Genomic DNA, 144,179 nt, shown 5'->3' with positions numbered 1-144,179 from the left:
CTTGTATTAATGTGGAAAAAACACTTTTCGCACTTGTGTTATTGTTGAAAAACCACTTTTCACACTTGTGTTGGTGCAGGAAACCACTTTTGCACTTGTATTTGTGTGGAAAAAAACACTTTTGGCACTTGTGATAGTGTTGAAAAACCACTTTTCGCACTTGTGTTAGTGTTGAAAAACCACTTTTCGCACTTGTGTTGGTGCAGGAAACCACTTTTGCACTTGTATTAGTGTGGAAAAACCACTTTTCGCACTTGTGTTAGTGTTGAAAAACCACTTTTCGCACTTGTGTTAGTGTTGAAAAACCACTTTTCGCACTTGTGTTGGTGCAGGAAACCACTTTTGCACTTGTATTAGTGTGGAAAAACCACTTTTCGCACTTGTGTTAGTGTTGAAAAACCACTTTTCGCACTTGTGTTAGTGTTGAAAAAACACTTTTCGCACTTGTGTTGGTGCAGGAAACCACTTTTGCACTTGTATTAGTGTGGAAAAACCACTTTTGACACTTGTGTTTGTGTTGAAAAACCACTTTTCGCACTTGTGTTAGTCTTGAAAAACCACTTTTCGCACTTGTGTTAGTGTTGAAAAACCACTTTTCGCACTTGTGTTGGTGCAGGAAACCACTTTTGCACTTGTATTAGTGTGGAAAAAACACTTTTCGCACTTGTGTTATTGTTGAAAAACCACTTTTCGCACTTGTGTTAGTGTTGAAAAACCACTTTTCACACTTGTGTTGGTGCAGGAAACCACTTTTGCACTTGTATTTGTGTGGAAAAAACACTTTTTGCACTTGTGATAGTGTTGAAAAACCACTTTTCGCACCTGTGTTAGTGTTGAAAAACCACTTTTCGCACTTGTGTTGGTGCAGGAAACCACTTTTGCACTTGTATTATTGTGGAAAAACCACTTTTCGCACTTGTGTTAGTGTTGAAAAACCACTTTTCGCACTTGTGTTAGTGTTGAAAAACCACTTTTCGCACTTGTGTTGGTGCAGGAAACCACTTTTGCACTTGTATTAGTGTGGAAAAACCACTTTTCGCACTTGTGTTAGTGTTGAACAACCACTTTTCGCACTTGTGTTAGTGTTGAAAAACCACTTTTCGCACTTGTGTTGGTGCAGGAAACCACTTTTGCACTTGTATTAGTGTGGAAAAACCACTTTTGACACTTGTGTCAGTGTTGAAAAACCACATTTCGCACTTGTGTTGGTGCAGGAAACCACTTTTGCACGTGTATTAATGTGGAAAAACCACTTTTCGCACTTGTGTTAGTGTTGCAAAACCACTTTTCGCACTTGTGTTAGTGTTGAAAAACCACTTTTCACACTTGTGTTGGTGCAGGAAGCCACTTTTGCACTTGTATTAGTGTGGAAAAAACACTTTTTGCACTTGTGATAGTGTTGAAAAACCACTTTTCGCACTTGTGTTAGTGTTGAAAAACCACTTTTCGCACTTGTGTTGGTGCAGGAAACCACTTTTGCACTTGTATTAGTGTGGAAAAAACACTTTTTGCACTTGTCATAGTGTTGAAAAACCACTTTTCGCACTTGTGTTAGTGTTGAAAAACCACTTTTCGCACTTGTGTTGGTGCAGGAAACCAATTTTGCACTTGTATTAGTGTGGAAAACCACTTTTCGCACTTGTGTTAGTGTTGAAAAACCACTTTTCGCACTTGTGTTAGTGTTGAAAAACCACTTTTCGCACTTGTGTTAGTGTTGAAAAACCACTTTTCGCACTTGTGTTAGTGTTGAAAAACCACTTTTCGCACTTGTGTTAGTGATGAAAACCACTTTTCGCACTTGTGTTAGTGTTGAAAAACCACTTTTCGCACTTGTGTTGGTGCAGGAAACCACTTTTGCACTTGTATTAGTGTGGAAAATACACTTTTTGCACTTGTGATAGTGTTGAAAAACCACTTTTCGCACTTGTGTTAGTGTTGAAAAACCACTTTCCGCACATGTGTTAGTGTTGAAAAACCACTTTTCGCACTTGTGTGGTGCAGGAAACCACTTTTGCACTTGTATTAGTGTGGAAAAAACATTTTTGCACTTGTGATAGTGTTGAAAAACCACTTTTCGCACTTGTGTTAGTGTTGAAAAACCACTTTTCGCACTTGTGTTGGTGCAGGAAACCACTTTTGCACTTGTATTAGTGTGGAAAAAACACTTTTCGCACTTGTGTTATTGTTGAAAAACCACTTTTCGCACTTGTGTTAGTGATGAAAACCACTTTCCGCACATGTGTTAGTGTTGAAAAACCACTTTTCGCACTTGTGTGGTGCAGGAAACCACTTTTGCACTTGTATTAGTGTGGAAAAAACACTTTTCGCACTTGTGTTATTGTTGAAAAACCACTTTTCGCACTTGTGATAGTGTTGAAAAACCACTTTTCGCACTTGTGTTAGTGTTGAAAAACCACTTTTCGCATTTGTGTTGGTGCAGGAAACCACTTTTGCACTTGTATTAGTGTGGAAAAAAACACTTTTCGCACTTGTGTTTGTGTTGAAAAACCACTTTTCGCACTTGTGTTAGTGTTGAAAAACCACTTTTCGCACTTGTGTTAGTGTTGAAAAACCACTTTTCGCACTTGTGTTGGTGCAGGAAACCACTTTTGCACTTGTATTAATGTGGAAAAAACACTTTTCGCACTTGTGTTATTGTTGAAAAACCACTTTTCACACTTGTGTTGGTGCAGGAAACCACTTTTGCACTTGTATTTGTGTGGAAAAAAACACTTTTGGCACTTGTGATAGTGTTGAAAAACCACTTTTCGCACTTGTGTTAGTGTTGAAAAACCACTTTTCGCACTTGTGTTGGTGCAGGAAACCACTTTTGCACTTGTATTAGTGTGGAAAAACCACTTTTCGCACTTGTGTTAGTGTTGAAAAACCACTTTTCGCACTTGTGTTAGTGTTGAAAAACCACTTTTCGCACTTGTGTTGGTGCAGGAAACCACTTTTGCACTTGTATTAGTGTGGAAAAACCACTTTTCGCACTTGTGTTAGTGTTGAAAAACCACTTTTCGCACTTGTGTTAGTGTTGAAAAAACACTTTTCGCACTTGTGTTGGTGCAGGAAACCACTTTTGCACTTGTATTAGTGTGGAAAAACCACTTTTGACACTTGTGTTAGTGTTGAAAAACCACTTTTCGCACTTGTGTTGGTGCAGGAAACCACTTTTGCACGTGTATTAGTGTGGAAAAACCACTTTTCGCACTTGTGTTAGTGTTGAAAAACCACTTTTTGCACTTATGTTAGTGTTGAAAAACCACTTTTCACACTTGTGTTGGTGCAGGAAACCACTTTTGCACTTGTATTAGTGTGGAAAAAACACTTTTTGCACTTGTGATAGTGTTGAAAACCCACTTTTCGCACTTGTGTTAGTGATGAAAAACCACTTTTCGCACTTGTGTTAGTGTTGAAAAACCACTTTTCGCACTTGTGTTGGTGCAGGTAACCACTTTTGCACTTGTGATAGTGTTGAAAAACCACTTTTCGTACTTGTGTTAGTGTTGAAAAACCACTTTCCGCACATGTGTTAGTGTTGAAAAACCACTTTTCGCACTTGTGTGGTGCAGGAAACCACTTTTGCACTTGTATTAGTGTGGAAAAAACATTTTTGCACTTGTGATAGTGTTGAAAAACCACTTTTCGCACTTGTGTTAGTGTTGAAAAACCACTTTTCGCACTTGTGTTGGTGCAGGAAACCACTTTTGCACTTGTATTAGTGTGGAAAAAACACTTTTCGCACTTGTGTTTGTGTTGAAAAACCACTTTTCGCGCTTGTGTTAGTGTTGAAAAACCACTTTTCGCACTTGTGTTAGTGTTGAAAAACCACTTTTCGCACTTGTGTTGGTGCAGGAAACCACTTTTGCACTTGTATTAGTGTGGAAAAAACACTTTTCGCACTTGTGTTATTGTTGAAAAACCACTTTTCGCACTTGTGTTAGTGTTGAAAAACCACTTTTCACACTTGTGTTGGTGCAGGAAACCACTTTTGCACTTGTATTTGTGTGGAAAAAACACTTTTTGCACTTGTGATAGTGTTGAAAAACCACTTTTTGCACTTGTGTTAGTGTTGAAAAACCACTTTTCGCACTTGTGTTGGTGCAGGAAACCACTTTTGCACTTGCATTAGTGTGGAAAAACCACTTTTCGCACTTGTGTTAGTGTTGAAAAACCACTTTTCGCACTTGTGTTAGTGTTGAAAAACCACTTTTCGCACTTGTGTTGGTGCAGGAAACCACTTTTGCACTTGTATTAGTGTGGAAAAACCACTTTTGACACTTGTGTCAGTGTTGAAAAACCACTTTTCGCACTTGTGTTGGTGCAGGAAACCACTTTTGCACGTGTATTAGTGTGGAAAAACCACTTTTCGCACTTGTGTTAGTGTTGAAAAACAACTTTTCGCACTTGTGTTAGTGTTGAAAAACCACTTTTCACACTTGTGTTGGTGCAGGAAACCACTTTTGCACTTGTATTAGTGTGGAAAAAACACTTTTTGCACTTGTGATAGTGTTGAAAAACCACTTTTCGCACTTGTGTTAGTGTTGAAAAACCACTTTTCGCACTTGTGTTAGTGTTGAAAAACCACTTTTCGCACTTGTGTTAGTGTTGAAAAACCACTTTTCGCACTTGTGTTAGTGATGAAAACCACTTTTCGCACTTGTGTTAGTGTTGAAAAACCACTTTTCGCACTTGTGTTGGTGCAGGAAAACACTTTTGCACTTGTATTAGTGTGGAAAATACACTTTTTGCACTTGTGATAGTGTTGAAAAACCACTTTTCGCACTTGTGTTAGTGTTGAAAAACCACTTTCCGCACATGTGTTAGTGTTGAAAAACCACTTTTCGCACTTGTGTGGTGCAGGAAACCACTTTTGCACTTGTATTAGTGTGGAAAAAACATTTTTGCACTTGTGATAGTGTTGAAAAACCACTTTTCGCACTTGTGTTAGTGTTGAAAAACCACTTTTCGCACTTGTGTTGGTGCAGGAAACCACTTTTGCACTTGTATTAGTGTGGAAAAAACACTTTTCGCACTTGTGTTTGTGTTGAAAAACCACTTTTCGCACTTGTGTTAGTGTTGAAAAACCACTTTTCGCACTTGTGTTAGTGTTGAAAAACCACTTTTCGCACTTGTGTTGGTGCAGGAAACCACTTTTGCACTTGTATTAGTGTGGAAAAAACACTTTTCGCACTTGTGTTATTGTTGAAAAACCACTTTTCGCACTTGTGTTAGTGTTGAAAAACCACTTTTCACACTTGTGTTGGTGCAGGAAACCACTTTTGCACTTGTATTTGTGTGGAAAAAACACTTTTTGCACTTGTGATAGTGTTGAAAAACCACTTTTCGCACTTGTGTTAGTGTTGAAAAACCACTTTTCGCACTTGTGTTGGTGCAGGAAACCACTTTTCAACTTGTATTAGTGTGGAAAAACCACTTTTCGCACTTGTGTTAGTGTTGAAAAACCACTTTTCGCACTTGTGTTAGTGTTGAAAAACCACTTTTCGCACTTGTGTTGGTGCAGGAAACCACTTTTGCACTTGTATTAGTGTGGAAAAACCACTTTTCGCACTTGTGTTAGTGTTGAAAAACCACTTTTCGCACTTGTGTTGGTGCAGGAAACCACTTTTGCACGTGTATTAGTGTGGAAAAACCACTTTTCGCACTTGTGTTAGTGTGGAAAAACCACTTTTCGCACTTGTGTTAGTGTTGAAAAACCACTTTTCGCACTTGTGTTAGTGTTGAAAAACCACTTTTCGCACTTGTGTTAGTGTTGAAAAACCAGTTTTCGCACTTGTGTTGGTGCAGGAAACCACTTTTGCACTTGTATTAGTGTGGAAAAAACACTTTTCGCACTTGTGTTATTGTTGAAAAACCACTTTTCGCACTTGTGTTAGTGTTGAAAAACCACTTTTCACACTTGTGTTGGTGCAGGAAACCACTTTTGCACTTGTATTTGTGTGGAAAAAACACTTTTTGCACTTGTGATAGTGTTGAAAAACCACTTTTCACACTTGTGTTAGTGTTGAAAAACCACTTTTCGCACTTGTGTTGGTGCAGGAAACCACTTTTGCACTTGCATTAGTGTGGAAAAACCACTTTTCGCACTTGTGTTAGTGTTGAAAAACCACTTTTCGCACTTGTGTTAGTGTTGAAAAACCACTTTTCGCACTTGTGTTGGTGCAGGAAACCACTTTTGCACTTGTATTAGTGTGGAAAAACCACTTTTCGCACTTGTGTTAGTGTTGAAAAACCACTTTTCGCACTTGTGTTAGTGTTGAAAAACCACTTTTCGCACTTGTGTTGGTGCAGGAAACCACTTTTGCACTTGTATTAGTGTGGAAAACCACTTTTCGCACTTGTGTTAGTGTTGAAAAACCACTTTTCGCACTTGTGTTAGTGTTGAAAAACCACTTTTCGCACTTGTGTTAGTGTTGAAAAACCACTTTTCGCACTTGTGTTAGTGTTGAAAAACCACTTTTCGCACTTGTGTTGGTGCAGGAAACCACTTTTGCACTTGTATTAGTGTGGAAAAACCACTTTTCGCACTTGTGTTGGTGCAGGAAACCACTTTTGCACGTGTATTAGTGTGGAAAAACCACTTTTCGCACTTGTGTTAGTGTTGAAAAACCACTTTTCGCACTTGTGTTAGTGTTGAAAAACCACTTTTCACACTTGTGTTGGTGCAGGAAACCACTTTTGCACTTGTATTAGTGTGGAAAAAACACTTTTTGCACTTGTGATAGTGTTGAAAAACCACTTTTCGCACTTGTGTTAGTGTTGAAAAACCACTTTTCGCACTTGTGTTGGTGCAGGAAACCACTTTTGCACTTGTATTAGTGTGGAAAACCCACTTTTCGCACTTGTGTTAGTGTTGAAAAACCACTTTCCGCACATGTGTTAGTGTTGAAAAACCACTTTTCGCACTTGTGTGGTGCAGGAAACCACTTTTGCACTTGTATTAGTGTGGAAAAAACATTTTTGCACTTGTGATAGTGTTGAAAAACTACTTTTCGCACTTGTGTTAGTGTTGAAAAACCACTTTTCGCACTTGTGTTGGTGCAGGAAACCACTTTTGCACTTGTATTAGTGTGGAAAAAACACTTTTCGCACTTGTGTTTGTGTTGAAAAACCACTTTTCGCACTTGTGTTAGTGTTGAAAAACCACTTTTCGCACTTGTGTTAGTGTTGAAAAACCACTTTTCGCACTTGTGTGGTGCAGGAAACCACTTTTGCACTTGTATTAGTGTGGAAAAAACATTTTTGCACTTGTGATAGTGTTGAAAAACCACTTTTCGCACTTGTGTTAGTGTTGAAAAACCACTTTTCGCACTTGTGTTGGTGCAGGAAACCACTTTTGCACTTGTATTAGTGTGGAAAAAACACTTTTCGCACTTGTGTTTGTGTTGAAAAACCACTTTTCGCACTTGTGTTAGTGTTGAAAAACCACTTTTCGCACTTGTGTTAGTGTTGAAAAACCACTTTTCGCACTTGTGTTGGTGCAGGAAACCACTTTTGCACTTGTATTAGTGTGGAAAAAACACTTTTCGCACTTGTGTTATTGTTGAAAAACCACTTTTCGCACTTGTGTTAGTGTTGAAAAACCACTTTTCACACTTGTGTTGGTGCAGGAAACCACTTTTGCACTTGTATTTGTGTGGAAAAAACACTTTTTGCACTTGTGATAGTGTTGAAAAACCACTTTTCGCACTTGTGTTAGTGTTGAAAAACCACTTTTCGCACTTGTGTTGGTGCAGGAAACCACTTTTCAACTTGTATTAGTGTGGAAAAACCACTTTTCGCACTTGTGTTAGTGTTGAAAAACCACTTTTCGCACTTGTGTTAGTGTTGAAAAACCACTTTTCGCACTTGTGTTGGTGCAGGAAACCACTTTTGCACTTGTATTAGTGTGGAAAAACCACTTTTCGCACTTGTGTTAGTGTTGAAAAACCACTTTTCGCACTTGTGTTGGTGCAGGAAACCACTTTTGCACGTGTATTAGTGTGGAAAAACCACTTTTCGCACTTGTGTTAGTGTGGAAAAACCACTTTTCGCACTTGTGTTAGTGTTGAAAAACCACTTTTCGCACTTGTGTTAGTGTTGAAAAACCACTTTTCGCACTTGTGTTAGTGTTGAAAAACCAGTTTTCGCACTTGTGTTGGTGCAGGAAACCACTTTTGCACTTGTATTAGTGTGGAAAAAACACTTTTCGCACTTGTGTTATTGTTGAAAAACCACTTTTCGCACTTGTGTTAGTGTTGAAAAACCACTTTTCACACTTGTGTTGGTGCAGGAAACCACTTTTGCACTTGTATTTGTGTGGAAAAAACACTTTTTGCACTTGTGATAGTGTTGAAAAACCACTTTTCACACTTGTGTTAGTGTTGAAAAACCACTTTTCGCACTTGTGTTGGTGCAGGAAACCACTTTTGCACTTGCATTAGTGTGGAAAAACCACTTTTCGCACTTGTGTTAGTGTTGAAAAACCACTTTTCGCACTTGTGTTAGTGTTGAAAAACCACTTTTCGCACTTGTGTTGGTGCAGGAAACCACTTTTGCACTTGTATTAGTGTGGAAAAACCACTTTTCGCACTTGTGTTAGTGTTGAAAAACCACTTTTCGCACTTGTGTTAGTGTTGAAAAACCACTTTTCGCACTTGTGTTGGTGCAGGAAACCACTTTTGCACTTGTATTAGTGTGGAAAACCACTTTTCGCACTTGTGTTAGTGTTGAAAAACCACTTTTCGCACTTGTGTTAGTGTTGAAAAACCACTTTTCGCACTTGTGTTAGTGTTGAAAAACCACTTTTCGCACTTGTGTTAGTGTTGAAAAACCACTTTTCGCACTTGTGTTGGTGCAGGAAACCACTTTTGCACTTGTATTAGTGTGGAAAAACCACTTTTCGCACTTGTGTTGGTGCAGGAAACCACTTTTGCACGTGTATTAGTGTGGAAAAACCACTTTTCGCACTTGTGTTAGTGTTGAAAAACCACTTTTCGCACTTGTGTTAGTGTTGAAAAACCACTTTTCACACTTGTGTTGGTGCAGGAAACCACTTTTGCACTTGTATTAGTGTGGAAAAAACACTTTTTGCACTTGTGATAGTGTTGAAAAACCACTTTTCGCACTTGTGTTAGTGTTGAAAAACCACTTTTCGCACTTGTGTTGGTGCAGGAAACCACTTTTGCACTTGTATTAGTGTGGAAAACCCACTTTTCGCACTTGTGTTAGTGTTGAAAAACCACTTTCCGCACATGTGTTAGTGTTGAAAAACCACTTTTCGCACTTGTGTGGTGCAGGAAACCACTTTTGCACTTGTATTAGTGTGGAAAAAACATTTTTGCACTTGTGATAGTGTTGAAAAACTACTTTTCGCACTTGTGTTAGTGTTGAAAAACCACTTTTCGCACTTGTGTTGGTGCAGGAAACCACTTTTGCACTTGTATTAGTGTGGAAAAAACACTTTTCGCACTTGTGTTTGTGTTGAAAAACCACTTTTCGCACTTGTGTTAGTGTTGAAAAACCACTTTTCGCACTTGTGTTAGTGTTGAAAAACCACTTTTCGCACTTGTGTTGGTGCAGGAAACCACTTTTGCACTTGTATTAGTGTGGAAAAAACACTTTTCGCACTTGTGTTATTGTTGAAAAACCACTTTTCGCACTTGTGTTAGTGTTGAAAAACCACTTTTCACACTTGTGTTGGTGCAGGAAACCACTTTTGCACTTGTATTTGTGTGGAAAAACCACTTTCCGCACTTGTGTTAGTGTTGAAAAACCACTTTTCGCATTTGTGTTGGTGCAGGAAACCACTTTTGCACTTGTATTAGTGTGGAAAAAACACTTTTCGCACTTGTGTTTGTGTTGAAAAACCACTTTTCGCACTTGTGTTAGTGTTGAAAAACCACTTTTCGCACTTGTGTTAGTGTTGAAAAACCACTTTTCGCACTTGTGTTGGTGCAGGAAACCACTTTTGCACTTGTATTAATGTGGAAAAAACACTTTTCGCACTTGTGTTATTGTTGAAAAACCACTTTTCGCACTTGTGTTAGTGTTGAAAAACCACTTTTCACACTTGTGTTGGTGCAGGAAAACACTTTTGCACTTGTATTTGTGTGGAAAAAAACACTTTTGGCACTTGTGATAGTGTTGAAAAACCACTTTTCGCACTTGTGTTAGTGTTGAAAAACCACTTTTCGCACTTGTGTTGGTGCAGGAAACCACTTTTGCACTTGTATTAGTGTGGAAAAACCACTTTTCGCACTTGTGTTAGTGTTGAAAAACCACTTTTCGCACTTGTGTTAGTGTTGAAAAACCACTTTTCGCACTTGTGTTGGTGCAGGAAACCACTTTTGCACTTGTATTAGTGTGGAAAAACCACTTTTCGCACTTGTGTTAGTGTTGAAAAACCACTTTTCGCACTTGTGTTAGTGTTGAAAAAACACTTTTCGCACTTGTGTTGGTGCAGGAAACCACTTTTGCACTTGTATTAGTGTGGCAAAACCACTTTTGACACTTGTGTTAGTGTTGAAAAACCACTTTTCGCACTTATGTTGGTGCAGGAAACCACTTTTGCACGTGTATTAGTGTGGAAAAACCACTTTTCGCACTTGTGTTAGTGTTGAAAAACCACTTTTCGCACTTATGTTAGTGTTGAAAAACCACTTTTCACACTTGTGTTGGTGCAGGAAACCACTTTTGCACTTGTATTAGTGTGGAAAAAACACTTTTTGCACTTGTGATAATGTTGAAAAACCACTTTTCGCACTTGTGTTAGTGTTGAAAAACCACTTTTGGCACTTGTGTTAGTGTTGAAAAACCACTTTTCGCACTTGTGTTGGTGCAGGTAACCACTTTTGCACTTGTATTAGTGTGGAAAAACCACTTTTCGCACTTGTGTTAGTGTTGAAAAACCACTTTTCGCACTTGTGTTAGTGTTGAAAAACCACTTTTCGCACTTGTGTTGGTGCAGGAAACCACTTTTGCACTTGTATTAGTGTGGAAAAACCACTTTTCGCACTTGTGTTAGTGTTGAAAAACCACTTTTCGCACTTGTGTTAGTGTTGAAAAAACACTTTTCGCACTTGTGTTGGTGCAGGAAACCACTTTTGCACTTGTATTAGTGTGGAAAAACCACTTTTGACACTTGTGTTAGTGTTGAAAAACCACTTTTCGCACTTGTGTTGGTGCAGGAAACCACTTTTGCACGTGTATTAGTGTGGAAAAACCACTTTTCGCACTTGTGTTAGTGTTGAAAAACCACTTTTTGCACTTATGTTAGTGTTGAAAAACCACTTTTCACACTTGTGTTGGTGCAGGAAACCACTTTTGCACTTGTATTAGTGTGGAAAAAACACTTTTTGCACTTGTGATAGTGTTGAAAACCCACTTTTCGCACTTGTGTTAGTGATGAAAAACCACTTTTCGCACTTGTGTTAGTGTTGAAAAACCACTTTTCGCACTTGTGTTGGTGCAGGTAACCACTTTTGCACTTGTGATAGTGTTGAAAAACCACTTTTCGTACTTGTGTTAGTGTTGAAAAACCACTTTCCGCACATGTGTTAGTGTTGAAAAACCACTTTTCGCACTTGTGTGGTGCAGGAAACCACTTTTGCACTTGTATTAGTGTGGAAAAAACATTTTTGCACTTGTGATAGTGTTGAAAAACCACTTTTCGCACTTGTGTTAGTGTTGAAAAACCACTTTTCGCACTTGTGTTGGTGCAGGAAACCACTTTTGCACTTGTATTAGTGTGGAAAAAACACTTTTCGCACTTGTGTTTGTGTTGAAAAACCACTTTTCGCGCTTGTGTTAGTGTTGAAAAACCACTTTTCGCACTTGTGTTAGTGTTGAAAAACCACTTTTCGCACTTGTGTTGGTGCAGGAAACCACTTTTGCACTTGTATTAGTGTGGAAAAAACACTTTTCGCACTTGTGTTATTGTTGAAAAACCACTTTTCGCACTTGTGTTAGTGTTGAAAAACCACTTTTCACACTTGTGTTGGTGCAGGAAACCACTTTTGCACTTGTATTTGTGTGGAAAAAACACTTTTTGCACTTGTGATAGTGTTGAAAAACCACTTTTTGCACTTGTGTTAGTGTTGAAAAACCACTTTTCGCACTTGTGTTGGTGCAGGAAACCACTTTTGCACTTGCATTAGTGTGGAAAAACCACTTTTCGCACTTGTGTTAGTGTTGAAAAACCACTTTTCGCACTTGTGTTAGTGTTGAAAAACCACTTTTCGCACTTGTGTTGGTGCAGGAAACCACTTTTGCACTTGTATTAGTGTGGAAAAACCACTTTTGACACTTGTGTCAGTGTTGAAAAACCACTTTTCGCACTTGTGTTGGTGCAGGAAACCACTTTTGCACGTGTATTAGTGTGGAAAAACCACTTTTCGCACTTGTGTTAGTGTTGAAAAACAACTTTTCGCACTTGTGTTAGTGTTGAAAAACCACTTTTCACACTTGTGTTGGTGCAGGAAACCACTTTTGCACTTGTATTAGTGTGGAAAAAACACTTTTTGCACTTGTGATAGTGTTGAAAAACCACTTTTCGCACTTGTGTTAGTGTTGAAAAACCACTTTTCGCACTTGTGTTAGTGTTGAAAAACCACTTTTCGCACTTGTGTTAGTGTTGAAAAACCACTTTTCGCACTTGTGTTAGTGATGAAAACCACTTTTCGCACTTGTGTTAGTGTTGAAAAACCACTTTTCGCACTTGTGTTGGTGCAGGAAAACACTTTTGCACTTGTATTAGTGTGGAAAATACACTTTTTGCACTTGTGATAGTGTTGAAAAACCACTTTTCGCACTTGTGTTAGTGTTGAAAAACCACTTTCCGCACATGTGTTAGTGTTGAAAAACCACTTTTCGCACTTGTGTGGTGCAGGAAACCACTTTTGCACTTGTATTAGTGTGGAAAAAACATTTTTGCACTTGTGATAGTGTTGAAAAACCACTTTTCGCACTTGTGTTAGTGTTGAAAAACCACTTTTCGCACTTGTGTTGGTGCAGGAAACCACTTTTGCACTTGTATTAGTGTGGAAAAAACACTTTTCGCACTTGTGTTTGTGTTGAAAAACCACTTTTCGCACTTGTGTTAGTGTTGAAAAAACCACTTTTCGCACTTGTGTTAGTGTTGAAAAACCACTTTTCGCACTTGTGTTGGTGCAGGAAACCACTTTTGCACTTGTATTAGTGTGGAAAAAACACTTTTCGCACTTGTGTTATTGTTGAAAAACCACTTTTCGCACTTGTGTTAGTGTTGAAAAACCACTTTTCACACTTGTGTTGGTGCAGGAAACCACTTTTGCACTTGTATTTGTGTGGAAAAAACACTTTTTGCACTTGTGATAGTGTTGAAAAACCACTTTTCGCACTTGTGTTAGTGTTGAAAAACCACTTTTCGCACTTGTGTTGGTGCAGGAAACCACTTTTCAACTTGTATTAGTGTGGAAAAACCACTTTTCGCACTTGTGTTAGTGTTGAAAAACCACTTTTCGCACTTGTGTTAGTGTTGAAAAACCACTTTTCGCACTTGTGTTGGTGCAGGAAACCACTTTTGCACTTGTATTAGTGTGGAAAAACCACTTTTCGCACTTGTGTTAGTGTTGAAAAACCACTTTTCGCACTTGTGTTGGTGCAGGAAACCACTTTTGCACGTGTATTAGTGTGGAAAAACCACTTTTCGCACTTGTGTTAGTGTGGAAAAACCACTTTTCGCACTTGTGTTAGTGTTGAAAAACCACTTTTCGCACTTGTGTTAGTGTTGAAAAACCACTTTTCGCACTTGTGTTAGTGTTGAAAAACCAGTTTTCGCACTTGTGTTGGTGCAGGAAACCACTTTTGCACTTGTATTAGTGTGGAAAAAACACTTTTCGCACTTGTGTTATTGTTGAAAAACCACTTTTCGCACTTGTGTTAGTGTTGAAAAACCACTTTTCACACTTGTGTTGGTGCAGGAAACCACTTTTGCACTTGTATTTGTGTGGAAAAAACACTTTTTGCACTTGTGATAGTGTTGAAAAACCACTTTTCACACTTGTGTTAGTGTTGAAAAACCACTTTTCGCACTTGTGTTGGTGCAGGAAACCACTTTTGCACTTGCATTAGTGTGGAAAAACCACTTTTCGCACTTGTGTTAGTGTTGAAAAACCACTTTTCGCACTTGTGTTAGTGTTGAAAAACCACTTTTCGCACTTGTGTTGGTGCAGGAAACCACTTTTGCACTTGTATTAGTGTGGAAAAACCACTTTTCGCACTTGTGTTAGTGTTGAAAAACCACTTTTCGCACTTGTGTTAGTGTTGAAAAACCACTTTTCGCACTTGTGTTGGTGCAGGAAACCACTTTTGCACTTGTATTAGTGTGGAAAACCACTTTTCGCACTTGTGTTAGTGTTGAAAAACCACTTTTCGCACTTGTGTTAGTGTTGAAAAACCACTTTTCGCACTTGTGTTGGTGCAGGAAGCCACTTTTGCACTTGTATTAGTGTGGAAAAAACACTTTTGACACTTGTGTTAGTGTTGAAAAACCACTTTTCGCACTTGTGTTGGTGCAGGAAACCACTTTTGCACGTGTATTAGTGTGGAAAAACCACTTTTCGCACTTGTGTTAGTGTTGAAAAACCACTTTTTGCACTTATGTTAGTGTTGAAAAACCACTTTTCACACTTGTGTTGGTGCAGGAAACCACTTTTGCACTTGTATTAGTGTGGAAAAAACACTTTTTGCACTTGTGATAGTGTTGAAAACCCACTTTTCGCACTTGTGTTAGTGATGAAAAACCACTTTTCGCACTTGTGTTAGTGTTGAAAAACCACTTTTCGCACTTGTGTTGGTGCAGGTAACCACTTTTGCACTTGTGATAGTGTTGAAAAACCACTTTTCGTACTTGTGTTAGTGTTGAAAAACCACTTTCCGCACATGTGTTAGTGTTGAAAAACCACTTTTCGCACTTGTGTGGTGCAGGAAACCACTTTTGCACTTGTATTAGTGTGGAAAAAACATTTTTGCACTTGTGATAGTGTTGAAAAACCACTTTTCGCACTTGTGTTAGTGTTGAAAAACCACTTTTCGCACTTGTGTTGGTGCAGGAAACCACTTTTGCACTTGTATTAGTGTGGAAAAAACACTTTTCGCACTTGTGTTTGTGTTGAAAAACCACTTTTCGCGCTTGTGTTAGTGTTGAAAAACCACTTTTCGCACTTGTGTTAGTGTTGAAAAACCACTTTTCGCACTTGTGTTGGTGCAGGAAACCACTTTTGCACTTGTATTAGTGTGGAAAAAACACTTTTCGCACTTGTGTTATTGTTGAAAAACCACTTTTCGCACTTGTGTTAGTGTTGAAAAACCACTTTTCACACTTGTGTTGGTGCAGGAAACCACTTTTGCACTTGTATTTGTGTGGAAAAAACACTTTTTGCACTTGTGATAGTGTTGAAAAACCACTTTTTGCACTTGTGTTAGTGTTGAAAAACCACTTTTCGCACTTGTGTTGGTGCAGGAAACCACTTTTGCACTTGCATTAGTGTGGAAAAACCACTTTTCGCACTTGTGTTAGTGTTGAAAAACCACTTTTCGCACTTGTGTTAGTGTTGAAAAACCACTTTTCGCACTTGTGTTGGTGCAGGAAACCACTTTTGCACTTGTATTAGTGTGGAAAAACCACTTTTGACACTTGTGTCAGTGTTGAAAAACCACTTTTCGCACTTGTGTTGGTGCAGGAAACCACTTTTGCACGTGTATTAGTGTGGAAAAACCACTTTTCGCACTTGTGTTAGTGTTGAAAAACAACTTTTCGCACTTGTGTTAGTGTTGAAAAACCACTTTTCACACTTGTGTTGGTGCAGGAAACCACTTTTGCACTTGTATTAGTGTGGAAAAAACACTTTTTGCACTTGTGATAGTGTTGAAAAACCACTTTTCGCACTTGTGTTAGTGTTGAAAAACCACTTTTCGCACTTGTGTTAGTGTTGAAAAACCACTTTTCGCACTTGTGTTAGTGTTGAAAAACCACTTTTCGCACTTGTGTTAGTGATGAAAACCACTTTTCGCACTTGTGTTAGTGTTGAAAAACCACTTTTCGCACTTGTGTTGGTGCAGGAAAACACTTTTGCACTTGTATTAGTGTGGAAAATACACTTTTTGCACTTGTGATAGTGTTGAAAAACCACTTTTCGCACTTGTGTTAGTGTTGAAAAACCACTTTCCGCACATGTGTTAGTGTTGAAAAACCACTTTTCGCACTTGTGTGGTGCAGGAAACCACTTTTGCACTTGTATTAGTGTGGAAAAAACATTTTTGCACTTGTGATAGTGTTGAAAAACCACTTTTCGCACTTGTGTTAGTGTTGAAAAACCACTTTTCGCACTTGTGTTGGTGCAGGAAACCACTTTTGCACTTGTATTAGTGTGGAAAAAACACTTTTCGCACTTGTGTTTGTGTTGAAAAACCACTTTTCGCACTTGTGTTAGTGTTGAAAAACCACTTTTCGCACTTGTGTTAGTGTTGAAAAACCACTTTTCGCACTTGTGTTGGTGCAGGAAACCACTTTTGCACTTGTATTAGTGTGGAAAAAACACTTTTCGCACTTGTGTTATTGTTGAAAAACCACTTTTCGCACTTGTGTTAGTGTTGAAAAACCACTTTTCACACTTGTGTTGGTGCAGGAAACCACTTTTGCACTTGTATTTGTGTGGAAAAAACACTTTTTGCACTTGTGATAGTGTTGAAAAACCACTTTTCGCACTTGTGTTAGTGTTGAAAAACCACTTTTCGCACTTGTGTTGGTGCAGGAAACCACTTTTCAACTTGTATTAGTGTGGAAAAACCACTTTTCGCACTTGTGTTAGTGTTGAAAAACCACTTTTCGCACTTGTGTTAGTGTTGAAAAACCACTTTTCGCACTTGTGTTGGTGCAGGAAACCACTTTTGCACTTGTATTAGTGTGGAAAAACCACTTTTCGCACTTGTGTTAGTGTTGAAAAACCACTTTTCGCACTTGTGTTGGTGCAGGAAACCACTTTTGCACGTGTATTAGTGTGGAAAAACCACTTTTCGCACTTGTGTTAGTGTGGAAAAACCACTTTTCGCACTTGTGTTAGTGTTGAAAAACCACTTTTCGCACTTGTGTTAGTGTTGAAAAACCACTTTTCGCACTTGTGTTAGTGTTGAAAAACCAGTTTTCGCACTTGTGTTGGTGCAGGAAACCACTTTTGCACTTGTATTAGTGTGGAAAAAACACTTTTCGCACTTGTGTTATTGTTGAAAAACCACTTTTCGCACTTGTGTTAGTGTTGAAAAACCACTTTTCACACTTGTGTTGGTGCAGGAAACCACTTTTGCACTTGTATTTGTGTGGAAAAAACACTTTTTGCACTTGTGATAGTGTTGAAAAACCACTTTTCACACTTGTGTTAGTGTTGAAAAACCACTTTTCGCACTTGTGTTGGTGCAGGAAACCACTTTTGCACTTGCATTAGTGTGGAAAAACCACTTTTCGCACTTGTGTTAGTGTTGAAAAACCACTTTTCGCACTTGTGTTAGTGTTGAAAAACCACTTTTCGCACTTGTGTTGGTGCAGGAAACCACTTTTGCACTTGTATTAGTGTGGAAAAACCACTTTTCGCACTTGTGTTAGTGTTGAAAAACCACTTTTCGCACTTGTGTTAGTGTTGAAAAACCACTTTTCGCACTTGTGTTGGTGCAGGAAACCACTTTTGCACTTGTATTAGTGTGGAAAACCACTTTTCGCACTTGTGTTAGTGTTGAAAAACCACTTTTCGCACTTGTGTTAGTGTTGAAAAACCACTTTTCGCACTTGTGTTAGTGTTGAAAAACCACTTTTCGCACTTGTGTTAGTGTTGAAAAACCACTTTTCGCACTTGTGTTGGTGCAGGAAACCACTTTTGCACTTGTATTAGTGTGGAAAGACCACTTTTCGCACTTGTGTTGGTGCAGGAAACCACTTTTGCACGTGTATTAGTGTGGAAAAACCACTTTTCGCACTTGTGTTAGTGTTGAAAAACCACTTTTCGCACTTGTGTTAGTGTTGAAAAACCACTTTTCACACTTGTGTTGGTGCAGGAAACCACTTTTGCACTTGTATTAGTGTGGAAAAAACACTTTTTGCACTTGTGATAGTGTTGAAAAACCACTTTTCGCACTTGTGTTAGTGTTGAAAAACCACTTTTCGCACTTGTGTTGGTGCAGGAAACCACTTTTGCACTTGTATTAGTGTGGAAAACCCACTTTTCGCACTTGTGTTAGTGTTGAAAAACCACTTTCCGCACATGTGTTAGTGCTGAAAAACCACTTTTCGCACTTGTGTGGTGCAGGAAACCACTTTTGCACTTGTATTAGTGTGGAAAAAACATTTTTGCACTTGTGATAGTGTTGAAAAACTACTTTTCGCACTTGTGTTAGTGTTGAAAAACCACTTTTCGCACTTGTGTTGGTGCAGGAAACCACTTTTGCACTTGTATTAGTGTGGAAAAAACACTTTTCGCACTTGTGTTTGTGTTGAAAAACCACTTTTCGCACTTGTGTTAGTGTTGAAAAACCACTTTTCGCACTTGTGTTAGTGTTGAAAAACCACTTTTCGCACTTGTGTTGGTGCAGGAAACCACTTTTGCACTTGTATTAGTGTGGAAAAAACACTTTTCGCACTTGTGTTATTGTTGAAAAACCACTTTTCGCACTTGTGTTAGTGTTGAAAAACCACTTTTCACACTTGTGTTGGTGCAGGAAACCACTTTTGCACTTGTATTTGTGTGGAAAAACCACTTTTCGCACTTGTGTTAGTGTTGAAAAACCACTTTTCGCATTTGTGTTGGTGCAGGAAACCACTTTTGCACTTGTATTAGTGTGGAAAAAACACTTTTCGCACTTGTGTTTGTGTTGAAAAACCACTTTTCGCACTTGTGTTAGTGTTGAAAAACCACTTTTCGCACTTGTGTTAGTGTTGAAAAACCACTTTTCGCACTTGTGTTGGTGCAGGAAACCACTTTTGCACTTGTATTAATGTGGAAAAAACACTTTTCGCACTTGTGTTATTGTTGAAAAACCACTTTTCGCACTTGTGTTAGTGTTGAAAAACCACTTTTCACACTTGTGTTGGTGCAGGAAAACACTTTTGCACTTGTATTTGTGTGGAAAAAAACACTTTTGGCACTTGTGATAGTGTTGAAAAACCACTTTTCGCACTTGTGTTAGTGTTGAAAAACCACTTTTCGCACTTGTGTTGGTGCAGGAAACCACTTTTGCACTTGTATTAGTGTGGAAAAACCACTTTTCGCACTTGTGTTAGTGTTGAAAAACCACTTTTCGCACTTGTGTTAGTGTTGAAAAACCACTTTTCGCACTTGTGTTGGTGCAGGAAACCACTTTTGCACTTGTATTAGTGTGGAAAAACCACTTTTCGCACTTGTGTTAGTGTTGAAAAACCACTTTTCGCACTTGTGTTAGTGTTGAAAAAACACTTTTCGCACTTGTGTTGGTGCAGGAAACCACTTTTGCACTTGTATTAGTGTGGCAAAACCACTTTTGACACTTGTGTTAGTGTTGAAAAACCACTTTTCGCACTTATGTTGGTGCAGGAAACCACTTTTGCACGTGTATTAGTGTGGAAAAACCACTTTTCGCACTTGTGTTAGTGTTGAAAAACCACTTTTCGCACTTATGTTAGTGTTGAAAAACCACTTTTCACACTTGTGTTGGTGCAGGAAACCACTTTTGCACTTGTATTAGTGTGGAAAAAACACTTTTTGCACTTGTGATAATGTTGAAAAACCACTTTTCGCACTTGTGTTAGTGTTGAAAAACCACTTTTGGCACTTGTGTTAGTGTTGAAAAACCACTTTTCGCACTTGTGTTGGTGCAGGTAACCACTTTTGCACTTGTGATAGTGTTGAAAAACCACTTTTCGCACTTGTGTTAGTGTTGAAAAACCACTTTCTGCACATGTGTTAGTGTTGAAAAACCACTTTTCGCACTTGTGTGGTGCAGGAAACCACTTTTGCACTTGTATTAGTGTGGAAAAAACATTTTTGCACTTGTGATAGTGTTGAAAAACCACTTTTCGCACTTGTGTTAGTGTTGAAAAACCACTTTTCGCACTTGTGTTGGTGCAGGAAACCACTTTTGCACTTGTATTCGTGTGGAAAAAACACTTTTCGCACTTGTGTTTGTGTTGAAAAACCACTTTTCGCGCTTGTGTTAGTGTTGAAAAACCACTTTTCGCACTTGTGTTAGTGTTGAAAAACCACTTTTCGCACTTGTGTTGGTGCAGGAAACCACTTTTGCACTTGTATTAGTGTGGAAAAAACACTTTTCGCACTTGTGTTTGTGTTGAAAAACCACTTTTCGCACTTGTGTTAGTGTTGAAAAACCACTTTTCGCACTTGTGTTAGTGTTGAAAAACCACTTTTCGCACTTGTGTTGGTGCAGGAAACCACTTTTGCACTTGTATTAGTGTGGAAAAACCACTTTTCGCACTTGTGTTAGTGTTGAAAAACCACTTTTCGCACTTATGTTAGTGTTGAAAAACCACTTTTCACACTTGTGTTGGTGCAGGAAACCACTTTTGCACTTGTATTAGTGTGGAAAAAACACTTTTTGCACTTGTGATAATGTTGAAAAACCACTTTTCGCACTTGTGTTAGTGTTGAAAAACCACTTTTGGCACTTGTGTTAGTGTTGAAAAACCACTTTTCGCACTTGTGTTGGTGCAGGTAACCACTTTTGCACTTGTGATAGTGTTGAAAAACCACTTTTCGCACTTGTGTTAGTGTTGAAAAACCACTTTCCGCACATGTGTTAGTGTTGAAAAACCACTTTTCGCACTTGTGTGGTGCAGGAAACCACTTTTGCACTTGTATTAGTGTGGAAAAAACATTTTTGCACTTGTGATAGTGTTGAAAAACCACTTTTCGCACTTGTGTTAGTGTTGAAAAACCACTTTTCGCACTTGTGTTGGTGCAGGAAACCACTTTTGCACTTGTATTAGTGTGGAAAAAACACTTTTCGCACTTGTGTTTGTGTTGAAAAACCACTTTTCGCGCTTGTGTTAGTGTTGAAAAACCACTTTTCGCACTTGTGTTAGTGTTGAAAAACCACTTTTCGCACTTGTGTTGGTGCAGGAAACCACTTTTGCACTTGTATTAGTGTGGAAAAAACACTTTTCGCACTTGTGTTTGTGTTGAAAAACCACTTTTCGCACTTGTGTTAGTGTTGAAAAACCATTTTTCGCACTTGTGTTAGTGTTGAAAAACCACTTTTCGCACTTGTGTTGGTGCAGGAAACCACTTTTGCACTTGTATTAGTGTGGAAAAACCACTTTTCGCACTTGTGTTAGTGTTGAAAAACCACTTTTCGCACTTGTGTTAGTGTTGAAAAACCACTTTTCGCACTTGTGTTGGTGCAGGAAACCACTTTTCAACTTGTATTAGTGTGGAAAAACCACTTTTCGCACTTGTGTTAGTGTTGAAAAACCACTTTTCGCACTTGTGTTAGTGTTGAAAAACCACTTTTCGCACTTGTGTTGGTGCAGGAAACCACTTTTGCACTTGTATTAGTGTGGAAAAACCACTTTTCGCACTTGTGTTAGTGTTGAAAAACCACTTTTCGCACTTGTGTTGGTGCAGGAAACCACTTTTGCACGTGTATTAGTGTGGAAAAACCACTTTTCGCACTTGTGTTAGTGTGGAAAAACCACTTTTCGCACTTGTGTTAGTGTTGAAAAACCACTTTTCGCACTTGTGTTAGTGTTGAAAAACCACTTTTCGCACTTGTGTTAGTGTTGAAAAACCAGTTTTCGCACTTGTGTTGGTGCAGGAAACCACTTTTGCACTTGTATTAGTGTGGAAAAAACACTTTTCGCACTTGTGTTATTGTTGAAAAACCACTTTTCGCACTTGTGTTAGTGTTGAAAAACCACTTTTCACACTTGTGTTGGTGCAGGAAACCACTTTTGCACTTGTATTTGTGTGGAAAAAACACTTTTTGCACTTGTGATAGTGTTGAAAAACCACTTTTCGCACTTGTGTTAGTGTTGAAAAACCACTTTTCGCACTTGTGTTGGTGCAGGAAACCACTTTTGCACTTGCATTAGTGTGGAAAAACCACTTTTCGCACTTGTGTTAGTGTTGAAAAACCACTTTTCGCACTTGTGTTAGTGTTGAAAAACCACTTTTCGCACTTGTGTTGGTGCAGGAAACCACTTTTGCACTTGTATTAGTGTGGAAAAACCACTTTTCGCACTTGTGTTAGTGTTGAAAAACCACTTTTCGCACTTGTGTTAGTGTTGAAAAACCACTTTTCGCACTTGTGTTGGTGCAGGAAACCACTTTTGCACTTGTATTAGTGTGGAAAAACCACTTTTCGCACTTGTGTTAGTGTTGAAAAACCACTTTTCGCACTTGTGTTAGTGTTGAAAAACCACTTTTCGCACTTGTGTTAGTGTTGAAAAACCACTTTTCGCACTTGTGTTAGTGTTGAAAAACCACTTTTCGCACTTGTGTTGGTGCAGGAAACCACTTTTGCACTTGTATTAGTGTGGAAAAACCACTTTTCGCACTTGTGTTGGTGCAGGAAACCACTTTTGCACGTGTATTAGTGTGGAAAAACCACTTTTCGCACTTGTATTAGTGTGGAAAAAACACTTTTTGCACTTGTGATAGTGTTGAAAAACCACTTTTCGCACTTGTGTTAGTGTTGAAAAACCACTTTTCGCACTTGTGTTGGTGCAGGAAACCACTTTTGCACTTGTATTAGTGTGGAAAACCCACTTTTCGCACTTGTGTTAGTGTTGAAAAACCACTTTCCGCACATGTGTTAGTGTTGAAAAACCACTTTTCGCACTTGTGTGGTGCAGGAAACCACTTTTGCACTTGTATTAGTGTGGAAAAAACATTTTTGCACTTGTGATAGTGTTGAAAAACCACTTTTCGCACTTGTGTTAGTGTTGAAAAACCACTTTTCGCACTTGTGTTGGTGCAGGAAACCACTTTTGCACTTGTATTAGTGTGGAAAAAACACTTTTCGCACTTGTGTTTGTGTTGAAAAACCACTTTTCGCACTTGTGTTAGTGTTGAAAAACCACTTTTCGCATTTGTGTTAGTGTTGAAAAACCACTTTTCGCACTTGTGTTGGTGCAGGAAACCACTTTTGCACTTGTATTAGTGTGGAAAAAACACTTTTCGCACTTGTGTTATTGTTGAAAAACCACTTTTCGCACTTGTGTTAGTGTTGAAAAACCACTTTTCACACTTGTGTTGGTGCAGGAAACCACTTTTGCACTTGTATTTGTGTGGAAAAACCACTTTCCGCACTTGTGTTAGTGTTGAAAAACCACTTTTCGCATTTGTGTTGGTGCAGGAAACCACTTCTGCACTTGTATTAGTGTGGAAAAAACACTTTTCGCACTTGTGTTTGTGTTGAAAAACCACTTTTCGCACTTGTGTTAGTGTTGAAAAACCACTTTTCGCACTTGTGTTAGTGTTGAAAAACCACTTTTCGCACTTGTGTTGGTGCAGGAAACCACTTTTGCACTTGTATTAATGTGGAAAAAACACTTTTCGCACTTGTGTTATTGTTGAAAAACCACTTTTCGCACTTGTGTTAGTGTTGAAAAACCACTTTTCACACTTGTGTTGGTGCAGGAAACCACTTTTGCACTTGTATTTGTGTGGAAAAAAACACTTTTGGCACTTGTGATAGTGTTGAAAAACCACTTTTCGCACTTGTGTTAGTGTTGAAAAACCACTTTTCGCACTTGTGTTGGTGCAGGAAACCACTTTTGCACTTGTATTAGTGTGGAAAAACCACTTTTCGCACTTGTGTTAGTGTTGAAAAACCACTTTTCGCACTTGTGTTAGTGTTGAAAAACCACTTTTCGCACTTGTGTTGGTGCAGGAAACCACTTTTGCACTTGTATTAGTGTGGAAAAACCACTTTTCGCACTTGTGTTAGTGTTGAAAAACCACTTTTCGCACTTGTGTTAGTGTTGAAAAAACACTTTTCGCACTTGTGTTGGTGCAGGAAACCACTTTTGCACTTGTATTAGTGTGGCAAAACCACTTTTGACACTTGTGTTAGTGTTGAAAAACCACTTTTCGCACTTATGTTGGTGCAGGAAACCACTTTTGCACGTGTATTAGTGTGGAAAAACCACTTTTCGCACTTGTGTTAGTGTTGAAAAACCACTTTTCGCACTTATGTTAGTGTTGAAAAACCACTTTTCACACTTGTGTTGGTGCAGGAAACCACTTTTGCACTTGTATTAGTGTGGAAAAAACACTTTTTGCACTTGTGATAATGTTGAAAAACCACTTTTTGCACTTGTGTTAGTGTTGAAAAACCACTTTTGGCACTTGTGTTAGTGTTGAAAAACCACTTTTTGCACTTGTGTTGGTGCAGGTAACCACTTTTGCAATTGTGATAGTGTTGAAAAACCACTTTTCGCACTTGTGTTAGTGTTGAAAAACCACTTTCCGCACATGTGTTAGTGTTGAAAAACCACTTTTCGCACTTGTGTGGTGCAGGAAACCACTTTTGCACTTGTATTAGTGTGGAAAAAACATTTTTGCACTTGTGATAGTGTTGAAAAACCACTTTTCGCACTTGTGTTAGTGTTGAAAAACCACTTTTCGCACTTGTGTTGGTGCAGGAAACCACTTTTGCACTTGTATTAGTGTGGAAAAAACACTTTTCGCACTTGTGTTTGTGTTGAAAAACCACTTTTCGCGATTGTGTTAGTGTTGAAAAACCACTTTTCGCACTTGTGTTAGTGTTGAAAAACCACTTTTCGCACTTGTGTTGGTGCAGGAAACCACTTTTACACTTGTATTAGTGTGGAAAAAACACTTTTCGCACTTGTGTTATTGTTGAAAAACCACTTTTCGCACTTGTGTTAGTGTTGAAAAACCACTTTTCACACTTGTGTTGGTGCAGGAAACCACTTTTGCACTTGTATTTGTGTGGAAAAAACACTTTTTGCACTTGTGATAGTGTTGAAAAACCACTTTTCGCACTTGTGTTAGTGTTGAAAAACCACTTTTCGCACTTGTGTTGGTGCAGGAAACCACTTTTGCACTTGCATTAGTGTGGAAAAAACCACTTTTCACACTTGTGTTAGTGTTGAAAAACCACTTTTCGCACTTGTGTTAGTGTTGAAAAACCACTTTTCGCACTTGTGTTGGTGCAGGAAACCACTTTTACACTTGTATTAGTGTGGAAAAAACACTTTTCGCACTTGTGTTATTGTTGAAAAACCACTTTTCGCACTTGTGTTAGTGTTGAAAAACCACTTTTCACACTTGTGTTGGTGCAGGAAACCACTTTTGCACTTGTATTTGTGTGGAAAAAACACTTTTTGCACTTGTGATAGTGTTGAAAAACCACTTTTCGCACTTGTGTTAGTGTTGAAAAACCACTTTTCGCACTTGTGTTGGTGCAGAAAACCACTTTTGCACTTGCATTAGTGTGGAAAAACCACTTTTCGCACTTGTGTTAGTGTTGAAAAACCACTTTTCGCACTTGTGTTAGTGTTGAAAAACCACTTTTCGCACATGTGTTGGTGCAGGAAACCACTTTTGCACTTGTATTAGTGTGGAAAAACCACTTTTCGCACTTGTGTTAGTGTTAAAAAAAACCACTTTTCGCACTTGTGTTAGTGTTGAAAAACCACTTTTCGCACTTGTGTTGGTGCAGGAAACCACTTTTGCACTTGTATTAGTGTGGAAAAACCACTTTTGACACTTGTGTCAGTGTTGAAAAACCACTTTTCGCACTTGTGTTGGTGCAGGAAACCACTTTTGCACGTGTATTAGTGTGGAAAAACCACTTTTCGCACTTGTGTTAGTGTTGAAAAACCACTTTTCGCACTTGTGTTAGTGTTGAAAAACCACTTTTCACACTTGTGTTGGTGCAGGAAACCACTTTTGCACTTGTATTAGTGTGGAAAAAACACTTTTTGCACTTGTGATAGTGTTGAAAAACCACTTTTCGCACTTGTGTTAGTGTTGAAAAACCACTTTTCGCACTTGTGTTGGTGCAGGAAACCAATTTTGCACTTGTATTAGTGTGGAAAACCACTTTTCGCACTTGTGTTAGTGTTGAAAAACCACTTTTCGCACTTGTGTTAGTGTTGAAAAACCACTTTTCGCACTTGTGTTAGTGTTGAAAAACCACTTTTCGCACTTGTGTTAGTGTTGAAAAACCACTTTTCGCACTTGTGTTAGTGATGAAAACCACTTTTCGCACTTGTGTTAGTGTTGAAAAACCACTTTTCGCACTTGTGTTGGTGCAGGAAAACACTTTTGCACTTGTATTAGTGTGGAAAATACACTTTTTGCACTTGTGATAGTGTTGAAAAACCACTTTTCGCACTTGTGTTAGTGTTGAAAAACCACTTTCCGCACATGTGTTAGTGTTGAAAAACCACTTTTCGCACTTGTGTGGTGCAGGAAACCACTTTGGCACTTGTATTAGTGTGGAAAAAACATTTTTGCACTTGTGATAGTGTTGAAAAACCACTTTTCGCACTTGTGTTAGTGTTGAAAAACCACTTTTCGCACTTGTGTTGGTGCAGGAAACCACTTTTGCACTTGTATTAGTGTGGAAAAAACACTTTTCGCACTTGTGTTTGTGTTGAAAAACCACTTTTCGCACTTGTGTTAGTGTTGAAAAACCACTTTTCGTACTTGTGTTAGTGTTGAAAAACCACTTTTCGCACTTGTGTTGGTGCAGGAAACCACTTTTGCACTTGTATTAGTGTGGAAAAAACACTTTTCGCACTTGTGTTATTGTTGAAAAACCACTTTTCGCACTTGTGTTAGTGTTGAAAAACCACTTTTCACACTTGTGTTGGTGCAGGAAACCACTTTTGCACTTGTATTTGTGTGGAAAAAACACTTTTTGCACTTGTGATAGTGTTGAAAAACCACTTTTCGCACTTGTGTTAGTGTTGAAAAACCACTTTTCGCACTTGTGTTGGTGCAGGAAACCACTTTTGCACTTGTATTAGTGTGGAAAAACCACTTTTCGCACTTGTGTTAGTGTTGAAAAACCACTTTTCGCACTTGTGTTAGTGTTGAAAAACCACTTTTCGCACTTGTGTTGGTGCAGGAAACCACTTTTGCACTTGTATTAGTGTGGAAAAACCACTTTTCGCACTTGTGTTAGTGTTGAAAAACCACTTTTTGCACTTGTGTTGGTGCAGGAAACCACTTTTGCACGTGTATTAGTGTGGAAAAACCACTTTTCGCACTTGTGTTAGTGTGGAAAAACCACTTTTCGCACTTGTGTTAGTGTTGAAAAACCACTTTTCGCACTTGTGTTAGTGTTGAAAAACTACTTTTCGCACTTGTGTTAGTGTTGAAAAACCACTTTTTGCACTTGTGTTGGTGCAGGAAACCACTTTTGCACTTGTATTAGTGTGGAAAAAACACTTTTCGCACTTGTGTTATTGTTGAAAAACCACTTTTCGCACTTGTGTTAGTGTTGAAAAACCACTTTTCACACTTGTGTTGGTGCAGGAAACCACTTTTGCACTTGTATTTGTGTGGAAAAACACTTTTTGCACTTGTGATAGTGTTGAAAAACCACTTTTCGCACTTGTGTTAGTGTTGAAAAACCACTTTTCGCACTTGTGTTGGTGCAGGAAACCACTTTTGCACTTGCATTAGTGTGGAAAAACCACTTTTCGCACTTGTGTTAGTGTTGAAAAACCACTTTTCGCACTTGTGTTAGTGTTGAAAAACCACTTTTCGCACTTGTGTTGGTGCAGGAAACCACTTTTGCACTTGTATTAGTGTGGAAAAACCACTTTTCGCACTTGTGTTAGTGTTGAAAAACCACTTTTCGCACTTGTGTTAGTGTTGAAAAACCACTTTTCGCACTTGTGTTGGTGCAGGAAACCACTTTTGCACTTGTATTTGTGTGGAAAAACCACTTTTGACACTTGTGTCAGTGTTGAAAAACCACTTTTCGCACTTGTGTTGGTGCAGGAAACCACTTTTGCACGTGTATTAGTGTGGAAAAACCACTTTTCGCACTTGTGTTAGTGTTGAAAAACCACTTTTCGCACTTGTGTTAGTGTTGAAAAACCACTTTTCACACTTGTGTTGGTGCAGGAAACCACTTTTGCACTTGTATTAGTGTGGAAAAAACACTTTTTGCACTTGTGATAGTGTTGAAAAACCACTTTTCGCACTTGTGTTAGTGTTGAAAAACCACTTTTCGCACTTGTGTTGGTGCAGGAAACCACTTTTGCACTTGTATTAGTGTGGAAAACCCACTTTTCGCACTTGTGTTAGTGTTGAAAAACCACTTTCCGCACATGTGTTAGTGTTGAAAAACCACTTTTCGCACTTGTGTGGTGCAGGAAACCACTTTTGCACTTGTATTAGTGTGGAAAAAACATTTTTGCACTTGTGATAGTGTTGAAAAACCACTTTTCGCACTTGTGTTAGTATTGAAAAACCACTTTTCGCACTTGTGTTGGTGCAGGAAACCACTTTTGCACTTGTATTAGTGTGGAAAAAACACTTTTCGCACTTGTGTTTGTGTTGAAAAACCACTTTTCGCACTTGTGTTAGTGTTGAAAAACCACTTTTCGCACTTGTGTTAGTGTTGAAAAACCACTTTTCGCACTTGTGTTGGTGCAGGAAACCACTTTTGCACTTGTATTAGTGTGGAAAAACCACTTTTCGCACTTGTGTTAGTGTTGAAAAACCACTTTTCGCACTTGTGTTAGTGTTGAAAAACCACTTTTCGCACTTGTGTTGGTGCAGGAAACCACTTTTGCACTTGTATTTGTGTGGAAAAACCACTTTTGACACTTGTGTCAGTGTTGAAAAACCACTTTTCGCACTTGTGTTGGTGCAGGAAACCACTTTTGCACGTGTATTAGTGTGGAAAAACCACTTTTCGCACTTGTGTTAGTGTTGAAAAACCACTTTTCGCACTTGTGTTAGTGTTGAAAAACCACTTTTCACACTTGTGTTGGTGCAGGAAACCACTTTTGCACTTGTATTAGTGTGGAAAAAACACTTTTTGCACTTGTGATAGTGTTGAAAAACCACTTTTCGCACTTGTGTTAGTGTTGAAAAACCACTTTTCGCACTTGTGTTGGTGCAGGAAACCACTTTTGCACTTGTATTAGTGTGGAAAACCCACTTTTCGCACTTGTGTTAGTGTTGAAAAACCACTTTCCGCACATGTGTTAGTGTTGAAAAACCACTTTTCGCACTTGTGTGGTGCAGGAAACCACTTTTGCACTTGTATTAGTGTGGAAAAAACATTTTTGCACTTGTGATAGTGTTGAAAAACCACTTTTCGCACTTGTGTTAGTATTGAAAAACCACTTTTCGCACTTGTGTTGGTGCAGGAAACCACTTTTGCACTTGTATTAGTGTGGAAAAAACACTTTTCGCACTTGTGTTTGTGTTGAAAAACCACTTTTCGCACTTGTGTTAGTGTTGAAAAACCACTTTTCGCACTTGTGTTAGTGTTGAAAAACCACTTTTCGCACTTGTGTTGGTGCAGGAAACCACTTTTGCACTTGTATTAGTGTGGAAAAAACACTTTTCGCACTTGTGTTATTGTTGAAAAACCACTTTTCGCACTTGTGTTAGTGTTGAAAAACCACTTTTCACACTTGTGTTGGTGCAGGAAACCACTTTTGCACTTGTATTTGTGTGGAAAAAACACTTTTTGCACTTGTGATAGTGTTGAAAAACCACTTTTCGCACTTGTGTTAGTGTTGAAAAACCACTTTTCGCACTTGTGTTGGTGCAGGAAACCACTTTTGCACTTGTATTAGTGTGGAAAAACCACTTTTCGCACTTGTGTTAGTGTTGAAAAACCACTTTCGCACTTGTGTTAGTGTTGAAAAACCACTTTTCGCACTTGTGTTGGTGCAGGAAACCACTTTTGCACTTGTATTAGTGTGGAAAAACCACTTTTCGCACTTGTGTTAGTGTTGAAAAACCACTTTTCGCACTTGTGTTAGTGTTGAAAAACCACTTTTCGCACTTGTGTTGGTGCAGGAAACCACTTTTGCACTTGTATTAGTGTGGAAAAACCACTTTTGACACTTCTGTTAGTGTTGAAAAACCACTTTTCGCACTTGTGTTGGTGCAGGAAACCACTTTTGCACGTGTATTAGTGTGGAAAAACCACTTTTCGCACTTGTGTTAGTGTTGAAAAACCACTTTTCGCACTTGTGTTAGTGTTGAAAAACCACTTTTCACACTTGTGTTGGTGCAGGAAACCACTTTTGCACTTGTATTAGTGTGGAAAAAAACACTTTTTGCACTTGTGATAGTGTTGAAAAACCACTTTTCGCACTTGTGTTAGTGTTGAAAAACCCCTTTTCGCACTTGTGTTGGTGCAGGAAACCACTTTTGCACTTGTATTAGTGTGGAAAAACCACTATTCGCACTTGTGTTATTGTTGAAAAACCACTTTTCGCACTTGTGTTAGTGTTGAAAAACCACTTTTCGCACTTGTGTTAGTGTTGAAAAACCACTTTTCGCACTTGTGTTGGTGCAGGAAACCACTTTTGCACTTGTATTAGTGTGGAAAAACCACTTTTCGCACTTGTGTTAGTGTTGAAAAACCACTTTTCGCACTTGTGTTAGTGTTGAAAAACCACTTTTCGCACTTGTGTTGGTGCAGGAAACCACTTTTGCACTTGTATTAGTGTGAAAAAACACTTTTCGCACTTGTGTTAGTGTTGAAAAACCACTTTTCGCACTTGTGTTAGTGTTGAAAAACCACTTTTCGCACTTGTGTTAGTGTTGAAAAACCACTTTTCGCACTTGTGTTGGTGCAGGAAACCACTTTTGCACTTGTATTCGTGTGGAAAAAACACTTTTTGCACTTGTGATAGTGTTGAAAAACCACTTTTCGCACTTGTGTTAATGTTGAAAAACCACTTTTCGCACTTGTGTTGGTGCAGGAAACCACTTTTGCACTTGTATTAGTGTGGAAAAAACACTTTTTGCACTTGTGATAGTGTTGAAAAACCACTTTTCGCACTTGTGTTAGTGTTGAAAAACCACTTTTCGCACTTGTGTTGGTGCAGGAAACCACTTTTGCACGTGTATTAGTGTGGAAAAACCACTTTTTGCACTTGTGTTAGTGTGGAAAAACCACTTTTCGCACTTGTGTTAGTGTTGAAAAACCACTTTTCGCACTTGTGTTAGTGTTGAAAAACCACTTTTCGCACTTGTGTTACTGTTGAAAAACCACTTTTCGCACTTGTGTTGGTGCAGGAAACCACTTTTGCACTTGTATTAGTGTGGAAAAAACACTTTTCGCACTTGTGTTATTGTTGAAAAACCACTTTTCGCACTTGTGTTAGTGTTGAAAAACCACTTTTCACACTTGTGTTGGTGCAGGAAACCACTTTTGCACTTGTATTTGTGTGGAAAAAACACTTTTTGCACTTGTGACAGTGTTGAAAAACCACTTTTCGCACTTGTGTTAGTGTTGAAAAACCACTTTTCGCACTTGTGTTGGTGCAGGAAACCACTTTTGCACTTGCATTAGTGTGTAAAAACCACTTTTCGCACTTGTGTTAGTGTTGAAAAACCACTTTTCGCACTTGTGTTGGTGCAGGAAACCACTTTTGCACTTGTATTAGTGTGGAAAAACCACTTTTCGCACTTGTGTTAGTGTTGAAAAACCACTTTTCGCACTTGTGTTAGTGTTGAAAAACCACTTTTCGCACTTGTGTTGGTGCAGGAAACCACTTTTGCACTTGTATTAGTGTGGAAAAACCACTTTTGACACTTGTCTCAGTGTTGAAAAACCACTTTTTGCACTTGTGTTGGTGCAGGAAACCACTTTTGCACGTGTATTAGTGTGGAAAAACCACTTTTCGCACTTGTGTTAGTGTTGAAAAACCACTTTTCGCACTTGTGTTAGTGTTGAAAAACCACTTTTCACACTTGTGTTGGTGCAGGAAACCACTTTTGCACTTGTATTAGTGTGGAAAAAACACTTTTTGCACTTGTGATAGTGTTGAAAAACCACTTTTCGCACTTGTGTTAGTGTTGAAAAACCACTTTTCGCACTTGTGTTGGTGCAGGAAACCACTTTTGCACTTGTATTAGTGTGGAAAAAACACTTTTTGCACTTGTCATAGTGTTGAAAAACCACTTTTCACACTTGTGTTAGTGTTGAAAAACCACTTTTCGCACTTGTGTTGGTGCAGGAAACCAATTTTGCACTTGTATTAGTGTGGAAAACCACTTTTCGCACTTGTGTTAGTGTTGAAAAACCACTTTTCGCACTTGTGTTAGTGTTGAAAAACCACTTTTCGCACTTGTGTTAGTGTTGAAAAACCACTTTTCGCACTTGTGTTAGTGTTGAAAAACCACTTTTCGCACTTGTGTTAGTGATGAAAACCACTTTTCGCACTTGTGTTAGTGTTGAAAAACCACTTTTCGCACTTGTGTTGGTGCAGGAAACCACTTTTGCACTTGTATTAGTGTGGAAAATACACTTTTTGCACTTGTGATAGTGTTGAAAAACCACTTTTCGCACTTGTGTTAGTGTTGAAAAACCACTTTCCGCACATGTGTTAGTGTTGAAAAACCACTTTTCGCACTTGTGTTGGTGCAGGAAACCACTTTTGCACTTGTATTAGTGTGGAAAAATCACTTTTGCACTTGTATTTGTGTGGAAAAAACACTTTTTGCACTTGTGATAGTGTTGAAAAACCACTTTTCGCACTTGTGTTAGTGTTGAAAAACCACTTTTCGCACTTGTGTTGGTGCAGGAAACCACTTTTGCACTTGTATTAGTGTGGAAAAAACACTTTTTGCACTTGTCATAGTGTTGAAAAACCACTTTTCGCACTTGTGTTAGTGTTGAAAAACCACTTTTCGCACTTGTGTTGGTGCAGGAAACCACTTTTGCACTTGTATTAGTGTGGAAAAACCACTTTTCGCACTTGTGTTAGTGTTGAAAAACCACTTTTCGCACTTGTGTTAGTGTTGAAAAACCACTTTTCGCACTTGTGTTGGTGCAGGAAACCACTTTTGTACTTGTATTAGTGTGGAAAAACCACTTTTCGCACTTGTGTTAGTGTTGAAAAACCACTTTTCGCACTTGTGTTAGTGTTGAAAAACCACTTTTCGCACTTGTGTTGGTGCAGGAAACCACTTTTGCACTTGTATTAGTGTGGAAAAAACACTTTTTGCACTTGTCATAGTGTTGAAAAACCACTTTTCGCACTTGTGTTAGTGTTGAAAAACCACTTTTCGCACTTGTGTTGGTGCAGGAAACCAATTTTGCACTTGTATTAGTGTGGAAAAACCACTTTTCGCACTTGTGTTAGTGTTGAAAAACCACTTTTCGCACTTGTGTTAGTGTTGAAAAACCACTTTTCGCACTTGTGTTAGTGTTGAAAAAACACTTTTCGCACTTGTGTTAGTGATGAAAACCACTTTTCGCACTTGTGTTAGTGTTGAAAAACCACTTTTCGCACTTGTGTTGGTGCAGGAAACCACTTTTGCACTTGTATTAGTGTGGAAAATACACTTTTTGCACTTGTGATAGTGTTGAAAAACCACTTTTCGCACTTGTGTTAGTGTTGAAAAACCACTTTCCGCACATGTGTTAGTGTTGAAAAACCACTTTTCGCACTTGTGTGGTGCAGGAAACCACTTTTGCACTTGTATTAGTGTGGAAAAAACATTTTTGCACTTGTGATAGTGTTGAAAAACCACTTTTCGCACTTGTGTTAGTGTTGAAAAACCACTTTTCGCACTTGTGTTGGTGCAGGAAACCACTTTTGCACTTGTATTAGTGTGGAAAAAACACTTTTCGCACTTGTGTTTGTGTTGAAAAACCACTTTTCGCACTTGTGTTAGTCTTGAAAAACCACTTTTCGCACTTGTGTTAGTGTTGAAAAACCACTTTTCGCACTCGTGTTGGTGCAGGAAACCACTTTTGCACTTGTATTAGTGTGGAAAAAACACTTTTCGCACTTGTGTTATTGTTGAAAAACCACTTTTCGCACTTGTGTTAGTGTTGAAAAACCACTTTTCACACTTGTGTTGGTGCAGGAAACCACTTTTGCACTTGTATTTGTGTGGAAAAAACACTTTTTGCACTTGTGATAGTGTTGAAAAACCACTTTTCGCACTTGTGTTAGTGTTGAAAAACCACTTTTCGCACTTGTGTTGGTGCAGGAAACCACTTTTGCACTTGTATTATTGTGGAAAAACCACTTTTCGCACTTGTGTTAGTGTTGAAAAACCACTTTTCGCACTTGTGTTAGTGTTGAAAAACCACTTTTCGCACTTGTGTTGGTGCAGGAAACCACTTTTGCACTTGTATTAGTGTGGAAAAACCACTTTTCGCACTTGTGTTAGTGTTGAACAACCACTTTTCGCACTTGTGTTAGTGTTGAAAAACCACTTTTCGCACTTGTGTTGGTGCAGGAAACCACTTTTGCACTTGTATTAGTGTGGAAAAAACCACTTTTGACACTTGTGTCAGTGTTGAAAAACCACTTTTCGCACTTGTGTTGGTGTAGGAAACCACTTTTGCACGTGTATTAGTGTGGAAAAACCACTTTTCGCACTTGTGTTAGTGTTGAAAAACCACTTTTCGCACTTGTGTTAGTGTTGAAAAACCACTTTTCACACTTGTGTTGGTGCAGGAAGCCACTTTTGCACTTGTATTAGTGTGGAAAAAACACTTTTTGCACTTGTGATAGTGTTGAAAAACCACTTTTCGCACTTGTGTTAGTGTTGAAAAACCACTTTTCGCACTTGTGTTGGTGCAGGAAACCACTTTTGCACTTGTATTAGTGTGGAAAAAACACTTTTTGCACTTGTCATAGTGTTGAAAAACCACTTTTCGCACTTGTGTTAGTGTTGAAAAACCACTTTTCGCACTTGTGTTGGTGCAGGAAACCAATTTTGCACTTGTATTAGTGTGGAAAACCACTTTTCGCACTTGTGTTAGTGTTGAAAAACCACTTTTCGCACTTGTGTTAGTGTTGAAAAACCACTTTTCGCACTTGTGTTAGTGTTGAAAAACCACTTTTCGCACTTGTGTTAGTGTTGAAAAACCACTTTTCGCACTTGTGTTAGTGATGAAAACCACTTTTCGCACTTGTGTTAGTGTTGAAAAACCACTTTTCGCACTTGTGTTGGTGCAGGAAACCACTTTTGCACTTGTATTAGTGTGGAAAATACACTTTTTGCACTTGTGATAGTGTTGAAAAACCACTTTTCGCACTTGTGTTAGTGTTGAAAAACCACTTTCCGCACATGTGTTAGTGTTGAAAAACCACTTTTCGCACTTGTGTGGTGCAGGAAACCACTTTTGCACTTGTATTAGTGTGGAAAAAACATTTTTGCACTTGTGATAGTGTTGAAAAACCACTTTTCGCACTTGTGTTAGTGTTGAAAAACCACTTTTCGCACTTGTGTTGGTGCAGGAAACCACTTTTGCACTTGTATTAGTGTGGAAAAAACACTTTTCGCACTTGTGTTATTGTTGAAAAACCACTTTTCGCACTTGTGTTAGTGATGAAAACCACTTTCCGCACATGTGTTAGTGTTGAAAAACCACTTTTCGCACTTGTGTGGTGCAGGAAACCACTTTTGCACTTGTATTAGTGTGGAAAAAACATTTTTGCACTTGTGATAGTGTTGAAAAACCACTTTTCGCACTTGTGTTAGTGTTGAAAAACCACTTTTCGCATTTGTGTTGATGCAGGAAACCACTTTTGCACTTGTATTAGTGTGGAAAAAACACTTTTCGCACTTGTGTTTGTGTTGAAAAACCACTTTTCGCACTTGTGTTAGTGTTGAAAAACCACTTTTCGCACTTGTGTTAGTGTTGAAAAACCACTTTTCGCACTTGTGTTGGTGCAGGAAACCACTTTTGCACTTGTATTAATGTGGAAAAAACACTTTTCGCACTTGTGTTATTGTTGAAAAACCACTTTTCGCACTTGTGTTAGTGTTGAAAAACCACTTTTCACACTTGTGTTGGTGCAGGAAACCACTTTTGCACTTGTATTTGTGTGGAAAAAAACACTTTTGGCACTTGTGATAGTGTTGAAAAACCACTTTTCGCACTTGTGTTAGTGTTGAAAAACCACTTTTCGCACTTGTGTTGGTGCAGGAAACCACTTTTGCACTTGTATTAGTGTGGAAAAACCACTTTTCGCACTTGTGTTAGTGTTGAAAAACCACTTTTCGCACTTGTGTTAGTGTTGAAAAACCACTTTTCGCACTTGTGTTGGTGCAGGAAACCACTTTTGCACTTGTATTAGTGTGGAAAAACCACTTTTCACACTTGTGTTAGTGTTGAAAAACCACTTTTCGCACTTGTGTTAGTGTTGAAAAAACACTTTTCGCACTTGTGTTGGTGCAGGAAACCACTTTTGCACTTGTATTAGTGTGGAAAAACCACTTTTGACACTTGTGTTAGTGTTGAAAAACCACTTTTCGCACTTGTGTTGGTGCAGGAAACCACTTTTGCACGTGTATTAGTGTGGAAAAACCACTTTTCGCACTTGTGTTAGTGTTGAAAAACCACTTTTCGCACTTATGTTAGTGTTGAAAAACCACTTTTCGCACTTGTGTTGGTGCAGGAAACCACTTTTGCACGTGTATTAGTGTGGAAAAACCACTTTTCGCACTTGTGTTAGTGTTGAAAAACCACTTTTCGCACTTATGTTAGTGTTGAAAAACCACTTTTCACACTTGTGTTGGTGCAGGAAACCACTTTTCGCACTTGTGTTGGTGCAGGTAACCACTTTTGCACTTGTGATAGTGTTGAAAAACCACTTTTCGCACTTGTGTTAGTGTTGAAAAACCACTTTCCGCACATGTGTTAGTGTTGAAAAACCACTTTTCGCACTTGTGTGGTGCAGGAAACCACTTTTGCACTTGTATTAGTGTGGAAAAAACATTTTTGCACTTGTGATAGTGTTGAAAAACCACTTTTCGCACTTATGTTAGTGTTGAAAAACCACTTTTCGCACTTGTGTTGGTGCAGGAAACCACTTTTGCACTTGTATTAGTGTGGAAAAAACACTTTTCGCACTTGTGTTTGTGTTGAAAAACCACTTTTCGCGCTTGTGTTAGTGTTGAAAAACCACTTTTCGCACTTGTATTAGTGTTGAAAAACCACTTTTCGCACTTGTGTTGGTGCAGGAAACCACTTTTGCACTTGTATTAGTGTGGAAAAAACACTTTTCGCACTTGTGTTATTGTTGAAAAACCACTTTTCGCACTTGTGTTAGTGTTGAAAAACCACTTTTCACACTTGTGTTGGTGCAGGAAACCACTTTTGCACTTGTATTTGTGTGGAAAAAACACTTTTTGCACTTGTGATAGTGTTGAAAAAACACTTTTCGCACTTGTGTTATTGTTGAAAAACCACTTTTCGCACTTGTGTTAGTGTTGAAAAACCACTTTTCACACTTGTGTTGGTGCAGGAAACCACTTTTGCACTTGTATTTGTGTGGAAAAAACACTTTTTGCACTTGTGATAGTGTTGAAAAACCACTTTTCGCACTTGTGTTAGTGTTGAAAAACCACTTTTCGCACTTGTGTTGGTGCAGGAAACCACTTTTGCACTTGTATTAGTGTGGAAAAACCACTTTTCGCACTTGTGTTAGTGTTGAAAAACCACTTTCGCACTTGTGTTAGTGTTGAAAAACCACTTTTCGCACTTGTGTTGGTGCAGGAAACCACTTTTGCACTTGTATTAGTGTGGAAAAACCACTTTTCGCACTTGTGTTAGTGTTGAAAAACCACTTTTCGCACTTGTGTTAGTGTTGAAAAACCACTTTTCGCACTTGTGTTGGTGCAGGAAACCACTTTTGCACTTGTATTAGTGTGGAAAAACCACTTTTGACACTTGTGTCAGTGTTGAAAAACCACTTTTCGCACTTGTGTTGGTGTAGGAATCCACTTTTGCACATGTATTAGTGTGGAAAAACCACTTTTCGCACTTGTGTTAGTGTTGAAAAACCACTTTTCGCACTTGTGTTAGTGTTGAAAAACCACTTTTCACACTTGTGTTGGTGCAGGAAGCCACTTTTGCACTTGTATTAGTGTGGAAAAAACACTTTTTGCACTTGTGATAGTGTTGAAAAACCACTTTTCGCACTTGTGTTAGTGTTGAAAAACCACTTTTCGCATTTGTGTTGGTGCAGGAAACCACTTTTGCACTTGTATTAGTGTGGAAAAAACACTTTTTGCACTTGTCATAGTGTTGAAAAACCACTTTTCGCACTTGTGTTAGTGTTGAAAAACCACTTTTCGCACTTGTGTTGGTGCAGGAAACCAATTTTGCACTTGTATTAGTGTGGAAAACCACTTTTCGCACTTGTGTTAGTGTTGAAAAACCACTTTTCGCACTTGTGTTAGTGTTGAAAAACCACTTTTCGCACTTGTGTTAGTATTGAAAAACCACTTTTCGCACTTGTGTTAGTGTTGAAAAACCACTTTTCGCACTTGTGTTAGTGATGAAAACCACTTTTCGCACTTGTGTTAGTGTTGAAAAACCACTTTTCGCACTTGTGTTGGTGCAGGAAACCACTTTTGCACTTGTATTAGTGTGGAAAATACACTTTTTGCACTTGTGATAGTGTTGAAAAACCACTTTTCGCACTTGTGTTAGTGTTGAAAAACCACTTTCCGCACATGTGTTAGTGTTGAAAAACCACTTTTCGCACTTGTGTGGTGCAGGAAACCACTTTTGCACTTGTATTAGTGTGGAAAAAACATTTTTGCACTTGTGATAGTGTTGAAAAACCACTTTTCGCACTTGTGTTAGTGTTGAAAAACCACTTTTCGCACTTGTGTTGGTGCAGGAAATCACTTTTGCACTTGTATTAGTGTGGAAAAAACACTTTTCGCACTTGTGTTATTGTTGAAAAACCACTTTTCGCACTTGTGTTAGTGATGAAAACCACTTTCCGCACATGTGTTAGTGTTGAAAAACCACTTTTCGCACTTGTGTGGTGCAGGAAACCACTTTTGCACTTGTATTAGTGTGGAAAAAACATTTTTGCACTTGTGATAGTGTTGAAAAACCACTTTTCGCACTTGTGTTAGTGTTGAAAAACCACTTTTCGCATTTGTGTTGATGCAGGAAACCACTTTTGCACTTGTATTAGTGTGGAAAAAACACTTTTCGCACTTGTGTTTGTGTTGAAAAACCACTTTTCGCACTTGTGTTAGTGTTGAAAAACCACTTTTTGCACTTGTGTTAGTGTTGAAAAACCACTTTTCGCACTTGTGTTGGTGCAGGAAACCACTTTTGCACTTGTATTAATGTGGAAAAAACACTTTTCGCACTTGTGTTATTGTTGAAAAACCACTTTTCGCACTTGTGTTAGTGTTGAAAAACCACTTTTCATACTTGTGTTGGTGCAGGAAACCACTTTTGCACTTGTATTTGTGTGGAAAAAAACACTTTTGGCACTTGTGATAGTGTTGAAAAACCACTTTTCGCACTTGTGTTAGTGTTGAAAAACCACTTTTCGCACTTGTGTTGGTGCAGGAAACCACTTTTGCACTTGTATTAGTGTGGAAAAACCACTTTTCGCACTTGTGTTAGTGTTGAAAAACCACTTTTCGCACTTGTGTTAGTGTTGAAAAACCACTTTTCGCACTTGTGTTGGTGCAGGAAACCACTTTTGCACTTGTATTAGTGTTGAAAAACCACTTTTCGCACTTGTGTTAGTGTTGAAAAACCACTTTTCGCACTTGTGTTGGTGCAGGAAACCACTTTTGCACTTGTATTAGTGTGGAAAAACCACTTTTCGCACTTGTGTTAGTGTTGAAAAACCACTTTTCGCACTTGTGTTAGTGTTGAAAAAACACTTTTCGCACTTGTGTTGGTGCAGGAAACCACTTTTGCACTTGTATTAGTGTGGAAAAACCACTTTTGACACTTGTGTTAGTGTTGAAAAACCACTTTTCGCACTTGTGTTGGTGCAGGAAACCACTTTTGCACGTGTATTAGTGTGGAAAAACCACTTTTCGCACTTGTGTTAGTGTTGAAAAACCACTTTTCGCACTTATGTTAGTGTTGAAAAACCACTTTTCACACTTGTGTTGGTGCAGGAAACCACTTTTGCACTTGTATTAGTGTGGAAAAAACACTTTTTGCACTTGTGATAGTGTTGAAAAACCACTTTTCGCACTTGTGTTAGTGTTGAAAAACCACTTTTCGCACTTGTGTTAGTGTTGAAAAACCACTTTTCGCACTTGTGTTGGTGCAGGTAACCACTTTTGCACTTGTGATAGTGTTGAAAAACCACTTTTCGCACTTGTGTTAGTGTTGAAAAACCACTTTCCGCACATGTGTTAGTGTTGAAAAACCACTTTTCGCACTTGTGTGGTGCAGGAAACCACTTTTGCACTTGTATTAGTGTGGAAAAAACATTTTTGCACTTGTGATAGTGTTGAAAAACCACTTTTCGCACTTATGTTAGTGTTGAAAAACCACTTTTCGCACTTGTGTTGGTGCAGGAAACCACTTTTGCACTTGTATTAGTGTGGAAAAAACACTTTTCGCACTTGTGTTTGTGTTGAAAAACCACTTTTCGCGCTTGTGTTAGTGTTGAAAAACCACTTTTCGCACTTGTATTAGTGTTGAAAAACCACTTTTCGCACTTGTGTTGGTGCAGGAAACCACTTTTGCACTTGTATTAGTGTGGAAAAAACACTTTTCGCACTTGTGTTATTGTTGAAAAACCACTTTTCGCACTTGTGTTAGTGTTGAAAAACCACTTTTCACACTTGTGTTGGTGCAGGAAACCACTTTTGCACTTGTATTTGTGTGGAAAAAACACTTTTTGCACTTGTGATAGTGTTGAAAAAACACTTTTCGCACTTGTGTTATTGTTGAAAAACCACTTTTCGCACTTGTGTTAGTGTTGAAAAACCACTTTTCACACTTGTGTTGGTGCAGGAAACCACTTTTGCACTTGTATTTGTGTGGAAAAAACACTTTTTGCACTTGTGATAGTGTTGAAAAACCACTTTTCGCACTTGTGTTAGTGTTGAAAAACCACTTTTCGCACTTGTGTTGGTGCAGGAAACCACTTTTGCACTTGTATTAGTGTGGAAAAACCACTTTTCGCACTTGTGTTAGTGTTGAAAAACCACTTTCGCACTTGTGTTAGTGTTGAAAAACCACTTTTCGCACTTGTGTTGGTGCAGGAAACCACTTTTGCACTTGTATTAGTGTGGAAAAACCACTTTTCGCACTTGTGTTAGTGTTGAAAAACCACTTTTCGCACTTGTGTTAGTGTTGAAAAACCACTTTTCGCACTTGTGTTGGTGCAGGAAACCACTTTTGCACTTGTATTAGTGTGGAAAAACCACTTTTGACACTTCTGTTAGTGTTGAAAAACCACTTTTCGCACTTGTGTTGGTGCAGGAAACCACTTTTGCACGTGTATTAGTGTGGAAAAACCACTTTTCGCACTTGTGTTAGTGTTGAAAAACCACTTTTCGCACTTGTGTTAGTGTTGAAAAACCACTTTTCACACTTGTGTTGGTGCAGGAAACCACTTTTGCACTTGTATTAGTGTGGAAAAAACACTTTTTGCACTTGTGATAGTGTTGAAAAACCACTTTTCGCACTTGTGTTAGTGTTGAAAAACCCCTTTTCGCACTTGTGTTGGTGCAGGAAACCACTTTTGCACTTGTATTAGTGTGGAAAAACCACTATTCGCACTTGTGTTATTGTTGAAAAACCACTTTTTGTACTTGTGTTAGTGTTGAAAAACCACTTTTCGCACTTGTGTTAGTGTTGAAAAACCACTTTTCGCACTTGTGTTGGTGCAGGAAACCACTTTTGCACTTGTATTAGTGTGGAAAAACCACTTTTCGCACTTGTGTTAGTGTTGAAAAACCACTTTTCGCACTTGTGTTAGTGTTGAAAAACCACTTTTCGCACTTGTGTTGGTGCAGGAAACCACTTTTGCACTTGTATTAGTGTGGAAAAAACACTTTTCGCACTTGTGTTAGTGTTGAAAAACCACTTTTCGCACTTGTGTTAGTGTTGAAAAACCACTTTTCGCACTTGTGTTGGTGCAGGAAACCACTTTTGCACTTGTATTCGTGTGGAAAAAACACTTTTTGCACTTGTGATAGTGTTGAAAAACCACTTTTCGCACTTGTGTTAATGTTGAAAAACCACTTTTCGCACTTGTGTTGGTGCAGGAAACCACTTTTGCACTTGTATTAGTGTGGAAAAAACACTTTTTGCACTTGTGATAGTGTTGAAAAACCACTTTTCGCACTTGTGTTAGTGTTGAAAAACCACTTTTCGCACTTGTGTTGGTGCAGGAAACCACTTTTGCACGTGTATTAGTGTGGAAAAACCACTTTTTGCACTTGTGTTAGTGTGGAAAAACCACTTTTCGCACTTGTGTTAGTGTTGAAAAACAACTTTTCGCACTTGTGTTAGTGTTGAAAAACCACTTTTCGCACTTGTGTTACTGTTGAAAAACCACTTTTCGCACTTGTGTTGGTGCAGGAAACCACTTTTGCACTTGTATTAGTGTGGAAAAAACACTTTTCGCACTTGTGTTATTGTTGAAAAACCACTTTTCGCACTTGTGTTAGTGTTGAAAAACCACTTTTCACACTTGTGTTGGTGCAGGAAACCACTTTTGCACTTGTATTTGTGTGGAAAAAACACTTTTTGCACTTGTGACAGTGTTGAAAAACCACTTTTCGCACTTGTGTTAGTGTTGAAAAACCACTTTTCGCACTTGTGTTGGTGCAGGAAACCACTTTTGCACTTGCATTAGTGTGTAAAAACCACTTTTCGCACTTGTGTTAGTGTTGAAAAACCACTTTTCGCACTTGTGTTGGTGCAGGAAACCACTTTTGCACTTGTATTAGTGTGGAAAAACCACTTTTCGCACTTGTGTTAGTGTTGAAAAACCACTTTTCGCACTTGTGTTAGTGTTGAAAAACCACTTTTCGCACTTGTGTTGGTGCAGGAAACCACTTTTGCACGTGTATTAGTGTGGAAAAACCACTTTTCGCACTTGTGTTAGTGTTGAAAAACCACTTTTCGCACTTGTGTTAGTGTTGAAAAACCACTTTTCACACTTGTGTTGGTGCAGGAAACCACTTTTGCACTTGTATTAGTGTGGAAAAAACACTTTTTGCACTTGTGATAGTGTTGAAAAACCACTTTTCGCACTTGTGTTAGTGTTGAAAAACCACTTTTCGCACTTGTGTTGGTGCAGGAAACCACTTTTGCACTTGTATTAGTGTGGAAAAAACACTTTTTGCACTTGTCATAGTGTTGAAAAACCACTTTTCGCACTTGTGTTAGTGTTGAAAAACCACTTTTCGCACTTGTGTTGGTGCAGGAAACCAATTTTGCACTTGTATTAGTGTGGAAAACCACTTTTCGCACTTGTGTTAGTGTTGAAAAACCACTTTTCGCACTTGTGTTAGTGTTGAAAAACCACTTTTCGCACTTGTGTTAGTGTTGAAAAACCACTTTTCGCACTTGTGTTAGTGTTGAAAAACCACTTTTCGCACTTGTGTTAGTGATGAAAACCACTTTTCGCACTTGTGTTAGTGTTGAAAAACCACTTTTTGCACTTGTGTTGGTGCAGGAAACCACTTTTGCACTTGTATTAGTGTGGAAAATACACTTTTTGCACTTGTGATAGTGTTGAAAAACCACTTTTCGCACTTGTGTTAGTGTTGAAAAACCACTTTCCGCACATGTGTTAGTGTTGAAAAACCACTTTTCGCACTTGTGTTGGTGCAGGAAACCACTTTTGCACTTGTATTAGTGTGGAAAAACCACTTTTGCACTTGTATTTGTGTGGAAAAAACACTTTTTGCACTTGTGATAGTGTTGAAAAACCACTTTTCGCACTTGTGTTAGTGTTGAAAAACCACTTTTCGCACTTGTGTTGGTGCAGGAAACCACTTTTGCACTTGTATTAGTGTGGAAAAAACACTTTTGGCACTTGTCATAGTGTTGAAAAACCACTTTTCGCACTTGTGTTAGTGTTGAAAAACCACTTTTCGCACTTGTGTTGGTGCAGGAAACCACTTTTGCACTTGTATTAGTGTGGAAAAACCACTTTTCGCACTTGTGTTAGTGTTGAAAAACCACTTTTCGCACTTGTGTTAGTGTTGAAAAACCACTTTTCGCACTTGTGTTAGTGCAGGAAACCACTTTTGTACTTGTATTAGTGTGGAAAAACCACTTTTCGCACTTGTGTTAGTGTTGAAAAACCACTTTTCGCACTTGTGTTAGTGTTGAAAAACCACTTTTCGCACTTGTGTTGGTGCAGGAAACCACTTTTGCACTTGTATTAGTGTGGAAAAAACACTTTTTGCACTTGTCATAGTGTTGAAAAACCACTTTTCGCACTTGTGTTAGTGTTGAAAAACCACTTTTCGCACTTGTGTTGGTGCAGGAAACCAATTTTGCACTTGTATTAGTGTGGAAAAACCACTTTTCGCACTTGTGTTAGTGTTGAAAAACCACTTTTCGGACTTGTGTTAGTGTTGAAAAACCACTTTTCGCACTTGTGTTAGTGTTGAAAAAACACTTTTCGCACTTGTGTTAGTGATGAAAACCACTTTTCGCACTTGTGTTAGTGTTGAAAAACCACTTTTCGCACTTGTGTTGGTGCAGGAAACCACTTTTGCACTTGTATTAGTGTGGAAAATACACTTTTTGCACTTGTGATAGTGTTGAAAAACCACTTTTCGCACTTGTGTTAGTGTTGAAAAACCACTTTCCGCACATGTGTTAGTGTTGAAAAACCACTTTTCGCACTTGTGTGGTGCAGGAAACCACTTTTGCACTTGTATTAGTGTGGAAAAAACATTTTTGCACTTGTGATAGTGTTGAAAAACCACTTTTCGCACTTGTGTTAGTGTTGAAAAACCACTTTTCGCACTTGTGTTGGTGCAGGAAACCACTTTTGCACTTGTATTAGTGTGGAAAAAACACTTTTCGCACTTGTGTTTGTGTTGAAAAACCACTTTTCGCACTTGTGTTAGTCTTGAAAAACCACTTTTCGCACTTGTGTTAGTGTTGAAAAACCACTTTTCGCACTTGTGTTGGTGCAGGAAACCACTTTTGCACTTGTATTAGTGTGGAAAAAACACTTTTCGCACTTGTGTTATTGTTGAAAAACCACTTTTCGCACTTGTGTTAGTGTTGAAAAACCACTTTTCACACTTGTGTTGGTGCAGGAAACCACTTTTGCACTTGTATTTGTGTGGAAAAAACACTTTTTGCACTTGTGATAGTGTTGAAAAACCACTTTTCGCACTTGTGTTAGTGTTGAAAAACCACTTTTCGCACTTGTGTTGGTGCAGGAAACCACTTTTGCACTTGTATTATTGTGGAAAAACCACTTTTCGCACTTGTGTTAGTGTTGAAAAACCACTTTTCGCACTTGTGTTAGTGTTGAAAAACCACTTTTCGCACTTGTGTTGGTGCAGGAAACCACTTTTGCACTTGTATTAGTGTGGAAAAACCACTTTTCGCACTTGTGTTAGTGTTGAACAACCACTTTTCGCACTTGTGTTAGTGTTGAAAAACCACTTTTCGCACTTGTGTTGGTGCAGGAAACCACTTTTGCACTTGTATTAGTGTGGAAAAACCACTTTTGACACTTGTGTCAGTGTTGAAAAACCACTTTTCGCACTTGTGTTGGTGTAGGAAACCACTTTTGCACGTGTATTAGTGTGGAAAAACCACTTTTCGCACTTGTGTTAGTGTTGAAAAACCACTTTTCGCACTTGTGTTAGTGTTGAAAAACCACTTTTCACACTTGTGTTGGTGCAGGAAGCCACTTTTGCACTTGTATTAGTGTGGAAAAAACACTTTTTGCACTTGTGATAGTGTTGAAAAACCACTTTTCGCACTTGTGTTAGTGTTGAAAAACCACTTTTCGCACTTGTGTTGGTGCAGGAAACCACTTTTGCACTTGTATTAGTGTGGAAAAAACACTTTTTGCACTTGTCATAGTGTTGAAAAACCACTTTTCGCACTTGTGTTAGTGTTGAAAAACCACTTTTCGCACTTGTGTTGGTGCAGGAAACCAATTTTGCACTTGTATTAGTGTGGAAAAACCACTTTTCGCACTTGTGTTAGTGTTGAAAAACCACTTTTCGCACTTGTGTTAGTGTTGAAAAACCACTTTTCGCACTTGTGTTAGTGTTGAAAAAACACTTTTCGCACTTGTGTTAGTGATGAAAACCACTTTTCGCACTTGTGTTAGTGTTGAAAAACCACTTTTCGCACTTGTGTTGGTGCAGGAAACCACTTTTGCACTTGTATTAGTGTGGAAAATACACTTTTTGCACTTGTGATAGTGTTGAAAAACCACTTTTCGCACTTGTGTTAGTGTTGAAAAACCACTTTCCGCACATGTGTTAGTGTTGAAAAACCACTTTTCGCACTTGTGTGGTGCAGGAAACCACTTTTGCACTTGTATTAGTGTGGAAAAAACATTTTTGCACTTGTGATAGTGTTGAAAAACCACTTTTCGCACTTGTGTTGGTGCAGGAAACCACTTTTGCACTTGTATTAGTGTGGAAAAAACACTTTTCGCACTTGTGTTTGTGTTGAAAAACCACTTTTCGCACTTGTGTTAGTCTTGAAAAACCACTTTTCGCACTTGTGTTAGTGTTGAAAAACCACTTTTCGCACTTGTGTTGGTGCAGGAAACCACTTTTGCACTTGTATTAGTGTGGAAAAAACACTTTTCGCACTTGTGTTATTGTTGAAAAACCACTTTTCGCACTTGTGTTAGTGTTGAAAAACCACTTTTCACACTTGTGTTGGTGCAGGAAACCACTTTTGCACTTGTATTTGTGTGGAAAAAACACTTTTTGCACTTGTGATAGTGTTGAAAAACCACTTTTCGCACTTGTGTTAGTGTTGAAAAACCACTTTTCGCACTTGTGTTGGTGCAGGAAACCACTTTTGCACTTGTATTATTGTGGAAAAACCACTTTTCGCACTTGTGTTAGTGTTGAAAAACCACTTTTCGCACTTGTGTTAGTGTTGAAAAACCACTTTTCGCACTTGTGTTGGTGCAGGAAACCACTTTTGCACTTGTATTAGTGTGGAAAAACCACTTTTCGCACTTGTGTTAGTGTTGAACAACCACTTTTCGCACTTGTGTTAGTGTTGAAAAACCACTTTTCGCACTTGTGTTGGTGCAGGAAACCACTTTTGCACTTGTATTAGTGTGGAAAAACCACTTTTGACACTTGTGTCAGTGTTGAAAAACCACTTTTCGCACTTGTGTTGGTGTAGGAAACCACTTTTGCACGTGTATTAGTGTGGAAAAACCACTTTTCGCACTTGTGTTAGTGTTGAAAAATCACTTTTCGCACTTGTGTTAGTGTTGAAAAACCACTTTTCACACTTGTGTTGGTGCAGGAAGCCACTTTTGCACTTGTATTAGTGTGGAAAAAACACTTTTTGCACTTGTGATAGTGTTGAAAAACCACTTTTCGCACTTGTGTTAGTGTTGAAAAACCACTTTTCGCACTTGTGTTGGTGCAGGAAACCACTTTTGCACTTGTATTAGTGTGGAAAAAACACTTTTTGCACTTGTCATAGTGTTGAAAAACCACTTTTCGCACTTGTGTTAGTGTTGAAAAACCACTTTTCGCACTTGTGTTGGTGCAGGAAACCAATTTTGCACTTGTATTAGTGTGGAAAACCACTTTTCGCACTTGTGTTAGTGTTGAAAAACCACTTTTCGCACTTGTGTTAGTGTTGAAAAACCAATTTTCGCACTTGTGTTAGTGTTGAAAAACCACTTTTCGCACTTGTGTTAGTGATGAAAACCACTTTTCGCACTTGTGTTAGTGTTGAAAAACCACTTTTCGCACTTGTGTTGGTGCAGGAAACCACTTTTGCACTTGTATTAGTGTGGAAAATACACTTTTTGCACTTGTGATAGTGTTGAAAAACCACTTTTCGCACTTGTGTTAGTGTTGAAAAACCACTTTCCGCACATGTGTTAGTGTTGAAAAACCACTTTTCGCACTTGTGTGGTGCAGGAAACCACTTTTGCACTTGTATTAGTGTGGAAAAAACATTTTTGCACTTGTGATAGTGTTGAAAAACCACTTTTCGCGCTTGTGTTAGTGTTGAAAAACCACTTTTCGCACTTGTGTTGGTGCAGGAAACCACTTTTGCACTTGTATTAGTGTGGAAAAAAACACTTTTCGCACTTGTGTTATTGTTGAAAAACCACTTTTCGCACTTGTGTTAGTGATGAAAACCACTTTCCGCACATGTGTTAGTGTTGAAAAACCACTTTTCGCACTTGTGTGGTGCAGGAAACCACTTTTGCACTTGTATTAGTGTGGAAAAAACATTTTTGCACTTGTGATAGTGTTGAAAAACCACTTTTCGCACTTGTGTTAGTGTTGAAAAACCACTTTTCGCATTTGTGTTGGTGCAGGAAACCACTTTTGCACTTGTATTAGTGTGGAAAAAACACTTTTCGCACTTGTGTTTGTGTTGAAAAACCACTTTTCGCACTTGTGTTAGTGTTGAAAAACCACTTTTCGCACTTGTGTTAGTGTTGAAAAACCACTTTTCGCACTTGTGTTGGTGCAGGAAACCACTTTTGCACTTGTATTAATGTGGAAAAAACACTTTTCGCACTTGTGTTATTGTTGAAAAACCACTTTTCGCACTTGTGTTAGTGTTGAAAAACCACTTTTCACACTTGTGTTGGTGCAGGAAACCACTTTTGCACTTGTATTTGTGTGGAAAAAAACACTTTTGGCACTTGTGATAGTGTTGAAAAACCACTTTTCGCACTTGTGTTAGTGTTGAAAAACCACTTTTCGCACTTGTGTTGGTGCAGGAAACCACTTTTGCACTTGTATTAGTGTGGAAAAACCACTTTTCGCACTTGTGTTAGTGTTGAAAAACCACTTTTCGCACTTGTGTTAGTGTTGAAAAACCACTTTTGCACTTGTATTTGTGTGGAAAAAACACTTTTTGCACTTGTGATAGTGTTGAAAAACCACTTTTTGCACTTGTGTTAGTGTTGAAAAACCACTTTTCGCACTTGTGTTGGTGCAGGAAACCACTTTTGCACTTGCATTAGTGTGGAAAAACCACTTTTCGCACTTGTGTTAGTGTTGATAAACCACTTTTCGCACTTGTGTTGGTGCAGGAAACCACTTTTGCACTTGTATTAGTGTGGAAAAAACACTTTTTGCACTTGTGATAGTGTGGAAAAAACACTTTTCGCACTTGTGTTATTGTTGAAAAACCACTTTTCGCACTTGTGTTAGTGTTGAAAAACCACTTTTCACACTTGTGTTGGTGCAGGAAACCACTTTTGCACTTGTATTTGTGTGGAAAAAACACTTTTTGCACTTGTGATAGTGTTGAAAAACCACTTTTCGCACTTGTGTTAGTGTTGAAAAACCACTTTTCGCACTTGTGTTGGTGCAGGAAACCACTTTTGCACTTGCATTAGTGTGGAAAAACCACTTTTCGCACTTGTGTTAGTGTTGAAAAACCACTTTTCGCACTTGTGTTAGTGTTGAAAAACCACTTTCCGCACATGTGTTAGTGTTGAAAAACCACTTTTCGCACTTGTGTTGGTGCAGGAAACCACTTTTGCACTTGTATTAGTGTGGAAAAACCACTTTTGCACTTGTATTTGTGTGGAAAAAACACTTTTTGCACTTGTGTTAGTGTTGAAAAACCACTTTCCGCACATGTGTTAGTGTTGAAAAACCACTTTTCGCACTTGTGTGGTGCAGGAAACCACTTTTGCACTTGTATTAGTGTGGAAAAAACATTTTTGCACTTGTGATAGTGTTGAAAAACCACTTTTCGCACTTGTGTTAGTGTTGAAAAACCACTTTTCGCACTTGTGTTGGTGCAGGAAACCACTTTTGCACTTGTATTAGTGTGGAAAAAACACTTTTCGCACTTGTGTTATTGTTGAAAAACCACTTTTCGCACTTGTGTTAGTGATGAAAACCACTTTCCGCACATGTGTTAGTGTTGAAAAACCACTTTTCGCACTTGTGTGGTGCAGGAAACCACTTTTGCACTTGTATTAGTGTGGAAAAAACATTTTTGCACTTGTGATAGTGTTGAAAAACCACTTTTCGCACTTGTGTTAGTGTTGAAAAACCACTTTTCGCATTTGTGTTGGTGCAGGAAACCACTTTTGCACTTGTATTAGTGTGGAAAAAACACTTTTCGCACTTGTGTTTGTGTTGAAAAACCACTTTTCGCACTTGTGTTAGTGTTGAAAAACCACTTTTCGCACTTGTGTTAGTGTTGAAAAACCACTTTTCGCACTTGTGTTGGTGCAGGAAACCACTTTTGCACTTGTATTAATGTGGAAAAAACACTTTTCGCACTTGTGTTATTGTTGAAAAACCACTTTTCGCACTTGTGTTAGTGTTGAAAAACCACTTTTCACACTTGTGTTGGTGCAGGAAACCACTTTTGCACTTGTATTTGTGTGGAAAAAAACACTTTTGGCACTTGTGATAGTGTTGAAAAACCACTTTTCGCACTTGTGTTAGTGTTGAAAAACCACTTTTCGCACTTGTGTTGGTGCAGGAAACCACTTTTGCACTTGTATTAGTGTGGAAAAACCACTTTTCGCACTTGTGTTAGTGTTGAAAAACCACTTTTCGCACTTGTGTTAGTGTTGAAAAACCACTTTTCGCACTTGTGTTGGTGCAGGAAACCACTTTTGCACTTGTATTAGTGTGGAAAAACCACTTTTCGCACTTGTGTTAGTGTTGAAAAACCACTTTTCGCACTTGTGTTAGTGTTGAAAAAACACTTTTCGCACTTGTGTTGGTGCAGGAAACCACTTTTGCACTTGTATTAGTGTGGAAAAACCACTTTTGACACTTGTGTTAGTGTTGAAAAACCACTTTTCGCACTTGTGTTGGTGCAGGAAACCACCTTTGCACGTGTATTAGTGTGGAAAAACCACTTTTCGCACTTGTGTTAGTGTTGAAAAACCACTTTTCGCACTTATGTTAGTGTTGAAAAACCACTTTTCACACTTGTGTTGGTGCAGGAAACCACTTTTGCACTTGTATTAGTGTGGAAAAAACACTTTTTGCACTTGTGATAGTGTTGAAAAACCACTTTTCGCACTTGTGTTAGTGTTGAAAAACCACTTTTCGCACTTGTGTTAGTGTTGAAAAACCACTTTTCGCACTTGTGTTGGTGCAGGTAACCACTTTTGCACTTGTGATAGTGTTGAAAAACCACTTTTCGCACTTGTGTTAGTGTTGAAAAACCACTTTCCGCACATGTGTTAGTGTTGAAAAACCACTTTTCGCACTTGTGTGGTGCAGGAAACCACTTTTGCACTTGTATTAGTGTGGAAAAAACATTTTTGCACTTGTGATAGTGTTGAAAAACCACTTTTCGCACTTATGTTAGTGTTGAAAAACCACTTTTCGCACTTGTGTTGGTGCAGGAAACCACTTTTGCACTTGTATTAGTGTGGAAAAAACACTTTTCGCACTTGTGTTTGTGTTGAAAAACCACTTTTCGCGCTTGTGTTAGTGTTGAAAAACCACTTTTCGCACTTGTGTTAGTGTTGAAAAACCACTTTTCGCACTTGTGTTGGTGCAGGAAACCACTTTTGCACTTGTATTAGTGTGGAAAAAACACTTTTCGCACTTGTGTTATTGTTGAAAAACCACTTTTCGCACTTGTGTTAGTGTTGAAAAACCACTTTTCACACTTGTGTTGGTGCAGGAAACCACTTTTGCACTTGTATTTGTGTGGAAAAAACACTTTTTGCACTTGTGATAGTGTTGAAAAACCACTTTTTGCACTTGTGTTAGTGTTGAAAAACCACTTTTCGCACTTGTGTTGGTACAGGAAACCACTTTTGCACTTGCATTAGTGTGGAAAAACCACTTTTCGCACTTGTGTTAGTGTTGAAAAACCACTTTTCGCACTTGTGTTAGTGTTGAAAAACCACTTTTCGCACTTGTGTTGGTGCAGGAAACCACTTTTGCACTTGTATTAGTGTGGAAAAACCACTTTTGACACTTGTGTCAGTGTTGAAAAACCACTTTTCGCACTTGTGTTGGTGCAGGAAACCACTTTTGCACGTGTATTAGTGTGGAAAAACCACTTTTCGCACTTGTGTTAGTGTTGAAAAACCACTTTTCGCACTTGTGTTAGTGTTGAAAAACCACTTTTCACACTTGTGTTGGTGCAGGAAACCACTTTTGCACTTGTATTAGTGTGGAAAAAACACTTTTTGCACTTGTGATAGTGTTGAAAAACCACTTTTCGCACTTGTGTTAGTGTTGAAAAACCACTTTTCGCACTTGTGTTGGTGCAGGAAACCACTTTTGCACTTGTATTAGTGTGGAAAAAACACTTTTTGCACTTGTCATAGTGTTGAAAAACCACTTTTCGCACTTGTGTTAGTGTTGAAAAACCACTTTTCGCACTTGTGTTGGTGCAGGAAACCAATTTTGCACTTGTATTAGAGTGGAAAACCACTTTTCGCACTTGTGTTAGTGTTGAAAAACCACTTTTCGCACTTGTGTTAGTGTTGAAAAACCACTTTTCGCACTTGTGTTAGTGTTGAAAAACCACTTTTCGCACTTGTGTTAGTGTTGAAAAACCACTTTTCGCACTTGTGTTAGTGATGAAAACCACTTTTCGCACTTGTGTTAGTGTTGAAAAACCACTTTTCGCACTTGTGTTGGTGCAGGAAAACACTTTGCACTTGTATTAGTGTGGAAAATACACTTTTTGCACTTGTGATAGTGTTGAAAAACCACTTTTCGCACTTGTGTTAGTGTTGAAAAACCACTTTCCGCACATGTGTTAGTGTTGAAAAACCACTTTTCGCACTTGTGTGGTGCAGGAAACCACTTTTGCACTTGTATTAGTGTGGAAAAAACATTTTTGCACTTGTGATAGTGTTGAAAAACCACTTTTCGCACTTGTGTTAGTGTTGAAAAACCACTTTCGCACTTGTGTTGGTGCAGGAAACCACTTTTGCACTTGTATTAGTGTGGAAAAAACACTTTTCGCACTTGTGTTTGTGTTGAAAAACCACTTTTCGCACTTGTGTTAGTGTTGAAAAACCACTTTTCGCACTTGTGTTAGTGTTGAAAAACCACTTTTCGCACTTGTGTTGGTGCAGGAAACCACTTTTGCACTTGTATTAGTGTGGAAAAAACACTTTTCGCACTTGTGTTATTGTTGAAAAACCACTTTTCGCACTTGTGTTAGTGTTGAAAAACCACTTTTCACACTTGTGTTGGTGCAGGAAACCACTTTTGCACTTGTATTTGTGTGGAAAAAACACTTTTTGCACTTGTGATAGTGTTGAAAAACCACTTTTCGCACTTGTGTTAGTGTTGAAAAACCACTTTTCGCACTTGTGTTGGTGCAGGAAACCACTTTTGCACTTGTATTAGTGTGGAAAAACCACTTTTCGCACTTGTGTTAGTGTTGAAAAACCACTTTTCGCACTTGTGTTAGTGTTGAAAAACCACTTTTCGCACTTGTGTTGGTGCAGGAAACCACTTTTGCACTTGTATTAGTGTGGAAAAACCACTTTTCGCACTTGTGTTAGTGTTGAAAAACCACTTTTCGCACTTGTGTTGGTGCAGGAAACCACTTTTGCACGTGTATTAGTGTGGAAAAACCACTTTTCGCACTTGTGTTAGTGTGGAAAAACCACTTTTCGCACTTGTGTTAGTGTTGAAAAACCACTTTTCGCACTTGTGTTAGTGTTGAAAAACCACTTTTCGCACTTGTGTTAGTGTTGAAAAACCAGTTTTCGCACTTGTGTTGGTGCAGGAAACCACTTTTGCACTTGTATTAGTGTGGGAAAAACACTTTTCGCACTTGTGTTATTGTTGAAAAACCACTTTTCGCACTTGTGTTAGTGTTGAAAAACCACTTTTCACACTTGTGTTGGTGCAGGAAACCACTTTTGCACTTGTATTTGTGTGGAAAAAACACTTTTTGCACTTGTGATAGTGTTGAAAAACCACTTTTCGCACTTGTGTTAGTGTTGAAAAACCACTTTTCGCACTTGTGTTGGTGCAGGAAACCACTTTTGCACTTGCATTAGTGTGGAAAAACCACTTTTCGCACTTGTGTTAGTGTTGACAAACCACTTTTCGCACTTGTGTTAGTGTTGAAAAACCACTTTTCGCACTTGTGTTGGTGCAGGAAACCACTTTTGCACTTGTATTAGTGTGGAAAAACCACTTTTCGCACTTGTGTTAGTGTTGAAAAACCACTTTTCGCACTTGTGTTAGTGTTGAAAAACCACTTTTCGCACTTGTGTTGGTGCAGGAAACCACTTTTGCACTTGTATTAGTGTGGAAAACCCACTTTTCGCACTTGTGTTAGTGTTGAAAAACCACTTTTCGCACTTGTGTTAGTGTTGAAAAACCACTTTTCGCACTTGTGTTAGTGTTGAAAAACCACTTTTCGCACTTGTGTTAGTGTTGAAAAACCACTTTTCGCACTTGTGTTGGTGCAGGAAACCACTTTTGCACTTGTATTAGTGTGGAAAAACCACTTTTCGCACTTGTGTTGGTGCAGGAAACCACTTTTGCACGTGTATTAGTGTGGAAAAACCACTTTTCGCACTTGTGTTAGTGTTGAAAAACCACTTTTCGCACTTGTGTTAGTGTTGAAAAACCACTTTTCACACTTGTGTTGGTGCAGGAAACCACTTTTGCACTTGTATTAGTGTGGAAAAAACACTTTTTGCACTTGTGATAGTGTTGAAAAACCACTTTTCGCACTTGTGTTAGTGTTGAAAAACCACTTTTCGCACTTGTGTTGGTGCAGGAAACCACTTTTGCACTTGTATTAGTGTGGAAAACCCACTTTTCGCACTTGTGTTAGTGTTGAAAAACCACTTTCCGCACATGTGTTAGTGTTGAAAAACCACTTTTCGCACTTGTGTGGTGCAGGAAACCACTTTTGCACTTGTATTAGTGTGGAAAAAACATTTTTGCACTTGTGATAGTGTTGAAAAACCACTTTTCGCACTTGTGTTAGTGTTGAAAAACCACTTTTCGCACTTGTGTTGGTGCAGGAAACCACTTTTGCACTTGTATTAGTGTGGAAAAAACACTTTTCGCACTTGTGTTTGTGTTGAAAAACCACTTTTCGCACTTGTGTTAGTGTTGAAAAACCACTTTTCGCACTTGTGTTAGTGTTGAAAAACCACTTTTCGCACTTGTGTTGGTGCAGGAAACCACTTTTGCACTTGTATTAGTGTGCAAAAAACACTTTTCGCACTTGTGTTATTGTTGAAAAACCACTTTTCGCACTTGTGTTAGTGTTGAAAAACCACTTTTCACACTTGTGTTGGTGCAGGAAACCACTTTTGCACTTGTATTTGTGTGGAAAAACCACTTTCCGCACTTGTGTTAGTGTTGAAAAACCACTTTTCGCATTTGTGTTGGTGCAGGAAACCACTTTTGCACTTGTATTAGTGTGGAAAAAACACTTTTCGCACTTGTGTTTGTGTTGAAAAACCACTTTTCGCACTTGTGTTAGTGTTGAAAAACCACTTTTCGCACTTGTGTTAGTGTTGAAAAACCACTTTTCGCACTTGTGTTGGTGCAGGAAACCACTTTTGCACTTGTATTAATGTGGAAAAAACACTTTTCGCACTTGTGTTATTGTTGAAAAACCACTTTTCGCACTTGTGTTAGTGTTGAAAAACCACTTTTCACACTTGTGTTGGTGCAGGAAACCACTTTTGCACTTGTATTTGTGTGGAAAAAAACACTTTTGGCACTTGTGATAGTGTTGAAAAACCACTTTTCGCACTTGTGTTAGTGTTGAAAAACCACTTTTCGCACTTGTGTTGGTGCAGGAAACCACTTTTGCACTTGTATTAGTGTGGAAAAACCACTTTTCGCACTTGTGTTAGTGTTGAAAAACCACTTTTCGCACTTGTGTTAGTGTTGAAAAACCACTTTTCGCACTTGTGTTGGTGCAGGAAACCACTTTTGCACTTGTATTAGTGTGGAAAAACCACTTTTCGCACTTGTGTTAGTGTTGAAAAACCACTTTTCGCACTTGTGTTAGTGTTGAAAAAACACTTTTCGCACTTGTGTTGGTGCAGGAAACCACTTTTGCACTTGTATTAGTGTGGCAAAACCACTTTTGACACTTGTGTTAGTGTTGAAAAACCACTTTTCGCACTTATGTTGGTGCAGGAAACCACTTTTGCACGTGTATTAGTGTGGAAAAACCACTTTTCGCACTTGTGTTAGTGTTGAAAAACCACTTTTCGCACTTATGTTAGTGTTGAAAAACCACTTTTCACACTTGTGTTGGTGCAGGAAACCACTTTTGCACTTTTATTAGTGTGGAAAAAACACTTTTTGCACTTGTGATAATGTTGAAAAACCACTTTTCGCACTTGTGTTAGTGTTGAAAAACCACTTTTGGCACTTGTGTTAGTGTTGAAAAACCACTTTTCGCACTTGTGTTGGTGCAGGTAACCACTTTTGCACTTGTGATAGTGTTGAAAAACCACTTTTCGCACTTGTGTTAGTGTTGAAAAACCACTTTCCGCACATGTGTTAGTGTTGAAAAACCACTTTTCGCACTTGTGTGGTGCAGGAAACCACTTTTGCACTTGTATTAGTGTGGAAAAAACATTTTTGCACTTGTGATAGTGTTGAAAAACCACTTTTCGCACTTGTGTTAGTGTTGAAAAACCACTTTTCGCACTTGTGTTGGTGCAGGAAACCACTTTTGCACTTGTATTAGTGTGGAAAAACCACTTTTCGCACTTGTGTTAGTGTTGAAAAACCACTTTTCGCACTTGTGTTAGTGTTGAAAAAACACTTTTCGCACTTGTGTTGGTGCAGGAAACCACTTTTGCACTTGTATTAGTGTGGAAAAACCACTTTTGACACTTGTGTTAGTGTTGAAAAACCACTTTTCGCACTTGTGTTATTGTTGAAAAACCACTTTTCGCACTTGTGTTAGTGTTGAAAAACCACTTTTCACACTTGTGTTGGTGCAGGAAACCACTTTTGCACTTGTATTTGTGTGGAAAAAACACTTTTTGCACTTGTGATAGTGTTGAAAAACCACTTTTCGCACTTGTGTTAGTGTTGAAAAACCACTTTTCGCACTTGTGTTGGTGCAGGAAACCACTTTTGCACTTGCATTAGTGTGGAAAAACCACTTTTCGCACTTGTGTTAGTGTTGAAAAACCACTTTTCGCACTTGTGTTAGTGTTGAAAAACCACTTTTCGCACATGTGTTGGTGCAGGAAACCACTTTTGCACTTGTATTAGTGTGGAAAAACCACTTTTCGCACTTGTGTTAGTGTTGAAAAACCACTTTTCGCACTTATGTTAGTGTTGAAAAACCACTTTTCGCACTTGTGTTGGTGCAGGAAACCACTTTTGCACTTGTATTAGTGTGGAAAAACCACTTTTGACACTTGTGTCAGTGTTGAAAAACCACTTTTCGCACTTGTGTTGGTGCAGGAAACCACTTTTGCACGTGTATTAGTGTGGAAAAACCACTTTTCGCACTTGTGTTAGTGTTGAAAAACGACTTTTCGCACTTGTGTTAGTGTTGAAAAACCACTTTTCACACTTGTGTTGGTGCAGGAAACCACTTTTGCACTTGTATTAGTGTGGAAAAAACACTTTTTGCACTTGTGATAGTGTTGAAAAACCACTTTTCGCACTTGTGTTAGTGTTGAAAAACCACTTTTCGCACTTGTGTTGGTGCAGGAAACCACTTTTGCACTTGTATTAGTGTGGAAAAAACACTTTTTGCACTTGTCATAGTGTTGAAAAACCACTTTTCGCACTTGTGTTAGTGTTGAAAAACCACTTTTCGCACTTGTGTTGGTGCAGGAAACCAATTTTGCACTTGTATTAGTGTGGAAAACCACTTTTCGCACTTGTGTTAGTGTTGAAAAACCACTTTTCGCACTTGTGTTAGTGTTGAAAAACCACTTTTCGCACTTGTGTTAGTGTTGAAAAACCACTTTTCGCACTTGTGTTAGTGTTGAAAAACCACTTTTCGCACTTGTGTTAGTGATGAAAACCACTTTTCGCACTTGTGTTAGTGTTGAAAAACCACTTTTCGCACTTGTGTTGGTGCAGGAAAACACTTTTGCACTTGTATTAGTGTGGAAAATACACTTTTTGCACTTGTGATAGTGTTGAAAAACCACTTTTCGCACTTGTGTTAGTGTTGAAAAACCACTTTCCGCACATGTGTTAGTGTTGAAAAACCACTTTTCGCACTTGTGTGGTGCAGGAAACCACTTTTGCACTTGTATTAGTGTGGAAAAAACATTTTTGCACTTGTGATAGTGTTGAAAAACCACTTTTCGCACTTGTGTTAGTGTTGAAAAACCACTTTTCGCACTTGTGTTGGTGCAGGAAACCACTTTTGCACTTGTATTAGTGTGGAAAAAACACTTTTCGCACTTGTGTTTGTGTTGAAAAACCACTTTTCGCACTTGTGTTAGTGTTGAAAAACCACTTTTCGTACTTGTGTTAGTGTTGAAAAACCACTTTTCGCACTTGTGTTGGTGCAGGAAACCACTTTTGCACTTGTATTAGTGTGGAAAAAACACTTTTCGCACTTGTATTATTGTTGAAAAACCACTTCTCGCACTTGTGTTAGTGTTGAAAAACCACTTTTCACACCTGTGTTGGTGCAGGAAACCACTTTTGCACTTGTATTTGTGTGGAAAAAACACTTTTTGCACTTGTGATAGTGTTGAAAAACCACTTTTCGCACTTGTGTTAGTGTTGAAAAACCACTTTTCGCACTTGTGTTGGTGCAGGAAACCACTTTTGCACTTGTATTAGTGTGGAAAAACCACTTTTCGCACTTGTGTTAGTGTTGAAAAACCACTTTTCGCACTTGTGTTAGTGTTGAAAAACCACTTTTCGCACTTGTGTTAGTGTTGAAAAACCACTTTTCGCACTTGTGTTGGTGCAGGAAACCACTTTTGCACTTGTATTAGTGTGGAAAAAACACTTTTGGCACTTGTGATAGTGTTGAAAAACCACTTTTCGCACTTGTGTTAGTGTTGAAAAACCACTTTTCGCACTTGTGTTAGTGTTGAAAAACCACTTTTCGCACTTGTGTTGGTGCAGGAAACCACTTTTGCACTTGTATTAGTGTGGAAAAACCACTTTTGACACTTGTGTCAGTGTTGAAAAACCACTTTTCGCACTTGTGTTGGTGCAGGAAACCACTTTTGCACTTGTATTAGTGTGGAAAAACCACTTTTCGCACTTGTGTTAGTGTTGAAAAACCACTTTTCGCACTTGTGTTAGTGTTGAAAAACCACTTTTCGCACTTGTGTTGGTGCAGGAAACCACTTTTGTACTTGTATTAGTGTGGAAAAACCACTTTTCGCACTTGTGTTAGTGTTGAAAAACCACTTTTCGCACTTGCGTTAGTGTTGAAAAACCACTTTTCGCACTTGTGTTGGTGCAGGAAACCACTTTTGCACTTGTATTAGTGTGGAAAAAACACTTTTTGCACTTGTCATAGTGTTGAAAAACCACTTTTCGCACTTGTGTTAGTGTTGAAAAACCACTTTTCGCACTTGTGTTGGTGCAGGAAACCAATTTTGCACTTGTATTAGTGTGGAAAAACCACTTTTCGCACTTGTGTTAGTGTTGAAAAACCACTTTTCGCACTTGTGTTAGTGTTGAAAAACCACTTTTCGCACTTGTGTTAGTGTTGAAAAAACACTTTTCGCACTTGTGTTAGTGATGAAAACCACTTTTCGCACTTGTGTTAGTGTTGAAAAACCACTTTTCGCACTTGTGTTGGTGCAGGAAACCACTTTTGCACTTGTATTAGTGTGGAAAATACACTTTTTGCACTTGTGATAGTGTTGAAAAACCACTTTTCGCACTTGTGTTAGTGTTGAAAAACCACTTTCCGCACATGTGTTAGTGTTGAAAAACCACTTTTCGCACTTGTGTGGTGCAGGAAACCACTTTTGCACTTGTATTAGTGTGGAAAAAACATTTTTGCACTTGTGATAGTGTTGAAAAACCACTTTTCGCACTTGTGTTAGTGTTGAAAAACCACTTTTCGCACTTGTGTTGGTGCAGGAAACCACTTTTGCACTTGTATTAGTGTGGAAAAAACACTTTTCGCACTTGTGTTTGTGTTGAAAAACCACTTTTCGCACTTGTGTTAGTCTTGAAAAACCACTTTTCGCACTTGTGTTAGTGTTGAAAAACCACTTTTCGCACTTGTGTTGGTGCAGGAAACCACTTTTGCACTTGTATTAGTGTGGAAAAAACACTTTTCGCACTTGTGTTATTGTTGAAAAACCACTTTTCGCACTTGTGTTAGTGTTGAAAAACCACTTTTCACACTTGTGTTGGTGCAGGAAACCACTTTTGCACTTGTATTTGTGTGGAAAAAACACTTTTTGCACTTGTGATAGTGTTGAAAAACCACTTTTCGCACTTGTGTTAGTGTTGAAAAACCACTTTTCGCACTTGTGTTGGTGCAGGAAACCACTTTTGCACTTGTATTATTGTGGAAAAACCACTTTTCGCACTTGTGTTAGTGTTGAAAAACCACTTTTCGCACTTGTGTTAGTGTTGAAAAACCACTTTTCGCACTTGTGTTGGTGCAGGAAACCACTTTTGCACTTGTATTAGTGTGGAAAATCCACTTTTCGCACTTGTGTTAGTGTTGAACAACCACTTTTCGCACTTGTGTTAGTGTTGAAAAACCACTTTTCGCACTTGTGTTGGTGCAGGAAACCACTTTTGCACTTGTATTAGTGTGGAAAAACCACTTTTGACACTTGTGTCAGTGTTGAAAAACCACTTTTCGCACTTGTGTTGGTGCAGGAAACCACTTTTGCACGTGTATTAGTGTGGAAAAACCACTTTTCGCACTTGTGTTAGTGTTGAAAAACCACTTTTCGCACTTGTGTTAGTGTTGAAAAACCACTTTTCACACTTGTGTTGGTGCAGGAAGCCACTTTTACACTTGTATTAGTGTGGAAAAAACACTTTTTGCACTTGTGATAGTGTTGAAAAACCACTTTTCGCACTTGTGTTAGTGTTGAAAAACCACTTTTCGCACTTGTGTTGGTGCAGGAAACCACTTTTGCACTTGTATTAGTGTGGAAAAAACACTTTTTGCACTTGTCATAGTGTTGAAAAACCACTTTTCGCACTTGTGTTAGTGTTGAAAAACCACTTTTCGCACTTGTGTTGGTGCAGGAAACCAATTTTGCACTTGTATTAGTGTGGAAAACCACTTTTCGCACTTGTGTTAGTGTTGAAAAACCACTTTTCGCACTTGTGTTAGTGTTGAAAAACCACTTTTCGCACTTGTGTTAGTGTTGAAAAACCACTTTTCGCACTTGTGTTAGTGTTGAAAAACCACTTTTCGCACTTGTGTTAGTGATGAAAACCACTTTTCGCACTTGTGTTAGTGTTGAAAAACCACTTTTCGCACTTGTGTTGGTGCAGGAAACCACTTTTGCACTTGTATTAGTGTGTAAAATACACTTTTTGCACTTGTGATAGTGTTGAAAAACCACTTTTCGCACTTGTGTTAGTGTTGAAAAACCACTTTCCGCACATGTGTTAGTGTTGAAAAACCACTTTTCGCACTTGTGTGGTGCAGGAAACCACTTTTGCACTTGTATTAGTGTGGAAAAAACATTTTTGCACTTGTGATAGTGTTGAAAAACCACTTTTCGCACTTGTGTTAGTGTTGAAAAACCACTTTTCGCACTTGTGTTGGTGCAGGAAACCACTTTTGCACTTGTATTAGTGTGGAAAAAACACTTTTCGCACTTGTGTTATTGTTGAAAAACCACTTTTCGCACTTGTGTTAGTGATGAAAACCACTTTCCGCACATGTGTTAGTGTTGAAAAACCACTTTTCGCACTTGTGTGGTGCAGGAAACCACTTTTGCACTTGTATTAGTGTGGAAAAAACATTTTTGCACTTGTGATAGTGTTGAAAAACCACTTTTCGCACTTGTGTTAGTGTTGAAAAACCACTTTTCGCATTTGTGTTGGTGCAGGAAACCACTTTTGCACTTGTATTAGTGTGGAAAAAACACTTTTCGCACTTGTGTTTGTGTTGAAAAACCACTTTTCGCACTTGTGTTAGTGTTGAAAAACCACTTTTCGCACTTGTGTTAGTGTTGAAAAACCACTTTTCGCACTTGTGTTGGTGCAGGAAACCACTTTTGCACTTGTATTAATGTGGAAAAAACACTTTTCGCACTTGTGTTATTGTTGAAAAACCACTTTTCGCACTTGTGTTAGTGTTGAAAAACCACTTTTCACACTTGTGTTGGTGCAGGAAACCACTTTTGCACTTGTATTTGTGTGGAAAAAAACACTTTTGGCACTTGTGATAGTGTTGAAAAACCACTTTTCGCACTTGTGTTAGTGTTGAAAAACCACTTTTCGCACTTGTGTTGGTGCAGGAAACCACTTTTGCACTTGTATTAGTGTGGAAAAAACACTTTTTGCACTTGTGATAGTGTTGAAAAACCACTTTTCGCACTTGTGTTAGTGTTGAAAAACCACTTTTCGCACTTGTGTTGGTGCAGGAAACCACTTTTGCACTTGTATTAGTGTGGAAAAAACACTTTTTGCACTTGTCATAGTGTTGAAAAACCACTTTTCGCACTTGTGTTAGTGTTGAAAAACCACTTTTCGCACTTGTGTTGGTGCAGGAAACCAATTTTGCACTTGTATTAGTGTGGAAAACCACTTTTCGCACTTGTGTTAGTGTTGAAAAACCACTTTTCGCACTTGTGTTAGTGTTGAAAAACCACTTTTCGCACTTGTGTTAGTGTTGAAAAACCACTTTTCGCACTTGTGTTAGTGTTGAAAAACCACTTTTCGCACTTGTGTTAGTGATGAAAACCACTTTTCGCACTTGTGTTAGTGTTGAAAAACCACTTTTCGCACTTGTGTTGGTGCAGGAAAACACTTTTGCACTTGTATTAGTGTGGAAAATACACTTTTTGCACTTGTGATAGTGTTGAAAAACCACTTTTCGCACTTGTGTTAGTGTTGAAAAACCACTTTCCGCACATGTGTTAGTGTTGAAAAACCACTTTTCGCACTTGTGTGGTGCAGGAAACCACTTTTGCACTTGTATTAGTGTGGAAAAAACATTTTTGCACTTGTGATAGTGTTGAAAAACCACTTTTCGCACTTGTGTTAGTGTTGAAAAACCACTTTTCACACTTGTGTTGGTGCAGGAAACCACTTTTGCACTTGTATTTGTGTGGAAAAAACACTTTTTGCACTTGTGATAGTGTTGAAAAACCAGTTTTCGCACTTGTGTTAGTGTTGAAAAACCACTTTTCGCACTTGTGTTGGTGCAGGAAACCACTTTTGCACTTGTATTAGTGTGGAAAAACCACTTTTCGCACTTGTGTTAGTGTTGAAAAACCACTTTTCGCACTTGTGTTAGTGTTGAAAAACCACTTTTCGCACTTGTGTTGGTGCAGGAAACCACTTTTGCACTTGTATTAGTGTGGAAAAACCACTTTTCGCACTTGTGTTAGTGTTGAAAAACCACTTTTCGCACTTGTGTTGGTGCAGGAAACCACTTTTGCACGTGTATTAGTGTGGAAAAACCACTTTTCGCACTTGTGTTAGTGTGGAAAAACCACTTTTCGCACTTGTGTTAGTGTTGAAAAACCACTTTTCGCACTTGTGTTAGTGTTGAAAAACCACTTTTCGCACTTGTGTTAGTGTTGAAAAACCACTTTTCGCACTTGTGTTGGTGCAGGAAACCACTTTTGCACTTGTATTAGTGTGGAAAAAACACTTTTTGCACTTGTGATAGTGTTGAAAAACCACTTTTCGCACTTGTGTTAGTGTTGAAAAACCACTTTTCGCACTTGTGTTAGTGTTGAAAAACCACTTTTCGCACTTGTGTTGGTGCAGGAAACCACTTTTGCACTTGTATTAGTGTGGAAAAACCACTTTTGACACTTGTGTCAGTGTTGAAAAACCACTTTTCGCACTTGTGTTGGTGCAGGAAACCACTTTTGCACTTGTATTAGTGTGGAAAAACCACTTTTCGCACTTGTGTTAGTGTTGAAAAACCACTTTTCGCACTTGTGTTAGTGTTGAAAAACCACTTTTCGCACTTGTGTTGGTGCAGGAAACCACTTTTGTACTTGTATTAGTGTGGAAAACCACTTTTCGCACTTGTGTTAGTGTTGAAAAACCACTTTTCGCACTTGCGTTAGTGTTGAAAAACCACTTTTCGCACTTGTGTTGGTGCAGGAAACCACTTTTGCACTTGTATTAGTGTGGAAAAAACACTTTTTGCACTTGTCATAGTGTTCAAAAACCACTTTTCGCACTTGTGTTAGTGTTGAAAAACCACTTTTCGCACTTGTGTTGGTGCAGGAAACCAATTTTGCACTTGTATTAGTGTGGAAAAACCACTTTTCGCACTTGTGTTAGTGTTGAAAAACCACTTTTCGCACTTGTGTTAGTGTTGAAAAACCACTTTTCGCACTTGTGTTAGTGTTGAAAAAACACTTTTCGCACTTGTGTTAGTGATGAAAACCACTTTTCGCACTTGTGTTAGTGTTGAAAAACCACTTTTCGCACTTGTGTTGGTGCAGGAAACCACTTTTGCACTTGTATTAGTGTGGAAAATACACTTTTTGCACTTGTGATAGTGTTGAAAAACCACTTTTCGCACTTGTGTTAGTGTTGAAAAACCACTTTCCGCACATGTGTTAGTGTTGAAAAACCACTTTTCGCACTTGTGTGGTGCAGGAAACCACTTTTGCACTTGTATTAGTGTGGAAAAAACATTTTTGCACTTGTGATAGTGTTGAAAAACCACTTTTCGCACTTGTGTTAGTGTTGAAAAACCACTTTTCGCACTTGTGTTGGTGCAGGAAACCACTTTTGCACTTGTATTAGTGTGGAAAAAACACTTTTCGCACTTGTGTTTGTGTTGAAAAACCACTTTTTGCACTTGTGTTAGTCTTGAAAAACCACTTTTCGCACTTGTGTTAGTGTTGAAAAACCACTTTTCGCACTTGTGTTGGTGCAGGAAACCACTTTTGCACTTGTATTAGTGTGGAAAAAACACTTTTCGCACTTGTGTTATTGTTGAAAAACCACTTTTCGCACTTGTGTTAGTGTTGAAAAACCACTTTTCACACTTGTGTTGGTGCAGGAAACCACTTTTGCACTTGTATTTGTGTGGAAAAAACACTTTTTGCACTTGTGATAGTGTTGAAAAACCACTTTTCGCACTTGGGTTAGTGTTGAAAAACCACTTTTCGCACTTGTGTTGGTGCAGGAAACCACTTTTGCACTTGTATTATTGTGGAAAAACCACTTTTCGCACTTGTGTTAGTGTTGAAAAACCACTTTTCGCACTTGTGTTAGTGTTGAAAAACCACTTTTCGCACTTGTGTTGGTGCAGGAAACCACTTTTGCACTTGTATTAGTGTGGAAAAACCACTTTTCGCACTTGTGTTAGTGTTGAACAACCACTTTTCGCACTTGTGTTAGTGTTGAAAAACCACTTTTCGCACTTGTGTTGGTGCAGGAAACCACTTTTGCACTTGTATTAGTGTGGAAAAACCCCTTTTGACACTTGTGTCAGTGTTGAAAAACCACTTTTCGCACTTGTGTTGGTGCAGGAAACCACTTTTGCACGTGTATTAGTGTGGAAAAACCACTTTTCGCACTTGTGTTAGTGTTGAAAAACCACTTTTCGCACTTGTGTTAGTGTTGAAAAACCACTTTTCACACTTGTGTTGGTGCAGGAAGCCACTTTTGCACTTGTATTAGTGTGGAAAAAACACTTTTTGCACTTGTGATAGTGTTGAAAAACCACTTTTCGCACTTGTGTTAGTGTTGAAAAACCACTTTTCGCACTTGTGTTGGTGCAGGAAACTACTTTTGCACTTGTATTAGTGTGGAAAAAACACTTTTTGCACTTGTCATAGTGTTGAAAAACCACTTTTCGCACTTGTGTTAGTGTTGAAAAACCACTTTTCGCACTTGTGTTGGTGCAGGAAACCAATTTTGCACTTGTATTAGTGTGGAAAACCACTTTTCGCACTTGTGTTAGTGTTGAAAAACCACTTTTCGCACTTGTGTTAGTGTTGAAAAACCACTTTTCGCACTTGTGTTAGTGTTGAAAAACCACTTTTCGCACTTGTGTTAGTGTTGAAAAACCACTTTTCGCACTTGTGTTAGTGATGAAAACCACTTTTCGCACTTGTGTTAGTGTTGAAAAACCACTTTTCGCACTTGTGTTGGTGCAGGAAACCACTTTTGCACTTGTATTAGTGTGGAAAATACACTTTTTGCACTTGTGATAGTGTTGAAAAACCACTTTTCGCACTTGTGTTAGTGTTGAAAAACCACTTTCCGCACATGTGTTAGTGTTGAAAAACCACTTTTCGCACTTGTGTGGTGCAGGAAACCACTTTTGCACTTGTATTAGTGTGGAAAAAACATTTTTGCACTTGTGATAGTGTTGAAAAACCACTTTTCGCACTTGTGTTAGTGTTGAAAAACCACTTTTCGCACTTGTGTTGGTGCAGGAAACCACTTTTGCACTTGTATTAGTGTGGAAAAAACACTTTTCGCACTTGTGTTATTGTTGAAAAACCACTTTTCGCACTTGTGTTAGTGATGAAAACCACTTTCCGCACATGTGTTAGTGTTGAAAAACCACTTTTCGCACTTGTGTGGTGCAGGAAACCACTTTTGCACTTGTATTAGTGTGGAAAAAACATTTTTGCACTTGTGATAGTGTTGAAAAACCACTTTTCGCACTTGTGTTAGTGTTGAAAAACCACTTTTCGCATTTGTGTTGGTGCAGGAAACCACTTTTGCACTTGTATTAGTGTGGAAAAAACACTTTTCGCACTTGTGTTTGTGTTGAAAAACCACTTTTCGCACTTGCGTTAGTGTTGAAAAACCACTTTTCGCACTTGTGTTGGTGCAGGAAACCACTTTTGCACTTGTATTAGTGTGGAAAAAACACTTTTTGCACTTGTCATAGTGTTCAAAAACCACTTTTCGCACTTGTGTTAGTGTTGAAAAACCACTTTTCGCACTTGTGTTGGTGCAGGAAACCAATTTTGCACTTGTATTAGTGTGGAAAAACCACTTTTCGCACTTGTGTTAGTGTTGAAAAACCACTTTTCGCACTTGTGTTAGTGTTGAAAAACCACTTTTCGCACTTGTGTTAGTGTTGAAAAAACACTTTTCGCACTTGTGTTAGTGATGAAAACCACTTTTCGCACTTGTGTTAGTGTTGAAAAACCACTTTTCGCACTTGTGTTGGTGCAGGAAACCACTTTTGCACTTGTATTAGTGTGGAAAATACACTTTTTGCACTTGTGATAGTGTTGAAAAACCACTTTTCGCACTTGTGTTAGTGTTGAAAAACCACTTTCCGCACATGTGTTAGTGTTGAAAAACCACTTTTCGCACTTGTGTGGTGCAGGAAACCACTTTTGCACTTGTATTAGTGTGGAAAAAACATTTTTGCACTTGTGATAGTGTTGAAAAACCACTTTTCGCACTTGTGTTAGTGTTGAAAAACCACTTTTCGCACTTGTGTTGGTGCAGGAAACCACTTTTGCACTTGTATTAGTGTGGAAAAAACACTTTTCGCACTTGTGTTTGTGTTGAAAAACCACTTTTCGCACTTGTGTTAGTCTTGAAAAACCACTTTTCGCACTTGTGTTAGTGTTGAAAAACCACTTTTCGCACTTGTGTTGGTGCAGGAAACCACTTTTGCACTTGTATTAGTGTGGAAAAAACACTTTTCGCACTTGTGTTATTGTTGAAAAACCACTTTTCGCACTTGTGTTAGTGTTGAAAAACCACTTTTCACACTTGTGTTGGTGCAGGAAACCACTTTTGCACTTGTATTTGTGTGGAAAAAACACTTTTTGCACTTGTGATAGTGTTGAAAAACCACTTTTCGCACTTGGGTTAGTGTTGAAAAACCACTTTTCGCACTTGTGTTGGTGCAGGAAACCACTTTTGCACTTGTATTATTGTGGAAAAACCACTTTTCGCACTTGTGTTAGTGTTGAAAAACCACTTTTCGCACTTGTGTTAGTGTTGAAAAACCACTTTTCGCACTTGTGTTGGTGCAGGAAACCACTTTTGCACTTGTATTAGTGTGGAAAAACCACTTTTCGCACTTGTGTTAGTGTTGAACAACCACTTTTCGCACTTGTGTTAGTGTTGAAAAACCACTTTTCGCACTTGTGTTGGTGCAGGAAACCACTTTTGCACTTGTATTAGTGTGGAAAAACCCCTTTTGACACTTGTGTCAGTGTTGAAAAACCACTTTTCGCACTTGTGTTGGTGCAGGAAACCACTTTTGCACGTGTATTAGTGTGGAAAAACCACTTTTCGCACTTGTGTTAGTGTTGAAAAACCACTTTTCGCACTTGTGTTAGTGTTGAAAAACCACTTTTCACACTTGTGTTGGTGCAGGAAGCCACTTTTGCACTTGTATTAGTGTGGAAAAAACACTTTTTGCACTTGTGATAGTGTTGAAAAACCACTTTTCGCACTTGTGTTAGTGTTGAAAAACCACTTTTCGCACTTGTGTTGGTGCAGGAAACTACTTTTGCACTTGTATTAGTGTGGAAAAAACACTTTTTGCACTTGTCATAGTGTTGAAAAACCACTTTTCGCACTTGTGTTAGTGTTGAAAAACCACTTTTCGCACTTGTGTTGGTGCAGGAAACCAATTTTGCACTTGTATTAGTGTGGAAAACCACTTTTCGCACTTGTGTTAGTGTTGAAAAACCACTTTTCGCACTTGTGTTAGTGTTGAAAAACCACTTTTCGCACTTGTGTTAGTGTTGAAAAACCACTTTTCGCACTTGTGTTAGTGTTGAAAAACCACTTTTCGCACTTGTGTTAGTGATGAAAACCACTTTTCGCACTTGTGTTAGTGTTGAAAAACCACTTTTCGCACTTGTGTTGGTGCAGGAAACCACTTTTGCACTTGTATTAGTGTGGAAAATACACTTTTTGCACTTGTGATAGTGTTGAAAAACCACTTTTCGCACTTGTGTTAGTGTTGAAAAACCACTTTCCGCACATGTGTTAGTGTTGAAAAACCACTTTTCGCACTTGTGTGGTGCAGGAAACCACTTTTGCACTTGTATTAGTGTGGAAAAAACATTTTTGCACTTGTGATAGTGTTGAAAAACCACTTTTCGCACTTGTGTTAGTGTTGAAAAACCACTTTTCGCACTTGTGTTGGTGCAGGAAACCACTTTTGCACTTGTATTAGTGTGGAAAAAACACTTTTCGCACTTGTGTTATTGTTGAAAAACCACTTTTCGCACTTGTGTTAGTGATGAAAACCACTTTCCGCACATGTGTTAGTGTTGAAAAACCACTTTTCGCACTTGTGTGGTGCAGGAAACCACTTTTGCACTTGTATTAGTGTGGAAAAAACATTTTTGCACTTGTGATAGTGTTGAAAAACCACTTTTCGCACTTGTGTTAGTGTTGAAAAACCACTTTTCGCATTTGTGTTGGTGCAGGAAACCACTTTTGCACTTGTATTAGTGTGGAAAAAACACTTTTCGCACTTGTGTTTGTGTTGAAAAACCACTTTTCGCACTTGTGTTAGTGTTGAAAAACCACTTTTCGCACTTGTGTTAGTGTTGAAAAACCACTTTTCGCACTTGTGTTGGTGCAGGAAACCACTTTTGCACTTGTATTAATGTGGAAAAAACACTTTTCGCACTTGTGTTATTGTTGAAAAACCACTTTTCGCACTTGTGTTAGTGTTGAAAAACCACTTTTCACACTTGTGTTGGTGCAGGAAACCACTTTTGCACTTGTATTTGTGTGGAAAAAAACACTTTTGGCACTTGTGATAGTGTTGAAAAACCACTTTTCGCACTTGTGTTAGTGTTGAAAAACCACTTTTCGCACTTGTGTTGGTGCAGGAAACCACTTTTGCACTTGTATTAGTGTGGAAAAACCACTTTTCGCACTTGTGTTAGTGTTGAAAAACCACTTTTCGCACTTGTGTTAGTGTTGAAAAACCACTTTTCGCACTTGTGTTGGTGCAGGAAACCACTTTTGCACTTGTATTAGTGTGGAAAAAACACTTTTTGCACTTGTGATAGTGTTGAAAAACCACTTTTCGCACTTGTGTTAGTGTTGAAAAACCACTTTTCGCACTTGTGTTGGTGCAGGAAACCACTTTTGCACTTGTATTAGTGTGGAAAAAACACTTTTTGCACTTGTCATAGTGTTGAAAAACCACTTTTCGCACTTGTGTTAGTGTTGAAAAACCACTTTTCGCACTTGTGTTGGTGCAGGAAACCACTTTTGCACTTGTATTAGTGTGGAAAAAACACTTTTCGCACTTGTGTTTGTGTTGAAAAACCACTTTTCGCACTTGTGTTAGTGTTGAAAAACCACTTTTCGTACTTGTGTTAGTGTTGAAAAACCACTTTTCGCACTTGTGTTGGTGCAGGAAACCACTTTTGCACTTGTATTAGTGTGGAAAAAACACTTTTCGCACTTGTATTATTGTTGAAAAACCACTTCTCGCACTTGTGTTAGTGTTGAAAAACCACTTTTCACACTTGTGTTGGTGCAGGAAACCACTTTTGCACTTGTATTTGTGTGGAAAAAACACTTTTTGCACTTGTGATAGTGTTGAAAAACCACTTTTCGCACTTGTGTTAGTGTTGAAAAACCACTTTTCGCACTTGTGTTGGTGCAGGAAACCACTTTTGCACTTGTATTAGTGTGGAAAAACCACTTTTCGCACTTGTGTTAGTGTTGAAAAACCACTTTTCGCACTTGTGTTAGTGTTGAAAAACCACTTTTCGCACTTGTGTTAGTGTTGAAAAACCACTTTTCGCACTTGTGTTGGTGCAGGAAACCACTTTTGCACTTGTATTAGTGTGGAAAAAACACTTTTGGCACTTGTGATAGTGTTGAAAAACCACTTTTCGCACTTGTGTTAGTGTTGAAAAACCACTTTTCGCACTTGTGTTAGTGTTGAAAAACCACTTTTCGCACTTGTGTTGGTGCAGGAAACCACTTTTGCACTTGTATTAGTGTGGAAAAACCACTTTTGACACTTGTGTCAGTGTTGAAAAACCACTTTTCGCACTTGTGTTGGTGCAGGAAACCACTTTTGCACTTGTATTAGTGTGGAAAAACCACTTTTCGCACTTGTGTTAGTGTTGAAAAACCACTTTTCGCACTTGTGTTAGTGTTGAAAAACCACTTTTCGCACTTGTGTTGGTGCAGGAAACCACTTTTGTACTTGTATTAGTGTGGAAAAACCACTTTTCGCACTTGTGTTAGTGTTGAAAAACCACTTTTCGCACTTGCGTTAGTGTTGAAAAACCACTTTTCGCACTTGTGTTGGTGCAGGAAACCACTTTTGCACTTGTATTAGTGTGGAAAAAACACTTTTTGCACTTGTCATAGTGTTGAAAAACCACTTTTCGCACTTGTGTTAGTGTTGAAAAACCACTTTTCGCACTTGTGTTGGTGCAGGAAACCAATTTTGCACTTGTATTAGTGTGGAAAAACCACTTTTCGCACTTGTGTTAGTGTTGAAAAACCACTTTTCGCACTTGTGTTAGTGTTGAAAAACCACTTTTCGCACTTGTGTTAGTGTTGAAAAAACACTTTTCGCACTTGTGTTAGTGATGAAAACCACTTTTCGCACTTGTGTTAGTGTTGAAAAACCACTTTTCGCACTTGTGTTGGTGCAGGAAACCACTTTTGCACTTGTATTAGTGTGGAAAATACACTTTTTGCACTTGTGATAGTGTTGAAAAACCACTTTTCGCACTTGTGTTAGTGTTGAAAAACCAATTTCCGCACATGTGTTAGTGTTGAAAAACCACTTTTCGCACTTGTGTGGTGCAGGAAACCACTTTTGCACTTGTATTAGTGTGGAAAAAACATTTTTGCACTTGTGATAGTGTTGAAAAACCACTTTTCGCACTTGTGTTAGTGTTGAAAAACCACTTTTCGCACTTGTGTTGGTGCAGGAAACCACTTTTGCACTTGTATTAGTGTGGAAAAAACACTTTTCGCACTTGTGTTTGTGTTGAAAAACCACTTTTCGCACTTGTGTTAGTCTTGAAAAACCACTTTTCGCACTTGTGTTAGTGTTGAAAAACCACTTTTCGCACTTGTGTTGGTGCAGGAAACCACTTTTGCACTTGTATTAGTGTGGAAAAAACACTTTTCGCACTTGTGTTATTGTTGAAAAACCACTTTTCGCACTTGTGTTAGTGTTGAAAAACCACTTTTCACACTTGTGTTGGTGCAGGAAACCACTTTTGCACTTGTATTTGTGTGGAAAAAACACTTTTTGCACTTGTGATAGTGTTGAAAAACCACTTTTCGCACTTGTGTTAGTGTTGAAAAACCACTTTTCGCACTTGTGTTGGTGCAGGAAACCACTTTTGCACTTGTATTATTGTGGAAAAACCACTTTTCGCACTTGTGTTAGTGTTGAAAAACCACTTTTCGCACTTGTGTTAGTGTTGAAAAACCACTTTTCGCACTTGTGTGGTGCAGGAAACCACTTTTGCACTTGTATTAGTGTGGAAAAAACATTTTTGCACTTGTGATAGTGTTGAAAAACCACTTTTCGCACTTGTGTTAGTGTTGAAAAACCACTTTTCGCACTTGTGTTGGTGCAGGAAACCACTTTTGCACTTGTATTAGTGTGGAAAAAACACTTTTCGCACTTGTGTTATTGTTGAAAAACCACTTTTCGCACTTGTGTTAGTGATGAAAACCACTTTCCGCACATGTGTTAGTGTTGAAAAACCACTTTTCGCACTTGTGTGGTGCAGGAAACCACTTTTGCACTTGTATTAGTGTGGAAAAAACATTTTTGCACTTGTGATAGTGTTGAAAAACCACTTTTCGCACTTGTGTTAGTGTTGAAAAACCACTTTTCGCATTTGTGTTGGTGCAGGAAACCACTTTTGCACTTGTATTAGTGTGGAAAAAACACTTTTCGCACTTGTGTTTGTGTTGAAAAACCACTTTTCGCACTTGTGTTAGTGTTGAAAAACCACTTTTCGCACTTGTGTTAGTGTTGAAAAACCACTTTTCGCACTTGTGTTGGTGCAGGAAACCACTTTTGCACTTGTATTAATGTGGAAAAAACACTTTTCGCACTTGTGTTATTGTTGAAAAACCACTTTTCGCACTTGTGTTAGTGTTGAAAAACCACTTTTCACACTTGTGTTGGTGCAGGAAACCACTTTTGCACTTGTATTTGTGTGGAAAAAAACACTTTTGGCACTTGTGATAGTGTTGAAAAACCACTTTTCGCACTTGTGTTAGTGTTGAAAAACCACTTTTCGCACTTGTGTTGGTGCAGGAAACCACTTTTGCACTTGTATTAGTGTGGAAAAACCACTTTTCGCACTTGTGTTAGTGTTGAAAAACCACTTTTCGCACTTGTGTTAGTGTTGAAAAACCACTTTTCGCACTTGTGTTGGTGCAGGAAACCACTTTTGCACTTGTATTAGTGTGGAAAAAACACTTTTTGCACTTGTGATAGTGTTGAAAAACCACTTTTCGCACTTGTGTTAGTGTTGAAAAACCACTTTTCGCACTTGTGTTGGTGCAGGAAACCACTTTTGCACTTGTATTAGTGTGGAAAAAACACTTTTTGCACTTGTCATAGTGTTGAAAAACCACTTTTCGCACTTGTGTTAGTGTTGAAAAACCACTTTTCGCACTTGTGTTGGTGCAGGAAACCACTTTTGCACTTGTATTAGTGTGGAAAAAACACTTTTCGCACTTGTGTTTGTGTTGAAAAACCACTTTTCGCACTTGTGTTAGTGTTGAAAAACCACTTTTCGTACTTGTGTTAGTGTTGAAAAACCACTTTTCGCACTTGTGTTGGTGCAGGAAACCACTTTTGCACTTGTATTAGTGTGGAAAAAACACTTTTCGCACTTGTATTATTGTTGAAAAACCACTTCTCGCACTTGTGTTAGTGTTGAAAAACCACTTTTCACACTTGTGTTGGTGCAGGAAACCACTTTTGCACTTGTATTTGTGTGGAAAAAACACTTTTTGCACTTGTGATAGTGTTGAAAAACCACTTTTCGCACTTGTGTTAGTGTTGAAAAACCACTTTTCGCACTTGTGTTGGTGCAGGAAACCACTTTTGCACTTGTATTAGTGTGGAAAAACCACTTTTCGCACTTGTGTTAGTGTTGAAAAACCACTTTTCGCACTTGTGTTAGTGTTGAAAAACCACTTTTCGCACTTGTGTTAGTGTTGAAAAACCACTTTTCGCACTTGTGTTGGTGCAGGAAACCACTTTTGCACTTGTATTAGTGTGGAAAAAACACTTTTGGCACTTGTGATAGTGTTGAAAAACCACTTTTCGCACTTGTGTTAGTGTTGAAAAACCACTTTTCGCACTTGTGTTAGTGTTGAAAAACCACTTTTCGCACTTGTGTTGGTGCAGGAAACCACTTTTGCACTTGTATTAGTGTGGAAAAACCACTTTTGACACTTGTGTCAGTGTTGAAAAACCACTTTTCGCACTTGTGTTGGTGCAGGAAACCACTTTTGCACTTGTATTAGTGTGGAAAAACCACTTTTCGCACTTGTGTTAGTGTTGAAAAACCACTTTTCGCACTTGTGTTAGTGTTGAAAAACCACTTTTCGCACTTGTGTTGGTGCAGGAAACCACTTTTGTACTTGTATTAGTGTGGAAAAACCACTTTTCGCACTTGTGTTAGTGTTGAAAAACCACTTTTCGCACTTGCGTTAGTGTTGAAAAACCACTTTTCGCACTTGTGTTGGTGCAGGAAACCACTTTTGCACTTGTATTAGTGTGGAAAAAACACTTTTTGCACTTGTCATAGTGTTGAAAAACCACTCTTCGCACTTGTGTTAGTGTTGAAAAACCACTTTTCGCACTTGTGTTGGTGCAGGAAACCAATTTTGCACTTGTATTAGTGTGGAAAAACCACTTTTCGCACTTGTGTTAGTGTTGAAAAACCACTTTTCGCACTTGTGTTAGTGTTGAAAAACCACTTTTCGCACTTGTGTTAGTGTTGAAAAAACACTTTTCGCACTTGTGTTAGTGATGAAAACCACTTTTCGCACTTGTGTTAGTGTTGAAAAACCACTTTTCGCACTTGTGTTGGTGCAGGAAACCACTTTTGCACTTGTATTAGTGTGGAAAATACACTTTTTGCACTTGTGATAGTGTTGAAAAACCACTTTTCGCACTTGTGTTAGTGTTGAAAAACCACTTTCCGCACATGTGTTAGTGTTGAAAAACCACTTTTCGCACTTGTGTGGTGCAGGAAACCACTTTTGCACTTGTATTAGTGTGGAAAAAACATTTTTGCACTTGTGATAGTGTTGAAAAACCACTTTTCGCACTTGTGTTAGTGTTGAAAAACCACTTTTCGCACTTGTGTTGGTGCAGGAAACCACTTTTGCACTTGTATTAGTGTGGAAAAAACACTTTTCGCACTTGTGTTTGTGTTGAAAAACCACTTTTCGCACTTGTGTTAGTCTTGAAAAACCACTTTTCGCACTTGTGTTAGTGTTGAAAAACCACTTTTCGCACTTGTGTTGGTGCAGGAAACCACTTTTGCACTTGTATTAGTGTGGAAAAAACACTTTTCGCACTTGTGTTATTGTTGAAAAACCACTTTTCGCACTTGTGTTAGTGTTGAAAAACCACTTTTCACACTTGTGTTGGTGCAGGAAACCACTTTTGCACTTGTATTTGTGTGGAAAAAACACTTTTTGCACTTGTGATAGTGTTGAAAAACCACTTTTCGCACTTGTGTTAGTGTTGAAAAACCACTTTTCGCACTTGTGTTGGTGCAGGAAACCACTTTTGCACTTGTATTATTGTGGAAAAACCACTTTTCGCACTTGTGTTAGTGTTGAAAAACCACTTTTCGCACTTGTGTTAGTGTTGAAAAACCACTTTTCGCACTTGTGTTGGTGCAGGAAACCACTTTTGCACTTGTATTAGTGTGGAAAAACCACTTTTCGCACTTGTGTTAGTGTTGAACAACCACTTTTCGCACTTGTGTTAGTGTTGAAAAACCACTTTTCGCACTTGTGTTGGTGCAGGAAACCACTTTTGCACTTGTATTAGTGTGGAAAAACCACTTTTGACACTTGTGTCAGTGTTGAAAAACCACTTTTCGCACTTGTGTTGGTGCAGGAAACCACTTTTGCACGTGTATTAGTGTGGAAAAACCACTTTTCGCACTTGTGTTAGTGTTGAAAAACCACTTTTCGCACTTGTGTTAGTGTTGAAAAACCACTTTTCACACTTGTGTTGGTGCAGGAAGCCACTTTTGCACTTGTATTAGTGTGGAAAAAACACTTTTTGCACTTGTGATAGTGTTGAAAAACCACTTTTCGCACTTGTGTTAGTGTTGAAAAACCACTTTTCGCACTTGTGTTGGTGCAGGAAACCACTTTTGCACTTGTATTAGTGTGGAAAAAACACTTTTTGCACTTGTCATAGTGTTGAAAAACCACTTTTCGCACTTGTGTTAGTGTTGAAAAACCACTTTTCGCACTTGTGTTGGTGCAGGAAACCAATTTTGCACTTGTATTAGTGTGGAAAACCACTTTTCGCACTTGTGTTAGTGTTGAAAAACCACTTTTCGCACATGTGTTAGTGTTGAAAAACCACTTTTCGCACTTGTGTTAGTGTTGAAAAACCACTTTTCGCACTTGTGTTAGTGTTGAAAAACCACTTTTCGCACTTGTGTTAGTGATGAAAACCACTTTTCGCACTTGTGTTAGTGTTGAAAAACCACTTTTCGCACTTGTGTTGGTGCAGGAAACCACTTTTGCACTTGTATTAGTGTGTAAAATACACTTTTTGCACTTGTGATAGTGTTGAAAAACCACTTTTCGCACTTGTGTTAGTGTTGAAAAACCACTTTCCGCACATGTGTTAGTGTTGAAAAACCACTTTTCGCACTTGTGTGGTGCAGGAAACCACTTTTGCACTTGTATTAGTGTGGAAAAAACATTTTTGCACTTGTGATAGTGTTGAAAAACCACTTTTCGCACTTGTGTTAGTGTTGAAAAACCACTTTTCGCACTTGTGTTGGTGCAGGAAACCACTTTTGCACTTGTATTAGTGTGGAAAAAACACTTTTCGCACTTGTGTTATTGTTGAAAAACCACTTTTCGCACTTGTGTTAGTGATGAAAACCACTTTCCGCACATGTGTTAGTGTTGAAAAACCACTTTTCGCACTTGTGTGGTGCAGGAAACCACTTTTGCACTTGTATTAGTGTGGAAAAAACATTTTTGCACTTGTGATAGTGTTGAAAAACCACTTTTCGCACTTGTGTTAGTGTTGAAAAACCACTTTTCGCATTTGTGTTGGTGCAGGAAACCACTTTTGCACTTGTATTAGTGTGGAAAAAACACTTTTCGCACTTGTGTTTGTGTTGAAAAACCACTTTTCGCACTTGTGTTAGTGTTGAAAAACCACTTTTCGCACTTGTGTTAGTGTTGAAAAACCACTTTTCGCACTTGTGTTGGTGCAGGAAACCACTTTTGCACTTGTATTAATGTGGAAAAAACACTTTTCGCACTTGTGTTATTGTTGAAAAACCACTTTTCGCACTTGTGTTAGTGTTGAAAAACCACTTTTCACACTTGTGTTGGTGCAGGAAACCACTTTTGCACTTGTATTTGTGTGGAAAAAAACACTTTTGGCACTTGTGATAGTGTTGAAAAACCACTTTTCGCACTTGTGTTAGTGTTGAAAAACCACTTTTCGCACTTGTGTTGGTGCAGGAAACCACTTTTGCACTTGTATTAGTGTGGAAAAAACACTTTTTGCACTTGTGATAGTGTTGAAAAACCACTTTTCGCACTTGTGTTAGTGTTGAAAAACCACTTTTCGCACTTGTGTTGGTGCAGGAAACCACTTTTGCACTTGTATTAGTGTGGAAAAAACACTTTTTGCACTTGTCATAGTGTTGAAAAACCACTTTTCGCACTTGTGTTAGTGTTGAAAAACCACTTTTCGCACTTGTGTTGGTGCAGGAAACCAATTTTGCACTTGTATTAGTGTGGAAAACCACTTTTCGCACTTGTGTTAGTGTTGAAAAACCACTTTTCGCACTTGTGTTAGTGTTGAAAAACCACTTTTCGCACTTGTGTTAGTGTTGAAAAACCACTTTTCGCACTTGTGTTAGTGTTGAAAAACCACTTTTCGCACTTGTGTTAGTGATGAAAACCACTTTTCGCACTTGTGTTAGTGTTGAAAAACCACTTTTCGCACTTGTGTTGGTGCAGGAAAACACTTTTGCACTTGTATTAGTGTGGAAAATACACTTTTTGCACTTGTGATAGTGTTGAAAAACCACTTTTCGCACTTGTGTTAGTGTTGAAAAACCACTTTCCGCACATGTGTTAGTGTTGAAAAACCACTTTTCGCACTTGTGTGGTGCAGGAAACCACTTTTGCACTTGTATTAGTGTGGAAAAAACATTTTTGCACTTGTGATAGTGTTGAAAAACCACTTTTCGCACTTGTGTTAGTGTTGAAAAACCACTTTTCGCACTTGTGTTGGTGCAGGAAACCACTTTTGCACTTGTATTAGTGTGGAAAAAACACTTTTCGCACTTGTGTTATTGTTGAAAAACCACTTTTCGCACTTGTGTTAGTGTTGAAAAACCACTTTTCACACTTGTGTTGGTGCAGGAAACCACTTTTGCACTTGTATTTGTGTGGAAAAAACACTTTTTGCACTTGTGATAGTGTTGAAAAACCAGTTTTCGCACTTGTGTTAGTGTTGAAAAACCACTTTTCGCACTTGTGTTGGTGCAGGAAACCACTTTTGCACGTGTATTAGTGTGGAAAAACCACTTTTCGCACTTGTGTTAGTGTTGAAAAACAACTTTTCGCACTTGTGTTAGTGTTGAAAAACCACTTTTCACACTTGTGTTGGTTTAGGAAACCACTTTTGCACTTGTATTAGTGTGGAAAAAACACTTTTTGCACTTGTGATAGTGTTGAAAAACCACTTTTCGCACTTGTGTTAGTGTTGAAAAACCACTTTTCGCACTTGTGTTGGTGCAGGAAACCACTTTTGCACTTGTATTAGTGTGGAAAAAACACTTTTTGCACTTGTCATAGTGTTGAAAAACCACTTTTCGCACTTGTGTTAGTGTTGAAAAACCACTTTTCGCACTTGTGTTGGTGCAGGAAACCAATTTTGCACTTGTATTAGTGTGGAAAACCACTTTTCGCACTTGTGTTAGTGTTGAAAAACCACTTTTCGCACTTGTGTTAGTGTTGAAAAACCACTTTTCGCACTTGTGTTAGTGATGAAAACCACTTTTCGCACTTGTGTTAGTGTTGAAAAACCACTTTTCGCACTTGTGTTGGTGCAGGAAAACACTTTTGCACTTGTATTAGTGTGGAAAATACACTTTTTGCACTTGTGATAGTGTTGAAAAACCACTTTTCGCACTTGTGTTAGTGTTGAAAAACCACTTTCCGCACATGTGTTAGTGTTGAAAAACCACTTTTCGCACTTGTGTGGTGCAGGAAACCACTTTTGCACTTGTATTAGTGTGGCAAAAACATTTTTGCACTTGTGATAGTGTTGAAAAACCACTTTTCGCACTTGTGTTAGTGTTGAAAAACCACTTTTCGCACTTGTGTTGGTGCAGGAAACCACTTTTGCACTTGTATTAGTGTGGAAAAAACACTTTTCGCACTTGTGTTTGTGTTGAAAAACCACTTTTCGCACTTGTGTTAGTGTTGAAAAACCACTTTTCGCACTTGTGTTAGTGTTGAAAAACCACTTTTCGCACTTGTGTTGGTGCAGGAAACCACTTTTGCACTTGTATTAGTGTGGAAAAAACACTTTTCGCACTTGTGTTATTGTTGAAAAACCACTTTTCGCACTTGTGTTAGTGTTGAAAAACCACTTTTCACACTTGTGTTGGTGCAGGAAACCACTTTTGCACTTGTATTTGTGTGGAAAAAACACTTTTTGCACTTGTGATAGTGTTGAAAAACCACTTTTCGCACTTGTGTTAGTGTTGAAAAACCACTTTTCGCACTTGTGTTGGTGCAGGAAACCACTTTTGCACTTGTATTAGTGTGGAAAAACCACTTTTCGCACTTGTGTTAGTGTTGAAAAACCACTTTTCGCACTTGTGTTAGTGTTGAAAAACCACTTTTCGCACTTGTGTTGGTGCAGGAAACCACTTTTGCACTTGTATTAGTGTGGAAAAACCACTTTTCGCACTTGTGTTAGTGTTGAAAAACCACTTTTCGCACTTGTGTTGGTGCAGGAAACCACTTTTGCACGTGTATTAGTGTGGAAAAACCACTTTTCGCACTTGTGTTAGTGTGGAAAAACCACTTTTCGCACTTGTGTTAGTGTTGAAAAACCACTTTTCGCACTTGTGTTAGTGTTGAAAAACCACTTTTCGCACTTGTGTTAGTGTTGAAAAACCAGTTTTCGCACTTGTGTTGGTGCAGGAAACCACTTTTGCACTTGTATTAGTGTGGAAAAAACACTTTTCGCACTTGTGTTATTGTTGAAAAACCACTTTTCGCACTTGTGTTAGTGTTGAAAAACCACTTTTCACACTTGTGTTGGTGCAGGAAACCACTTTTGCACTTGTATTTGTGTGGAAAAAACACTTTTTGCACTTGTGATAGTGTTGAAAAACCACTTTTCGCACTTGTGTTAGTGTTGAAAAACCCCTTTTCGCACTTGTGTTGGTGCAGGAAACCACTTTTGCACTTGCATTAGTGTGGAAAAACCAATTTTCGCACTTGTGTTAGTGTTGAAAAACCACTTTTCGCACTTGTGTTAGTGTTGAAAAACCACTTTTCGCACTTGTGTTGGTGCAGGAAACCACTTTTGCACTTGTATTAGTGTGGAAAAACCACTTTTTGCACTTGTGATAGTGTTGAAAAACCACTTTTCGCACTTGTGTTAGTGTTGAAAAACCACTTTTCACACTTGTGTTGGTGCAGGAAACCACTTTTGCACTTGTATTAGTGTGGAAAAAACACTTTTTGCACTTGTGATAGTGTTGAAAAACCACTTTTCGCACTTGTGTTAGTGTTGAAAAACCACTTTTCGCACTTGTGTTGGTGCAGGAAACCACTTTTGCACTTGTATTAGTGTGGAAAAAACACTTTTTGCACTTGTCATAGTGTTGAAAAACCACTTTTCGCACTTGTGTTAGTGTTGAAAAACCACTTTTCGCACTTGTGTTGGTGCAGGAAACCAATTTTGCACTTGTATTAGTGTGGAAAAACCACTTTTCGCACTTGTGTTAGTGTTGAAAAACCACTTTTCGCACTTGTGTTAGTGTTGAAAAACCACTTTTCGCACTTGTGTTAGTGTTGAAAAACCACTTTTCGCACTTGTGTTAGTGTTGAAAAACCACTTTTCGCACTTGTGTTAGTGATGAAAACCACTTTCCGCACATGTGTTAGTGTTGAAAAACCACTTTTCGCACTTGTGTGGTGCAGGAAACCACTTTTGCACTTGTATTAGTGTGGAAAAAACATTTTTGCACTTGTGATAGTGTTGAAAAACCACTTTTCGCACTTGTGTTAGTGTTGAAAAACCACTTTTCGCATTTGTGTTGGTGCAGGAAACCACTTTTGCACTTGTATTAGTGTGGAAAAAACACTTTTCGCACTTGTGTTAGTGTTGAAAAACCACTTTTCGCACTTGTGTTAGTGTTGAAAAACCACTTTTCGCACTTGTGTTGGTGCAGGAAACCACTTTTGCACTTGTATTAGTGTGGAAAAAACACTTTTCGCACTTGTGTTATTGTTGAAAAACCACTTTTCGCACTTGTGTTAGTGTTGAAAAACCACTTTTCACACTTGTGTTGGTGCAGGAAACCACTTTTGCACTTGTATTTGTGTGGAGAAAACACTTTTTGCACTTGTGATAGTGTTGAAAAACCACTTTTCGCACTTGTGTTAGTGTTGAAAAACCACTTTTCGCACTTGTGTTGGTGCAGGAAACCACTTTTGCACTTGTATTAGTGTGGAAAAAACACTTTTCGCACTTGTGTTTGTGTTGAAAAACCACTTTTCGCACTTGTGTTAGTGTTGAAAAACCACTTTTCGCACTTGTGTTAGTGTTGAAAAACCACTTTTCGCACTTGTGTTAGTGTTGAAAAACCACTTTTCGCACTTGTGTTGGTGCAGGAAACCACTTTTGCACTTGTATTAGTGTGGAAAAAACACTTTTTGCACTTGTGATAGTGTTGAAAAACCACTTTTCGCACTTGTGTTAGTGTTGAAAAACCACTTTTCGCACTTGTGTTGGTGCAGGAAACCACTTTTGCACTTGTATTAGTGTGGAAAAAACACTTTTTGCACTTGTCATAGTGTTGAAAAACCACTTTTCGCACTTGTGTTAGTGTTGAAAAACCACTTTTCGCACTTGTGTTGGTGCAGGAAACCAATTTTGCACTTGTATTAGTGTGGAAAAACCACTTTTCGCACTTGTGTTAGTGTTGAAAAACCACTTTTCGCACTTGTGTTAGTGTTGAAAAACCACTTTTCGCACTTGTGTTAGTGTTGAAAAACCACTTTTCGCACTTGTGTTAGTGTTGAAAAACCACTTTTCGCACTTGTGTTAGTGATGAAAACCACTTTCCGCACATGTGTTAGTGTTGAAAAACCACTTTTCGCACTTGTGTGGTGCAGGAAACCACTTTTGCACTTGTATTAGTGTGGAAAAACCACTTTTCGCACTTGTGTTAGTGTTGAAAAACCACTTTTCGCACTTGTGTTAGTGTTGAAAAACCACTTTTCGCACTTGTGTTGGTGCAGGAAACCACTTTTGTACTTGTATTAGTGTGGAAAAACCACTTTTCGCACTTGTGTTAGTGTTGAAAAACCACTTTTCGCACTTGTGTTAGTGTTGAAAACCACTTTTCGCACTTGTGTTGGTGCAGGAAACCACTTTTGCACTTGTATTAGTGTGGAAAAAACACTTTTTGCACTTGTCATAGTGTTGAAAAACCACTTTTCACACTTGTGTTAGTGTTGAAAAACCACTTTTCGCACTTGTGTTGGTGCAGGAAACCAATTTTGCACTTGTATTATTGTGGAAAAACCACTTTTCGCACTTGTGTTAGTGTTGAAAAACGACTTTTCGCACTTGTGTTAGTGTTGAAAAACCACTTTTCGCACTTGTGTTAGTGTTGAAAAAACACTTTTCGCACTTGTGTTAGTGATGAAAACCACTTTTCGCACTTGTGTTAGTGTTGAAAAACCACTTTTCGCACTTGTGTTGGTGCAGGAAACCACTTTTGCACTTGTATTAGTGTGGAAAATACACTTTTTGCACTTGTGATAGTGTTGAAAAACCACTTTTCGCACTTGTGTTAGTGTTGAAAAACCACTTTCCGCACATGTGTTAGTGTTGAAAAACCACTTTTCGCACTTGTGTGGTGCAGGAAACCACTTTTGCACTTGTATTAGTGTGGAAAAAACATTTTTGCACTTGTGATAGTGTTGAAAAACCACTTTTCGCACTTGTGTTAGTGTTGAAAAACCACTTTTCGCACTTGTGTTGGTGCAGGAAACCACTTTTGCACTTGTATTAGTGTGGAAAAAACACTTTTCGCACTTGTGTTTGTGTTGAAAAACCACTTTTCGCACTTGTGTTAGTCTTGAAAAACCACTTTTCGCACTTGTGTTAGTGTTGAAAAACCACTTTTCGCACTTGTGTTGGTGCAGGAAACCACTTTTGCACTTGTATTAGTGTGGAAAAAACACTTTTCGCACTTGTGTTATTGTTGAAAAACCACTTTTCGCACTTGTGTTAGTGTTGAAAAACCACTTTTCACACTTGTGTTGGTGCAGGAAACCACTTTTGCACTTGTATTTGTGTGGAAAAAACACTTTTTGCACTTGTGATAGTGTTGAAAAACCACTTTTCGCACTTGTGTTAGTGTTGAAAAACCACTTTTCGCACTTGTGTTGGTGCAGGAAACCACTTTTGCACTTGTATTATTGTGGAAAAACCACTTTTCGCACTTGTGTTAGTGTTGAAAAACCACTTTTCGCACTTGTGTTAGTGTTGAAAAACCACTTTTCGCACGTGTGTTGGTGCAGGAAACCACTTTTGCACTTGTATTAGTGTGGAAAAACCACTTTTCGCACTTGTGTTAGTGTTGAACAACCACTTTTCGCACTTGTGTTAGTGTTGAAAAACCACTTTTCGCACTTGTGTTGGTGCAGGAAGCCACTTTTGCACTTGTATTAGTGTGGAAAAAACACTTTTTGCACTTGTGATAGTGTGGAAAAACCACTTTTGACACTTGTGTCAGTGTTGAAAAACCACTTTTCGCACTTGTGTTGGTGCAGGAAACCACTTTTGCACGTGTATTAGTGTGGAAAAACCACTTTTCGCACTTGTGTTAGTGTTGAAAAACCACTTTTCGCACTTGTGTTAGTGTTGAAAAACCACTTTTCACACTTGTGTTGGTGCAGGAAGCCACTTTTGCACTTGTATTAGTGTGGAAAAAACACTTTTTGCACTTGTGATAGTGTTGAAAAACCACTTTTCGCACTTGTGTTAGTGTTGAAAAACCACTTTTCGCACTTGTGTTGGTGCAGGAAACCACTTTTGCACTTGTATTAGTGTGGAAAAAACACTTTTTGCACTTGTCATAGTGTTGAAAAACCACTTTTCGCACTTGTGTTAGTGTTGAAAAACCACTTTTCGCACTTGTGTTGGTGCAGGAAACCAATTTTGCACTTGTATTAGTGTGGAAAACCACTTTTCGCACTTGTGTTAGTGTTGAAAAACCACTTTTCGCACTTGTGTTAGTGTTGAAAAACCACTTTTCGCACTTGTGTTAGTGTTGAAAAACCACTTTTCGCACTTGTGTTAGTGTTGAAAAACCACTTTTCGCACTTGTGTTAGTGATGAAAACCACTTTTCGCACTTGTGTTAGTGTTGAAAAACCACTTTTCGCACTTGTGTTGGTGCAGGAAACCACTTTTGCACTTGTATTAGTGTGGAAAATACACTTTTTGCACTTGTGATAGTGTTGAAAAACCACTTTTCGCACTTGTGTTAGTGTTGAAAAACCACTTTCCGCACATGTGTTAGTGTTGAAAAACCACTTTTCGCACTTGTGTGGTGCAGGAAACCACTTTTGCACTTGTATTAGTGTGGAAAAAACATTTTTGCACTTGTGATAGTGTTGAAAAACCACTTTTTGCACTTGTGTTAGTGTTGAAAAACCACTTTTCGCACTTGTGTTGGTGCAGGAAACCACTTTTGCACTTGTATTAGTGTGGAAAAAACACTTTTCGCACTTGTGTTATTGTTGAAAAACCACTTTTCGCACTTGTGTTAGTGATGAAAACCACTTTCCGCACATGTGTTAGTGTTGAAAAACCACTTTTCGCACTTGTGTGGTGCAGGAAACCACTTTTGCACTTGTATTAGTGTGGAAAAAACATTTTTGCACTTGTGATAGTGTTGAAAAACCACTTTTCGCACTTGTGTTAGTGTTGAAAAACCACTTTTCGCATTTGTGTTGGTGCAGGAAACCACTTTTGCACTTGTATTAGTGTGGAAAAAACACTTTTCGCACTTGTGTTTGTGTTGAAAAACCACTTTTCGCACTTGTGTTAGTGTTGAAAAACCACTTTTCGCACTTGTGTTAGTGTTGAAAAACCACTTTTCGCACTTGTGTTGGTGCAGGAAACCACTTTTGCACTTGTATTAATGTGGAAAAAACACTTTTCGCACTTGTGTTATTGTTGAAAAACCACTTTTCGCACTTGTGTTAGTGTTGAAAAACCACTTTTCACACTTGTGTTGGTGCAGGAAACCACTTTTGCACTTGTATTTGTGTGGAAAAAAACACTTTTGGCACTTGTGATAGTGTTGAAAAACCACTTTTCGCACTTGTGTTAGTGTTGAAAAACCACTTTTCGCACTTGTGTTGGTGCAGGAAACCACTTTTGCACTTGTATTAGTGTGGAAAAACCACTTTTCGCACTTGTGTTAGTGTTGAAAAACCACTTTTCGCACTTGTGTTAGTGTTGAAAAACCACTTTTCGCACTTGTGTTGGTGCAGGAAACCACTTTTGCACTTGTATTAGTGTGGAAAAAACACTTTTTGCACTTGTGATAGTGTTGAAAAACCACTTTTCGCACTTGTGTTAGTGTTGAAAAACCACTTTTCGCACTTGTGTTGGTGCAGGAAACCACTTTTGCACTTGTATTAGTGTGGAAAAAACACTTTTTGCACTTGTCATGGTGTTGAAAAACCACTTTTCGCACTTGTGTTAGTGTTGAAAAACCACTTTTCGCACTTGTGTTGGTGCAGGAAACCAATTTTGCACTTGTATTAGTGTGGAAAACCACTTTTCACACTTGTGTTAGTGTTGAAAAACCACTTTTTGCACTTGTGTTAGTGTTGAAAAACCACTTTTCGCACTTGTGTTAGTGTTGAAAAACCACTTTTCGCACTTGTGTTAGTGTTGAAAAACCACTTTTCGCACTTGTGTTAGTGATGAAAACCACTTTTCGCACTTGTGTTAGTGTTGAAAAACCACTTTTCGCACTTGTGTTGGTGCAGGAAACCACTTTTGCACTTGTATTAGTGTGGAAAATACACTTTTTGCACTTGTGATAGTGTTGAAAAACCACTTTTCGCACTTGTGTTAGTGTTGAAAAACCACTTTCCGCACATGTGTTAGTGTTGAAAAACCACTTTTCGCACTTGTGTGGTGCAGGAAACCACTTTTGCACTTGTATTAGTGTGGAAAAAACATTTTTGCACTTGTGATAGTGTTGAAAAACCACTTTTCGCACTTGTGTTAGTGTTGAAAAACCACTTTTCGCACTTGTGTTGGTGCAGGAAACCACTTTTGCACTTGTATTAGTGTGGAAAAAACACTTTTCGCACTTGTGTTATTGTTGAAAAACCACTTTTCGCACTTGTGTTAGTGATGAAAACCACTTTCCGCACATGTGTTAGTGTTGAAAAACCACTTTTCGCACTTGTGTGGTGCAGGAAACCACTTTTGCACTTGTATTAGTGTGGAAAAAACATTTTTGCACTTGTGATAGTGTTGAAAAACCACTTTTCGCACTTGTGTTAGTGTTGAAAAACCACTTTTCGCATTTGTGTTGGTGCAGGAAACCACTTTTGCACTTGTATTAGTGTGGAAAAAACACTTTTCGCACTTGTGTTTGTGTTGAAAAACCACTTTTCGCACTTGTGTTAGTGTTGAAAAACCACTTTTCGCACTTGTGTTAGTGTTGAAAAACCACTTTTCGCACTTGTGTTGGTGCAGGAAACCACTTTTGCACTTGTATTAATGTGGAAAAAACACTTTTCGCACTTGTGTTATTGTTGAAAAACCACTTTTCGCACTTGTGTTAGTGTTGAAAAACCACTTTTCACACTTGTGTTGGTGCAGGAAACCACTTTTGCACTTGTATTTGTGTGGAAAAAAACACTTTTGGCACTTGTGATAGTGTTGAAAAACCACTTTTCGCACTTGTGTTAGTGTTGAAAAACCACTTTTCGCACTTGTGTTGGTGCAGGAAACCACTTTTGCACTTGTATTAGTGTGGAAAAACCACTTTTCGCACTTGTGTTAGTGTTGAAAAACCACTTTTCGCACTTGTGTTAGTGTTGAAAAACCACTTTTCGCACTTGTGTTGGTGCAGGAAACCACTTTTGCACTTGTATTAGTGTGGAAAAACCACTTTTCGCACTTGTGTTAGTGTTGAAAAACCACTTTTCGCACTTGTGTTAGTGTTGAAAAAACACTTTTCGCACTTGTGTTGGTGCAGGAAACCACTTTTGCACTTGTATTAGTGTGGAAAAACCACTTTTGACACTTGTGTTAGTGTTGAAAAACCACTTTTCGCACTTATGTTAGTGTTGAAAAACCACTTTTCACACTTGTGTTGGTGCAGGAAACCACTTTTGCACTTGTATTAGTGTGGAAAAAACACTTTTTGCACTTGTGATAGTGTTGAAAAACCACTTTTCGCACTTGTGTTAGTGATGAAAAACCACTTTTTGCACTTGTGTTAGTGTTGAAAAACCACTTTTCGCACTTGTGTTGGTGCAGGTAACCACTTTTGCACTTGTGATAGTGTTGAAAAACCACTTTTCGCACTTGTGTTAGTGTTGAAAAACCACTTTCCGCACATGTGTTAGTGTTGAAAAACCACTTTTCGCACTTGTGTTGGTGCAGGAAACCACTTTTGCACTTGTATTAGTGTGGAAAAACCACTTTTCGCACTTGTGTTAGTGTTGAAAAACCACTTTTCGCACTTGTGTTAGTGTTGAAAAAACACTTTTCGCACTTGTGTTGGTGCAGGAAACCACTTTTGCACGTGTATTAGTGTGGAAAAACCACTTTTCGCACTTGTGTTAGTGTTGAAAAACCACTTTTCGCACTTATGTTAGTGTTGAAAAACCACTTTTCACACTTGTGTTGGTGCAGGAAACCACTTTTGCACTTGTATTAGTGTGGAAAAAACACTTTTTGCACTTGTGATAGTGTTGAAAAACCACTTTTCGCACTTGTGTTAGTGATGAAAAACCACTTTTTGCACTTGTGTTAGTGTTGAAAAACCACTTTTCGCACTTGTGTTGGTGCAGGTAACCACTTTTGCACTTGTGATAGTGTTGAAAAACCACTTTTCGCACTTGTGTTAGTGTTGAAAAACCACTTTCCGCACATGTGTTAGTGTTGAAAAACCACTTTTCGCACTTGTGTGGTGCAGGAAACCACTTTTGCACTTGTATTAGTGTGGAAAAAACATTTTTGCACTTGTGATAGTGTTGAAAAACCACTTTTCGCACTTGTGTTAGTGTTGAAAAACCACTTTTCGCACTTGTGTTGGTGCAGGAAACCACTTTTGCACTTGTATTAGTGTGGAAAAAACACTTTTCGCACTTGTGTTTGTGTGGAAAAACCACTTTTCGCGCTTGTGTTAGTGTTGAAAAACCACTTTTCGCACTTGTGTTAGTGTTGAAAAACCACTTTTCGCACTTGTGTTGGTGCAGGAAACCACTTTTGCACTTGTATTAGTGTGGAAAAAACACTTTTCGCACTTGTGTTATTGTTGAAAAACCACTTTTCGCACTTGTGTTAGTGTTGAAAAACCACTTTTCACACTTGTGTTGGTGCAGGAAACCACTTTTGCACTTGTATTTGTGTGGAAAAAACACTTTTTGCACTTGTGATAGTGTTGAAAAACCACTTTTTGCACTTGTGTTAGTGTTGAAAAACCACTTTTCGCACTTGTGTTGGTGCAGGAAACCACTTTTGCACTTGCATTAGTGTGGAAAAACCACTTTTCGCACTTGTGTTAGTGTTGAAAAACCACTTTTCGCACTTGTGTTAGTGTTGAAAAACCACTTTTCGCACTTGTGTTGGTGCAGGAAACCACTTTTGCACTTGTATTAGTGTGGAAAAACCACTTTTGACACTTGTGTCAGTGTTGAAAAACCACTTTTCGCACTTGTGTTGGTGCAGGAAACCACTTTTGCATGTGTATTAGTGTGGAAAAACCACTTTTCGCACTTGTGTTAGTGTTGAAAAACAACTTTTCGCACTTGTGTTAGTGTTGAAAAACCACTTTTCACACTTGTGTTGGTGCAGGAAACCACTTTTGCACTTGTATTAGTGTGGAAAAAACACTTTTTGCACTTGTGATAGTGTTGAAAAACCACTTTTCGCACTTGTGTTAGTGTTGAAAAACCACTTTTCGCACTTGTGTTGGTGCAGGAAACCACTTTTGCACTTGTATTAGTGTGGAAAAAACACTTTTTGCACTTGTCATAGTGTTGAAAAACCACTTTTCGCACTTGTGTTAGTGTTGAAAAACCACTTTTCGCACTTGTGTTGGTGCAGGAAACCAATTTTGCACTTGTATTAGTGTGGAAAACCACTTTTCGCACTTGTGTTAGTGTTGAAAAACCACTTTTCGCACTTGTGTTAGTGTTGAAAAACCACTTTTTGCACTTGTGTTAGTGTTGAAAAACCACTTTTCGCACTTGTGTTAGTGTTGAAAAACCACTTTTCGCACTTGTGTTAGTGATGAAAACCACTTTTCGCACTTGTGTTAGTGTTGAAAAACCACTTTTCGCACTTGTGTTGGTGCAGGAAAACACTTTTGCACTTGTATTAGTGTGGAAAATACACTTTTTGCACTTGTGATAGTGTTGAAAAACCACTTTTCGCACTTGTGTTAGTGTTGAAAAACCACTTTCCGCACATGTGTTAGTGTTGAAAAACCACTTTTCGCACTTGTGTGGTGCAGGAAACCACTTTTGCACTTGTATTAGTGTGGCAAAAACATTTTTGCACTTGTGATAGTGTTGAAAAACCACTTTTCGCACTTGTGTTAGTGTTGAAAAACCACTTTTCGCACTTGTGTTGGTGCAGGAAACCACTTTTGCACTTGTATTAGTGTGGAAAAAACACTTTCCGCACTTGTGTTTGTGTTGAAAAACCACTTTTCGCACTTGTGTTAGTGTTGAAAAACCACTTTTCGCACTTGTGTTAGTGTTGAAAAACCACTTTTCGCACTTGTGTTGGTGCAGGAAACCACTTTTGCACTTGTATTAGTGTGGAAAAAACACTTTTCGCACTTGTGTTATTGTTGAAAAACCACTTTTCGCACTTGTGTTAGTGTTGAAAAACCACTTTTCACACTTGTGTTGGTGCAGGAAACCACTTTTGCACTTGTATTTGTGTGGAAAAAACACTTTTTGCACTTGTGATAGTGTTGAAAAACCACTTTTCGCACTTGTGTTAGTGTTGAAAAACCACTTTTCGCACTTGTGTTGGTGCAGGAAACCACTTTTGCACTTGTATTAGTGTGGAAAAACTACTTTTCACACTTGTGTTAGTGTTGAAAAACCACTTTTCGCACTTGTGTTAGTGTTGAAAAACCACTTTTCGCACTTGTGTTGGTGCAGGAAACCACTTTTGCACTTGTATTAGTGTGGAAAAACCACTTTTCGCACTTGTGTTAGTGTTGAAAAACCACTTATCGCACTTGTGTTGGTGCAGGAAACCACTTTTGCACGTGTATTAGTGTGGAAAAACCACTTTTCGCACTTGTGTTAGTGTGGAAAAACCACTTTTCGCACTTGTGTTAGTGTTGAAAAACCACTTTTCGCACTTGTGTTAGTGTTGAAAAACCACTTTTCGCACTTGTGTTAGTGTTGAAAAACCAGTTTTCGCACTTGTGTTGGTGCAGGAAACCACTTTTGCACTTGTATTAGTGTGGAAAAAACACTTTTCGCACTTGTGTTATTGTTGAAAAACCACTTTTCGCACTTGTGTTAGTGTTGAAAAACCACTTTTCACACTTGTGTTGGTGCAGGAAACCACTTTTGCACTTGTATTTGTGTGGAAAAAACACTTTTTGCACTTGTGATAGTGTTGAAAAACCACTTTTCGCACTTGTGTTAGTGTTGAAAAACCCCTTTTCGCACTTGTGTTGGTGCAGGAAACCACTTTTGCACTTGCATTAGTGTGGAAAAACCAATTTTCGCACTTGTGTTAGTGTTGAAAAACCACTTTTCGCACTTGTGTTAGTGTTGAAAAACCACTTTTCGCACTTGTGTTGGTGCAGGAAACCACTTTTGCACTTGTATTAGTGTGGAAAAACCACTTTTCGCACTTGTGTTAGTGTTGAAAAACCACTTTTCGCACTTGTGTTAGTGTTGAAAAACCACTTTTCGCACTTGTGTTGGTGCAGGAAACCACTTTTGCACTTGTATTAGTGTGGAAAAACCACTTTTCGCACTTGTGTTAGTGTTGAAAAACCACTTTTCGCACTTGTGTTAGTGTTGAAAAACCACTTTTCGCACTTGTGTTAGTGTTGAAAAACCACTTTTCGCACTTGTGTTAGTGTTGAAAAACCACTTTTCGCACTTGTGTTGGTGCAGGAAACCACTTTTGCACTTGTATTAGTGTGGAAAAACCACTTTTCGCACTTGTGTTGGTGCAGGAAACCACTTTTGCACGTGTATTAGTGTGGAAAAACCACTTTTCGCACTTGTGTTAGTGTTGAAAAACCACTTTTCGCACTTGTGTTAGTGTTGAAAAACCACTTTTCACACTTGTGTTGGTGCAGGAAACCACTTTTGCACTTGTATTAGTGTGGAAAAAAAACTTTTTGCACTTGTGATAGTATTGAAAAACCACTTTTCGCACTTGTGTTAGTGTTGAAAAACCACTTTTCGCACTTGTGTTGGTGCAGGAAACCACTTTTGCACTTGTATTAGTGTGGAAAACCCACTTTTCGCACTTGTGTTAGTGTTGAAAAACCACTTTCCGCACATGTGTTAGTGTTGAAAAACCACTTTTCGCACTTGTGTGGTGCAGGAAACCACTTTTGCACTTGTATTAGTTTGGAAAAAACATTTTTGCACTTGTGATAGTGTTGAAAAACCACTTTTCGCACTTGTGTTAGTGTTGAAAAACCACTTTTCGCACTTGTGTTGGTGCAGGAAACCACTTTTGCACTTGTATTAGTGTGGAAAAAACACTTTTCGCACTTGTGTTTGTGTTGAAAAACCACTTTTCGCACTTGTGTTAGTGTTGAAAAACCACTTTTCGCACTTGTGTTAGTGTTGAAAAACCACTTTTCGCACTTGTGTTGGTGCAGGAAACCACTTTTGCACTTGTATTAGTGTGGAAAAAACACTTTTCGCACTTGTGTTATTGTTGAAAAACCACTTTTCGCACTTGTGTTAGTGTTGAAAAACCACTTTTCACACTTGTGTTGGTGCAGGAAACCACTTTTGCACTTGTATTTGTGTGGAAAAACCACTTTTCGCACTTGTGTTATTGTTGAAAAACCACTTTTCGCACTTGTGTTAGTGTTGAAAAACCACTTTTCGCACTTGTGTTGGTGCAGGAAACCACTTTTGCACTTGTATTAATGTGGAAAAAACACTTTCCGCACTTGTGTTATTGTTGAAAAACCACTTTTCGCACTTGTGTTAGTGTTGAAAAACCACTTTTCACACTTGTGTTGGTGCAGGAAACCACTTTTGCACTTGTATTTGTGTGGAAAAAAACACTTTTGGCACTTGTGATAGTGTTGAAAAACCACTTTTCGCACTTGTGTTAGTGTTGAAAAACCACTTTTCGCACTTGTGTTGGTGCAGGAAACCACTTTTGCACTTGTATTAGTGTGGAAAAACCACTTTTCGCACTTGTGTTAGTGTTGAAAAACCACTTTTCGCACTTGTGTTAGTGTTGAAAAACCACTTTTCGCACTTGTGTTGGTGCAGGAAACCACTTTTGCACTTGTATTAGTGTGGAAAAACCACTTTTCGCACTTGTGTTAGTGTTGAAAAACCACTTTTCGCACTTGTGTTAGTGTTGAAAAAACACTTTTCGCACTTGTGTTGGTGCAGGAAACCACTTTTGCACTTGTATTAGTGTGGCAAAACCACTTTTGACACTTGTGTTAGTGTTGAAAAACCACTTTTCGCACTTATGTTGGTGCAGGAAACCACTTTTGCACGTGTATTAGTGTGGAAAAACCACTTTTCGCACTTGTGTTAGTGTTGAAAAACCACTTTTCGCACTTATGTTAGTGTTGAAAAACCACTTTTCACACTTGTGTTGGTGCAGGAAACCACTTTTGCACTTGTATTAGTGTGGAAAAAACACTTTTTGCACTTGTGATAATGTTGAAAAACCACTTTTCGCACTTGTGTTAGTGTTGAAAAACCACTTTTGGCACTTGTGTTAGTGTTGAAAAACCACTTTTCGCACTTGTGTTGGTGCAGGTAACCACTTTTGCACTTGTGATAGTGTTGAAAAACCACTTTTCGCACTTGTGTTAGTGTTGAAAAACCACTTTCCGCACATGTGTTAGTGTTGAAAAACCACTTTTCGCACTTGTGTGGTGCAGGAAACCACTTTTGCACTTGTATTAGTGTGGAAAAAACATTTTTGCACTTGTGATAGTGTTGAAAAACCACTTTTCGCACTTGTGTTAGTGTTGAAAAACCACTTTTCGCACTTGTGTTGGTGCAGGAAACCAATTTTGCACTTGTATTAGTGTGGAAAACCACTTTTCGCACTTGTGTTAGTGTTGAAAAACCACTTTTCGCACTTGTGTTAGTGTTGAAAAACCACTTTTCGCACTTGTGTTAGTGTTGAAAAACCACTTTTCGCACTTGTGTTAGTGTTGAAAAACCACTTTTCGCACTTGTGTTAGTGATGAAAACCACTTTTCGCACTTGTGTTAGTGTTGAAAAACCACTTTTCGCACTTGTGTTGGTGCAGGAAACCACTTTTGCACTTGTATTAGTGTGGAAAATACACTTTTTGCACTTGTGTTAGTGTTGAAAAACCACTTTTCGCACTTGTGTTGGTGCAGGAAACCACTTTTGCACTTGTATTAGTGTGGAAAAACCACTTTTCGCACTTGTGTTAGTGTTGAAAAACCACTTTCGCACTTGTGTTAGTGTTGAAAAACCACTTTTCGCACTTGTGTTGGTGCAGGAAACCACTTTTGCACTTGTATTAGTGTGGAAAAACCACTTTTCGCACTTGTGTTAGTGTTGAAAAACCACTTTTCACACTTGTGTTAGTGTTGAAAAACCACTTTTCGCACTTGTGTTGGTGCAGGAAACCACTTTTGCACTTGTATTAGTGTGGAAAAACCACTTTTGACACTTGTGTTAGTGTTGAAAAACCACTTTTCGCACTTGTGTTGGTGCAGGAAACCACTTTTGCACGTGTATTAGTGTGGAAAAACCACGTTTCGCACTTGTGTTAGTGTTGAAAAACCCACTTTTCGCACTTGTGTTAGTGTTGAAAAACCACTTTTCACACTTGTGTTGGTGCAGGAAACCACTTTTGCACTTGTATTAGTGTGGAAAAAACACTTTTTGCACTTGTGATAGTGTTGAAAAACCACTTTTCGCACTTGTGTTAGTGTTGAAAAACCCCTTTTCGCACTTGTGTTGGTGCAGGAAACCACTTTTGCACTTGTATTAGTGTGGAAAAACCACTTTTCGCACTTGTGTTATTGTTGAAAAACCACTTTTCGCACTTGTGTTAGTGTTGAAAAACCACTTTTCGCACTTGTGTTAGTGTTGAAAAACCACTTTTCGCACTTGTGTTGGTGCAGGAAACCACTTTTGCACTTGTATTAGTGTGGAAAAAACACTTTTTGCACTTGTGATAGTGCTGAAAACCCACTTTTCGCACTTGTGTTAGTGTTGAAAAACCACTTTTCGCACTTGTGTTAGTGTTGAAAAACCACTTTTCGCACTTGTGTTAGTGTTGAAAAACCACTTTTCGCACTTGTGTTGGTGCAGGAAACCACTTTTGCACTTGTATTAGTGTGGAAAAAACACTTTTCGCACTTGTGTTAGTGTTGAAAAACCACTTTTCGCACTTGTGTTAGTGTTGAAAAACCACTTTTCGCACTTGTGTTAGTGTTGAAAAACCACTTTGCGCACTTGTGTTGGTGCAGGAAACCACTTTTGCACTTGTATTAGTGTGGGAAAAACACTTTTTGCACTTGTGATAGTGTTGAAAAACCACTTTTCGCACTTGTGTTAATGTTGAAAAACCACTTTTCGCACTTGTGTTGGTGCAGGAAACCACTTTTGCACTTGTATTAGTGTGGAAAAAACACTTTTTGCACTTGTGATAGTGTTGAAAAACCACTTTTCGCACTTGTGTTAGTGTTGAAAAACCACTTTTCCCACTTGTGTTGGTGCAGGAAACCACTTTTGCACATGTATTAGTGTGGAAAAACCACTTTTCGCACTTGTGTTAGTGTTGAAAAACCACTTTTCGCACTTGTGTTAGTGTGGAAAAACCACTTTTCGCACTTGTGTTAGTGTTGAAAAACCACCTTTCGCACTTGTGTTGGTGCAGGAACCCACTTTTGCACTTGTATTAGTGTGGAAAAAACACTTTTTGCACTTGTGATAGTGTTGAAAAACGACTTTTCGCACTTATGTTAGTGTTGAAAAACCACTTTTCGCACTTGTGTTAGTGTTGAAAAACCACTTTTCCCACTTGTGTTAGTGTTGAAAAACCACTTTTCGCACTTGTGTTAGTGTTGATAAACCACTTTTTGCACTTGTGTTAGTGTTGAAAAACCACTTTTCGCACTTGTGTTAGTGTTGAAAAACCACTTTTCGCACTTGTGTTGGTGCAGGAAACCACTTTTGTACTTGTATTAGTGTGGCAAAACCACTTTTCGCACTTGTGTTAGTGTTGAAAAACCACTTTTCGCACTTGTGTTAGTGTTGAAAAACCACTTTTTGCACTTGTGTTAGTGTTGAAAAACCACTTTTCGCACTTGTGTTGGTGCAGGAAACCACTTTTGTACTTGTATTAGTGTTGAAAAACCACTTTTCGCACTTGTGTTAGTGTTGAAAAACCACTTTTCGCACTTGTGTTGGTGCAGGAAACCACTTTTGCACTTGTATTAGTGTGGAAAAAACACTTTTTGCACTTGTGATAGTGTTGAAAAACCACTTTTCGCACTTGTGTTAGTGTTGAAAAACCACATTTCGCACTTGTGTTAGTGTTGAAAAACCACTTTTCGCACTTGTGCTGGTGCAGGAAACCACTTTTGCCCTTGTATTAGTGTGGAAAAAACACTTTTCGCACTTGTGTTAGTGTTGAAAAACCACTTTTCGCACTTGTGTTAGTGTTGAAAAACCACTTTTCGCACTTGTGGTTGTGTTGAAAAACCACTTTTCGCACTTGTGTTGGTGCAGGAAACCACTTTTGCACTTGTATTAGTGTGGAAAAAACACTTTTTGCACTTGCGATAGTGTTGAAAAACCACTTTTCGCACTTGTGTTAGTGTTGAAAAACCACTTTTCGCACTTGTGTTAGTGTTGAAAAACCACTTTTCGCACTTGTGTTAGTGTTGAAAAACCACTTTTCGCACTTGTATTAGTGTTGAAAAACCACTTTTCCCACTTGTGTTAGTGTTGAAAAACCACTTTTCGCACTTGTGTTAGTGTTGATAAACCACTTTTTGCACTTGTGTTAGTGTTGAAAAACCACTTTTTGCACTTGTGTTAGTGTTGAAAAACCACTTTTCGCACTTGTGTTGGTGCAGGAAACCACTTTTGTACTTGTATTAGTGTGGCAAAACCACTTTTCGCACTTGTGTTAGTGTTGAAAAACCACTTTTCGCACTTGTGTTAGTGTTGAAAAACCACTTTTTGCACTTGTGTTAGTGTTGAAAAACCACTTTTCGCACTTGTGTTGGTGCAGGAAACCACTTTTGTACTTGTATTAGTGTTGAAAAACCACTTTTCGCACTTGTGTTAGTGTTGAAAAACCACTTTTCGCACTTGTGTTGGTGCAGGAAACCACTTTTGCACTTGTATTAGTGTGGAAAAATCACTTTTTGCACTTGTGATAGTGTTGAAAAACCACTTTTCGCACTTGTGTTAGTGTTGAAAAACCACATTTCGCACTTGTGTTAGTGTTGAAAAACCACTTTTCGCACTTGTGTTGGTGCAGGAAACCACTTTTGCCCTTGTATTAGTGTGGAAAAAACACTTTTCGCACTTGTGTTAGTGTTGAAAAACCACTTTTCGCACTTGTGTTAGTGTTGAAAAACCACTTTTCGCACTTGTGGTTGTGTTGAAAAACCACTTTTCGCACTTGTGTTGGTGCAGGAAACCACTTTTGCACTTGTATTAGTGTGGAAAAAACACTTTTTGCACTTGCGATAGTGTTGAAAAACCACTTTTCGCACTTGTGTTAGTGTTGAAAAACCACTTTTCGCACTTGTGTTAGTGTTGAAAAACCACTTTTCGCACTTGTGTTAGTGTTGAAAAACCACTTTTCGCACTTGTATTAGTGTTGAAAAACCACTTTTCGCACTTGTGATAGTGTTGAAAAACCACTTTTCGCACTTGTGTTAGTGTTGAAAAACCACTTTTCGCACTTGTGGTGGTGCAGGAAACCACTTTTGCACTTGTATTAGTGTGGAAAAAACACTTTTTTCCACACTAATACACACTTTTTCCACACTTTTTTCCACACTAGGGAATGTCAATTTTGGAAATCTAGCACGAATATTTGCACCTTCATGTATGAAGGTGCAAATATTCACCGTTTTATCCGGACACCGTGCCCGCGGGTTTATTTCCGTTTCCGGGAGTTACAGCTCAGCTCAGATGGCGCTGGGGTGAATCGGGCCTGTATCTGCAGGGTCAATAAACGTGTAACAATCGATCGTAGTCTGTCGAGATACCTTACAGTTTGTTTGAGTTTTTATCCTCTGAATTGAACATTACATGACACTAATGAATACATTCATTTTGGGAATGGCATGCATGGACTGTAAAACACTTCTCATTGTTGGCCTTTCTATCTTCTGACCTTTTCCATAATGCTAATTGCTGGTTAACAGCTTATTGGAGTCAGTCACGTACCAGAATCATACACAGCCGGCACGATCAGAATCACACGACCAGATACAGTCAAAATTACACACAGCCAGGTGCAGTCAGAATCACCCACGGTCAGGTATAGTCAAAATCACACACAGCCAGGTGCAGTCAGAATCACCCACGGTCAGGTATAGTCAAAATCACACACAGCCAGGTGCAGCCACAATCACACACAGCTAGGGATAGTCAGAATCACAGAGCCAGATATTGTCAGAATCACACACAGCCAGGGACAGTCAGAATCACACACAGCTAGGGACAGTCAGAATCATACACAGCCAGATATAGTCAGAATCACACAGCCAGGTACCATTAAAATCACACACAGCTAGGGACAGTCAGAATCACACGGCCAGGGACAGTCAGAATCACACAGCCAGATACAGTCAGAATCATACACAGCCAGGGACCATCAGAATCACACAGCCAGATATAGTCAGAATCACACACAGCTAGGGACAGTCGGAATCACAGAGCCAGATATAGTCAGAATCACACAGAGCTAGGGACAGTCACAACCATGCACAGCCAGGGACAGTCAGAATCACAGAGCCAGATATTGTCAGAATCACACACAGCTATGGACAGTCAGAATCACCCAGCCAGATATAGTCAGAATCACACACAGCCAGGGACAGTCAGAATCATACACAGCCAGGGACAGTCAGAATCACAGAGCCAGATATAGGCAGAATCACACACAGCTAGGGGCAGTCAGAATCACAGAGCCAGATATAGTCAGAATCACACACAGCTAGGGACATTCAGAATCACAGAGCCAGATATAGTCAAAATCACACACAGCCAGGGACAGTCAGAATCACAGCCAGATATAGTCAGAATCACAGAGCCAGATATAGTCAGAATCACACACAGCTAGGGACATTCAGAATCACAGAGCCAGATATAGTCAGAATCACACACAGCTAGGGACAGTCAGAATCAGAGCCAGATATAGTCAAAATCACACACAACCAGGGACAGTCGGAAACACAGAGCCAGATATAGTCAAAATCACACACAGCTAGGGACAGTCGGAATCACAGAGCCAGATATAGTCAGAATCACACAGAGCTAGGGACAGTCACAACCATGCACAGCCAGGGACAGTCAGAATCACAGAGCCAGATATAGTCAGAATCACACACAGCTATGGACAGTCAGAATCACCCAGCCAGATATAGTCAGAATCACACACAGCCAGGGACAGTCAGAATTATACACAGCCAGGGACAGTCAGAATCACAGAGCCAGATATAGTCAGAATCACACACAGCTAGGGACATTCAGAATCACAGAGCCAGATATAGTCAAAATCACACACAGCCAGGGACAGTCAGAATCACAGCCAGATATAGTCAGAATCACACACAGCTAGGGACATTCAGAATCACAGAGCCAGATATAGTCAGAATCACACACAGCTAGGGACAGTCAGAATCAGAGCCAGATATAGTCAAAATCACACACAACCAGGGACAGTCGGAAACACAGAGCCAGATATAGACAGAATCATACACAGCCAGATAGAGTCAGAATCACACACAGCCAGGTGCAGCCAGAATCATACGCAGCTCGGGACAGTCAGAATCATACACAGCCAGGTGCAGCCAGAATCACACACAGCGATGGACAGTCAGAATCGTACACAGCTAGGGACAGTCAGAATCACAGACCCAGATATAGTCAGAATCATACACAGCCAGGGACAGTCAGAATCACACACAGCTGGGGACAGTCAGAATCACAGAGCCAGATACAGTCAGAATCATACACAACTAGGGACAGTCAGAATCACAGAGCCAGATATAGTCAAAACTACACACAGCCAGGGACAGTCAGAATCATACACAGCCAGATATAGTCAGAATCATACACAGCCAGGGACAGTCAGAATCACAGAGCCAGATACAGTCAGAATCGTACACAGCGAGGGACAGTCAGAATCACAGAGCCAGATATAGTCAGAATCATACACAGCCAGATATCGTCAGAATCACACACAGCTGGGGACAGTCAGAATCACAGAGCCAGATATAGTCAGAATCATACACAGCTAGGGACAGTCAGAATCACAGATCCAGATATAGTCAGAATCACACACAGCTAGGGACAGTCAGAATCACAGATCCAGATATAGTCAGAATCACACACAGCTAGGGACAGTCAGAATCACAGAGCCAGATATAGTCAGAATCACAGAGCCAGATATAGTCAGAATCACACACAGCTAGGGACAGTCAGAATCACAGAGCCAGATATAGTCAGAATCACAGAGCCAGATATAGTCAGAATCATACACAGCTTGGTGCAGTCAGAATCACAGAGCCAGATATAGTCAGAATCATACACAGCTAGGGACAGTCAGAATCACAGATCCAGATATAGTCAGAATCACACACAGCTAGGGACAGTCAGAATCACAGAGCCAGATATAGTCAGAATCACAGAGCCAGATATAGTCAGAATCACAGAGCCAGATATAGTCAGAATCACAGAGCCAGATATAGTCAGAATCACAGAGCCAGATATAGTCAGAATCACAGAGACAGATATAGTCAGAATCACACACAGCCAGGTGCAGTCAGAATCACACACAGCCAGGTGCAGCCAGAATCATACACAGCCAGGTGCAGCCAGAATCATACACAGCCAGATATAGTCAGAATCATACACAGCTAGGGACAGTCAGAATCACAGAGCCAGATATAGTCAGAATCACAGAGCCAGATATAGTCAGAATCATACACAGCCAGGTGCAGCCAGAATCATACACAGCCAGGTGCAGCCAGAATCATACACAGCCAGATATCGTCAGAATCATACACAGACAGATATAGTCAGAATCATACACAGCTAGGGACAGTCAGAATCACAGAGCCAGATATAGTCAGAATCACAGAGACAGATATAGTCAGAATCACACACAGCCAGGTGCAGCCAGAATCACACACAGCTAGGGACAGTCAGAATCACAGAGCCAGATATAGTCAGAATCACACACAGCCAGGTGCAGCCAGAATCACACACAGCTAGGGACAGTCAGAATCACAGAGCCAGATATAGTCAGAATCATACACAGCTAGGGACAGTCAGAATCACAGAGCCAGATATAGTCAGAATCACACACAGCCAGGTGCAGCCAGAATCACACACAGCTAGGGACAGTCAGAATCACAGAGCCAGATATAGTCAGAATCATACACAGCCAGATATAGTCAGAATCACACACAGCCAGGTGCAGCCAGAATCATACACAGCCAGGTGCAGCCAGAATCATACACAGCCAGATATAGTCAGAATCATACACAGCCAGGTGCAGCCAGAATCATACACAGCTAGGGACAGTCAGAATCACAGAGCCAGATATAGTCAGAATCATACACAGCCAGGTGCAGCCAGAATCATACAGCCAGATATATTCAGAATCACACACAGCTAGGGACAGTCAGAATCACAGATCCAGATATAGTCAGAATCATACACAGCCAGATATAGTCAGAATCACACACAGCTAGGGACAGTCAGAAACACAGATCCAGATATAGTCAAAACTACACACAGCTAGGGACAGTCAGAATCACAGAGCCAGATATAGTCAGAATCACACACAGCCAGGTGCAGCCAGAATCATACACAGCCAGGTGCAGTCAGAATCATACACAGCCAGATATAGTCAGAATCATACACAGCTAGGGACAGTCAGAATCACAGAGCCAGATATAGTCAGAATCACACACAGCCAGGTGCAGCCAGAATCATACACAGCCAGGTGCAGCCAGAATCATACACAGCCAGGTGCAGCCAGAATCATACACAGCCAGATATAGTCAGAATCATACACAGCTAGGGACAGTCAGAATCACAGAGCCAGATATAGTCAGAATCACAGAGCCAGATATAGTCAGAATCACAGAGCCATATATAGTCAGAATCACAGAGACAGATATAGTCAGAATCACACACAGCCAGGTGCAGCCAGAATCATACACAGCCAGGTGCAGCCAGAATCATGCAGCCAGATATAGTCAGAATCATACACAGCTAGGGACAGTCAGAATCACAGAGCCAGATATAGTCAGAATCATACACAGCTAGGGACAGTCAGAATCACAGAGCCAGATATAGTCAGAATCACTGAGCCAGATATAGTCAGAATCACTGAGCCAGATATAGTCAAAACTACACACAGCTAGGGACAGTCAGAATCACAGAGCCAGATATAGTCAGAATCATACACAGCCAGATATAGTCAGAATCACACACAGCCAGGTGCAGCCAGAATCATACACAGCCAGGTGCAGCCAGAATCATGCAGCCAGATATAGTCAGAATCATACACAGCTAGGGACAGTCAGAATCACAGAGCCAGATATAGTCAGAATCATACACAGCTAGGGACAGTCAGAATCACAGAGCCAGATATAGTCAGAATCATACACAGCTAGGGACAGTCAGAATCACTGAGCCAGATATAGTCAAAACTACACACAGCTAGGGACAGTCAGAATCATACACCGCCAGATATAGTCAGAATCATACACAGCTATGGACAGTCAGAATCACAGAGCCAGATATAGTCAGAATCACAGAGCCAGATATAGTCAGAATCACAGAGCCAGATATAGTCAGAATCACAGAGACAGATATAGTCAGAATCACACACAGCTAGGGACAGTCAGAATCATGCAGCCAGATATAGTCAGAATCACAGAGCCAGATATAGTCAGAATCACTGAGCCAGATATAGTCAGAATCACAGAGCCAGATATAGTCAGAATCACAGAGACAGATATAGTCAGAATCACACACAGCCAGGTGCAGCCAGAATCATACACAGCCAGGTGCAGCCAGAATCATGCAGCCAGATATAGTCAGAATCATACACAGCCAGGGACAGTCAGAATCACTGAGCCAGATATAGTCAAAACTACACACAGCTAGGGACAGTCAGAATCACAGAGCCAGATATAGTCAGAATCATACACAGCCAGATATAGTCAGAATCACACACAGCCAGATATAGTCAGAATCACACACAGCTAGGGACAGTCAGAATCACAGAGCCAGATATAGTCAGAATCATACACAGCTAGGGACAGTCAGAATCACTGAGCCAGATATAGTCAAAACTACACACAGCTAGGGACAGTCAGAATCATACACCGCCAGATATAGTCAGAATCATACACAGCTATGGACAGTCAGAATCATACACAGTCAGAATCACACAGCCAGATATAGTCAGAATCATACACAGCCAGATATAGTCAGAATCATACACAGCTAGGGACAGTCAGAATCACAGAGCCAGATATAGTCAGAATCACAGAGCCAGATATAGTCAGAATCACAGAGCCAGATATAGTCAGAATCACAGAGCCAGATATAGTCAGAATCACAGAGCCAGATATAGTCAGAATCACAGAGCCAGATATAGTCAGAATCACACACAGCCAGGTGCAGCCAGAATCATGCAGCCAGATATAGTGAGAATCATACACAGCTAGGGACAGTCAGAATCACTGAGCCAGATATAGTCAAAACTACACACAGCTAGGGACAGTCAGAATCATACACAGCCAGATATAGTCAGAATCACAGAGCCAGATATAGTCAGAATCACAGAGCCAGATATAGTCAGAATCACAGAGCCAGATATAGTCAGAATCACAGAGCCAGATATAGTCAGAATCACAGAGCCAGATATAGTCAGAATCATACACAGCCAGGTGCAGCCAGAATCATGCAGCCAGATATAGTGAGAATCATACACAGCTAGGGACAGTCAGAATCACTGAGCCAGATATAGTCAAAACTACACACAGCTAGGGACAGTCAGAATCATACACAGCCAGATATAGTCAGAATCATACACAGCCAGATATAGTCAGAATCATACACAGCTATGGACAGTCAGAATCATACACAGTCAGAATCACACAGCCAGATATAGTCAGAATCACACACAGCTATGGACAGTCAGAATCATACACAGTCACGGACAGTCAGAATCACACAGCCAGATACAGTCAGAATCACACACAGCCAGGGACAGTCAGAATCATACACAGTCAGGGACAGTCAGAATCACACACAGCTAGGGACAGTCAGAATCATACACAGCCAGATATAGTCAGAATCACACACAGCCAGGGACAGTCAGAATCGTACACAGCCAGGGACAGTCAGAATCATACACAGCCAGATATAGTCAGAATCATACACAGCCAGATATAGTCAGAATCATACACAGCTATGGACAGTCAGAATCATACACAGTCAGAATCACACAGCCAGATATAGTCAGAATCACACACAGCTATGGACAGTCAGAATCATACACAGTCACGGACAGTCAGAATCACACAGCCAGATACAGTCAGAATCACACACAGCCAGGGACAGTCAGAATCATACACAGTCAGGGACAGTCAGAATCACACACAGCTAGGGACAGTCAGAATCATACACAGCCAGATATAGTCAGAATCACACACAGCTAGATATAGTCAGAATCACACACAGCCAGGGACAGTCAGAATCGTACACAGCCAGGGACAGTCAGAATCACAGAGCCAGATATAGTCAGAATCACACACAGCCAGGGACAGTCAGAATCGCACACAGTCAGGGACAGTCAGAATCACACACAGCCAGGTGCAGCCAGAATCATGCACACCCAGATATAGTCAGAATCACACACAGCCAGGTGCAGCCAGAATCATACGCAGCTAGGGACAGTCAGAATCATACACAGCCAGGTGCAGCCAGAATCACAGAGCCAGATATAGTCAGAATCATACACAGCCAGATTTAGTCAGAATCACACACAGCCAGGTGCAGCCAGAATCATACGCAGCTCGGGACAGTCAGAATCATACACAGCCAGGTGCAGCCAGAATCACAGAGCCAGATATAGTCAGAATCATACACAGCCAGATTTAGTCAGAATCACACACAGCCAGGTGCAGCCAGAATCATACGCAGCTAGGGACAGTCAGAATCATACACAGCCAGGTGCAGCCAGAATCACAGAGCCAGATATAGTCAGAATCATACACAGCCAGATTTAGTCAGAATCACACACAGCCAGGTGCAGCCAGAATCATACACAGCCAGGTGCAGCCAGAATCATACAGCCAGATATAGTCAGAATCATACACAGCTAGGGACAGTCAGAATCACAGAGCCAGATATAGTCAAAACTACACACAGCTAGGGACAGTCAGAATCATACACCGCCAGATATAGTCAGAATCACACACAGCCAGGTGCAGCCAGAATCATACACATTACACAGCTAAGGACAGTCAGAATCACAGAGCCAGATATAGTCAGAATCAAACACAGCTATAGGCAGTCAGAATCATACACAGTCAGGGACAGTCAGAATCACAGAGCCAGATATAGTCAGAATCACACACAGCCAGGGACAGTCAGAATCACACACAGTCAGGGACAGTCAGAATCACACACCGCTCGGGACAGTCAGAATCATACACAGCCAGATATAGTCAGAATCACACAGCCAGGTACCATTAAAATCACACACAGCTATGGACAGTCAGAATCACATAGCCAGATATAGTCAGAATCACACAGCCAGGTACAGTCAAAATCACACACAGTTAGATATAGTCAGAATCACACGGCCAGGTACCATTAAAATCACACACAGCGAGGGACATTCAGAATCACATGGCCAGGGACAGTCAGAATCACACACAGCCAGATATAGTCTGAATCACACGGCCAGGTACAGTCAAAATCACACACAGCTAGGGACAGTCAGAATCACACAGCCAGGTGCAGCCAGAATCACACACAGCTTGGGACAGTCAGATTCACAGACAGCCAGGTACAGTGAGAATCACAGCCAGGTACAATCAAAGGTATGCACATTTAGCACAGTCAGGAGCACATACAGCCAGATACAGTCAGATTCACACAACCAAGTACCGTCAGAATAACAAAACGAGGTACAGTCAGAATAACACACAGCTAGGGACAGTCAGAATCACAGAGCCAGATATAGTCAGAATCATACACAGCCAGGTGCAGCCAGAATCATACACAGCCAGGTGCAGCCAGAATCATACACAGCCAGATATAGTCAGAATCATACACAGCTAGGGACAGTCAGAATCACAGAGCCAGATATAGTCAGAATCATACACAGCCAGGTGCAGCCAGAATCACAGAGCCAGATATAGTCAGAATCACAGAGCCAGATATAGTCAGAATCATACACAGCCAGGTGCAGCCAGAATCATACAGCCACATATAGTCAGAATCATACACAGCTAGGGACAGTCAGAATCACAGAGCCAGATATAGTCAAAACCACACACAGCTAGGGACAGTCAGAATCATACACAGCCAGATATAGTCAGAATCACATTCAGCCAGGTGCAGCCAGAATCATACACAGCTAAGGACAGTCAGAATCACAGAGCCAGATATAGTCAGAATCATACACAGCTATGGACAGTCAGAATCATACACAGTCAGAATCACACAGCCAGATATAGTCAGAATCACACACAGCTATGGACAGTCAGAATCATACACAGTCAGGGACAGTCAGAATCACACAGCCAGATATAGTCAGAATCACACACAGCCAGGGACAGTCAGAATCATACACAGTCAGGGACAGTCAGAATCACACAGCCAGATATAGTCAGAATCACACACAGCCAGGGACAGTCAGAATCATACACAGCTAGGGACAGTCAGAATCATACACAGCCAGATTTAGTCAGAATCACACACAGCTAGATATAGTCAGAATCACACACAGCCAGGGACAGTCAGAATCACACACAGCCAGGGACAGTCAGAATCACAGAGCCAGATATAGTCAGAATCACACACAGCCAGGGACAGCCAGAATCACACACAGTCAGGGACAGTCAGAATCACACACAGCCAGGTGCAGCCAGAATCATGCACACCCAGATATAGTCAGAATCACACACAGCCAGGTGCAGCCAGAATCATACACACCCAGGTGCAGCCAGAATCATACACAGCCAGATATAGTCAGAATCATACACAGCTAGGGACAGTCAGAATCACAGAGCCAGATAAGGTCAAAACCACACACAGCTGGGGACAGTCAGAATCATACACAGCCAGATATAGTCAGAATTACACACAGCCAGTTGCAGCCAGAATCACAGAGCCAGATATAGTCAGAATCATCCACAGCTATAGACAGTCAGAATCATACACAGTCAGGGACATTCAGAATCACACAGCCAGATATAGTCAGAATCACACACAGCTATGGACAGTCAGAATCATACACAGTCAGGGACAGTCAGAATCACAGAGCCAGATATAGTCAGAATCACACACAGCCAGGGACAGTCAGAATCACACACAGTCAGGGACAGTCAGAATCACACACCGCTAGGGACAGTCAGAATCATACACAGCCAGATATAGTCAGAATCACACAGCCAGGTACCATTAAAATCACACACAGCTACGGACAGTCAGAATCACATCGCCAGATATAGTCAGAATCACACAGCCAGGTACAGTCAAAATCACACACAACTAGGGACAGTCAGAATCACACAGCCAGGTGCAGCCAGAATCACACACAGCTTGGGACAGTCAGATTCACAGACAGCCAGGTACAGTGAGAATCACAGCCAGGTACAATCAAAGGTATGCACATTTCGCACAGTCAGGATCACATACAGCCAGATACAGTCAGATTCACACAACCAAGTACCGTCAAAATAACAAAACGAGGTACAGTCAGAATAACACACAGCTAGAGACAGTCAGAATTACACGTCCAGGTACAGTCCGAATCACAGCCAGGTACAGTCAGAATCACAGCCAGGTACAGTCAAAAGTATGCATATTTAGCACAGTCAGGACCACACACAGCCAGATACAGTCAGATTCACACAGCCAGGTACCGTCAGAATAACACACAGCTAGGGGCAGTCAGAATCACACGGCCAGGTACATTTCGACTAACACACAGCCTAGTGCAGTGAAAAATACACACAGTCAGGAGCACACACAGCCTGCAGTACCAGCACATGTGCCACCATTTGTTATTGTTCGATTTTGCCCAATTATATTGAGCCTGAAGTCCCTTAATTCCAAGAAACAAGGTACACGACATGATGGTTCCCAAACATTTCCAAACAGGGTTAACTTTTGGCCAGGCATGACCAGTGGAAACGTTTACTTGTGAATCTTGAAGAGGGGGCCACACAGGTCACGTGGTGAGCACACAAGCTCACAGTCCCAGTCCGGACGGGAAAGCTGGCACCATCCCAGCTCGGATGGAAGGAAGGCTTTTCAGAGGCAGCAAACATTGGCCTTCAAATCCCGAGATGTGTTTAATTGAACTGTCACGTTTTACAGCAACATTATTTTCTTGATATCGTGAGACTCGCCACACACTTCAATATCCCTCTTATGGGCAGCTACGAACTTAACCAGTCCCTGATTTATCCGATTTTGGTAAAGGATAAAGGACAAGATATATATATATATATATATATATATATATATATATATATATATATATATATATATATATATATATATATATGTATATATATATATATATACATATATATATCTATCTATACAGACTTGGCATTTAATATGGAATTTTTTTTTTTTCTTGACTTGCGTTTACTTTCTGAACTCGGTATGTCAATCTGGTGAGTTTCTTTTACGCTTCAGTGATTTCTTTGTTGAAAGAACCATGTCACTGATTGTCTGTCGCAGCAAGATGTCAATAACAGGATTATATCACAGGTGGCGTGACAAAATGTACGGACAGGTACATTTGACGATTGGCTTCACAATAGGGTATATTGAAGCGCGATGCTGCGCGCGCTAATGCTTACGCAAGGAGCAAGCGGACAACGCGGTTCATAAAAGAGTCTTTATTGAAAGTACTCAAACTGCAGCACTGAGCTGCTCCGGGCTGAGCGCCCCGTGTATATCTTGAGGCCACGCCTCTCTCTCGGGCGTGGCCGCCGCCCACTTGGTGCGCGGAATGATGTCACCACGCCAGTGGGCTTTCGTGTCCGCCACAATATAAGGGTTGTTGCGTTCTGTATCAGTGGAAAACAACTGCTGCATGTCTACAAAAGTTATTGCCGCTTCCACTGGGGATGGTCCACCAACTCGACAATGCTGTTTGTCATTTAGTGGAGGCTTTACGAAATTCCGGCATGAAACAGCGTGCTATTGCTCGGCAGTATGGCATCACTCAAGGTCAGGTGTCAAAGATCCTGAAACGAAATGCTCAGAGGGGTGTCCCTACTCCAATACCGAGGTCAGGACATCCCCGCAGAACCACAAGGAGGGATGATCGACAGCTGCACCGGTTCGTCCGCAATGGCCGTACCAAGTCAGCTAATCGGCTTAGGGCTGAGTGGCAGCAACTGACAAATGTGCCTGTATCCAGAAGGCTAGTCAACCAACGACTGGTTCAAGCAGGCTATCGTGCCAGGCATCCCCTGAGAAAGCCACGTCTGACCAGACAACACTGCCAGCGCCGATTGCAGTGGGCCAGAGAGCACCGTCAATGGCAGCGAGTACACTGGAATCACGTGATCTTCAGTGACAAGTCTAGATTTCTGGTCTATCGTCAATATGGCCGCGTCTGAGTGCGCAGACAAGTGCATGAAGCCTACAACAAAGATTGTATAGTGCCAAGAGTCCAAGCTGGAGGTGGTGGGGTGACCATTTGGGCTGCTTTTCATGCAGGGGGCAAAACTGACCTGGTTGTTCTGAATGGAAACCTGAACCAGTTCAAGCACAGGGCCATTCTGGAAGAAACATTGCTTCCATTTGTTCGTGCAGCCTTTTGAGGAAACTTTGTCTTCCAAGATGACAATGCATGGCCTCATCGTGCTCGCATGATCCAACACTTTCTTGCTGACCGTGGTGTAGAGCATATGGAGTGGCCTGCCATGTCCCCGGACATGAATCCGATAGAGAACTTGTGGGCAGAATTAACGCGTCAAATCGACAACTTGGACCAGCAGCCTGCCTCTGTGTGTGAATTGCAGCAGGCTATTGTCACTGCATGGCAAGCGATTCCTGTCCAAACCTTGGCATATCTCGTGAACAGCATGCCTCAACGTGTACGTGCTCTCCTGAATGCTCGTGGGGGTTACACGAAGTACTGAACTGTAATTTTACTGTCCGTAATCCCAGTCGTAATTTAACTTTTGTTTTTGTTAAAAAACATTTTGGGCTAGTGTGCAAAATAAAGAGATACTTCTGGAAAGCGCACAGAAGTTTAACACAGTACTGTCCATGAATTGAGTTCGATATCAGTTTACATCACTTTCAAGGATCAATTTATTTGCTTTGAAATGTCAAATGTGGTTTTTGTTTCTTTTGAAGGTCATAACATTAACAAAATCTAGAATAATTTCAACATAATTCCAATGAACTTTTGGTTCTAAGTCGTCTTGAAAAGTAAGTTCACCCCCACAAAAAAAAAATTCCATATTAAATGCCAAGTCTGTATGTATGTATATATATATATATATATATATATATATATATATATATATATATATATATATATATATATATATATATATATATATATATATATATATATATTTGCGGTTTTGAGAACCCACACTTGTAAATATAACATCATTAAAGGTTAAAGGTTGCAACCCATAGGTAGGCCACAAGCAACACGTAGGTCACCTTAGGACGATAGTTATTTCTTAGTCTGTGTTTAGGATAAGGCCATTCCCAATAGTTGCATCTGCGTTGCATAAAACAAATAAGAGTAGGCCCCATTTGGTTCGGAGTAGGCCCCAGTAGGCCCCATTTGGTGTGTGTGAAAGTAGGCCCCATTAAGTCTCCATTGGTTCGTTCATTTTGGCAGCCTCCCTCCAAGCGACGCCATTAAGCGCTGTTCAGTCTGTACCCCATCGCCCCTCCCAGTTTGTTACGCTCCTTGGCCAGCAGCCTTCGCTGCCCTTGGGCTCGCTCAAACCAGCCCAAATGCCATGAGGTAAAACCCGGAAAGGGGGCGGAGCGCAAGGGTGGAGGTGCGGCCATGTCAAGCAGCCATCAAGGCGGAGCCGGTAAGCCCTAACCAGCCAACCAGGGCTGGAGTGAGATCGCCTGACACGGAGCGTCTAGTAAGTTCGAGAGGGTTCACTGGGCAAGGCTATATAAGCCTTTGCACAAAGCCCTTGAACAGGACTGTGCGGAGAGGACTGATACGCTTTATCAAAAGGACTGGTACGAGAGTTGAGTATGAGAGGGAGAGACGCGCTGTGGCAACCAGCTTTACAAAGGGCGAGCACGCGGCACACATTGCCGAGGACTGCAGCGTGCAGAGGGACATTGGGGAAGGGGCGCTTGGAGCGATCAGAGTAATACCGGGAGCGCATGTAAAGGCGCCGGTACACTGATTACGTACGCGGCTAAGTGTGCAATCACCGCCAGCTTACCGACCTTTCCCTGTCACAATAATTGTCCGCTCGCGCCTACGCTACACGGGAAGAGCTGCCTGCCGTATCCTACCATCTGCACGGAACGAGTCGGGGACCGGACGAGCTGTGAACGCCATTGCCGGACCCTCAACCCGACCATCTGCATCCCAGCGTGAGTCTGAGTCTGAGACCGAGTCTGAGAGCGAGTGGGCCCGAGTCCAGGGAATAAGTTAAGACTGAATAAGGCTGCCCTGTGTACTTTTTCTTCCTCTTCCTTGTACATTCTTTATTTTCCTCTTCTTGTACAAATTGTAATAAATTACCTTGTTCTTCCTGGATTCTTCCTAATTCGATCGTCCCAGTCTTTTCTCCATTGGGTACGCGTGGCACGATTCGGAACCGCTATAATCGGGTCTAGTCCTTGTTAACGGCCCGAAACGCGGCTCACTTCGCTCGGCGTGTCCACTAACGCCGTGGTTCAGGCGGGAGTATTCTCCTTGCTTCACGGTCGGTGTTAGTACTTAGGTAATAGGACTAAATTCGACCAACAACCCTATTTAACACCGACCGGAAGGAACGTGATAGCTTTGGGATCGCGTCGGCTAGATAAAGGACAAGGGGATTAATCCCCCCTTGAAAAGGGGAAGGCCGACGTCAGAGATCCACAACAATAGATATATATATTGTTAAGTTGGTGGAGTAGGGGCATATATAGATCCAGGTAGATCTGCATAGGTAGGTGCTTCGACTGTCATGATAGGGAACCTCACCTGTAATATGTTCTGTCTGGGCGGGTTGTGGGAGTAAGCTGCGTATCTGTGTCCCCGCCACGAGGGGGCGGGGCTTGGTAACTAGAATTAGGGCATGAGGATAAGATTCCATTGTACGTCATTACCCCTGTGATCATTCCAGTGTCCCTTATGGCAACACATCACACACATTAGCTATGCCCATTAGCGCACACATTAATTACTCCCCCCTCACAATGACTGACCGGAAGAACAAACAGGAAGCGGCCATGCACAACGCCGGCATGAAGACAGAGATCGCACAGGCAGGCCGGGAACCACGCCCAGGAAGGCTCGTGACTGGCCGGGGGGAGGGGCGAGCAACAACCAGAGCACCAATTGGAGAGGAAGGAAGGTGAAGGATGGGCCACACTGTTTGGCCACCGACCGATGACACCAACACCAAAGGCGCTCAGCGCTCGGCCAATCAATGAGGATGGCGTGAAAAAGACCACCAAGAAGCGACGCACTGGTTGGAGGGGAATCGAGCTGACGTCAGGAGACGGCCAGTAAAACCTCTCGCTCGCCGGCATTTTGTCTCTTCCCTTGCCCTCTAGCTTTGGACTGCCCCTTTGCGCTGGACCTTCTCTGGCCTTCGGACTTTGGTGGAGGAACGAGGAGTTCAAAAGACGGTGGAGAGACGGAGCGCTGACGATTCTCCTTCCCTGCGTTCACGTGCGAACGACGAGCGTACGGGCGAGGCTCACCGCTGAAGCGTGACGAGCCAGGCGCGAGCAAGGCACTCGGTGAGGCCTGACGGAGCGCAAACAGAGACACATCGAGGCCTGGTGAGCGGGGGCACAGGGAGGCCTGCTTTGCGCCAACATCGGAGCCTGACCATCCTTGACGAACCCTGACACACCTCAGCTAGACGGAGATTAGCCCACACCCACAAACACAACGGTTTATTTGATTAATTCTTCCCCTGTGATTGTATTTGAAGTGAGGTGTGGGGACGACCCGATTTAGGAACATTATTTATTTACGGTCACGTTCTTTGTTATCGGGTTCCGTAAAATAAATATTCTTTTTTGTACATAAATTCCGGTTCGTGTGTTTTGATTGATTTGCAGGGTTGAAGACTGCGCATGGACTGTCAGGTAAATTCCCACTTCTTCTTCTTTTCTTCCTTCCTCCCACGCTTGCATAGAAATCCGCCATTGACCTGAACGCCTCAAGTAAGCTCGATTGCTATCCGTGATTTTCCGGTATTAACCGAGGGGAATCACGCAACAATTATATATATATACATACATCATATATGTATGTATATACATATATACATACATATATGATGTATGTATATATGTATGTATATATGTATATACATATATACATACATATATACAGCCGCGCTCTCCAACCTAATGGAGAACCAGATTACAGATACCATTATTAGTAACTCCCAACCGCAACCAGGTCGACTCCATATGATGAGTGGATACCAGAGATAACGTTACCATGTGGCAGGCGGTGCTTATCGCTCCCAGCAAGGTGCAGCAGCAGCTGTATGGAACACCTTGCTGGCGGTTCTCCACTGATGATATGAAGGTCGCATAGTGACTGATATAAAAACCGAAAGGTTCACAGAGTTACAAGTGTATGGAAGCCTCACTGCGTTGCCCTGATGAAGCCCCAACAAGGGTGAAACCAGGTCGGTAACTGTGAGTTTTGCATGCACTTGTGACAGTATCTGAATTTATAATCCTTAATGACGCACTGCTAGATGGTTCCTCTGGAGCTTTGCAGGCAATGCGGACATGCATGGCGATGACGTCATGTTGTCCGCTCATTAGGTTGGAGAACCAGATTGCAGATACCATATATATATATATATATATATATATATATATATATATATATATATATATATATATATATATATATATATATATGTATATATGTGGGGAGCTGTTATTCCCCTCCCCCTTTGTTAATTCTTGCTGCTCTACCAATTACCAAGCATAACCAATTATATGTTTTGTTTTGACTGATTGCTGTATTCTTTTAAAATACTTAGTCCTTTCTTGTGCATTGAGGATGTGTAATACCCTAATAAGGAGTTCTGTGCTTGTGAGCTCTTGCCCTGTATTGGCATAATCCCTTGTCCCCCTTTTGTGGCCTTGGTTGCAGCTGCTATCTCTCAGCCTCCCACAAGACTTTGCCAATATCCTGTAGGCTGACACATTTATGAGTGTCCGCTCCCTTTGTACTTCCCCAACCCAAGTCTCTATACAGAAAGTTGTAAACATGTTGCCACATATTGCTGACCATCTCCTTATCTGAGCTAACCCATGAGTGGCCTTGGATGAACTTCCTTTAACTAACTGAACAACAGGATGGGACTAATGGTGGGGGGACCAATGAGCCCATTCTTTCTCTGTATCTTGTGAGCTAAAGCCACACCCTATATTCTTTATATATAGCAAGTTTAAATCGAATTACTTCAGAGCACCTTGTTGTAGTGTTGGTCATTTCATGAGCTTCAAGCGACATTGTGTTTTCCGCAAGCTTGTGTAAACGAGTTCTAATAAATATATCCGTTGCTCCTTTCTCTGAGTCCTCTGAGTCCCAAGTTCTAAGTCCCATTCCGACATATGGTGGCAGCGGTGGGATCAGTCTGTGCAGTCCGGGACGCGGTCCCAGGCAAGTGAGTGGTGAGACCAGCTGGCAATTGATCCGGGTCAGGTGAGCTGTGGTTTTCTTTTGTTTTTTCCTTTATAGCCTGGGGGTCAGTCCAAATTATAACCCACTCTCTTGCTCGGGTGCCGTTTGTTCCGTTCCCTGCTCGAACCTGATCCACGAACCTAAATTTAAATACGGACCGCTTGGGTCCCGGAGCAACTGACTGTTTATGGACTCGTCAGGGTAACGTTACGTAAAGGAAAGTGCCCCACGTTGGGCGCCCGAGGGTAAGGGGTAATAGATCTCTGGGTTGTGAGGGTAAGGATAAGGGCGGCGGCCCAATCCGAGGCCTACCCGGGAGACATTGGAATCATAAGTAAGGTTAGAAGTATTATAAGGGCGTAGGACGCCAGGAAAGTAAAGTAAGGATAGGTTAGACAGCTGTGAAGGCGGGCGAGCCTCTCAGGAGTTAGGTTGACGGCCGTACCTCGCGAGGCGGGCGAACCTCACGGGTACAAGGCTACGTCGGTAAACTAAATTTTCCTAGGATGGGTAATAAGACTGTAAAGGCAGGTGAACCTCTCAGAAATACCCCAGCATTTTTTATGTTTAGGAGGTATGGCTATGACGCTGCGAGACCAGGGAAGTCATGGGTTGCGCTGACTAAGGATCTAGGTGAACCGTGGCCCGAAGGAGGGTCTTTTGCACTGGAAAAATTGGATGCGTTGTATGGGGCATTAAAAAAGTTAGAACAGGACACGAAACACTTCCTGCCTGACTATTGGAAAGTCTTTGGTTGGTGGAAGGAAGAAGCGATGAAGCGACACGCAAGGTCGATACAGGCCAGACTGGCCGGTGAAGTATCAAAACTCAAGGGCCTGAGGAAACAGGCGAATAAAATGCAGGGTGAAGTGGTTAAAGAAATAGAGAGGCAGGCCAACACGCGACTGATGCCGCTCGTTGAAAATCCAGACCCCGCGGTAGGGGAGGTAGTAACCAATCTACCCTCCCCAGCCCCAGACCTAAGCCCTGTCCCGGGGTTTCAGGCACCACCTATCCTTTCTGCGCTCCCGCCACCACCTCCCTGCAACCCCGCTACCATCGCGCCCCAGTTACCCCAGGGGCCGACACCCCACGGCACGAAGGTCGTTACCCCCCAGAACCATCCGAGCCAGGGAAATCCGTTTGCACAGCTCGGGGCTAACGGGATAAATAACGGGACCGATATTGCAGGGTTCCCACCACCGATAGGACAGGATGGGTTATACCCCTCACTGGTAGGCTGTAATGGGAATGAGACCTCACAAACTACCCCATTGAAATGTCAGGAAATAACAGGAAGGAAAACATTGTGCCCCTTACAAGTTATTGGAGTTAATGCTCAAGGTCAGGGGGTTCGAGAAAGGGTACCATGGAAAGAATCCACTTTAACAGTAATGCGGGAAAGGATTCAACATTTGCTTATCGATGACCCACGACAGATAGTGCCAACCATGTCGAATTGGTTTTTAGTTGGCGGGTGCGACTATCGAGACATAACCCATATGGGAGTATCTGTGCTCCCACCCAAGGTATGGGAAAGGGCTAGACAAAGAGCACAGTGGCCGATTGAGGATCCAAGGGCAGCAGGAGCGGGCCAGATAACACAAGTACAATGGGAGGAACTGAAGGTCCGGCTGCTAGAATCCATCGAGCTGGCGCTGTTGCCAGCAGGAGGTCCGGACTGGGGAAAAATCGGGGCCATAAAACAGAAGACAGGAGAATCAATTGGAGATTACCGGGAAAGGTTGGAAAAGGCCATCGCGCGCTGGGGAGGACTGGGTCCGATGCAGCTGATAGGGCTACCCCAACCATTGGTAAACCAATATCTAATCGAGGGGCTTCGGCCGGCATTAAAGAAACAGGTACAGTCCGTCCTTTTCGGCTGGAAGGGAATGACAACCAACGATTTATGCGACAAGCTGGAACAATGCCCGGGCTCCTCCTTAGAGGAGAAGAAGGATATTAAGGAGGAAATATTGCAAATGTATGTCCAGGAGAAACGGGCTCAACTTAATCAAAATAAAAAGGGGGATCGGAGTCAGAGCCACATACGCGATCAGTGCCAGAAGTGGGGGCCCGTCCGGGGTTATAAGTACCCCGGGAGGGGGGTTGGCCTTTCTATAGGGGCCAATCCCCCAACGGAGAGTGGGTCCACCATGAAGGCAACGACTGCGACGGTTGTACCGACCAAGACCATGGACGAATTAACATGGACGATATAAGACAACAATGGACAATACCACCCCCTCTTCCCCCACCTCCTCAAAACCCTCAAACTTGGACCGTACCAGGGCCCCCTCCCCAAATTTGGTATCCACCAAGACCCCTTCTCCAAACCCCTGGACCACCCCCCAATAGTGGGATGCAGAATGGAGCGAGGGGGACCTGGGCCCCGCCTCGGGGTCTGCCGCAATGGCAACAAGTAAACCAGTCACAGTGGGGGCCGCCAGACCGACGGCTGGGCGGAAGGGGTGCCATAGAGGGACGACCTATGCCCTCCGCACCGCCGGTTCCGCAGGAACCGTGCTTCTATTGCAAGCAAATGGGACACTGGAGACGTGATTGCCCAAGTGCTCGTAAGGGGTTTCCGCCCCAGGACAATAGAGGGGCCTATTGACGGGACGCCAGCGGGTCGCCTAAGGAGTGTCCTCTTTTGACCATGACACCGGCAGAGGAACCAACCTTGATGCTGGACGTGGACGGACGACAATTAGAGTTTCTTGTCGATACAGGCGCGACCCGCAGTACAATTAACGAGGGGCAATTGCCATCTTTGCGCCCCACGGCGAGGAACGTTCAAATAATGGGCGTTTCGGGCTTACCCCAAGCGCTTCCTATTTCGGAGGAAGTGCGAGTAACATGCGGCCCGCTAGAGGCTAAACATGCTTTCTTGATGACCACTACCGCCCCAACAAATTTGCTGGGACGGGACATATTGTGCCGATTGGGCTGTCAAATTTCATGTACAGAACAGGGAGTTTTCGTAGATGTCGCGGAATCTAAACATGACTCATTGATGATGGCATTGTCTCGTCCCGGCCCCACCGCGTATTGGTGGCGCTTGGACGAAGGGGCTCTAGCTACTTGGACGCATATCATAGATAATGTGTGTTTGGACAGTCCAGTTCTGCGAGATTGGCTACAACTGCACCAAATTTCGATAAAACACTTAAAGGATAATCCACCCCATTGCACGGCGTATTACGATGCAAAGGGCGAGGACGAGGATTATCGAGAGAAGGTTAAGGAAAAGCTGGGCGAGCGCACGCCTCTACACTTATCACGGATATGGATCGGCCGTGAGGGGATAGGTATCGAGGTAATCCTATCCGCGAGTCAGCGTGCGTTGACCCAATACCCCGAAGGAGCGGCCGCCCATGTTACCCTCACTACTGCCAAGGGGTGGCCGCCGGAAAGTGTAGGTTGGATGGTGGGGCGATTACAGGAAGTTCCCTTACAAGGTTATTGGTTTAAGAGGGGCCGCTGGACTGTGAGACGGCTCAATAACGGTGAAGGGTTCTCGATTGACATTAAGACACAACTGAGGGATGGAGTGTTCGAAGAGGCAGAGTTGCCCCCTAAGGGCAACTATGCCATGTGAGCGGTTCTAATGGACCTGGGTGAGTCAGACTACCTCCTGGCGGAGGTGCCAGACGATTTATGGCCTCGGAGCGATGATGAGGTTGGACGGATGCGAGACGCCGAACCTTTAGTGATATCAGTGCAGCTGGGGATGCGCTTGCCAAACGTGAAACAGTATAAGCTACGACCCGAGGCCGACGAAGGTATAGCACCGGTAATTCGGTCCCTAGTGGAGCAGAAAATTATCGTGGAAACTAACAGCCCATGTAATACACCAATTTTGCCGGTAAAAAAGCCGATGAAAGATAAATGGAGGTTTGTACAGGATTTAAGGGAGGTGAACAAGGTGATACAGGGCATACACCCACTAGTGCCGAATGGAGAGACCCTTATGATGTCAATTACGCCGGACGCAACATACTTCACAGTTATTGACCTTTGTTCTGCGTTTTTCTCTGTGCCAATCGCGGCTGAGTCACAATACTTGTTCGCTTTCACCCATAGGGGGTGACAGTATACTTGGACAGTACTACCTCAGGGGTTTTCAGATAGCCCTACTCTGTTTTCCCGGGCGCTGCACCGCGACCTGGCGGATGTGGAATTGAAGGGAGGGTCAGTGTTGTTGCAGTACATTGACGATTTGTTGATTTGCTCCCCTTCTAAGGAGGCGTGCGAAAAGGATTCCATGGCCCTATTAAAGGCCTTGGCGGCCAAAGGCCACAAAGTAGGCAGACCAAAACTTCAATTTGTGCGGAAGGTTGTAACTTACTTGGGACACGCCATTTCGCATGGGAAACGGGAATTGGATGCTGGACGGGTGACCGCTATCATGGAGATGCCTCGCCCACGCTCGCAACGGCAAATGCTGCGCTTCCTAGGTATGACGGGATACTGTCGCACTTGGATACTTGATTTTGCGCTGCTGGCTAAGCCACTGTACGAGGCGACCAAATCAAACGCCCCGGACGAATTGGTATGGACGGATGAATTGAAGCGATGTTTCGTTGGGCTGAAAAAGGCGTTGGTCACGGCACCGTCATTGGGACTCCCGGATTATGCAAAACCATTTACCCTTTACACTCACGCCGTGGGAGGTTTCGCCCAGTCAGTCTTGACACAGACCCATGGGGATAAGGAGCGGCCGGTGGCCTACTTTAGTAAAAAGTTAGACCCGGTCGAACGAGGGTTTCCGGTGTGCCTGCAAGCCGTGGCAGCGGCCAGGTACGCAGTAGAAAGAACAGCGGACATCATTATGGGACACCCAGTAACGCTACGGGTGCCGCATTGCATCACTTCGCTGTTGTTACAGCGAAGCACACAGCATTTGTCCAACACTAGATTAATGCAATACGAATCCGCACTGATCACTGCCGCCAACATCACGATCGAACGTTGCACGACACTCAACCCAGCCTCACTGATGCCCACCCCTGAGGAGGGCGAACCCCATGTGTGCGCCGACGTTGTGCAGTTAGTCTCCACAGTGCGATCAGATTTAAAGGACAATCCCCTAGACTACCCCGACTGTACATTTTATGTCGATGGATCAGCTAGGCGCGCATGGGACGGGTCCCTGTTGTCCGGGTACGCTGTGTGCTCGGATAGCGAGACGGTAGAAAGCGGGCGTCTTCCACCTACATTTTCTGCACAGCAGGCGGAGCTGTGCGCCTTGACCAGAGCGTGCAGCTTGGCGGAAGGCCTTGCCGTCAACATTTACACAGATTCAGCCTATGCTCATGGCGTAGTCCACGACAAAGGGGCCATCTGGAAGATGAGAGGTTTCCTCACATCTGCCGGTACAGTGATAAAGAATGGCGCGTTGGTAGAAGGGCTCCTCCGAAGCATTTTACTTCCCCGCGCTATCGCGGTAATTAAATGTCGTGGCCACCAAAGGGCGGACACTGACGTTGCCCGGGGCAATGCAAGGGCGGACGAGGCGGCAGGAAAGGCCGCCAACCAACAGATAGAACGCAACATGCCGATGGTGACACGAGCAAAGGCGACATCCGCACAGATTGCTGACATACCGACTGTGGGACCACCCGCCACACCAACTAAGGACGATATCATAAACTTGCAAAACGCTGCGCCGATGGCCGAACACGAGGACTGGCTCAAACGAGGGGCGATACGCCCTGGGCCAGGGGAAATGTGGACCCTTGACGAGAAACCTATAGCACCCCAGGCCTTACTGCCTTGGCTGGCACGCATGGCACATCAAAATGGTCATGTGTGCCAGAGGGGGGTGATGGGACAGATAAACTACACTTGGGCAGCACCAGGACTGTCATGGATTGTATCCGAAGTGTGCCGATCGTGCGTGGTCTGCCAGCAACACAATAGAGGGGCGCCGCCGAGACATGCACATGACGGGGGACGGCCCCCGCCAAGTGGGCCGTTCGCAAATATCGAGTTCGATTTCACGGAATTGGAACCAAGCATGTCATTTCGCTACGTGTTGGTAATCGTAGATACATTCACCAAATGGGTCGAAGCCTACCCATGCGTCAAGTCCGATGCCCCGACAGTAGTGAAGCGCCTCGTGCGGGATTTTATGTGCCGATTTGGCATCCCCCAGATAATTTCGTCTGATCAAGGGGGCCATTTCACGGCGCAGGTGGTCACGGGCATCCTGAAGGCGTTGGGCGTGAAACAGTCCTTCCATTGTGTTTACCACCCACAGTCATCGGGACTTGTGGAACGAACGAATAAGACTTTAAAAAATAAACTAGCGAAACTTTGCGCAGACACAGGCTTGAAGTGGCCGGAGGCTCTCCCGCTTGCATTGATGAGCATCCGTTCCACCCCGGGTCGCACTACGGGCCTTTCCCCCCACGAAATATTAATGGGACGCCCTATGAGCTTGCCCGTCTCAGCACCAACGGACATGTCCACCCTTGCTTTGCCGGTGATGGATGACATGCTTTTGAGATTTTGCATAGGCTTGTCCAATGTGGCACGCAGCATCCATGCTCGAGTACGAGAGGCGCTGCCTGAACCAATAGGCCACGCCATCCACGACTTCCAAGCCGGCGACTGGGTGCTCGTAAAGCACTTCACCCGCAAAGCTGCTTTGGAGCCACGGTGGAAGGGACCATTCCAGGTGCTACTGGTCACACCGACGGCAGTCTTCTGCGAGGGTAAACCTTCGTGGATCCACGCCACCCATTGTAAGTTGTCCATTCCCGCACCACAAGCCACACAAGACACCGCACCTCACACTGCTGAAGACAATGCACCGTTTAGGGCACTACAGTCTCCTAAGGGTGGCGATGATGGTCATGATGATGGGAATTCTGGGCAGCGGCCTAACAAACCCTGCCAAAGATAGGCTTCTGCAGTTTAACCCACTGAGAGAGGATCTCCCCAAATACCCAGGACACGACAACTACACGTTATTTGAACTTTACCCCGTCAAATACATAACGGCTCCCCGGGGACAGGGGATAGCAGTACATTGCTGTGAGTTGGAGACAAATTTCAAGTGGTTATCTGTAAGATGGATGGAAGCCATGGTGGTACACAATGGGACACCACAGGCACGCATGACAACCCCACGCATAGTCTTAACTAAAATTAGAAAGGTGCAAAATGGAAAGTTTACTGGGACCGTGAATAGTCACGCCACTGCAGGATATCAATGGGGCACGGGCATCGACAATACTACTCTCCTACTGTCGCATGCCCTCGTCGGCCCACACACCACGATAATACTTGAATGTGGAATATGGCCCCCGCGCACGCTGATTAGAAGGAACAGAAAGATGGGAGATACCCAACACCAATTCCGGCCTAGTTGCGCCGCCTATGTCATTAAACCCCCTCCTGCCCAGGAAGTAAGAAGGGAGCCAGAGGAGAACACATACTGGAAGGTCGCACGGCATATGGCCACAGTACAGAATAGGACACGGTGTTGGATGTGTATGCACCTTCCCTGCACCAGCACAGCAGGAATACCAATGGTAGTGTTACCCCTATCACTCAATGATTTGTGCTCGAAGCCACTAGACACCAAATGCATTAGTACAACCCTGACAAGCCAAGGTTCTGACGGAACCGCGTGTAAACGAGTTTTTCAGTACCCCCCCCCCCCCCCCCCCCCCCCATCCAGTCCCGACACTTTGAGGAACGTCCGGCGCCGGTTTGGGTCAAGCCGGCAAGGGGGGCCCTCTGCTTAGAAGGAAAGGGCCAAGTAATGGTAGGCAAATCCGTGTGTAGGAATACCCTCCCCGCGGACCCTAGGAAAGGGAAACACAGGCTGTTAGTGAATGTTACAAGCTCGCCCTTACATAACCTCACACACCTCCAGTTGGCATGGGAAGGGGAAAACGGGACAAACACTATCCCAGGCCTTCTCACTTGCATGACCACCCATTTAGTGGCTCCGCACGGGACCATGTTTGTATGCGGGAATAAAGCTTACCCGTATTTACCTGATAATTGGGGAGGAATTTGCTATTTAGGATCAGTTTTCCCAGAGATGGAAATGCGACAACACTTGCATAATACCACTGCACTCATAAGGACACAACGAAGCACCTATTGGCACGACGACGACACCACCACCTTACACGGCGCTGATTGGGAGAAAGCCGTTAGTTTCTTCTTCCCATGGGCTGGGACGGTCATGAACAGTTACCGCATTGACAAAATTGCGTTAATCTTAGAAAGGGTGGCCAACGACACCGCTACAGCACATGACGAAATGTTGGACACGGTTGTCCACCTGCGTACAATGGTTATGCAAAATAGGGTTGCGTTAGATATGCTACTGGCAGAACGAGGAGGGGTATGTGGGATAATTAAGGGTAAATGTTGTACTTTTATTCCTGATCCTTCACAAGGGGTCAGTGCTGCTATTATAAGGTTAAGAGAAAGTGCTCATATATTGACAAAGGATCGAATGGATCGGGAAGCCTCCCACCAGTGGCTTACTGACTGGTTTAAAGGATGGACAGGTACGATAGTAAAGTGGATATTGACCGCCTTGGCAATAGTCCTTGGAATCGTGGTTTGTTGTGTACTAATCAAGGCTTTAGTCCTTGCGTGTGTGAGAAAGTTTACCACAGGATGGACACTGAAGACGACACCAGAAAAGGCCATGGTGATGACCGACAAGCTGACCGTGGGTCCAGATGACACTCCGGCCGTCGACATGACTGCAGATCGCGGATCCTGGAACGACGACCCGAACGAGTCACTGGGCCGCGACAATGAGATCTCCGCTTCTGAAGATTGTTCTTCCGTTGTTGATGTTACCGATAATGATTTTGATTACACAGTTGCGGACCTCAGAGCATTTCAGGCTGCCAGGACGCCGATTACTCTGGACCCCAACATGTCGCATGCAGACGCCAACGAGTACCTAAGGGAGACCTCTCGTTTTTTCTCGATGTGTAAGGCTATGACTGTTGCTGGCCGCCTACGCCGCAGGTCTAAGCCACCTGAGAATAATGTTACTGATAATGATTCCGATGATGATGTGGGCCACTTGCAAGGGTCCCCGACTGATGTTTATGTCTCAATGCAGGCTTTGCCTCTTTATGTTTCACGAGGTCACCTTTATGTCTCACAAGCTCACAGTGAGTCAAACGTCACTGACCCAATTCTGGATTTGGACCCAACTGCAAACCCGAGCCTGGATGGTGAGGAACTCAACATGGGAGATACTCTGAGTTCCGAATCTGATTGTCTTGAAGATTCATCCATGGATAACGGCGGTGGAAGCAGCATCGCCTCGGACGACTTCGACTTTGACCCAAAGGAAGTTTCTCTCCCTCCTTTGGACCGTTATGCTTTGTTTTTTGGCCATAGGTTTAAGCCACCTGATATTGATGACGTTGTGTCTTCCCCAGATCACCAGCATATAAGAGGCCTCATGAACATGAATATCGATTGAGCGCTGAAGATCTACAAGGATTTCACCTGGGAAGGGCTTGGGCGAGCTCCAGTCGGGGGGGAGTCCTGGCCGCACCTCTGTGGACCAAGGGTGGGTCGGGAGATCCTCCTGGGTGTGGACCCCGGCCGAACCAGAGGTCTTCGTTGTGGATTTGACACGCTATTCGATCTTCATGCCTCTACAGTCTCACATCATACACCCACCTACACCTGACTTACATCATACACCCACATACACCCACATACCCGCGGATCATCCTGCTGAGTGCGATGTGTGGTACTTTGGGTGCAGGACATGCTCACTGGGCTGCATTCGCGTGGTATGCTTAGTGACACTGCCTATTTCACTACTCTTGGAGGATTTTACATGCCATTTGATCACCCTGTCTTTACGGACTTACATTGCATACTCACATACATACGCGAATCATCCTGCTGGGTGCGATGTGGAGTGCTTTGGGCACTACATGCTCACTGGGCTGCCTTCGCGTGATATGTTGAATGACTTTCCTGATTTGTTTTGTTTCTGCTTTGTTTGAAATAAAGGCCTTGGATTGGCTCGTAGATAACGTTGTATCTTAGATCCAAAAGGGCGGTATGTGGGGAGCTGTTATTCCCGTCCCCCTTTGTTAATTCTTGCTGCTCTACCAATTACCAAGCATAACCAATTATATGTTTTGTTTTGACTGATTGCTGTATTCTTTTAAAATACTTAGTCCTTTCTTGTGCATTGAGGATGCGTAATACCCTAATAAGGAGTTCTGTGCTTGTGAGCTCTTGCCCTGTATTGGCATAATCCCTTGTTCCCCTTTTGTGGCCTTGGTTGCAGCTGCTATCTCTCAGCCTCCCACAAGACTTTGCCAATATCCTGTAGGCTGACACATTTATGAGTGTCCACTCCCTTTGTACTTCCCCAACCCAAGTCTCTATACAGAAAGTTGTAAACATGTTGCCACATATTGCTGACCATCTCCTTATCTGAGCTAACCCATGAGTGGCCTTGGATGAACTTCCTTTAACTAACTGAACAACAGGATGGGACTAATGGTGGGGGGACCAATGAGCCCATTCTTTCTCTGTATCTTGTGAGCTAAAGCCACACCCTATATTCTTTATATATAGCAAGTTTAAATCGAATTACTTCAGAGCACCTTGTTGTAGTGTTGGTCATTTTGTGAGCTTCAAGCGACATTGTGTTTTCCGCAAGCTTGTGTAAACGAGTTCTAATAAATATATCCGTTGCTCCTTTCTCTGAGTCCTCTGAGTCCCAAGTTCTAAGTCCCATTCCAACATATATACAGTCACGTGAAAAAGTAAGTACACCCCATGTAAAGTTTTGACTTTTTCAACATTTTTCAACATACAGCTATTTGATCTTCATTTCAACAATATTGACAGAGAAAGGTGATATAATATAACAAATATCATGAAACGTTTACATTTTGTAGTCCATTGTATAATTTAAATAAACATAAATGCAAATTTTGCATGTGGAAAAAGTAAGTACCTGCCATGTATTTATATATATATATATATATATATATATATATATATATTATATATATATACATATATATACATATATATATATATATATATATATATATATATATATATATATATATATATATATATATATACCGTATATACATATATATATACATACAAACATACATCATATACAGACTTGGCATTTAATATGGAATATTTTTTTTTCTTGACAGGTTTACTTTCTGAACTCGGTATATCAATCTGGTGAGTTTCTTTTACGCTTCGGTGATTTCTTTGTTAAAAGAACCATGTCACTGATTGTCTGTCGCAGCAAGAAGTCAATAACAGGATTATATCACAGGTGGCGTGACAAAATGTACGGACAGGTACATTTGACGATTGGCTTCACAATCGGGTATATAAGGGTTGTTGGTTCTGTATTAGTGGAAAACAACTGCTGCACGTCTACAAAAGTTATTGCCGCTTCCCCTGGAGATGGTCCGTCAACTCGACAATGCTGTTTGTCATTTAGTGGTGGCTTTACGAAATTCCGGCATGAAACAGCGTGCTATTACTCGGCAGTATGGCATCACTCAAGGTCAGGTGTCAAAGATCCTGAAACGAAATGCTCAGTGGGGTGTCCCTACTCCAATACCGAGGTCAGTACGTCCCCACAGAACCACGAGGAGGGATGATCGCCAGCTGCACCGGTTAGTCTGCAATGGCCGTACCAAGTCAGCTAATCGGCTTCGGGCTGAGTGGCAGCAACTGACAAATGTGCCTGTATCCAGAAGGCTAGTCAACCAACGACTGGTTCAAGCAGGCTATCGTGCCAGGCATCCCCTGAGAAAGCCACGTCTGACCAGACAACACCACCAGCGCCGATTGCAGTGGGCCAGAGAGCACCGACAATGGCAGCCAGGACACTGGAATCACGTGATCTTCAGTAACAAGTCTATATTTCTGGTCTATTGTCAATATGGCCGCATCCGAGTGTGCAGACAAGTGCATGAAGCCTACAACGAAGATTGTATAGTGCCAAGAGTCCAAGCTGGAGGTGGTGGGGTGACCGTTTGGGCTGATTTTCATGCAGGGGGCAAAGGTGATCTGGTTGTTCTGAATGGAAACCTGAACCAGTTCAAGCACAGGGCCATTCTGGAAGAAACATTGCTTCCATTTGCTCGTGCAGCCTTTCAAGGAAACTTTGTCTTCCAAGATGACAATGCACGGCCTCATCGTGCTCACATGATCCAACACTTTCTTGCTGACCGTGGTGTGGAGCATATGGAGTGGCCTGCCATGTCCCCGGATATGAATCCGATAGAGAACTTGTGGGCAGAATTAACACGTCAAATCGACAACTTGGACCAGCAGCCTACCTCTGTGCGTGAATTGCAGCAGACTATTGTCACTGCCTGGCAAGCGATTCCTGTCCAAACCTTGGCAAATCTCGTGAACAGCATGCCTCAACGTGTACGTGCTCTCCTGAATGCTCGTGGGGGTTACACGAAGTACTGAACTGTAATTTTACTGTCCGTAATCCCAGTCGTAATTTAACTTTTGTTTTTGTTAAAAAAAAATTTTGGCTAATGTGCAAAATAAAGAGATACTTCTGGAAAACGCACAGAAGTTTAACACAGTACTGTCCATGAATTGAGTTATATATCAGTTTACATCACTTTCAAGGATCAATTTATTTGTTTCGAAATGTCAAATGTGGTTTTTGTTTCTTTTGAAGGTCACATTAACAAAATCTAGAATAATTTCAACATAATTCCAATGAACTTTTGGTTCTCAGTCATCTTGAAAAGTAAGTTCACCCCCACAAAAAAAAATATTCCATATTAAATGCCAAGTCTGTATATATATATGTATATATATTGTTGCGGTTTTGAGAATAAAGGATGATCCCCCCCCCCCCCCCCCCTCATAGGTAGACGCACCACAACATGTAGCCTCGCTGTAGTATAGTTATTTCTTTGTAAATGTAAGGTAGTCTCCTTTCCTGTGTTAGTTTTGCGTTGAGTAGGCCAGTGAGTAGGCCTCCATTATGCTGGAATGCCATGTGCTCGACCTGAGACAAGTCTGGCAAGACTGAAGGGAGGAGCTGCAGGGGGAGTGGCCGGTAAGCAACGAGCCGCCAATCAGAGCTCGAGGGGAGTGGCTCACAACGGCGGCAAGAGGCGGGGCTTGGAACATTCGGGTAAGATCGGGGAGGTGCCATATAAGGCCCTGCCCCGAGCTCAGCAAGGCAGAACGCGTAAGAATGTGCAGAACGAGTCAGAACGGGTGAGAGCAAGAACGAGAGACGAGGAGAGAGAGTCTCCCAGCCCCTAAACAAGTCCAAGTGCTTGAATCGAACTGTTGTAATAGCGTCGTTGCACATGAACTCTCCCCGTGCCCTGTGCCCTGTGCTCTGCGGCTGTGTTAATCGCGCTTGTGAAGACGACCCGTTCCGGGCCACAGACGCACGATCTCCCTGCCTGCATTTCCCTGCATACGTGCCGTGACCGCCAGAGGGCACCGCTCGGCGAGCTGCCCGGGAGCGACCGGCATCAAGGCGCATTTGGCGCACGAACCTGTTCTTCTTCCTTTTCCCCGCGTGAGTGATTGGGCCCTTTGTCTGGGATTAAGTTAGCATTGTTTAAGTGCCTGGTCTGTGTCTCTTCGCCTTGTATAGCTGTAAATAAACCTATGTTCTTCCTTCTATTTGATCGTTCCCGTCATTTCCATCTATTGGCCTAGCATCGCACGAATAAAACCGCTCGAATCGGGTTCAATAAAAGTAACGGCACGAGTCACGTGATACGCAAACCGCTCGGCATATTCAATTAGCGTGGCTGGTGCGAGGTCCAGTCCCCGTTCTCGTGGCAGCGTGGGTGGTACGTTTGGAGTCGATCGATACCCTTTCTCACGCTTGCTGCGGAAGTGGCGATTCGGCCTCGTGGAAACGAAGACCCAAGGGGAAAAAGGGGTTTAATCCCCCCTTTGTACATCGACGGGTTTCGAGAGATCCGCAACAAATTGGTGTCTGGGAGTGGGATAATTTGACCTAGAGTGCGCCTCACGCACTCAAAAATTACGAGTGGACAAAATTTAGTTTTTAAAACCAAATTTATTGTATTCGTACGATGGCTGGCCAAGACGGTCAAATGCCAGTGGGAATAATAGAAGGGGAGTGATTAATGGCCCAGGACCAGCAGGGACAATTGGTAGTGGAGGAAGCTGAAAAGGGTGCGGCAGTAAGTAAAGACAATGGCGGCGCCTCGCATGTGGCGGCGGAAGCCGAGCCTGCGGTGCCAATGGATATGGGCCTTTTTATGGTGCAACTCAGGGCATATATGGGTGAAGAAATGAACAAATCAAGAAGGGAAATGAAAGAAATGGGGGACAAATCCACCTGGGAAATGAAAGAGGTGAAGGATGGGTTGGAAAGCAAAATGAACACCCAAAAGGATAACATGAAAGAGATGAAGGATGGGTTAGAAATCAAAATGGGTGGTGAAATGGAAAAAATGAGGGCAGCGTCAAAGAGGGACATTTAAAAAATGGGGGAGGACATCGGGCGCAAGCTGAGTGGGAAGGTCGCGGTGGTACATGACGGGGTGAAGCGATACGGGGAACGCGTGGGGAGCGAGCTAAAGTGGGGCACAGCCAAATTGACTGGGGCTATGGGGGTAGCGACGTGGGGTGAAGAGGAGCCGACGATCGTCGCATTGGAAAATCAAATTTTGGGGGCGCCGGCGAAGGTCGAGTTGGAGGAGGAAATTTTGGGGGCGCCGACGATCGTCGAGCTAGAAAAAGAAACAACGGGGGTCGAAGAGACAGAAGAGAAAGGGAACAAATCACGGGAGGAGGTGATGGAATCCGCGCAAAGTTCGTGTTTGCACTGTGATGCCGTGTTTGCTGACTCAATAAAAAGTTTGCAGGTGCTGGCGGAGAAGGAGGGCCCCGAGGTGAGTAGCGCAAATGGCGGGAATGTGTCTGGCACGAACGGGTGCTCGGTGCGCTTGGGAGAAAGGCGAGACCCGGGCGTTCGCGATGGGCCCATTGTGCGGTGTGAGAGGGAGTCTGTACCGGAGCGCGTGGTGAGAGAGTGTGTCACGGAGTGTGAAAAAGAGTGTGCACCGGAGTATGAGCGGGAGTGCGCACCTGGGGGTGTGGAAAAAGAGTGTGCGATGGCCGAATGTGTAAGAGAAAAGTGTGCACCGGAGTGTGCGATGGCAGAGTGTGTGGAGGAGTGCACACCGGAGTGTGTACGGGAAGAGTGTGTATGGGAAGAGTGTGCACTGGAGAGTAAGGGAGAATGCACACCGGAGTGTGTGTGGGAAAGGTGTGCACCGGAGTGTGCGACACCGGAGTGTGTGAAAGGTGCGAGTGCGCCTGGGTGGTGTGCACCGGAGTGTGCGATAGCGGAGTGTGATGAAGAATGCACACTGGAATGCGTGTGGGTAGAGTGTGCACCGGAGTGTGAGCGAGAGTGCACACCTGAGTGTGTGAAAGAAGAGTGCACAATGGAGTGTGTGAAAGGCACGTGTGCACCTGGGTGTGCGATAATGGAGTGTGCGGGAGGTGCCTGGGCGCCTGAGTGTGCGAGTGTGGAGTGGGTCGCGCGTGGTAAAGACGCGGCTCATGCATCAACACAGACTGGGGTAGCGCGTAGTGGGACGGGTAGCGTATGCGAGCCCCCGGTGAGTTGTGTGCTGCAGGGACCGGAGGGGATCGGTGCCGCGTCGGTCTCACGAGGACCGGCGTGCACGATTCGTGCCTCCGGCCCCCGCACTGTATGGTTGGTGCCGTATGGCGGGCAAGGCCGATCGGCCGGCTTCGAGGGGAGGTAGGAGTTTTCGGAGCCACGCACCTTGTCGGATGCGGTGCTCTGACCGTGGCCGGTTGTGTCACTGTGCGTGGTGTTGTGATTGGTACTACGTACTGGGTAGTGACGTCTGGGGGTGTGGCTTCAGTGGTTGATAGTGGCTCGTCATGATGGCCGTGTGCTCTGTGAGATCTTGGTATCGTCTTTAATAAACCACTTGAATTGAAGGCGATTCCTGAACTTACTACATGGTGGCAGCGCGGGATCATGAAGATCAGCAAGCAGTTTGACGTTTGGTCTTGTTTTTCTTTGCGGATTACCACGGCAGCACGTTCCGTGTTTTTTCAACATGGCGAAGTTCCCGACAATGGACTGGTCCAGCTCGGAGCTGGTGGAGACCTTCAAGTCATTCAAGCAACGAATGAACTTGGTGCTGTCGGACGAGGGCATCGATACTAAAGCCAGACAGGCCATCAAGATTCAGATTGCTGTGGGAGACGAAGGACTGAGGCGGATGAATGCATCGACTCTGAGTGAGGATGATAAAAAGGATCCGGATAAATTATATAAATTATTCGAGGATCAGTTGGACATTCATGTTAACTTTCGGATTCACCGGCTGGAAATGATGAGATTTCGGCAGCAAGAAGGAGAGTCCATTGATGATTTCGTCAACCGATGCCGACGGAAGGGAAGGTTGTGCAATTTCTCCGAAGCAGAACTCTCGGAACGGATTATCGAGTTAATTGTTGCGAGCACCCCAAATGATGATTTTCAAAAGCATATGCTCGACCAGGAGGTCGGCTACGACATGGACCTGGTTTTAAGTGAGGGACGCAAGTACGAAGCAATGGTAATCGGAAAGCAGGCCATCCAGAAGATGGAAGGGCCTTCATCGTCTGTGAATGCCATGACACATCGACAAAAGTGCAAAAGGTGTGGACTATCACATCCACCACGGAACTGCCCAGCATACAATGATTATTGTAAGTATTGTGGTGAACTGGGACACTGGGCCCGTTGTTGTGAAAATCCCAAACGATTCACGAGATATGCTGATGGATACGAGTGGAGCCGCCGTCCTGCAATGGGTGGAAGAGGCCGTCGAGTCAGCAGAAGCAAGTTGAGAGGTATGCTTCGGGGAAGTAAGAATAATGGGACCTCGGTGAATGAAGTGTCGGGGTATTTTACTGAAGGCGATGAAGACAGTTACGAAAGTGACACTGACACACATGAACACACCAAGCCATTTCACGTGATCAGGGTATCTGCAGTGTATGAAGGAGACGAGGGATGAAGTGTACACATTGTTGAACATTGTATGCCCTGACATGAAAGGTGTATACAAACTGCAGTTGAAAGTGGATACAGGTGCGTCAGGGAATACTTTGCCAACGCGTATTCGTGAAGGACATGTATGGAAACAAATGGATGTCAAAACTGACTCCACTTGGTGGGACCAAGCTCACTGCTTACAATTGCAATGAGATCAAGTGTCACGGAATCCTAAAGCTCTTGTGTCGATATAAAGACTCAGATTGGTTCAAGTACAGGTTATATGTGGTTGAAGTACCTGGACCTGCAGTGCTTGGACTACCAGCGTGTGAACGGCTCAACATCGTCACCATAAACAGCATTGCTGGGCAACGGAGGACATTGCTGAAGGCTGCACCTTCAGCATCAAGGATTGCGAAACCAATGCGCCACGAGGAACAGGCCTACAAGGTGAATTCCGTGGATGATTTGAAAAGGCTGTCCCCAGACAGGTTTGACTGCATTGGGAATTTTAAAGGAAGAGTGAGGCTTCTTCTAAAGCCTGATGCAAAGGCATCGATTGACGCACCAAGGAAGTGTAGTGTTCACATCAAAGGGAAGTTGAAGGAGGAACTAATGAAAATGGAAAAACAGGGTATCATCAGGAAAGTGGACTATCATACGGATTGGTGCTCTTCCATCTGTAGAGTGTAAAGAAAGATGGGAGCTTAAGATTATGTCTCGATCCAAAACGCCTGAACTCTTGGCTGAAGAGGTGTCCACATAAAATACCGACATTAGACGAGCTGAACCCAGAATTTGCTGATGCCACGATATTCTCAAAAGTAGATGCTCGGGCTGGCTATTGGGCTGTGCATCTGGACGAGGAAAGCCAGGATTTGACCACATTCCGCACACCTTTTGGGCGCTGGTGCTTCAAGAGATTGCCTTTTGGGTTATGTGTCAGCCAGGATCTGTTCCAGCAAGCCATGGACCGCATACTCGAGCAAGCACCAGGCTGTATTGGTATCTCCGATGATGTGGCAGTATCAGGACGAACTGAAGAGGAGCATGATCGTAATCTTCTGAACCTGATGAAAGTAGCACGAAGAGAGGGTCTGGTTTTCAATTCTTTGAAATGTATCATCAAGACCGACTGTATCAACTTCTTCGGCTCGATCTACAGCAAACAAGGAATCTCACCTGATCCTGGGAAGATCTGCGACATCCGGAAGATGCCTTCACCGCAGGATAAGGAAGACTTGAGCCGATTCATTGGACTGATGAACTATCTGTCACCACATACTCCCCACTTTGCGGATAAAGTGGCACCCCTACGAGATTTACTGAAGAATGTAGTGCCATTCATGTGGCAGGAAGACCATCAGTTTGCATTTGAGCAACTGAAACAGAGTGTTGATGCAGACACCTGTCTAACATACTATCATCATGACAAGGAGACAGTTTTGGAAGTAGATGCATCACAGAAGGGACTGGGTGGGTGCATGCCTTTTGCAGGCTGTCAGTCTGCATATTCAAACATTGAACGAGAAACCCTGGCGCTTGTTGCTGGCATACAGAAGTTCCATACTTACGTGTTTGGGAAACGCTTCAAAGTATACACAGACCACAAACCATTGTTCATGATCATCAGCAAACCGCTTACAAGCGCCCCTCCACGGCTTCAGTGCCTTCTTGTGAAAATCCAAGGCTACGATTTTGATCTGGAGTATAAGGCCGGCCGTGAGATGATGCTATCAGACACGTTGTCGAGGCTACCGAACCCAGAGAACAATCAGGAACTGCAGTTGGACACATGTGTAGATGGTATTGAGCTTGATGATGTGGATGATCATCATCGCTTTGACCTCATGGATTTCAGCTCAAGGAAACAGGACCAACTCAGAGAGTGTGGAAAGGCTGATATAGTCCTTGAGCCAACCGGCCATATTTTGAAGTGAATGCTCCGGCGGGGGGAGTAATTCTCATTATGATTTTCCATTAGACCAATGTCTCAAGTGTCAGAAAAGGTGTGATGGACATCTGAGAACGGTAGCTTAGTGCCCGGATGGACGCCATCTTTGAAACCACCCAGCTCGAAAATGCCCATTTGGTGGGGTACATTGTTGCACGTGTATCTGGACTTCTATACTAGCTATCGATGTGCGGTTGACGACTAAATATACGTCCGATGTGTACCGTCTAAATAAAAAATAATATGAAGCATTTTGTTTTAGATTAATTATTATAAAAATCAATTATCGAAAAAAAAACATATATTTTTCAATATTTTATTATTAGACTTGTACTTTTTTTAGTGAAACAACACTGGTATGATTTTCCAAATTATGCATTGTGCTACACCGTTTATCTGTCTATAAAAATAACTCAAAAACTAAAACATATCATCCACCACGAGTGTACACAAAAAATATATGAAAAGGCATGCACTTTCCACAAACCGAAACTATGTCAGTTGGAATTTCCCGCCGATTAATCAACCCACAGAACCCAGTGCCGAAAGTGACGTCAGTCTATTCTATATCTATATTCTATATTCTATATCTCAGTCTGAGATTTGTTGCGGTGACCTGATTAATTTCTGAAGGGGGGGGGGGGGGGTGGGTGGCTTAAGAACTAAAAGTGAACATGTTAGATGGCGCCACATACAACTCTATTATAGAGTTGTATTGTGGCGCCATCTAACATGTTCACTGACTTGGATGAGTATGTCTATGTAAGCTGGCGAGCTTTTCGGATATCGGAGTAATCTAACGTCAGTCTTTTTGTTCTTTCAGCTGAGATGGCCGGTGTCGAGGCGAAACGGGCGAAGATTGAACCTGAGTCCGGAACGTGCATCCTGTGCAGCAAGAAGTCGCCACTCTCTGAACTAAGCAAGGCAGCGGGCAACAGTTCTTGGAAGACATTGTGTGACGCAGCCGCAGTTAGAAACTTTTATCCAATTCTAAAGCTAGTCCAAGAAGGCGCAGTTGAACTTCCTAATATTCCAATATTATACCATAGGGCTTGTAGATCAGACTTCACTCACAAAAACCACCTAGCTACTTTGACCAATGCAGCTAGAAGTTCTTCAGTTGATACTGGCGATGCGGTGCGACGGCGATCATCACGGGAAGAGACAGGATCAACTTCAACGGTCTACGATGATAAATGCATTTTTTGCCAGCGTTCTTCAAAATTCATAAAAGGCAGTCGTACCCGTGAAACAGTTGTCTTGGCTGTTGAACTTCGAGCAGATAAGACAATAAGAGATGCTGCGACAGCTCGCAATGATGAGAGAGTTTTGGCATTGACTACACGAGATATGGTTGCAGCTGAGGCTCACTACCACTTCTCCTGCTATAGAAACTACACACGGCCCCAAAAACCTCAAGTAGAAACTGACATTGAAGATAATATCGAGAAAAAAGAAATGATACGATGTATATTCAATTTCATTCGCACTGACTTGTTCTTGAACCCGAGGATTGTTCCAATAGTTGATGTTGCAACAGATATCCTGTCTTCAGATACATTTTCAGTTGATGTTCGTGACTCCATCAAGAAGAATCTGCAGCGCACATTACAAAGAGAGTTTGGAGAATCGCTCATCTTCTTCAATGTGAAACACCGTGTATACTTGATGCCCGATAATCTGACAAAGCGAGAGATTGCTGCAGACTGCGTAAACCTGAAAGCAGAAGTGAAAGCATTTGAACGAACGGACGGTGAAAGTAACATTGTGCGTGCAGCTACTTCACTGCGACACCAGATCAAAGATGCTCATTACAATGAACGTTGGCCGCCTCAGCCAGCAGAACTCACTTCAGATTACGTGAAGATACCAGATTCTCTTCGTGTATTTCTGCATACTTTGATTTGCGGGAGTGGGGGTAGCTCTGCGCGTGCCGACACACTGGTATGGTCGATGGCTCAAGATATCATCAATGCTGTACACCGGGGTACCATCAGAACATCGAAGCATGTCCTACTTCCGTGGGTCATGAAAACGCTCACCGGTAATACAGAGGTCATCAGAATATTGAATCGACTCGGGCATGGATGTTCGTACACAGTTCTGGAAGAAATCGAGACAGCGCTATGCATAGACAAATTAGCAAGTGTGGAGAAAGATACAGTACCACTTCCGTCACATGTGCACCCTTCGGTCCCGACTGTATTAGCATTCGATAACATCGACAGGCTAGAGGAATCGCTGAGTGGTGGCGGAACATCGCATCGCGTCAACGGTATCATCGTCCAACCGAAGTCGCAGTCGTGTTTGCCGCCCCAACCTCCATCGGCAGTATCCAAAGCAGATAAGAAGCGATCTATCCCGTCATCCAGCGATTTAGTTCCAATATACAGCGGTGGGAAACGAGAGGGCCCACCTGCAATCAAGCCTGCAGATCTTTCTGACACTCTTGCAGGCGCAACATCCCTTGCGCAGCGCCGAAATCACGTATGGATTATGACTCGCATGCTGGAACCATGCGACCAGACAATCAGTTCGTGGACTGGTTTCAACATCATGACTAGAGATCGTGTTCAGGTGACGGAAGATGTAGTTGGCTACCTGCCGACTATAAACGCGCCTGCCACAGATATGGCAACAGTGCAAGAAATCCTCAGAGAAGCTCTGAACATCATGTCATCACTTCAGCTTGAGCGTATACCGGTGGTGCTAGACCAGGCACTATTTGCTAAGGCGACCGAAATAGCATGGAAAGATGTCGATCGATATGGAAGAATCGTGCTCATGATGGGGAACTTCCATACCATCTGTAACTTCATGTCGAGCATTGGGAAAATGTTTGGAGATGCAGGCCTTCGGGATGTAGCTGTTGAGTCAGGAGTAATCGCTGAAGGTTCCATCAACAGGGTTCTGGAAGGCAAGCAATACAACCGTGCTGTGCGACTCCACAAGTTGATGTACGAGGCACTAATGCGCATCATTTGGAAGGGCTTCCAGGTGTGGATAGAAAGCAATCATCCTGACAAGGAACCCCAGATTCGAAGCACTGACCTCAAAATTCGCAGCATCAAGGAGGATGTTTGCCACGAGACTCTTGCTGCTGCTCTCGATGATGATTCATGTGTACAGAGCTTTGACATGTTCGCGAAATACCTACATTTTCTGCGAACCAAACATGGAGACCTGTCTCGCTTCTGGATGATGTATATTGATATGGTAGAGACCCTGCTGGGGTTGATTCGTGCGGATAGAGAAGGCGACTGGATGCTTCACTTGGCTTGTGTCAGAAGAGTGATCCCTTGGTGTTTCGCAATGAACAAGGTGAACTATGCTAGATATCTACCAGTGTACTATGCACAGATGACGCAACTCCACGAAACATGCGTGTCGATTCAGGAGTTGTACAGGCATTTCAATCAAGGCTACTTCTCCGTACAGCTTAGACCAGGGAATCCATTTGCCAGAATCGCTGTTGATCAGACAACAGAAGAAACAGTAAACAAAGATACGCAAACAGCTGGAGGAACACGAGGTTTTAGTCTTCGACAAGGGGCTGTGTCACGATACTATCTAACTGCAGAAAATCGGGCTACTGCACTGAGGCAACTACGAGAAACTATCCTTGTGAATGGCAGTGACACATCTCACGCCAAGCACCCTGACTTGTCTACTTCTCGCATCAAACGTGATGAGTCTGGCGTCACAGCTATCTGTGATCTACTGGAAAATGACTGGACCAATCCATTCGCCGATGATCCGTCATGTCTTCTCAGTATATCTACCGGAGCGGCTGCGAGGGAGGACGTTTCTAATGACCTACTCAACACCCTGCAAAAGGGGGAAGCGGCATATCAAAGCTTCCAGAAACGTCTTGAAGAGGGAACAGGCTTTCATGACACATTGAACAAGCTAAACTTAAAGACCTTTGGTAAGATCAAGCAGAAAGTTGTGAAGGGCACAAACAAGGAGATCGTCCTGAGAGCTGACAGACAACTGTTTGCCACCATGATACTCATCGTCAAGACAAGGAACCTCGACATGCAACTTGTCCTTTGTCACCCACTAGGGCCGTTACCATGGTCTTTGGCAAACGTTGATGGGTCAATGAAAAAAACGAACAAAGCTGCACTTGCGAAACACATGGAAGGTCTTGTGGAACCAGCCGAGAACGTTGACAAGCGAAGTGCAACAATAATTGATGCGATGGCTCTCATACAAAAGATGCATGGCGAGAACGACACGTTCGAAGAACTATCTGACCGCATCCTTGCTGCAGCGCTTCACGCTGGTCAAGGCAGTGAGCGCATCGATGTTGTCTTTGACACATACACAGAAGAATCCATCAAAGCAGCTGAGCGTGTGAACCGCGGTTCAAATGAAGGCATCAGTTTCAGCGAGATCAGACCCGCACACAAAATCATGAACTGGCGGCGTCTCCTTGCTTGCAGCCAGACAAAGGAGAAACTGGTTGTGTTTCTGGCGGAGTCGTGGAAACATGAAACAAATCGCGAAAAGCTAGGCAACAGAACACTGTATGTCACCTGTGGTGAAAATGTCTGGTACTGACCCGCGATAGGTGGAAGTTGGTGCAAGCACTCGAATGTAGCCACGAGGAAGCAGACACGCGTATGTTTCTCCACGCAAAGCACGCCGCTACCCACTACAAGACGATCATCTTAGTGGCAGATGACACCGACGTTCTGATCATCAGTCTTCATCTCAGCAGAACCATCGATAGTCAGCTCTTCATCAGACGAGGAACAAAGGTTCGAGTCAGAATGATCGACGTTGGAAAGTTGGCTGCGGTATTGGGGTCTGGAGTTTGCAGTGCATTGCCAGGGCTTCATGCATGGAGCGGGTGTGACACTGTGAGTGCTCTGGCTAGCCAAGGAAAGATAAAGGCTTTGAAGCTTGTGCAAGCGAATGAGCTGTATCTTCAAGCATTCACAGATCTGGGATCTTCGTGGAATGTACCAACAGACGTCTTCAATAGCATTCAGGCCTTCACGTGTCAGCTGTACGCCAAGAACACGAAGATCGTCGGTGTTAATTCGCTCCGTTATCACATGTTCTGTGCAAAGAAGGGCCAGATCGAATCTGGACAATTGCCGCCTTGTGAAGACTCCTTGATGCAGCATACGCTTAGGGCCAACTATCAGGTGGCTATCTGGCGACGCAGCCTTGAAAACCTACCAGACGTCCCAACACCATCAGCAGGACATGGTTGGGAACTCGATGATGGCGGTTCGCTCACAATCCGATGGATGGCGGGTCTACCAGCTCCAGATGTCGTCTTGAATCTCATCTCATGCACATGCAGAAGGACGTGTCGACCGTCAGATTGCTCCTGCATACTGAATGGGTTGAAGTGCACTGTTGTGTGTAAGCTGCAGGGATGCTCCAACATGGTGCAGGATGATGCTATCGTGGCTCAGGATGCCAATGACTCTGATGGCGACTCTGATGATTAACTTTGTGTGCACTGTATATTGTATAGCATATGTTGTTCTCTATTATAATGCAGGCCAAATTGCCTGAAAATCTTTATAGACAGATAAACGGTTTAGCAAAATGTATAATTTGGAAGATCATACCGGTGTTATTTGACTAAAACATGACATGTTCAATGATACCTCCGCTTGCTTATTAGGAATATACATCGTATGGTGTTAAAATCAGCTCCATACGTCTTTCCAAACTCTAGTAATGAATAATTAATATAATTGGCGGCCATTTTGAAATCCAAGATGGCCACCAAAGTGCAGATTTCCTATGTAACAATTTCCGCCTGCTTATTAGATATCGTATGGTGTTAAAATCCTCTCCGTACGACATTCCTAACTTGCGTTATCGTCAGAATAGATAATGCCAGCGGCGGCCTAAGTCATTTTATGCCTCTTTACATTTATTTGTTGTAAACTCGTGGTGGATGATGTGTTTTAGTTTTTGAGTTATTTTTATAGACAGATAAACGGTGTAGCACAATGCATAATTTGGAAAATCATACCAGTGTTGTTTCACTAAAAAAAAGTACGTCTAATAATAAACTAGAACGGGCACTCGGTAGAGCGCATACCTTCGCCGCAGCTACTGTTCTGTACTTGGCATGGGAGTGTAGGGAACAGAACAGTGAACAGTTTGGTGCTGATTTCATGCAAATCGGATAAGAATTGACCGAGTTATGACAAACAAGATCGGGCATTGAATTCTGAACATTTTGGCATTAGTTGCATGCCAATTGGATAAAAATTGACCGCGCTATGGTAAAAATACGATTTTGACCTTTTCGTGACCTTGACCTTGACCTTTGACCCGATTGCTCCCAAAATCTAATCAAATGTGTCCCGTATAATAACCAATCATCCCACCAAATTTCATGCAATTCGGTTGAATACTTTTTGAGTTATGCGAATAACATACACACACACACACACACAGACATACAAATAAATACACAGCGATCAAAACATAACCTTCCGCTTTTGCGAAGGTAAATATTGAAAAATATATGATTTTTTTTCGATAATTGATTTTTATAATAATTAATCTAAAACAAAATGCTTCATATTATTTTTTATTTAGACGGTACACATCGGACGTATATTTAGTCGTCAACCGCACATCGATAGCTAGTATAGAAGTCCAGATACACGTGCAACAATGTACCCCACCAAATGGGCATTTTCGAGCTGGGTGGTTTCAAAGATGGCGTCCATCCGGGCACTAAGCTACCGTTCTCAGATGTCCATCACACCTTTTCTGACACTTGAGACATTGGTCTAATGGAAAATCATAATGAGAATTACTCCCCCCGCCGGAGCATTACTTTTGGTCTGGCTCAAGGACTAATAGAACCTTTCGAGCATTGCAGCAGGTTGTACATCGAGGGTGGCCTGCTAGGATTACAGAGCTGCCTATGGACCTACGTCTGTACTGGCCATACCTTGATGAAATTGGTATTTGTGACGGTGTTCTCTTCAAAGGTCGACAGGTACTAATTCCAGAGCAGCTACGTAAGGATATCCTCGACCAGCTCCATGAGGCGCACATGGGGATCGAAAAGACAAAACGTCTAGCATGCGAATGTGTTTAATGGCCAAGTATATACCTGGACATTGAGAGAGTTGTCAGAACATGTAAGGCATGTCAAGAGAACCAACCAGAACAAAGGCGTGAGGCTATGATAGCTCATGAGATACCAGCGGTACCATGGACAAAGGTAGCCAGTGATATGTGTGAGCTACACGGGCAGACCTACCTCTTGGTGACGGATTATTACACCAAGTACCCTGTTGTGAAGAGAATGGAATACACGACGAGCAGTGCAGTAGTCAAGGTCACATCTGAATGTTTCAGTATGTTCGGCCCACCTCTGGAGGTCATATCGGACAATGGACCTCAATATGTGGGTAAGCCGTACCGTGATATGTGTACCAAATGGAATGTAAAACACACGACAACATCGCCGAGGTATCCACGCAGTAATGGATTGGTTGAGAGACAAGTTCAAACAGTGAAGAACATGATCAAAAAGTGTATTAGATCAGGGAGTGACATAGATATTGCACTACAACACCTGAGGTGCACACCTGTAGATTCCCACCTCCCAAATCCAAGCGAAATGCTGTTCAACCGGCCCATATGCACCAACCTACCAAGTCGTCTGTTGGTTCCTGCACGACAAAGGCATCAGTAAATTCAGGAACGATTGAAGGAACGTGGAGACCGGATGGCGAAACAATACAACAGAATGGCTGGGCCGCAATTACCTGAATTGGCTATTGGACATCGGGTTCGGATTCTGAACAAGGACACGCACCAATGGTACCCCAGGAAAGTTGTGGCTCGCTGTAATGAACCCCGCTCGTATATAGTACAGACGCCTAACGGGATGCGTCTTCGAAGAACCAGGGCACACTTGCGTGAACTTCATCCACCCGATTGTGGTGCCAAGTGGAAGGACGAACCGACCCAACCAACACATCAAAGTCTACCAACTGCTCGACACATACATTTCAACAACGACGCTTCAGCAATGGAAACTAACGGCTGCTCCAGCTCCAAGGATGACGAGAGTGCTGAGACAACAAGGCCGGACAACTCTCCGTACTCGACCAGATCAGGCCGTGTGATTCGAAAACCGTTGAGATATTGTGATAGTGAATAACGACCATCAGAAATCAGCCCTTGTAATGTTAGTGCAGAGACAATCCGTTGATTGGAATGATTCTATGTTTTCTCTGTTTTAGCTAATCATACTGAGCAGTAATTACATTTTGGTTAAGAGTTATAACAGTAACCCCAGATCCCATCTATGTGTGGGTCCAGTTGTGTCTGATTGTGTTTACTATTTTGATTTAGTTTAGTAGTGTTTTGTTGCATACAAACATAATAATTTCAATGAAAGGGAGATGTTGTGATTGGTACTACTACTGGGTAGTGACGTCTGGGAGCGTGGCTTCGGTGGTTGATGGCGGCGTCATGATGGCCGTGTGCTCTGTGAGAGCTTGGTATCGTCTTTAATAAACCACTTGAATTGAAGGCGATTCCTGAACTTACTACACGTGGGACCACGAGGCCCCGTGCAGGGATGGAGCCCGGCACCTGGGCCCATCAATCCCTCCCCCCTTGGATCGAAAATGCCGGACGGACACCACATACAGGCGACCAACCACCCGCATGGATCGCTCGGCCCTACGAGGCCGAGCTGTGACAATGTACCTCCATGAATGGGAGCTCGTAGTTTAGAGGAATGGGGGGGAGTAGTGTACCCCCCGTGGGGGAATGGTAGGGTAACCATTCCTCACACGGGGGGGGGGGGCATGAGCATTAGTTTAGGGGGATGGCAATGTTAGGCCCATGGAGGTGCCAGCAATGGTTGCCTCCATGGGGCATCAAAGCTAGCCGAGGGAGGGCTAGGATAATGTTAGGGATTTAAAAGACAGTAGCGACAAGAGTTAAGTAGTGACACCTGAACTCTAGAGGGGGCGTGGAGAGTTTAGGTGGATGTTAATAAAGGGAGTGCATAGTGTAAAGGGACGACGAGGGAAGCACGAGTTGTAGGGGAAATTAGGTAGATAGATGATGCTGTGTGTTTGAGGAATTGTGGTTGAGAGTAAAAGGAGTTGTGTTGTAGTGTGAATTGAATTGCATGGTGTGCAAGAACAAAAGGTGTGTGGAAATAAATGGTGTGCAAGATATTTGGTGTGAGAATGCTTGGTGTGGAATAAATGGTGTGGAGTGCATGGTGCGAAGGATTGAATGGGGGGAAGTGGAACCCATTCACAAAAGCCTGGGGGGGGGGGCAGTGTAAAGCCAGGTAGAGGGCATAGGCAAATTACATGGATATTGACACCTGTGGTGCGGGTAGTAGCAAGAAGTGCTTTGTAGGGTGCATGAGACTGTGGAATGGGTGGGCGTGTGGCTTAATTGGTGAGTGTAGTTATTGAGGCACTTCGCCACTGGCAGTTTGTCGGCCAGGTGAGGCCACAGGTATGCTCTGGGAGCCAGTTAGGTTAGTTGTGAGTGGGGCCCGAGGATCCCCGGAGAGGACCCAGGTTGCCTGATGCCAAGGTGGGCATAGAGGGGGTAGGTGCCAGGGAGGGCCTTCCCCGGTTAGGTAGTCGCAGGAGCAGGCAAG

The sequence above is a fragment of the Myxine glutinosa genome, chromosome 4 (assembly GCF_964187855.1).
Source record: "Myxine glutinosa chromosome 4, kmMyxGlut1.1, whole genome shotgun sequence".
Taxonomy (NCBI): domain Eukaryota; kingdom Metazoa; phylum Chordata; class Myxini; order Myxiniformes; family Myxinidae; genus Myxine; species Myxine glutinosa.
Note: the sequence above shows the minus strand (reverse complement) of the source record.